This window comes from Salvia splendens, chromosome 2 (assembly GCF_004379255.2).
Source record: "Salvia splendens isolate huo1 chromosome 2, SspV2, whole genome shotgun sequence".
Lineage (NCBI taxonomy): Eukaryota > Viridiplantae > Streptophyta > Magnoliopsida > Lamiales > Lamiaceae > Salvia > Salvia splendens.
This window is the reverse complement of record NC_056033.1, coordinates 16,725,171-16,836,371: the sequence shown is the minus strand read 5'-3', so window position 1 is coordinate 16,836,371 and position 111,201 is coordinate 16,725,171. Positions and strand designations below refer to the sequence as shown.

Here is a 111,201-nt window from a genome sequence, read left to right as displayed (position 1 = left end):
GACAAAAGCATGTTAGTCCTATTAGAACTGCAGTTAGATTAATCCATCAAAAGCCAGCTATTGGCAAAGCATGGAAGAAATATTGTCATCAAAAGAATGTTATATATACGAATTTTACTATGGATGTGTCTCATAGATGGAATTCAACATATGATTGTTTGAATCCCACTTTGACACATAAAGATTCTTTATGTGATTTTTTTAGAACATATCCCATACATGATTTATATCTTTCACATAGTTGTTGGGAACATAGCGTCACTTTATTTAAATTGTTCAAATATTTAAAAAATGCTACTGTTGAATTATCGGGTGTTTATTATTGCACCGCTGTACGTGTTTTAGAGCATTGCATGTATATATCACTTGGTTTTAAAACTTCAATGAAAAATGCTTCCTCTTCACCTGAATTAATGTGTGTTTTATATTATATGATTGAAAAATGGCTTAAGTATTTCAGTAAGATTCCAACCGTGTTTTTTATTGCAAAGGTATTGGATCCAAAATGGAAATTAGCCGGTACCTCTAGTATTTTAGATTTTTATTATAACAATTTGAGTTCAATTGATCTTGGCCCCCTTCAAGCAATCCAATCCGATACCAGTGATGAATTTGGAGTAGACCTCTCAGAAACCTTTCAAATAACCCTTCCGGACCGGTCCACTATCCAACATACCTTCGAGTTTAACTTGTGCGCTCTCTACACCGAATATGAAACCAAGTATAACAATACCCACCAAGTCAGAAGACCCCCCCTCCTCAACAACATAACTATGGCTTTGCATTTCAAGCCAATTATGATGACCCCGACGCGCAATCCCAACTAGCCGATCTATACAGCTACAGCACCGGCGGAAGGTCCTCAGGTATGGTAAGTGAATTAGATTTATATTTCGATTCACTCTTTTCCTTTATTGATGAAGGTCCTACTCCTCCGGCCCAAATCGACGTCCTCGATTGGTGGGGAACCCACGAGAAAGATTTTCCCATCCTTGCGTCAATGGCCAAGGAGATTTTTTCTGTTCCGGCTTCCACTGTCGCCGTCGAGTTCGCTTTTAGTGTTGGCTCGCGTGTGTTGGATGAATCAAGAAGTAAGCTCTCGCCAAAAAATATGGAAGCTGTGATGTTACTTGATGATTGGGTCAAAGCCGACGTCAGAGAATAAGAATATGATTGGGATGATCGTCAGGAGGGATCACAAGATGAATTCACCGGGGATGAATCGTAGGCAAACCGTCAACCGCCGTCGGCCAAGCCAAATAGGTAAGTAAGGTAACAGAACTTCGTGCGCTTTGATTCCCTTTTGCAAATGAGCATTGGGATACGTAGGCACCTCAACTTAAATTTTAAATTTAAGTTGAGCTCAAGTCCTTTTTCCTTTATTTCTTTTTTTTTCCATTTGTTCATACTTTAAAAATATGCAAATACAATTACATAATTGTATTTGTATATACTCTAGTCGATGAAGTAGATTTCTCTATATGGCTAAATGGGGGAAACTTTTGACAATTCTACTATAATTGTTGATTGTTAGACTAAACTCAACATTTAAAGTTGAATTGCTAAAGGTGTCCTTAATTTAGTTATGTAGAAAGATCTCATTCGCCGATTAAGAGTATATATATAATATACTTATAAGTTTTTTTATAAGAACTTCTATGTCGTTTTTGTCATTTGTAATTAGCTTCGTTGTTGACTAGTAGTCTCGTTTGTATTTAAATTTTTGTTTAAGACTTCAAGGCCTCAAGGTTTTTCGATTTGTAATTGTTGAAACGTGTAATATCAATAAAATTGCAACTTTCATTGTATTTTTTTGAATTTTAGTTACCCACATTTCATACATAAACAAATAAAAAAATGAAAAAAGTAGACGAACCGCCGAACCGGCCCGGAACCGGCGGTTCAGGCCGAAAACCGGCGGTTTTGAACCTCCGCGTAAATCGCCGGTTTTTTTAACCGGAACCGCCGGGACCTTTGGCGGGTCGGTTCCGGTTCATGCATATCTTGAACCGTGAACCGCCGGTTCATGAACCGGAACCGGCGGTTCCGAACCGTTGTGCATGCCTAGTTCTAACACTTTATTATTTTTTTAATAATATTAATTAAAATATATTTCTATAATATTATATAAATTTCATTCGTCCCTTAAAAATAGATCACATTTGCTATTTAAGGAAACTTTTTTCTCTCTAATGAGGTGGGTCTCATTCTCCACTAACAATACTCCACTCCACTCACTTATTTTCTTTCTTTCTCTCTTACTTTTTCAATTGTGCATTAAAACCCATGCCGTTTCAAATTTATCTATTAGGGATGGAGGGAGTAATTTGTTTTTATAAATAAAAATTATTTTTAAAATTTTAGCTTTATGGTACAAAACGCAGACCACAACGCAACCACGCTTTTTGTCGGACCACGACATGTGCCTGATTTGGCTCCTCATCGACGGGTGTTGCACCACCCCTTTACGTGCAACGCAACCGCAGATGACAACACACGACTTCATGTTGTTCAGCCTCACTTGCGGTCAAAAAGTTTGACATCACTTGCAATAGTGTTGCGTTTGCTCTTAGACATACTTTTCTAATGCCCAACCCAAGCCATGGCTAGCGAGGGTTGCTTGGATTAAGACTCAAGTCGGGCCATGTCGGAAGTGAGTTAGACTCACTTGGTAAGTGGGTTGAGTTCTATTGGACTTTGGACTATTTTTATGTACTTCTATGTCAGATAAAAATCAAAGAGACTTATATAGCTCACTTGATAAGTGCTCTAAGTCAAAGTAAAAGTGAATGTCAAAAGTCTAACTTTTCATAGAGGCATTTTATTTGTATACTCCATCTGTCCAAATTAAGTTGAGTCATTTCCTTTTTAGGCGAAAAAAAATAAAATATTCAATCATTCTTACTTTATTCCATCACCTACTTTACTCTGTCTTTGTCTTCCCACTTTATTCATCTCTCCTACTTTTCAACACAATTTCTTAATCTACATGCTCAAAAGTTTTGATTCAACTTAGTTGGGACAAAAGGAGTATTTTGTAAGAAGAGTTTACTATAGCTAATTATTGGCCTCTGGTGGTCTAGTCCTAGGTCTGGGTGACTCCTTGCGGGCCTAAGTCTGAGCCGGGCATAGGGTTACAAACATGCTTAATTGGGGTTTATTACAATCAACAAGTCCAACCTAGGCATGTTCCATTTCTCTAACAGCCCAATCTTGTGGTTTTCTCTAACAGCCCAATCTTGTGGTTGACCATACTTGGCATGGGACAAATTGGGTTAGGTCAGCCAGCTTACAAGTCTACTCTCCCTCATGAATTACTTCATGCTCGATTTGTCTAACATTAAGTGTAGTGGAATGTGAGCCTGATTTTTATGATTAAATGTGAGTGAAACGAATTAGTGGAATGTGAGACTTACCTACTAAATATATAGTAAAGTAAAATGAGATATGTATCGACGCATTCCCAAAATGAAAAAAATGGTACATTTAGTGGTGAACGAGGGGTGCTCTATGATCTATTTGATGTATTGCGCAAATTGTTGATTCCCATGTTTCTCATAATATCGCACCTTGTTCCGAGTTAGACAGTATTTAAAGGGCTTCCCCATTTCATCATAGAAGATATCCAATGCCTTTTGGAGTATATCTGTCTGGCTTGACCCCCTCTCAACCCCAATTCTCGGAGAGGAGGTGTGCACAGATTGAGAATCAATTGGGTGGGAAGATGGATTGAATTGTGGTTGTGTGGATCAGAGTTGAGCTTATGTAGGTTAACTCCATGACTTCGAAGATAAAATCGAGTTTTTTTCAGAATCCATTGAAAGAGAAATTTGAACGACGAAAATGGATGAAGAAATGAATAATGAAATGAAGCAGTGTAAACGAATGTGTGTGGAATGGGTATATTTATATGTACAAAAATTATTTATGTATAAAAGAAACTTAAAAAACTCTATTATCTATTTTACTCTATTATCTTTTTTCTCTCTCATATTTTTTCTCTCATACTTTAATCTCTCGACTTAACTTAATAAATACCATTTTATAAAATTTCGTGCTGAAAAGAAGTTGAACACTTAAGGCTAGGGATGTCAGTGCAACCCGCAATATGTGGGATGGCCCGAATAGCCCGCTAAATTTAAAGAGTTAGGATTGAAAATTTCTAGCTCGATAAAATCATAACCTGATTAGCCTGCAACCTGAATAGGACTAACCCAAAAAGCCGATATAGTTTTATTATTATTTGTTTGTTTGACTCCTAATTTACACTTCATTAACTATTTTTATTATATTAATAACTAAAAAATAACCTTCAATTTTTAATATACATAAATATTAAAATTTTAAATATAATAAATAAATAAATTAAAAACTTCACATTTATTTAAAAAATATTTAAATTTCTAAACATGCTTTAAAATTTCTTGAAATATGTTTATGTTTAATTTTATTTATACAAATTGCAAAATTAGTATTTCATTATATTCATATAGGGACCTATTAATATGACAATCCTTTTTATTATAACACCATACTACAATTTTAGGCGTTAGATTTAAAGATTGTCATTCTCAAGCAGCCATGTGGCAGCCCATTTGAATTAAATTAGAATATTAAAAAACGTTGAAGGACAAAATCAGCATTCTTTATTTTTAGTCTATTACCAGATTATAGTGTTACTCTATGAATATTGTAGTGTTACTCTATAAATATTGCAGTGTTACGCGCATGCATCATTGGTATAGTTTTTTACCTTACCAGATTGCATTGTTACTCTATGAATATTGCATTGTTAACAAGTAGTATTTACAGTTTACATATTACTTTATTGTACATGTTCTTGATATAGTTTATTCAAATGAATGTAGATTTGTTCTCGCAGTATTGTTGATTATAGCTTTGTGGTATGCAGTCTTCCTTTAGTTTCAGGATTGTGGATATGCCAAATCCGTTTCTGATTTAAATTTTTGGAAATTGACTAAAATATTCATTCCTGTAATATCCAATATATAGGACTGCAATCCGAACTATATTTCATTAATTCAATCATAGGCGATTGAACTCTTATAATCCGTTAATTATAATCTGATTAGCTCGTACTCGACTGATCCACAACCGAGTAAAATTTTCCATGAAATCCACTAGACTGATTCGAATTCCATTGGACTGACTCAATTAACATACGACATAGGGAGAAAATAAAATTATTGAATTTAAACCAAAACTAGTACTCCCTCATTTCCACCACAAGTGATCAACTACCTTTTTTAACAAAATACAAAACTTTAACTCTTTTAGTTTATTATCTCTTTTTTAGTTTATTCTCTATTGATCTCTCTTACTTTTTTTATCTCTTATACTTTATTATCTTCCCTTTAACTTAATATGTATCATTTTCTTAAATGAATAATGCTATGCGGCCACATTATGGTCAGCCATAAATTAAGTAAATAACAAAAAAAATTGATTTTTTTTTAAATTTTTGGTTTATTACTATTTGATTTTACTTTTATATCATCTTCATTATATGTTGCTCAACATGTTAGTGTTGTTCTTTCGTAGTTTTTGCTCAACTTATTACTACTGTCATTTCTTGATTGTTGCTCCGTATACAGTAATTCGTGATATTAATGTGTTTTACGTAATGGAATTCAAAGATAAGTATCAACTCACAAGTCCATTCACACACATATAAGTTTATATCGATAATTCTAATTTTTTTATACATGTAAATGGACTAAGTTAACTTTTTATGGCCGGCCACATTATGGCCATTTAGGATCACTCTTCTTAAATACCGTATCCAAAATAAATCTATCCAACATAAATCCATCGCATGTGATGGGATGGAGGGAGTATTTATCAAGATTAGGCACGTGCAAGTCAAAGGTCGCTTTATCTCTCTCACACCCAAGAACACAGACACACACAGAACTCGGCCATTAAAGTTATCTTATGTAATTGCAGCAGCAGCAGTCAGTGGAAGTAATTGCAAGTTAGAAGTGCCAAACAAGGTAAGACAGCGACATCTCCAACATACGCCTGCCCCATTCTATTTAGTAATTTGCGGCTGCCACAACTCTCCTCTCATCAAATTATCAATAGATCGATGCTGGTTTCAACTGCACCACCACCATCCTCATTTTCTTTCTCGCTTGGTAATTCTGCTCTACCTCAATTCTTCTTTTCCCAATTCCGTTTTTACTAACTTCTTGCCTCTTTTCGCTCTTCTTATCTCATCGCCAAGTTTCTTCCTTTTTTCTTTTCCCTTTCGAGAAATTAAAGCAATTGGCTTTTTAATTGAGTTAAAAAATGTTGAAGTTTTCAATTAAGGCTCAATTCCTGATGGCTCAGTTCCCTTTCGCCCAATTTTGTGGTTGTGAGGCATATGTTTAAACTAAATCTGTTATTGGTTGGTGCAAAGAAATGTCTGATTGTTTCTGTTGCTTATTGTCCATGCCCTTAATCAAGCTATGCATTAGTGTTAATAAAAGAGGGATAAAGAGAAAAAGTGAAACAAATGTTTCACACCATAGTAAGGCTTTGTCATGTAATTTGATTTACTAGCTACTGTTGATGTGAAACTTCATTGAGTTCTTGAAGGTAGATTTGATGCTTCTACGATTTCATCATTAATATGTGAATCTTTGAATGGCTTCTGAATCATAATTTTCTTGATTCTTACTGCGTTTCCCTCATCTAGGATGCTCCAACTGCCTGAGATGTCATGTTGAACCCATGATCTGCTCAATGTCACATGGATTATCTTGCAGTTCGATTAAGACACCGTTTGAGCTTCAAAGAGTTTCTCAGTATTCAGGCTTGAGGTGCAGCCTTGTTACATTTCTTCAGTTGCCACCATCTTCACCTGTTTACACTCTGTGTACAAGTGTGCCCTGCTTCTGTAATATTACTTTTGCTGCTTTCTCTTTTTCGAATAAAAATTGAACTGCTAGGGGAATACGAGGGTTTCGAATTCAAATTGTTTTTAGGCATGTAAGTATGATGTTAGAATGCCAAATACTTTAAAAAACAGGAAAATTACAATACTATAGTGAAAAAATTCATGCAACTCCTGTTTTACTTTGTAAGAGTAGAGATCGGGGTATATGCTTACTGAATTTGTAAGATAGTTTTGCGGACTTGCCAACTAATGGGACAGGTAACATAACAATGATAATTATTTCCTGCTATTAATTGAAGAAACATAGAAGTTCTCATTGTTTCCATCTTTGTAGATCCAGCTAAAATTCCTCCTTTGGATTTAGTTCTGATGAAACAACTAAAATTTTCTGTTTCAGAAGGGACCATATCTTTGGGAGTGCTCAGTTTCACTGGTCGCTTCAGGGGCGTGATATTTGTGTTTCACAAGTTTCAGTAGCTGCTGATTATTCAGATTCAGTCCCTGATTCATCTAGTTATGCTACCAGTTATCATCCACTTGAGGAGTTGAGAGATAATGGGCGTGCTCGTGATGCAATGCCTACATCTGCTGAGATTGCCAGGACTGCCGTCGAGGTTTTCTCATTAATATATGATATATTTAAGCTTCAAGTCAGATATCCAGTGTTATAATTTTAACATGTACGAAGTATGCTCATTTATTTAGTCAGGATCTTGTATTATATCATGTAATTTCGGTTCTTTGCTTAGGCTAACAGCAAGGCATTGTTGATATTCCCTAGTAGTGTGCACTATGAGCCACATGAACAAATCTCGTGGGCTGAATTCGACTACGTTATTGATGACTTTGGAGGTTTGGCTCTCCCATTTATAGAGTCTGACAATCTTTTAATATGCTTCGTTTTTTATACCTATAGTCATTTCCTTAAAGTGCTTTCCACTTATCTTCAGATATATTTTTTGAGGTTCATGACAGTCAAAACATCTTGCAAGATCATGGAGCTAGTAATCCTGTGGTGAGATTTTAATGCTGCACTTTAGCTCTATTCCTTATCCCATATTTGTCTTAGTTGGGAAACTGTAGATGATATTACTCTTTTTGTGTTGAAACCATAATTCACTGTTAATTGTTATATACTTTTGAAAGATATAGAGTTATATCACTTCTTAATATGGAGATGAAGAGAGAATTTGGTGAAAGTTCAATCAGAAACATTTACTGATGTCACACTGTCATTACTGAAATTCCAATTGATTTCTGGAAATTAAAGGGGTTTGTCCATTTTCACCAAGTATAAACATATCTTAATCAAATGCATTTGAAAAAACCCCTTCTTCTGTATATATTATGTCCTGACAATATATCAATTTGTATGCCCTTAGACCGCTTTAATTGGAATGGACATCTCATACTACGAGAGCAGGAAAATGGATCTTTTAGATGACATCTTGGACTTTGATAGTGGAGATGATGATTTGTTTGCTGATGACTACTTTGAAGTGAGAAAAAGTTCTATCGCACATTTTATTATTGTCCTTTGGCTTGCTATTCCACTCTTTTAGACAACATACTTTTTGTCTAAACCAGGTAGATGAACCTAATAAGGCTGGCATTTGGAACGATTGGGGGATGTCTGAGAATTCCAACTGGACGCATCCAGTTTACTTTGCCAAGTGCTTGTCAAAGGTTTTTCAGTTTAATACAACACAAAATGTTTCAGGTACTTTTAAGATCTGTGATTTATATGTTAAACCATTTTTCTGTTGTTTCTGCACCATTGTAGGCTATTAATGTTGAACATACTAAAAAGATGGATCGCCCATCCAATGGTGTTGCTGTATGGGGGTTTCTCAAGCCTACTTTCATAGATGAAGAGTTTTACCTCCGACGTCTCTTCCATGATGAAGAAAGTGATAGTGACACCTCAGACTGCAAAGGTAACTGATCTGTGTAGCGTATTTCCCAATCCCGTCGGATCTAGCCCTTTTTTTCTTTTCCTCTAATCCCTTTTCCGGTCTTAATATGATTATGTTACAACAAGTGCACTTTATTTCTGTCTTGCCTTTTTCTCCTCTTTTTATTTGGCATCTCATTTTGATGTTACATAGTTAGGTCGCCAGCTTTATTCTGCCTTTTGATTTCTCTGAAGCTGGTTTTCTCAGATGAAGATATCAGGAGCTACAGTACAAAGGATGATGGAAGATGTGGTAGGTCAACCATCTATAGATTGGACATCGCAAAGATTGAACTATTCTCGGTCTACGGTATTCAGGTATGTATACTATACACACTTTCCGGATTATTGATGAGGATTGGTTATGAGTTTTTGTACACTCTCAATTCACTTTAGCCTTAGTTAGATTCAATTCTTGTTTTTGTTCAAAAAGTTTTTCTCGTTATCCGCGTGGAATGAGCATACTTGAGCGGTATAACATTGGTTTCCTACTTCTGTCATGGTTCTTTTGCAGTCAATGATTGGTGTTCAGGATTTTCAGTATGCCGAGCCTGACATTCTTGTGCACTCAAACCCATCCATTCTAGAGCGATTTGTTCAGACCGGAACAAGGTGCAGTGTTGCTCTTAAAGCACTTTGCAAAAAGAAAGGGCTATATGTTGAGGTTAGTGCCGTACATACCAACAACTATTCCTCCTAAATTCATTCATATTACAGAACTGACGGAGTTTTAGAAACTCCCCTGAGATTCTAGAATTTGGTGGTTGCGCTATAGGTTCTACACTTCACCACCGGAGCAGATGGTGTACATAACAACTCAGATTGTCTAATCCAGTCACCATTTTGTAGGTTGCAAATCTAATTGGAGTTGACAGCCTCGGCATGGATGTTAGAGTGTTTTCAGGAACAGAAGTACGGACACATCGTTTTTCCTTCAAAACCCGGGTCAGTAAGCACCTTAAGCATATTCTTGTGAAGCTCTTCATTCTACGTTACATCCTTGTTTCTTCACGATAGATCAAACTACCCAATTGCAACGACATTGATTTTGTTCTGTAGGCGACTTCAGAGTGTGCTGCAGATAAACAGATTCAGCAGCTCTTGTTTCCGAGGGCGAGGCGAAAAAAGTTAAAGACTCTCGATAAACCTAGAGATGATCCATACTGAGTGAGATATGGTATTTATTTTAGAGTGTTTTCAATTTTGAGGCTGGAATAATTTCAGGAAATAAAGCTAATGCAAAAGCTTATTAATTAACATATTTTGGTTTTAAGAGTCTATATAATCTTAATTCTTGTTGCTTATGCTTGTATGATTTTCTTGGATTCTAATTGCATACTCAATAGTCAATACTGCTGTACAGACACTAACATGATACAAAATAAAATGTCTAAATTGAATTGTTTTTACTCCAATTTGGTATTAGTGTGCACTTCATATTTTCTAAGTTTGGTATTGAAAGAGGTATTAGGAATGTTAAACCAGAAAATTAAATGTTCAACATGATTACATAAATATAAAATGTTTTTAATTTGAAACTTTATATTTTTATTTTTTATTAAAACTTTATATTTTTAATTTGTGATTAATGAAGTGTTAATTTTATCAAAACTAGTTTTACCACCCGTGTTATGCACGGGCCATGAAACTTGTAAAAGGTTCTAAGATAAATGAACTAAAAAAATTCACATGATTAACTTTTGTATTGTTATGCTTGCAAACAGAGAATTTGTTGTTTGTAAAAAAAACACATCATAAATATCCAGAGAAATACATAAGTGTCTCTTTATACATACCACAAAATTGTTATGCATTTGAAATGCAGATATGAGATGAACAAACAAAATATAATACATAATAAGGATGAGATAATGATACTTATATACATACATTATACGTAAGACAATAGTAAAATAAGTTCATTACAAAACGCAATATTCTTAAATAGAAACTTACTAATACAACAAAAATTCAAGGTTCATAAGTTTTGAAGAACTTCTTTATAAACAATGTTAACAGTAGAATCACCATAGCCTTCACCTTGTTCATCTTTACACACCAAAATCTTCAAACCTTCACGACTTGTGACTCTTGATATAGCAACATACAGCTGTCCATGATTGAAAACAGGTTTTCTCAAAAACAATCCAACATGAGAGAGCGATTGACCCTGACTCTTGTTAATGGTCATTGCATACGACACAGTCAAAGGAAACTGTCTTCTTTGGAACTTGAAAGGCAATCTCGGATCAGACGGTATTAGGGACATTCGAGGAATCAACACTTTATGGCCAATATTATGGCCACCCAATACCCGTCCTTCTAACACATAATCGCCTAATCGTGTAATTATCAATCTTGTGCCATTACACAACCCATTTGACAGGTCTATGTTCCTCAACAACATCACTGGTGTACCAACTTTCAACAACAATTCATGGTTAGGAGTACCAGAACACTTCAAACTGTTCAAGAACTCCACAGAATGTATCTCAGCGAGACCATTTGATGTGAAATCAGATTTTGAAATACTATCAGAACTTAAGTAAACACGACCTGGAGACTGATCCAAAGAAATCATGAATTGGTTAACCTTATCAACTACCTCTAATGTAGGAGCAAGTATAGCATGGCCATGCAAACAGCTAATCAATTCTTCAGGAATCATGTAAGAATGATAGACATTTGAAACAATGGTTCTAAGAGGATCACCAGAATTTGACAAAACAATGTCAGCAGGAAGTTGAATACTCACTTCCCCATCATTTGGACCACCAACAACACCATCGCCAATAGAAGCAACCCAAGAGGAAAATTCCTTCAATTTGGAGGCTTCATCAACATTTTCCACATTCAAAAGCCTCATATTTTTTGTCAGCCTTACAACTGTGCAACTCTTCCAAATATAAGATGAGTTAATAGTAGCATTCACAACATCTTGACGACTGCCTTTAGGAACAACAGGCAAAATTTGTCTAAAGTCACCACCGAAAACAACCGTTTTTCCACCAAAAGGCTTGTTCATGTTTAATTGATCAGATACACGCATAATATCTCTTAAAGTTCTATCCACGGCTTCTATGCAATGTTTATGAATCATTGGAGCTTCATCCCATATAAAAAGCTTTGCTCTCACAATCAACTCAGCAAGTGCACTACCTGGTTTAATATTGCACATAGAATCTTCATTCACAATAATGGGAATTTTAAACCGAGAATGGGCCGTTCTACCACCCGGCAATAATAAAGATGCTATGCCACTTGACGCCACATTTAAAACAATATCGCCCTTCGAACGAATCCCTGCAGACAATGCTCTCCAAATGAAAGTTTTCCCAGTACCTCCATACCCGTAAACAAAAAATATTCCTCCATCATTAGAATACACAGACGACATTATAGTGTCATGCACACAAAGTTGCTCGTCGGTGAATTTGGAAATACATTCCGAATATTCACTTGCTAAAACAACGCGATCATAACACAACTCATCAATAATCAGTCTATTTTCACATGATTCAAAATACTGAATATCAGGATACGGCAAACCATGGAAATCACGCAAAGTTTTGCCAAGATTCTGCAGCAATTTCTCTATTTCTGCCAACGCAAAATTCTGAATTTCATCCTCACTCAAGATCAAACCTATAGTAATTACAAATACATTGATAGAATTATTGTCAACTTGTCAATTAAAATTAATAATAAATAACATAACAAAAGTGCAACGAAAATAATTAAAAAATAGCTTACCAGGATTATTTGTTAATTTTCGACGGCTATAAAGAACATCTTCGGACAACTGTTTCCAACAACTTTGCCAAATAAAATTCGGGCGTGAAATAGATTCTGATGTTAACAAACTCACATACAGCAATCTCAAAGAGTGAGCTGAAGCCCAAAAAGAAGCCTCCACAATTCCATGAACATATCCTTATCATCATCCAACAACCCTAAAGCAAAACAAGCATCTCTAAATGTAGCATACTGAACGCCATTAACACATCTGATGTCTTCATAGGAAGAAGCTCCTTTAACAATATTTAACAAACATCTGAGATAATACATATCACCAGAACCAGGAGCAACATAAAACAACCTTCCAATAGAATATCTTTGTTTCCTAGGTTCCCAGTGATTCTTCTTCCATACAAATTTCGTAGGAAATTCACCATAAGTGAGGTCCCTACCTTGAGAATATATCTTATTTGCTTCCATCCAAGCCAAGAACTTACTTTCATGAATTGTCTTACGATTCAAAATAGTATCCAAGTCAGCTGCTTCATCAAATATGACATGTTGTTGATCTGGAAGATGAAAACTCAATCTTTCAACAGGAGGATCTTTGTATTGAATTTCAAATCCAAATATTCTCCAAGCAGCTTCACAAGACGATATATACCTACAATCGTAGTACAAACTTACTTCATCAGTACATCGTTCAGCACCATCCGCACCAGATTGGAAAAAAGAAGTTGTCACACGACCATAACCCTTATTTATATACTTAAACAAATACTTAATAGATTACGACTGGTTGCACCACTCAACGTTGACATGACCGCCATACTTCATAAGAAGATAACGATTGTGTGGAACAACATATCTATTATCTAGGGGCACACCATCCTTCACAACAACACGACCATTATCTCTACGTCTGTAAGCAGGATAGCCATCTTCATCAATGCTTGTGACCGCGAGATATTTTTTGGGAAAATATTTGGAACAACGTCCATTGACCATGCAAGGAGAAGATTTTCGAACGACACCACACGGCCCATGCATCATGTATTCTTTCACATACTCATAATAGTGAGGATCAGCTACTTGGTCGGGAAGTTCAGCTGAAATAATCTCATCAATGCGTCGAGGCTTAGGCTGTTTGTCCTCATTGCTTAAAAACAACAAAATATGAGCATGGGGCAATCCACATTTCTGAAACTCAACTGTGTACACAACTGCAGAAAATAATTTTACTAAATTACTTATTCGAAAACAACTTTAAAAAATATTTGAAAGCAAGGTCTTTAAAAATACCTGCTTTCACAGCTCCAAATATTTTTTTACTCTTAAGATCTCTTATCAAATTATCCAACTTGACTTTAAAGATTCTACAAATAATATCAGGACTATCATCTGATTTCAAGCCCTTAGATGCAAGATATCGACATATCTCTGGCCATTTAGGATTGCACGTAAAGGTAATAAACAAATTTGGGTACCCAATCCACCTACAGATCGTCATCGCATCTTGATAATTCTGAACCATATATCGAGCTCCACCAACAAAACTGGAAGGCAAGATAATTCGTTTCCCATGCCTTGAACCATCTGTCTCACCACGAAGAACAGCTTCCGCCAGACCACTATACAATTCAGCCCGCAACCTTTTTTGATGGGTTCGTACAAAAGTAAGACGTCCAGTCTCAATCATCGTGTATGCATCAACGACAAACTGTTGAAACAATCGCCTTCCAAATAAAAGAATAGAATACTCAGAAATTCTTTCATGTAAGCGGAAGGAAAAAAATTCTTTAGGACTAATACTTTTTCTATGGGTCGATGAAGAAGAACAATTTTTAGAAAATCCAATATCTTCTCTATAACCATCCTCCCCATAAGGAAACAAAAGTGGATACTGGAGTGGAAGATAAGAAGGATGCAGTTCACTAATGCGCTGCAATTGCCCTGACTTCTTTACAACAACAATATCTCTGTCACCCAAAGCTTCATCGAAATCACCAACGACAAGCACAGCAACCTCAGAAACGGACGGTAGGTTATAGGTTCTTCCATCCCTACCTCTCTTACCAAGCAACCTCAAACTTACATTGGGTTGATTTTCATGTCTAATCTTTTCTTTGGCCATACGAAAAGACTTCACTAACGCATTATTTTCATCCAACATATGTTGCAAATCACTGACAATCTCTAAATGAAGGTTATTCACTGCATCCCTTTGCCTGTACAATAAAAAATACTATATTTATTTTTTAACAAAACTAAATATATATTTAATTTGTTAGCTAATGAAAACTTAATTACCTCACAGACATTATTCTGTAATTAATCTCGTTGTCTGTATCATACACATATAACTGGGCAAACTTCGGCTCACAACCGTCTAATGGTAGTAAACTACCAATTAAGTGGTAATTTTGCCCGTGTAAACGAAAAACAGGGGGACCACCACCAGTGTTAACACTATTGTCAACTTTACCTCCCATAGAGGTAAAACCAAACATCGAATTATATGAACGATGACTGCTTTTGGCGTCATTAGAGAACATTAATTGGTGCAAAATGTCATGTGGAAAAGTCAACTTAGGAATCTCAACATTCCCATTCATACAACAACCCGAATATCTTGGATTTGTGGCCTTATTGGGTTTGCCAAGACGTTCCTCGTACCAAAATAATGCTCCACAATGTGAACACATATACGAAGGATCGCCAATATCCCAAAATTCTATACAAAAAATTAGTAAAGCATAAACTATTCACATATACAATTTGACATATATAATCAGGAAAATACAAAATTAGAAAATTAAGTCAGTAACCAAGATACGATAAAACATACCTCCATCTTGATTAACATAAGATGAACCGAAAGATCTGTCATTAACAATAGACTGATTGCGTTCATCAAGCACATCATCACTTATAACAATAGGACTTTCAAGTGATCCACACACAACAGCTACAAAATATAGAGCAAAATTTGAATCACATTAGTCCAAAATATATGATTTGAGTATTACTATCCAAATTAAAAGAAATACAATACATTGTTAATAAATTTAAAAGATTACTTTTACCAAAAGTATTCTTTCATACTTTAAACAATAGTACAAATTAACATCTTCGCAAAACAAATAAGTAAGGGCATACAATTGGAATTATGCTTTCACTTCAGAAAATGTAAACAATTATTCTCTATGTATTCATTATATTTTTGTCTATATAACAATTTCCCACTTCTATGCATATTGTCAGAAAGTAAAAATACAAAGTCTAATAAAAGGCATAATAATACTATCAACTCAAAAATAAAAAGTCTAATAAAAGGCAGAATAAAGTCTAAAAAAAGGGCAAAATAATACTAAATAATCACAATGGAATTGTTTTTTCACTCTTTTAGAGAATTCGAAGAGTTTGTAATAATTGTTTTATAAAAAACAATTAATAAATTTGGACCAAGGATAGATAATTCTTAGAATAACAAATTTTATTATAGAACTCGATTCGTTGACAAAATGGGAGCGAATTATAAATAAAGTCGTTTCTAAATATGAAACTAAATTATTTGATTGTTAAATAACTTCAATCATTTGTCATAGTTATTTGCAATTTAGCCCAATTTTCTAAATTTCAAGCAATGTTAATGAAATATTAATCCATCTAATCAATGTTAATTTAATCCAACCCATCACTATCATTTTTAATTTCAGGGCCCAAACACCCCTAACAATTAGAAGCATAAAATTGGGCCCCTAAAATTTAAAACAGAAGCCCAACTGAATTAGCCCAAATTATGGAGGCACAATAATAATACCTAAGCATCTAGGGTTTGAGAATCAAGACTCCCTACTTCCCGATGAAACAGCCGACCAATCCATCTCCCTGTTACTCCACCTACGTCGCGGCCTATGAACGGCGAATCGACTCCGTCTCCGGCGAAGCGACTCCATACACGGCTAATTCGAATGTCTCAGGTTCTGCTTACCGTCAATCTTAATATATTTCTAGCTCGGCCTCCCCTAAACCATAAGCATCGATCCCTCAATCGATTCCCATAATCAAATACCTCAAAACCCTAACCCACAGACTGAGAAAAAATGGAAGCCTCAAAATCGAAACCTAATTCCAGACGATAGTGTCCAGGACATACTCGCTCATCACTTGGATAATGGATCAGAAGGGAATCACAGTTTCCTCACCAAAACCGAGCAATCCAATTCTAAAAAGGTAACACAAATTTCACAAAGTATGTAATCTAATATTTCCATTCACTGTATGTTGCTTGATTAGGTTAGAAGATCACTGCAAATGCATGTTTAGAACCTACAAAAGAACCCTATATCTGATTGGAAATGCATGCTTAGAAGCAATCAAAGAAGCCCACATCTGAATGCAGCTACAGACTTAGATGTTGTCACAGATTGTTTGACACAAATGGCCAAAACACATCTGTAATCGTTGGACACAAACGATTAGAAGGCAGAAATAGACAAATAATTGAACCTGGAGCATCACCATAGTGAATAAATTTCAAAGTTTATTTTTTGCCATTACAGATAAACAGAATTGCTTGATTTGGCTACTGGATCCAACTACTAACAATAAAAGTCCACAATCTGTTTCTGCATAATATTTCCCAAATCATTGCATAGCAAAGGCTCTTCTTCATTTTTATACAGGTGGAATAAATGTTAGGATGTAATACAAAAGGTACATGTACTAAATGAATTAAACAAAAAAAATCATAGAGCTTTAGGGAAAATTTCAGAAGAGTAAGAGTTATATGTTTTACCTGATGTTGGAGTTGTAATCTGTTGAAGAGCAGAACTTTTAAGTATAGCTGACCTTTTTAACTTCTTCATTCAATAAGATTCTCAACTTGAATGACAGAGCAGGTAATAACAACTTATCTTTGGAGATATAAGAATCTTCAGAGTATAGTAAGGATATACTAATCTCTGGAGAACTGCATATTTAAAGGAATAAAAAATTCACATATACCAAGAAGACCTTTCAGATTATCCCACAAACACATATTATTTAAATTGTTATTTCAGAAATTAAAAGGATAAAGACCAGAAAAGTTTCTCTAACAAAAAATATGGAGTCAAAGATTAGGACATTAAGAAAGAATCTGGAGTAGAAGAATAGGAATTTAAGAAAAAATATGGAGTATCAGATTAAATCAAGTTAAACACTTAATCAGACAGCTTTTAATAACAAATCCATGATAATGTGCCAATAATTATGCTTGTTATGTTCAAAATATAGAATTTGCTTGGAATTAGGACTTTAACTTTACATATATCAACATCAAGATTAACCTATCAGTTTAATGCATTAATGCTGACTGCAGTGTGTACAATATCAGTCTCCTTTCTCTTTGACAAAAATTATAATATCAGTCTGCATTCTATTTTCATTGTGTTTGATTAATCCACAATAAATCCAAGATAAAAGTTCATGTTCCTTTGACATATATCTGCTACTGAATGCTGATTAAACTAAATAAACTCAGTCCTACAAATAATGACACCAATTTGATGAAAGATAACTCAACCTTTATTCACTGTTTACTATTAATTTTTTGTACGCAAGAACATAGAGAAAGAAACGGGGATGGCCTTGAAGCACCTGTTAGAGTAGTGGGAGGGAAACTTTACTTACACTTATTCATTTATTCTACACTTATTAATCACTTATATTCACTTTTAAAATTCTACAATGTTGTGGTCTTTATCTGGCAGAAGCACCTTTTGCATGAAATGAGAATTTGCTACACACTTTCTTGGTTATATGCTTGAAGTTTGAAGTGGGGGAAGATTATAGGTTTGTCCTACCTTGTTAGACATAGATTACTTTTCCTCAACCTCTCAAAATTATATTATCTAACATACTATTGTGTTTTCAAATGCAAGTCCTGTTGAGTCTATCTCCTTTTTGCTACCTTTGCTATGTCATATAACCAAGAAGACCTTTCAGACAATCCCACAAGACTTCCAGTGTTATACAGGTTAGTCTATCTCCTTTTTGAAGCTAATATTGGTTTACAGTATAAATGTTACAGTAATATATGTATAACTAAAATGAATCAGAATAATTGCCTCTAAGATTAATAAACTTTACTTAATTTTATGAACTAATGTATGTAAGGCATGAAAAAAATTGCAGGTATGTTTATTAAATTAGTAAAACTCTTTTACTGAGCTTTATGATATATTTCATCCTTAAACATTGTCAAACATTAAAAACAGAACAATAACACTAAACCCTATAACCTAATAAGAGGAAAAACAGAACAATAAAGTAAAAACTTGCATATAAAATGTTGGGATAGCTGAAAATTCAAAATTCAGTCTGAAGATCTCATATTACTAACTTCACAACATGGAAAACAAAAACATGCCCTAACAGCATCAAAAATTGTCAATTTCAGAGATAATATCCATAACCAACACAAAAAACAGACCGACAATTGTTTTAAAATGCTAAGTAAAAAACACAGCAGTTCATAGACACCAAAACAGCCTGCCCATCTAATTAGAACCAGCAATTTTGTCTTTCTTCTTCATCTGAACTTCATCAGCATCATCACAACAGTCAAAATCTAAATCCAAGCATCGCTTCGCAGAGCCTTCAACACCCCATCCTTTATGTTTCTCATTACAAACGGTGGAAAGATCAGGTGTAACAAACACTTTCTGAGAACCCTATATTCAAAGGAAAATATGATAAATAATTACAATTACAAAATATGATAACTAATTACAAAATAAACAATATAGCTATAATATATACAGAAATACCTCAGCAACATCAACTCCAAAATTTAATTGAGAGCCTCCAACAGAAAACTCACTGCTATCATCATTATCAAGAATGGCCAGATCACTTGTACCATAGGGCTTCTGAGACACCAATAAGTAAAAAGAATTCAGAAAAAAACATTCCACACAACTTTTAAAAAATGCAGAAAGGTGTACAACTGCTGAATAATATTATAATTTAAATACCTCAGCAAGATCAGCTCCAAAAAGTAGATCAGATAACTTAGGTTCAAAGTTAAAGATCTGTTCACCCAAGTCTTTAGGAGTATACCTATCAACTACTTCAGAGATATTACACACTTTGTTGACAGTGAAAGGGTAACTTCTGTAATATTCAATATGGTTTTTCAACTGAAGTTTAAACAACACGTTTTGACCCACAAGTATCTCTTCAATAAGTGAAGGAATAGAATTATTAGGAGCAACCTGCTGAAATAAATTTTAAATTACATTAGAACTCTCCATGATAGAAAAAGAAAGCAAATTACAGTGTTTAGACATACAAACCTGACCACCATTTCCTAAGAAATCAGTCACATTTCTCCCTAACAATTGGGTGCCTTCCCTATCCCACAATAACAAAGATGCATTGCTAGTATGATCAACAACATTCACCACAAACTTGAACCTGAATAAGATAAAAGAATACATACAAATTACTTAACTACATTTCAGTTATAATCTAAACTATCAGAGACAAAGTATCAAACCTTTTAACAGCATAAGTATGGGTTTTTGTACATCCAGAACAATTGAACTTGTTATCAACCTCTCTGACCTTCTTAACACATGTCTTACAAGCCAAAAAATACCATTCACCATAGTGGCACTCAACTGAATCAATTTTGCCAAATACCCAACATGAACCTTCCTGTGAATCACAAAAAGAAATAAACTATTGAAAAGTTACACATAAAACTAAAGATAAATGAGACCAATAAAAGACAGAGATGTGAAACTTATTCAATACCTCTAGGCAAGATAAATCCTCAAGGGACTTCAATTGTAGATCATCATACTCACCCCCAAGCCTGTGTCCTCCTTCAATGACAGAAACTTGCTGAACAAATCTGCTATCATCCCTTATCCTAAATAAAATAAAATTACATTTAGATAAACTGAGTAATATGTGAATACAAATCAGTAGGAATAAACAAAAATTGGTGTCCTAGACATTTGACTTGAAAATCAAATTATGGATAATGAATACCTCATCCTAAATTCTGTAACTTCTTTAACATCAGCATTTATTTATGACAACCTTAGAAGCTTGAAAATGTGTAGAAATGTGAATTTCACCTAAAACACAATCACTTAATGACAAATAAAAAAAGAGTACAAAAGACCTGAAATATAAAGAACCTCTAAATAGATTGCGCTTGCAAAACTGAATAATAACAATTGGAATTGTCCCTTCACTCTTCTTCAACTGATCCAGATATAAGTCCACATTTGATTCCCAAATTGTACAAAATAGTTTGTTATGGCTGTTAAAGAAGATATACACTTAGTTAGTTTAACATATGTACAATATAAAATGTGAATACCAGGCCCAGAAATGAACTTACTTCTCATCAGAAATCTCAATCTCAATCAATCTATACTTAGATTGAGAGATCACTCTACCAGGTCCGGTTATCACACCAATGACATCTAACAAACAGAAATTACAAATATGAAAACTTAATCAACATTTCTTCCAACTTGCAGATTTGAGGCTAAATCCACTACACAAAATGAACAATAAATTTCAGCATAACAGTCAATCCACTACAGATATCAATTGCATTAACTTTCAGAAAGCATAACACAATAAGTTAACAACTGTTACAGAAATTAAGAGGAATATACAGTTGCAATTTGATTCAAAATTAAGTAGATTGAAACTCAATTCAATAATCAGTGGCAAGTAAATTGAAGAAGTACACTAAAGTAAATGTAAGGAGCAATAAAATCATACCAAAGAAGGATGAATCATCAACATTTTCATATTGTGATATTTCAGCAAAGGGCTTGAAGGCAAACATTTCTCTCAAAAACCTATGATCATTAACCTCAACCATCTCTGTCTTGACATTCATTAGCAATCTAAATTGGTGATTTGATGCTTTGTTTCTGAGTGTATTAGGTCTGACAAAGAAATTTTTAATACAAAAAATCCCTCATTCCCTGAGTTTACTTCCAAAGTTTTGGACCAAACTATTTGGAAATGTAGCTTGAATTCTAGTACCCTGAAAATCAGAACAAAGATTTATGTTATAAAGAACACCATCAGTTCTTAACTATAGTTCAAAAAATAGAATCTGTTAGCTTGCATATTCTGCATTAATGAATATATACCTTCGAGTCATGAAACACACATTCTAAGCTTTTATCATTCTTATCTTCGGGTAAACCTTGATAAGCCCGAACACACCTGACTTTGATTGTTGAATTGGTGATTGACTTGCTGAGATTGTTAACACATGTAATGAATTGAGCCATTATTTCACAAGTAAACCGGTAAAAAGACAAAAAAATGCTTCAAATACAGCCATATATAATGACTTCAACAACTCAGCAATTGTTCCTATTATTTAACACTCTTTTCCACTGTTCTGCAGATATCTTATAATCCATCAGCAATGCATGAAGGAGGTCCTAAAATGAAAGCTACATATATAGGTAATGACTTCAACAACTGATACAAAGCTATTATTTAACACTCTTTTACACTGTTCTGCAGGTATCTTATACCCCATTAGCAATGCATGAGGGAGGCCCTAAAATGAAAGCTACAAATATAGGTAATGAAACACTATTTTTATATAAAACTTTTAATAATATCTCCTGCCAAAAAGTGTATAAAAGAGTAGTCACAAATGCTGAACACATATCACACTGTATATGTTGATATATATTTTCTGTCTAAAACTCATTCTATTTATTTCGACAGCTTATAAGGTGTGAAATGAAGGACCATTAAAGTGACAACAAAGGAGGGAAACAAAGCAATAAACACAGGTTAGACCTCTCAGCATACATAATGCTAATAAATAAAAATTGGATCCATGTAAAAACAGAAACAATAAATGTATAACAAACAGTTTATGTAAGTGATTAAACTCTGAATGGACACAACTTGAGAAATAGCAGCTTAAAAGTTTTGAGAGCTACCTAAAATCTGAATAAGCAGAAATGATGAAGTGAATGGAATGGCTTGAAGGGTTTTGAACAGAAATTGGTATTTATAGAGATAATCAGGGAAGAAATGGCGTGTAGAAAGAAGCCTACTGCCTAAAAAAACATAATGATGAGAAAAACCCTTCACATGTACTAATAGGAAATAACAAATATCCATTTTAATATTGTTTACATATATCATTATGAAAATTACCTATTTAGAGATATTTTAAACATATTGAATTAAGGCATGCACTACCTAGAAAAGGCTGCAGATTCCCAATAAACGGCCCCTTATTAATTGCAATATAAGGAAATCTTAAAACATAAATGCAATTGGATATTCAATATATGGGCCGAATCAACTCTAATACTCCCTCCGTCCCATGCTACTCGCACTTTTCATTTTAGGCCGTAAATTTGGGATTGATTTTTTTGTGTAATTAAAAAAGAATTTTAGGTGTAATGAGACATCACTTAATAAAAGAGCTCTTAACTTAAACTAACATATTAATTAAATGCATTAATTCTAACTTAAATTATAAATAGTGTAAGGACTTTGTGACGAGCCGAAAAGCAAACGTGCGAGTAGCACGGGACGGAGGGAGTATTAAATAGCTTATTTTAGATTTCTGCATTATTTAACAACAGCATTAATTGTAGGAATACCAATGGTTTTAAATAAAACCCTAAAGACATGAGCCGCCTCTCCTATAGCAAGAAATGGAGAGACCATTCTATAACAGAACCTAAAGACACAATCATTTTATACAGCTGCAGAGGACTGCTTCAAGCATGGCACCTATTATGGTCTACAACAGAACCACAAAATAGGAGGAATAGAGGAAAAAGCCATACACAAGGTATGCCATATATTCAATTTATTATCTCTACTAATACTTTGACATGGATTTAGATATGAATTCATAAGGTATATATTCAACATAAGTTTATAGTAGATATTATGATTAGATATAATGTACATACTAATGAAATTGAACCTGTCCATATCTACACATTCACACACCAACATAACTAAAGAAAGAGAGCCTTCAATAGAAGTTTATAATAGATATTATGATTAGATATAATGTACATACTAATTTCATTCCCCCTGTCCATATCTACACATTCACACACCAACATAAGTAAAGAAAGAGAGCCTGTCCAAATACTTAATAACACATTTGTAGATACATAGACCATAAATGAAATTAACTTATTCTGTCAAATGTCTTCATATATAATTTACTTTAATGACTTGAGGTAAATAAAACTTAAACATTCCAGCTGATTCTGAAACTTGTCATACATCCTTTTAATAAATTCAATATTTAATACAAATAGCCACCAAAATGTAAGTTGGAATGCTTAGAGTAGTAGTGATACTATATATGATAATTTGCTTAGATTTGCTTAGATAAAGTAGTGATACTATATCTAAACATTTGCTTGGATTTTAACTAATGATGTATTTCATTTTTCAGGTATGGATTGCAGCAATAAGATTAATTCTCAATACAGATTCTATTAAACCATTTTATTCATTGTTAGGATTTTTTGTGTTATATTTAATAGTTATATGTATATGTAATATCAAATATTGTAAATCGTGCGCCTCTACAAAGTAGCCCTCAAAATGGCAGTCTGCCTCTACGCTACTTTTCACAAAAAAATACAATCAATCTAGTAAACAGGTTAAAAATGCAAAAAAAAACGTCAAAATACAGCAGTCATTCTGCCAAATTTCCCGCCAAAAAGGCCAAAATCGTCATTAAAAAAAGTTTCACAAAAACTGTCCCTTTAGATATTGATAGATGTTTTCAACTTTTCAAATTTTGTTTATGTAGTTTCTACTTATATCACTTTTATGAACTGTTGTTTAGATGATTGAAATTAAAGTGAGATTGGCTTGGAGGAATCTTTCCCCACCTAAAGCTCAATTACAGGGGTGGTTTATTCTCCAAGGAAGATTAAACACCAAAGATCGATTATTCAAATTCGGTGTGACTGGAGTGGAAGACGATCGATATACGTTCTGTAAAGAGGACCCGGAAACTATTGAACATCTCTTCTTCTGCTGCAGGATCTCAAGCAAATTCTGGTACTATTGCAGTGCTCGGTGGAATATATCCCTTTGTCTTCCTAATCAGCCCAGAGCTTTCCTCATGTCATGCTTGGCATTCCTCTTAGCAAGGTTGAAAAATAAATTTGGGTTGTCTTGTTCTATTTTATTTCTTGGTCAATCTGGGATATCCGGAATAAGATCATTTTCCAAAAGTTCAAGCCTAACTGGGATTTTGAGAAAAAAATTATTTTTTGGCGCCTTGGATCTTGTATGAGAGGATAGTGCTCGGAGTTTCCTTTTTCACCGGGACATGTTATGGAAAACTTTGAGAATATCAAAAGGTGGGCAAGGGGAACGAGCCCACGTAGAAGATGACTTGTTGGGGAAGTGCTTGTTTCTTCTCCTGTTTTTTGATGTTTGCTGTGATTTCGAGCGGTCCCTGGACGCTAGCTGCTTTGGTGTTACCGGTTAGTGTTTGGCTTGTTCTCCTTTGACTTTGTCTCTTGTTGTCTTCTCGTCTTGTCTGATTTTTGGGTGTTGTCGTATCATCTTTGTTTGTGTTTATGTTTTTCTTGTTGTAGTTGTTGGTTTGTTTCTTTCTTGTACTCTCCCTCACCACTTCTGTGGTTTGAGAATTTGGTTTATAAAAAAAAAATTTAAGTGAGATTTCAGTATCATAAGAAGTGACCAAATTCATCTATTGAAGACGAATAATTAGGAATCATAATCTACTTTCCTTCAACAATAATAGAATGCTCTATCATTTTCAAATAGAAGCATTTAAGAATAACTATACTTAACATAATCTCCTCCCTCACGAAACACATGCTTTCTCCGCACTGCCTTCGCCCGCCGCGGAACTTGAACTACCATCCTGCTTCCGACCATAGTCATGTCCAGCTTCCGAGCAACCTGCACCAGCCTCCTCGTCCGCCACCTCAGCAGTATTTTGCTCGATTTTATCGCCCCTGTGATGGCAATGGAAAAGGAATGATTCTAACAACCAATTAGCTCAAAACACATAAAGTTAATATAGTCTAATCGTTCGTACGTATTCTCGCCTAATCTATCACTCGCCCTTCAGGGAATACCAAAACTATAGATAAACGTGTCCATTCAAAATGAGATTCGAGTCCAAAAACACGTCTATGCAGATACAACCCTAAAAAGATTTGCTAAACAGGCCCGTTACGTTTCATGCAACAAAAAAAGGATCAAGATTACAAATGTAGCCAATGCCTTTTGACAGAAGACGAGCCGAGTCAAGTCAAAATAACTGTTTAGTTGAAAAGATCGCCCCTACTTCCACACACGCTTAAGTTCAGCTTCATATTCATGCTAATAGTGATCACCGGTGATAGGATCACACAACATCAGCTAGCAAATGAAGTAAAAACGGCTAGAATAGCTTTTCGTGCGTTTGATTATTGACTCGTACTAATAAAACTGAGCAAATGCAGGGCAACGAGAGAGATAAGTTAAACGAGTGAGAGAAAAAAAACACATACCCTGAATATACGATGAGGCCAAAGGCGACAGCAGCAAAGGCTACAAAGTACATCCAATCGACCTAGAGGGGGAAAAATGGATGTCAAAATTAAATCACAGGGAGCAGAATGAGTGTAAATAATCAGCGTTCTTTTTTCGATCACTATGTTCTTCCACACCTTTTCCTGGTAGGCGAAAATCCGAATCAGAACTGCCCACATATCGGAGGTTAGGAGTGACAAATTAAGCATCGTTGACCCACTTATCTGCACATTAGAAGATGGAAGAGAACGATTCATCAGAAATATTGTATACTAATTATTTCAAAGATGAGGTGATCGGAAGTTCAAGATCGGAGAATGTTTTAACTGTTCATATCTATTAAAGGTAAACCATATTACCTTTAGTAAGATGGGGACTCCAGAGTAAAACAGAAACATCGAAACAGAGAATCCGACGAAAGGAAACGTCTGTAACAGAAAATAAGCAATGCTGTTAGTTTGATTTAGATTGGAAATTATTGCTTATTATAGCAGTAGCGCGAGGATCGCCAAATCATATAAAACCACAAAGAGAGCTTATTTAGTTTATGTTTTATCAAAGGAGACAAATCAAAACAAAAATAACTTTCAATCCGACTTAAAATGAGGTAATAAATTTCAATCAAGCAACTATTATCTTTGGTTGTATTATGCAAGATAGCAAATTAGCAATCTTCAGCTATCCCTGAGGAAATTGATGGCGAGAGAGAAAGAGAGACGGAGATAGGGAGGGGATTGGGAGAAGTACCGCTCCTGCTGTCCAGTGAATAGATCGGAGTTCATCACGTTCGAGTATGACACTGCAGCACATTGTCAAGGAAATTGCAGTAAAAACCAGTACAAAGAAACTCTGAAATAAAGAACTGCAAAGAATGGAGATAATAATACATTTGGATCGCACTGATAATTGCACCAAAAATCCCCAAGAAAGCCATAAGCTCGACCCTGTCGGCACTTTTAACAAAATATTCCTGCATACGACAATGATGCAAGAGTTTAACCTCCACAAACAAAGAAAGATCTAAGAATATCAACTGAAGAATCACAAATTGGCAGCTGAAAACAGTTAAATAAAGGGAAGAGATAGCAAAATACAAAAGAGAAGAAATAGGACGAAAAAAATATGAATCCCATAACGATTTCAGGATTGAAGAATTAGACAAACAACGAACATTGTTTACCTGGGAAAGAAAGGAAAAGGAAACACATTTACAAATAAGAGTTTTCTGAATTCCAGAAGGGTCCAAAAGAGCATAAAACTAGATAGTTCTCGACAGTTACGTACCTCACCAACATTAGTAACACCGTAAAGTGTGGCCCCAGCAAGAACAAGCAGATCGCCCTTGATAGGGTTGCTACCACCTAAACAATAATAAGCATAACATCACAGTTCGAAAGGGCAAAGCAAAGATGAGAGAGATAAGCATATGTATAGAAAATACAACGTACTTGATCTATCTGCAGAATGAACATCTGAGAAAACAACCACTACGAGACCAGCAATGCATATTACGACACCCGCCAACTTCTTGAATCTGTACTTGGTCTTCAAAAAAAACCAGGTAAGGAATAGGACACACGGGATCGTCCAACAGTCCAGCAGCATAACACTAGTAATCGACGTATACTGATATGCCTTCACCACTGTGAACGCCAAAAGGCACTTAGTTTATTCTTCAGTAAGCATGAATTAGGATTATATGTATATCAACTCCCAACCTAACACTGTGGCATCCGAGGATGTTCTGAAGGCAGTCAAAGCACTTAAGACCGTTATGTTGTTTTATGTCTAGTCTTGAAACATATCTCAAACGACGAAGACATGTTTGATGGATACTTACCGAGAAAATTGGCTTCCACATCAACTGCTCCGAGCAAGATGTAGTAATACCATTTTGCCTGCTTACAGAAAAGAGTCCGGAAAACATGTAAAACGATGAAATTTTACTAAATAACCAGCTTTCTACCATTGGAAAGCTTGAGATCAGCAGTACTAAACCAGAAACCACCATACATTTCTATAAAAGCCAAACCCTCTTGGAAATTTTTACAGCAAGAACAACACACACATCATTAATAACAAAGCTGAAAGAGCAATCCATAAACGAAATGTAACTATCTTTATACAGAGCAATTAAAGCCTAAGAGTAACTGACCTTGAGAGCTTGCCTTCTATAGAGCATAATGCTCCCATACACCAAAGCCAAGAGCACATAGTTGAAGAAAGACTGAGAAGTTGGAGCATTAATTCCTAGAGAAAAGGTAGCATATGCTTAATTAGCCAAATCAACCAATGTTTCCAAATACAGCTAAAAGTAACAATTTTTAAATGTCCATGATGCTAAAGCACATCAGCTAATACCAGAGAAATGGATCTAATTCAAGCCCACAACATAAAACCAAGAAATCTCAGAAGAAAACAACAGAATCGATGGAGATGGAATTGGAAAAACTATGATTATCTTTAAAATGAAAAATAAAAGGGGGAGAGACAAGAAGGAACCTTTTTTGGCAAGTTCGGAAGATGAGAATCCGGTGGAAGTCACCAAAAGGGAAAGCAACTGTCCTAATCCAAGTCCCACCAGTGTATTCTTTGTCCAAAAATCATCCCAATTAACCACCATTTTCTTAGGTAAAATTTAGGATTTTACGAAATTTTCACAAAAAAGGTGAAGTAATTGCTTCACATAAGAAAGAGCGATTGGTTCTGAGCAAAGCACCAAAAATTGGCCCAGAACCATTAACAACTGATATTCACATAGCTCGATTACATATATATAGATGCAATGATTGGTGTCAGAGGTGACAAAATTCATGTGGAAAAACTCAACGGCTGTCACAAATTCCCAGATGCTCTATTGCTCTAAGAGCATCTCCAGTGGGCGGACATCCCACTAGGACATCCACTAGGACATCCCAAAAACACCTTCTGCCACGTCACTAGGACTTCACATCCCACTGCCACGTCACTAGGACATCCCCTCCTATGTCCGCCCTTCCCACTAGGACATCCCGCAATAAAAAAATCACAATAATTTAATTACGTAAAAACGGAAATATAAGGGGACATCATCCCACCCATGGCCCCTATCTGTCCCATTCCCGGTACCGTTGTCGCATTTCCGCTTACGTTTCCCTCCAGGTCGATGGGAAACGCCGGAGTCTGCGACTCGCTCGTGGCCGGGGAGTTCCTATCGTTCTCCATTAAAAGTAGAAATGAAATTTGTAGTAAAAGAAGAGAGAAACTTGTTAACAACAAGTGGTGCAAATGAAATGAAGTTCAACGAGCCGTATATATAGGGTTTAAAAAAAATAAAAAAAATTCGGACGTCCGAGCGGGACGTCCGACCCTTGCCACAGTGGCGGACGTCCGCCCGCCCGTCGCAGGGACGCCCGAGGACACCCGACGTCCTCAATGGACGTCCGTATCCGACCCTAAACGCCACAGTGGCGGACGTCCGGGTCGCCCGTCGCGACGTCCGACCGGATGTCCGACCGGACGTCCGCCATTGGAGATGCTCTAAGAGCATCCGCAATGGCGCCCTTCGGGGAGGAATTCCCACCGGCATGCGGGAATTCCGTCGTTGACGTCGGCCATTGTGCATGCCCACAACGGATACGGAATTCCCCCTAGGAAGTCGCAGTTACGCGGCGTTAAGCGGAATTCCGCGGGGTAGTCCGCCATTGCGTTGACTCCCGCGGAATTCCACTTTATTTCATTTTTTTTGTGAAATGTACTTTTCTTTTTTTAATATAATTTTTTCCCTATTTGTGTCGAAATTTTAATTACGTAAATTGTTTACTTTCGGAAATTGTTTAATTTGAGAATTTGTGAATTATTTTTATTGTGAGAATTCCGTCAGGAATTCCGCGGGGAATTCCGTATGACGTGGCAATGCAGTGGGAAGTCCTTATGACGTGGCCGGAGGTGTTTTTGGGAATTCCGCGAGAAATTCCGCCGGGAATTTCGCGCCACTGCGGATGCCCTAAGCAGTCAATTCTATAAATAATTACTATTTCGAAAATGGAAAAAGTTCCAAACATAGTTATGATTTAAAATTGCTCTACAATTTTGTACTCCATCAGAGAGTCAATTTCATATGGTCACAGGTTTTAAGAAAATTAAAAGAATAATGAATTGGAAAAGTGGTTGGAATAAGAAGTCAATTTTTAATATGATTGAATTTTATAATAAAATGTGAGTGAAACCAGTAAATAAAACATGTGACCTATTTACCTTTCATGTAAAAGTAAAATAAGACTATTATTGTGAAACGGATTGAAATAGCAGAAAATGACTCTTATTATGGAAAGAGAAAGAGAATAATTTTAATAGGAAGTAAAAAAATTAGGTTGGATTAGGAATACGAATTAGTGGTTTAACAAACATTTGGGTCCAGCTCATATTTTATTATCAAAACGGCATTTGAGTTGCTTTTGAAGACACAATTTTGGAAAAAGACAGCCAACTACTTTTTTCATGGAACAAATTCATCTTTTCACTCTATTATTCATTGGAGAACAATATTCTCTTTGAAAGGGATTTTAGAACAATATTGGTGTTAATAATAGCAACCACAACTGGAAAATTAGCAAATTGTCTCGTCCTTTTTTTTCCCCACTAGAGTCTTGAAATTTAATGTTCCCATGTTGAGGTCCCTGGTAAATAAATAAGTACTACTATACTACTTCTTTGAATTAATAAAATAAAATTAGAAAAAGGTGGCATTATTTTATAATGGGGTCAAAAAGCAAAGAGGCCTTCTTCCTCCACTATAAGCCGCATAATGTGGACCTTTTTAGGGGTTGTCACTTTTTTTTATTTACCTCTTTTATTAATGTTTATGCTTCTAACACTTGACATACATCGAACCAAATCGTATTATTTATCATCACTAACAACACTTTATCCTAAATTTGTTAATCTTTGACTTACCTTAATTAACAACATCTTATAGTGGGAGGCTAGATTTTTTCTTTTTTTATTTGATTAAACTTTCATGCCTTTGAATGGAAACTATTAGATGTATTTTAAAGTCCATATTCATATATAGTATCATATATTCAAGTCAAAATGGAAAATACTAATTAAGTGTTCAGTTAGTCACTTAGTTGGCCCAGAATAAAATTAAATAAGTAAATACTATATCACTCATCCATCATACTTTAGTTTAAATCAAAACTCATGTATACAAATAATAAATCATTGAAGTCTGTAATTGTAGATGTTCCATCATAAATGAGGATTTTTTTTCTAACCCAAATACTACTTAAAAAATGCAAATAGAAAAACAAGACAATTTCTCAAGCAATATATTAATAATTCAAACTATAAGAAACAAAAGTAAGAACAAATGGGAATGATATGCATAATTTGATGATTGATGAATATGAATGAAGAAAGTGAGAGAAATATCAGACCTTTCTTAGCCAATTCAGAAGATGCAAATCCAGTGGCAGTGATGAGAAGAGAGAGAAGCTGTCCCAATCCAAGTGCTCTTAAAAACGTATTCTTCCTCCAAATCTTCTCCTTTATACCTCGCATTTTATTTTCTTGTTTTTCTCTTCAATCGTCCTTATTTGATCGTATCATCATCTCTCACTTCTCAAGAATTTTGCAAGAGAAAGAAAGAGAGAGAGAGAACTATAAACTTTGAAAACATCTACTGATATGATTTTAAAGAGAAATGTTAAATGAATAGTATTATTCTATAGTTGAAAGTGATTGGAAGTTGACATTGTATTTTCGTTTTGTCAATAGGCAAACTGAAAAATTCGTTTATATAATTAAATGTGAACCAAATCCTTTCACTTAAAAAATTAGATTAGCTAGGACGTTTATTATTATTAACCAATATACTCCTTTACAATAATTTTTTTTGTTGTGTATATGAAATACTCATATTGTAGTTATGTAATAGCTCACATGTTGTTAATTTTGGAATAATCCATTCATTATATATGAACTTCTTTACAAATAATTGTAATTTATTCTTTTGCTTATGATTATTGTTATTGTTGGATGAAAACAACAGCTTCACCAACCACAGCAATGCTCATTTTTCACACCTCTAACTTTTCGTGTTATTTTTTTTTTTTTTTGAGGCGATAAACTTAATAATCTTGCATATGCGTAACCACGAATTTTTTTTATCTCACTGTTTTGTATTGAAGCAACAACCTCAGAGTCTGAATACTATAATTGAAAAGAGAGAAAAATCTTTAAGAACACATACATATAGGCATTGAGTATAATATGTACTATGGATGTAAGATACTAGTATGTGATAATTGATAGATAGTGATTGGAAAGTTGACAATGGATCGGTATACAGATTTATTAATTTGGAATACAATGAAAGTGAACAAAATAACGTATGTTACTTGAAAACGGAACCAAACGAATTTAATTAAGCAATATTATCAGGTGATGCAATCATATTTTAATTAATAAGTAGTAAAAATGTATGGTCCCTATTGATTCCAAAAAAATACTACTCCCTCCGTCCCCGTCCCTCTGTAGTAGACGCGTTTCATTTTCAGCATTTGTTTTAGAAAAATAATAATAAATAATTAAAATAGAGAAAATGTAAAATAAGTGAAAAAAAATATAGAGAAGACTCTTAACTATATTATTCTCTTTTTTACTTTAATTTTTTTACACTTTAGCTATTTATTACTCCCTCCGTCCCTGAAAATTTGTCACCTATTTCTTTTTTCGTCCGTCCCTAAAAATTTGTCACCTTTCACTTTTACCATTTTTTGGTAGTGGACCCTACATTCCACCAACTCATTCACACTCACATTTTATTATAAAACTAATATATAAAAGTATGACCCACATGCCACAACCTTTTTCAACCCACTTTCTATTATATTTCTTAAAATCCGTGCCGGGTCAAATGGTGACGAATTTTGGAGGACGGAGGGAGTATAATTTTTTCAAAACGAGTGCTGAAAATGAAATGCCTCTACTACAAAGGGACGAAGGGAGTATCATTTTTAGACTAAATTATACTCTTTCTTTCCACTAATAAAAGATCAAGTTTGACTAGGTGTAAATGTTAAGAAATAGAGTGAAAAATAGATAAAAAAAATTAATGGTAAGTGAATCTATTTTGATATATTAATTTAATAAAATAAAATGTTAGGAGGTGATACCCACTCGTTGGCTTGCGAGCGGTCGTCGTAAAATACTTGTTTTAATTATTTTTTATTTTTTAAAAAAAAATCCTACAAAAACAAAATTAAATTAAAAGTTAATAAAAATTTTCCACTTTCCCTATGGATTTGGCATTTTTTCGTGATCACAGATCGGACAATAATATCAATGTCCTCAACCAATTCCCATCTTCAATCAAGTTTTAGAAGGTAAAGCCCCGGCGAAAGCTTTCACGACCAACAACCGCCAATACAACATAAGGTACTATCTCGCTGATGATATATATCTGAGGTGACCCACCTTCGTGAAGACGCTCAACATGCCACAAAACCCCAAATGGTTATCTTTTGCGCAAAGGTAAGAGGTTGCTCGGAAAGATGTTGACAGTGCGTTTGGTGTTCTAGAAGCACGGTTCGCGATTATCGAAGCGTCGGTTCGTTCTTAGGTTGTGCACAACCTCATCAACATCGTATATGCGTGTATTATCATGCACAATATGATAGTTGAAGACGAAGGGTCCAGCTGCGGATGATTGGTTCAACAATGAAAACTCCGGCCACTCCACCCTAAGCATTCCGCCACGCCGAGGTGCACCGGCACAAATGCACAAGTGATTAGTGCGTCGGGGAACAAGCGCGATTGCGCCGCCCACACCCAACCCTAGGAGAGATCTAACCAAACTCATTTGAACGAAATTTGACAACCATTAACTGATCTCCCAGAGCATTTTTCTGACGTAACTCTTCAGTAGTGGTGGCTGATTTTCCACGAACCCTTTGATTTTAAGACTATATATTTTATCGCTTAAAATAAATTGTAATTTTAGGATTTAAATTATGTAATTTTCGATATATTTTTCAAAACTAAAGTCCAAATTTAGCCTCTTACATTTGCCTTAAAAAACTTTTTGGTCTTATACATATTAAGTGTGATATCTTTTTTGTCTCAAATAATACTATGTTTTGGTGATTTGGTCCTTGATTAGCATTTACAGTCAAATGTGTTTTGATCAAATTAGTGATTTAATTATAAATCTAATTAACTAGATTACCCTAATTATTTTTATATTAAAAATTTTAAAATATTATTTATTGATAATAAAAAAATATTAAAATATTATTTATAGATAATATTAAAATTCATAAAATAGTTTTTACATATAATAAAAAATATTAAAATTTTAAAAAATATTTTTACCTATAATAAGTACTATTAAATTAAATTAAAATATTCACAACTAATTAAATAAATAAATTTTATTTTTTATAGCTATAAAATATAGGTAAAATATTTTATCATTTTAATTTACTTTAATTTTTATTACAAGTAAAAATATTTTATAAATTTTATGGAGTATTAAATTAATTGGATTAATCTGACTGTTTAGATGTATGATTAAGTCATTAATTTGATCAAAATGTTGAGCGTTAAATTTTAATAAAAATGTTAATTCTGGACTAAAATATATTGTATGAGACCGAAAAATAACCAACTTAATGTATATGTCTATATGACCAAAAAGTATTTTAGAGTAAAATAAGGGACCAAATATTTTATGTGACGAAGGAAATATGTACGGTATGCATATAAATCAATAATGGTAACAACTAATAAATATACCGAATATTACTCCATCCGTCCTTGAGAAGCATGAACTATTTTTTTATTAGTCTGTCTCTCAAGAATATGAACTTTTAAATTTTGAAACTAGCTAAACAACACATTACCGGTAAACATCTTTTTATGTACAACTAATAACATTACACTATACTACTAATAATGTAAAGTCCACTCTCAACTAATACTACTTGCACTACCCTTATCTCTCTCTTACTTGACCAACTACACATTATAACCTCTGATGAACCAAATGCTCATAGTAACTTTTTTAAGGACGGAAGGAGTATACAACAACTATTAATATTATAATGATGAGTAGACTAATTAATCTCATAGGCCACCACGCACCCTTCTGTGATGCTGAATTTGTACTCACTTCAAGTAAGCTTAAAACGATAAGAGTCTAGTAATCAATTATGAAAGACTAAAGGTCAATTTTGGTCCTAAACATATTACTAAAATACGAATTTGGTCCAAAACATTCACTTTTTGGAAAATAGGTCTATAATAACAAATGAAAATGACGGCGGAGTAGTCCTATTTTTTACGGTTCCGTCAAAAAACTAACGGTCAGTGCTAATTACACAATGGCATGACCGGTAGTTTTTTAACAGAACCGTCAAAAAAGGACCACTTCGACAAGGACTTCATTTGTTATAGACCTGTTTTTCAAAAGTGAATGTTTTGAACCAAATTCATATTTTGGTCGTATGATTAGGACCAAAATTGACATTTACTAATTATGAAACTATAAATGATGAGTTCACTTTATATTCTAACAAAAAAACAACTGGATGATGTATGGCATAATGTAGTAATATCACTTGGGCAAGTCACTAATATACAGACCAAAAATGGAAATAGCAGGAGAGAGAAAAGGAGAGGATGGTGCTCAATGAACTAAGGTACATCTTGATTACAAAAAATGAATCAATACATAAATGAACTAGAACTCATCAATTTACATATTATCATAAAAGAATATATTGGGAATTCGAGTAAAAGGCCTGCATCTATACTCTTCAAGGTTGAGTCCTCCATATTGCATACTGTATTTCCCACTATTCCAGTGTGTTTTAGAGAAGAACAACAGCTATCCATATTTCATGGAAGCGGCCACCGTGCTAGTGGCGATCAACATAGCGTTATCTTCTTTTCTACGCTCCAAGGAAACAACCTACAGTGTGATTCATTCGTATTAGAATCACAGTGTTGTTGGAAGGAGAGCATGAAATAATAATGTCAAAACAGATAAGGAAAATAACATGATCCCGCCCAGCTTATCAGATAATAATTCAAGATCTTTATTGCAAAGGCTGTATTTAATTGACAATATTTTGTCAACGCCATTTGGACTGATTAAGAGCCCTACATATAATGTTGTTAATGCCTTAAGCATTTTATCTCATGTTCAAGTCCACCTGCACCGCGGTCTTTATATTTAATGGTGCAATTAATAAAAGATAGTATATAAAATACTCGTATGTGTTGCCAACATACCAATGGACTATATTTTCATTTGGGAAGAAGAGGTTGTCTTTCATCAGGTCCAACACGGTGACTAGCCTGGAGAAAGAATGCAGAACTATGAGGAAATATATGTTTCACAAGAAAAAATCAAATGTGCAATTGACATATACTTATATTCTACCTCTTCATTAGCTCCTGCGGCCATATTTAAGAAGGATGAATCCCTTGACCTGAAGTATGAAGATTATCCAGTTGTCAAATAATGTTGGGAGGGGAGGAACATGCTATTATGGTAGAAATGTTGTGAGAATTACTAGTCAAAAAAGTTGAACAAAATACCAAAAACTAGCCAAAAGTAAAGAATCAGTGAATTCTGAGATATCTTGGAGATGATGATTGGCTAATGGCTAATGCTTGCAGAATTGGTTGAGTTTAAGGATTAATTATCAAATACTGCAAAGAAAATGATAAAGTTATTCACTATCTCTCCTGCCCCTCACCTTAGCATTAGCCCACAGATCCGTACCCTACCATCCAAATCAGGGGGGACAAACAAAGGTGAAACTAAACACCCATAAAAAGAAAACAAAAGAAAGAAGAGGCACAGAAAATACAGTTCTTTGCTACAAGAATATCCAGATACGACAAAAATGTTCATATCTACACCGTCAAGTTGAAAAGGTATTGATGTCTCGTAAATGTACTCAGAAGCAAGCATTACATAATAATTGAAATCTATATGGCATGGTCCACTCCCCCATCATTAATGTACTAGTTTGAGGGTGCATTGGCATGAAAGAAGATGTGAACTGAACTACTAAAAGGCTGTTCTGCCATTTATAATTCAAAACAGACCCAACAATGTATAGAACATAATAATATGGAGCCTTCAACAACTGCATGAAGTAAAGAGTGCTCACTTGAAAAATAGAAAGATTTTATGTTTGAAGCATGTGAGTGTTCTAGAACAGAATGAATACCTATGTTTATCTTGTACATCAGTTCTTTCTGCCACCCCTTTTTGTTCTTCATCTTTGGGTTTTGCAAAAGGTGAAAAGAACTGAAACCAGAATTATATTACATATAAGCCTCGATATTTTATGCAATATACATGAGAAAAAAAATTACTTTAGTTCAGTTTTGTACCTGGTGCATTGAAATGAAAACAACTGAAATCCCTAACAAAAAGTTTATGGTCAAAGTATGACCAAACAAAGCAGCTGATGCTATGCCTGTAAATATTGTTGCAACAGTCGATGAATACTTCTTCAAGATCGTGTCTGGGAACATGAAAATACACATGTGTAAGCATGTCGCACAAGAAGTTAAGTAATAAGCAATCCTATTAGACTGCACAGATGAGAAGTAGATAACATGAGATTGGTAAAGCCAATGTGTTACTATCCCGTGTAAAGGATATAATCTGTAAAAGTAGCGACTAAAAAATTCTCTCACCAGCATATTTGAAGAAAAAGGAGGATAGAATTCCTTGGGCAGCATTGTTACATATCAAAAACATAGTAGCTTTTGAATGTCCTTCCAATATATTGAAATTGTCGGGACCTGAAACATTTATTGCAATATATGTTATATACAAAAACAGTAAAAAAAAATCCCCTTCCGAGCTATGAATGGCATGCTGACAGTCAGATACAGGTAAAGCCTAAAATCTGATTATCCTGTCCCAATATAATACAAAATGAGCCAGCCTTATCCAAACTGTTGGTGCTAATCTGCAGGCTGGATAAGCACAATTAAGCACCGTACCTTTAAAAACAACAGTTCCGAGGATTCCAAGAAAGTTGAAGATAGCTCCATATCCATATAAAAATAAGTTCTGCAAATTCCAGTAGAGAAAAAAGTAACGAAGTAAGAACACATATATACTATCGACCAGGTTATCAACTAAGTTAAATCTCACGGTATCATGAAAACCAAATTAGTTTCAATTATAATACTCAACGAACAAATAAATTTTAGAATCACTGTCACAAATATGAAAAATCAGAGGAGAACATTCTAATAAAATAATAATCATAATCTGCTTTCACAACCATATAGTCTTGGGGCTACAACTGAGGCAGTAAAAATCAGTATTTGCCACTTCAATAATACAACTCTATTTGCCTCAATGAAATGATGTGAACATTAAGGGACTGGAATGTGGCCTTATGCATGACAAAACATCATAATACAGGTACATTTGAACCAAAAACAGACTATAAATGATATGGAACACTTTTTCAACATTTGATTATGTTAAACCACCTGAAGATATATGCTCGTGTCATATTGGCTTTTGAGGGCATACTCATTGAAGACAGAGGCCATAGAAGGAACTGTTACCTGCATTCAAAAAACCGAAGTCATTTATGCCTGCATAGAACAAATTAATGAAAATTTCGGGAAGAAGGTTGTTCTGTACACCCATGCAACTCACAGATACTATCATCGTCAAGATACCCAGAATAACTTACAAATATCAGTGTGCACATATATGCAGTAGTCGTAATGGGGAGATCCAAAGTAGTGGTACCCACTGGCATGGATTTAAGTTGATTTATACTAATCCCAATCAGCAGCAAAGCAAGAGCCTCCCACTGGGACATAACAACAAAATTTGCCAATGTTTAAAAACTAGATTGCACTGGTAGCTTATCTTGCAACAAACTCATTAAATTCTTGTATAATGAAACAGAAAAACATTATTTTTCAGAATACCCAATAGCATGTGTATGATCTTATCCAGTCAATAAAAGAAACTAACCTGAATTATTGAAAATCGGCGTTTCATGATGAACTTGAGAAGTACAGCAATTACCAAAACCTGAGAAGAGAGAGATGATCATGAGACAAAAAGTAAAACAAAGGCAAACATCGGCTCTCTATGGTTTTGCTCCTATCTCAAGATGGTATTCCACCACCTTTATTATTCTCAGATCATGTTAGAACACCAATAAGACAGGATTAACAAACTAATTAATCAGATAAAAGAAAAGATGAATATTTCCAAGAAAGCATTGCCAACGCACCTTTAAATTGCTCAACATTTTTACTGTTGCGGGGTTGAAATATAGCTGAGATAAGAGTAAGGAAACATGAAGAGTTGTTAGTTACTTTAAGTGTAGAAAGAAGTTGCAGCCACTATCTCCTATAAAAGAATCAGTTAGTATTTAGAAAAGGTCCTAAAGAGCATATGCAGTGAAGTCCCCCCAAATTAGGACTTCAAAAAAATATAATTTCATTAGAGCATAAAAAAGCTTTCTGTAAACACTTAAGATTCTGCTTATCATCTAAAGAGGTGTTCGGTTTCCATAATTACTTGTGATTAAAGGTCATGACTAATCTTATCTCTTGTTTGGGTTGCGTTTGTTTTTCTCAAAAGCTCGGCCAGTGACAATGTATCTTGGCCCACCTCCATAATGCCTAGATTAAATTGTATCTCATGATTAACCATCTCACCTTCACTTCTATGACTAATTTAATCCTAGACAAATCCTATTATGGCTCATTCCTCCCTCCGTCCCACTTTAGGAGTCCCATTTGAGTTCGGCACGGGATTTAAGAAATGTAAAGGAAAATTGGCAAAAAAGATAATGGAATGTGAGTCTTACTTTTATATTCCCTCAGTCCCACAAAAGATGTCACAATTGTGGGACAACGCGAGATTTTAGGAGGTTTTGTTTTGTGTTTTAAGTGGAGAGAGAAAATGTAATATTTATATTCATGTTTAATGTGAGAGAAAACTTTTTTCAAAAATAGATATGTGACATCTTTAATGGGACAAACTAAAAAGGAAAGTGAGACATTTTTTATGGGACAGGGAGAGTATTAGTTTTATAATAAAATGTGAGTGGGAAAAGGTTAGTGGAATGTGGGGCCTATTACCATTTATGGAATATTCCAACCGGAACTTATAAAGTGGGACACCCAAAAATGGTAAACCGGGACTGCTAAAGTGGGACGGAGGGAGTGTGAGTAATCATGTTGTCAAGACATTGATATATAATTATGTTACACTGCCATCTAGGAGAGAACTAAGAAGAGCAACATATGAAAGTACATAACATGAGATTTTTCATATGGAGGGTACAAGTATTGATGGAACATGGAAAGCATTATGGATAGTGCATACAATATATAAAGAAAAAGTATACATATATGTGTGCGCTGATATGGACAGATAAATGTAAATATTTATGTGTGTGTTTGTTACATGATGATGCATGTCAATCATATTTATGTGAACACAGGCATCCAACAAGCTTTCCTTAATAAAAGCAGTTGAAGAATATTTTTGTTTGATATGATCCTACATCATACCATAGTATAAGGGTTTTAAAACAAACTAACTTTCTAGTTCTTGCACACATTCGTATAGGATCTGAAACCTACATTTAGATGTGCTTAACACTTGAACGGCAGAATTCTATCAGGAAGATAGACTTAATGTACAGAATACATGACATGCAGACATACTCAAGAGTTAGGAATTACATTTGACATCTCAATGTAACCACATCCAATCGCATGAGCATTGAACAGTAATGAAGAGGAATGTTTTATATCACTAACGTGTAATTTCAGAAATGTAGGTGTAAACCGGGCCTCCTAACAAAACTAAATATACCTGCATAGTAAACTTCAGGTAGTTATTTATAGCATAAAGTAGGGCTGGAACTGCAAGAAGTTTATTGTTGCGAGCAGCCTGCAAATTTCATCAGAAGGGGGGGGGAGTAATTCATAAAAATGTCATCAGAGAGGATTTTGCGCAGCTGAGAGTAGGATAACTTTTCTGAAGGATGCAAATATACACCCTCATATCATGTAAGAAATAAAAAAATATGTTTGTCTTGTAGTAGTAACCTAAGGATTTAAGAACATATCCCAGGGCGAAAATCAAGGAGAGCATCATGATAGCAATCACACGATCTGATAATATCTCACAAAAGTCACTGGACCTTACTACTTTAAGAACATCACCAGGCAGCTGTATATATGAACTATTTTAAAAATAAAACAGAAATTAACTTTGGCTGCACCCTGGCCTGAGTTGCTTCAAGATTTGCTCTTACTACAGGACCAAAATATAATATGTACAATATTACTAGTTACTCACATGTTTTAGCTTATAGGAAATAGGAACCATGATGAAGCTGGATAGTAATAATGCTATTGCCAATCGCCCAAGTACTGATCCAATTAATAAATTTTTAATTATGATGAAATGGCTGCTGAGAAAGCTTCCTATCAGGAATCGTGAGCTTCTAGATTTATCAAACTGACCTTAAGGATACGTGTGGACTGTGGATCACCGATCACAAATAATATAACATAGCAAGGGAACAAGTTGCCAATCATTACAGTTCATATATGCAAGAAATAGAATATTCCTCTTAGCAAAAGGAAGGTAATCACTTGGCAACTTGTGGAAACTCTATATGACATGCTGGATAAAAATTAACATAACAATTAACAAGCATAATTCTTTCTGGTAATATGAACTCCACATGGTGAATTGAAATGCCACTGGATACCAACTTCTTAAATTGCGGATCAGAGAAAAGTGCACCTGCATAAATGTTGAAAGTGAGAGAAGTGGCTTTTCACCAACTTTCTGCTGCCTAGCCTGCATGGAAAGATCCACACAGTAAATATCATGAGGCATGGATTTGGTTTGGATGTTCAATGGTGTATAACAAAGTAGTTGCTTTAGCCCTTAATAATCATAGGTGTCGTTCGGTTGACATGACTAATTATCATATGATAATCCATCTAGGATTTAGGTTGTGAGATTATTTTATTTGGAGTCGCTATGACTAAATATCACATGATTATCTATCTAGGATTAAGTTGTGAGATTCAATCTCATGAACCAAACAGAATACATAATTAATCATGAGATATAATCTTGCAAACCGAACAACCCCATAATATATAAGGCTATAGCATTTTCCATTAAAGTTCCATTTTTCTATGTGCTAGTGCAATGCATTGTACAGTCACAAAATAAAGATCGAAATGTTACATCTGTATTGGCTCACTACACTCCCAATTAAATGTTTATACAGCTATGGAGTTCTAAGAGCACACAATTTTAAATCTTCAAAATTTGTTAAGGCCTGCAAGTACACAAAGCACTTTATCTAATTTGATTAGACAGACTAATATTTCTAACATACTACTCACATCTAGTTTCTCATCACTATATCTCTTTCTCCCTGATACATTTAAAATCAATTTTACCATAAGGAAACATCTGAGCTGTGAGAAGTAAACAAACTATAGAGTCAAATCTATAATCTATACCGTCTATAAATGTGCTACTTATATTATATAAGTATGTAACATCTCAAATATTTCTATGTCTTCATTATAATAATCCCTCCGTCCCATAAAAATAGAGAATTTGGGAACGACACATGTTTTATGTGAAATTGGTAAAATATGAGAGAGAGAAAGAAAATGTGATTGAAATATTGCTAATGGGGAATGGGGTACATATCATTAGAAAGAAATACTTACTAGTACTTACTAAAAGCTGAAGTGGGTTATTTTGGGGGATGGCCAAAAATGGCAAAAGTGGATTTTTTTTGGGGACAGAGGGAGTAGATTTACAATATTGCTTATTAAAAGTGCATGAGACTCTTCTTTTGTCATTTCTAAAATTGACATATAGATGTAAACAAGATTACCTGGAACAAAAGCATTGTGATTGCAAAAAGAACTTTTGCAAGCTCTGTCAAAAAGTTGACACTAATCGGACTAAACTTGAAGCCGCCATCCACCTTTGACATATAAACCAAAATAGGCTGGAAAGAGGAAAATCAGTCATTCAGAGCAGATTTAGCAGCAACTGTAAGAATCATAGTAAACGATATATAGCAACTGGGAACAAATACAATATATGGGGATACATATTGCACATTTGCATGTTACAGGACCCAAAAAAAAGGAAAAAAGAGGGGGGGTGGGGGGGGGAGGACAAAGAAGAGAATCATACCTGGAAACCAACAAGTACACAATCACCGCCAACTAATAAGAAGTTAAGCGCCCGCTGCTTTGACGATATCTTGCTCCTATGTCGGTCATAAGCTCGTGCAACAGCCTTACTGGATGGATTAGCTATTTTGGAATGACAGGCACTGCACTCTATCATCCCGTTATTCATTAGCCAACCCCAAAGGCCAGCTATGAAAATTCAACCTGAACGACAAAAACCAGAAACCCGTCAATCATTTCCACAGATGCTACCTAACTACACAATGAAACATCATATCAAACTCAACATCCTCGGCCAAAATAATATCACGATCTTACTAGAAGCCGATATTCAGATCAATGAACACATTAATGCAAAATAGCAAAACGTGATCAAACAGCGCTATAATTTCCGCACAACCAGATCTTATCACAGATAACAAATCTCCCAAATTCTAAATCAAGAACAGTAATTGCATTGCATTTATACACTATGTAGCGTGTTTGCTGGAAAAATAAAAAAGCAGAAACATTCAATTAGAATCCACTTTTTTTGCTGGACGCTGATTCAGCCTATGCACGCTTGATCAATCGAAATTGAGCTCCAGCTAATGAAATCAACCACAATGAAACACGTACCTGTGACTACAACAACAAGATAGTTCTGATTCGGGCGGAGATCAAAAGACAGAGTGCGGCTTGGATCTGGCCGAGGCTCCGCTAACAGATCCAATTACCGGATCAAAAACACCGCAGAAATGCGCAGAGAAGTAAATTTGCGTTTGTAGCAGTGAGGAAAGGTGAAGAATGTAGCAAAAGAGGCTTCAATTAAAAGGTTTTCGGAGATCGCCCCTTTGCGTCTGGATCTCAAGTTACGTTTAAGCTATGAAGGCGATTGAGACAAATACTTATATTTATACATAGTAAACGGTTGCAGGTCGAATTACTACCAATAGAATTGGGATTGTAAAATTGGAATTGGAATTGGAATTGGAATTCAAAATTGAATTGGAGCTATAAATTTTAAATCTAATATTAGGGAGTATTCTTATTATTTCGGCACAGAGTTTAAGAATATTGTATTAAATGGACGGTAGAAAAAGTAAGAGGGAATAAAATAGGAGAGATGGAGAGAGAATAAAGTAAAAGTACGAATTATTTTTTACCGAAAATAGAAATGATTCAAAATAGAAAAATGACTCTATTAAAATGGAACAGAAATGTTTGATTTGAAATTGAATTCTCTCAATTCCTTATTTGAATAGTATATATAAATTAGATAATTAAAATTCTAAATAATTATAAATTAAACACTTCACGCCATATATTCATCTTACACATACACACACATTGCACACATTGTATACACTATGCACAAAATATACATATATTGCGCACACACATAATTACACATTATACACAGAAACTATATACCTTCAAAGATTGAATGGGGATGCAATGTGTAATGTGTGTCTATGCAAAGTGCGTTGTATGTGGATGCAATGTGTACTGTGTGTCTATGCAAAGTGCGTTGTGTGTATGAGCACAAATTTTTCAAATTCAATTTCATATTAATTAGTAATTCGTTTTACCAAACATATACTTTGGAATTAAATTAGAATCAATTCTTTCCAATCCATTTTCACAAAATTCAAATTCAAATTCAAATTTAATGTACCAAACATACACTTATTCTAATTTAATATGACAAAAATATAAGGGTCGGAATCGATTTTATGATATTATGACGTATTTAAATTTATTAAATTTGTAGTAGAAGTATTTCTTTTAGACGCAAGAAAGTAATGTTAAGTGAGATAAGTGGATAGAATAAAGTAAAAAGATAAGTGGATAAACTAGGAGGGATGAAAGTATTGTTTTTTTATCAAAAAAATAAATGGCTCAACTATAATTATATAACCCAAAAAAATATGACTCATCTACAATAGAACATAAAGGATAAACTACATAATTTAACATTTTTTCAAATCTATCTATGAAATATTTTTCCAAAATTGATCTTTCACTTTTTGGATACTATGTTCTGTTAAAATGAGACCTCAATGAAAATCATTTCATGTTATGTAATTGATAAACTAAATTTATGCTCTCTCATTTACAAAAAATAGTCTCTTTATTAGTATTATTTTAATTCATCCATTAAAGTTTGTCTATTATTCTATTTTTAAGAAAAAGTTCACCACACATATACAATGGATTCTACTGTACTATGCAATTCATTAATAATATTTCAAAATTTTTTTCTATTTCATATTTTATTAATTTTGATTTAAATTTGTATCAAGCCTCAAAATCTCTATTTTTTTGAAAAGAATAGAGACATGGAGTACATTGTAAAATTGCTAAATATGAGGTGGTTGAGTTTGGTTGATAAGGCGGTAGTTGAGTGTCAATTTTCGACTTAAAAACAAAACTATCTTGGTTAATTGAAAGCTTAAAATAAAAACATTTGTGCTTTGTTGTTGAAATTTTGTTTTATCTTGTTCTCTTCATTTTGCCCAATTTTATGATTAAGTCAATAACTATGAGAACCGTGTTTCCATATTTTCTTAATTATTGAGAAAGTGTGCAATTTTACTTTGATTATCTTTAATTATTGTAAGGAAAATGAATTTTTAAAATTGACAGACACAGGTAAAATGAATTATTTTATTAAGATTTTTGAAATAAGAGGCATATATTTATAATATCCATTTCCAAATAAGACACTTATTTACAAGTGGACAACTCACAATCTTGCATATATATGAGATCAAAAATCCATTTGCTAGGATTAGAAGTTTTCAAATTCCAAGAAAATGATCGTTCTAAAAAATAAAAAAATGAAAAGAAAACGATGAAGATTATCATTCAACCTATAATGAAAGAAGTAATTAACATTCCAAATTGGCCCACTATTAATTAATAGCACATGTTAGGTTTGACAGTCAAATAATAATCACGCCATTGTGAACAATAATTAATTAATTTATAAGTAATTATCTGTTTGACTAGCCTGTTTGCTTTGGTATCCACATGAGGGCACTCAACAGGAGAAGATGTGGGGCCGTGAGGTTCGATCCGACCCGTGCGTAGCTGGGAGGAGAGGCAGCTCGACGGGCTGATAGACCCTAGAGATCTATAGTTGTATAGCACGAACGTTTGTAGTGAGAAGAAATTAAAAATGAGCTAGCTAAACCCTATTTAAGGTGCTAAAGGGCTATTTATGCCGGAAAGATAATAAGTTTATACTTTATTGTGAAAATACTATAGAATTGTACTTATTATTTATAGAATTCTAAACCCTAAAATCATATCTCAAAATAGTTAAATAAAAGTAGTAGGAAATAAGATATGCAAAAACATAGAGATCTGTCTATTCTGATCATGCAACTTGGGCGGCCAAAAAGCTTGGTCCGTGGCTCGTGAGTGGTGCCAAGCTGAGAGTGTTCAATTTCAGGCAGAGAAAAAAGCTAGATCGTTTGAAGGGGAAGGCGAAGGCGAATTCCAAAGCCGGCACAGACAAAATATCTACTGTGCAAGCACTCAAGGCTCATCCATGGTCAGATCTCAAAGCACAAGTGGTGAAAACAAAAATGAGACTTCTTATAAGGATAGAAGGAAGGGACTATCAAAACACAGTAATTTGATATGTAAAACAAAACAATAATATAGTAGTACTATAAGAAACTACAAAATTTGCAAGAACATATACTTCTATAAAAAACACTTAATAAATAAATTTGGCAACTTCAAGTCATCCATTTACATTCAAAATATACATAGATTACATACAATGGATAAAAAAATTACATTTAATAATTGTCCAACAAATTATTATCCTTACAATTTTGATAGTACACAACAGTCTGGCTTCACTCGAATCTATAGCAAAGGTTCCCTCTTATCAGGAACACCACCTACACCTCGATTCCCCTTAGCCCTCTCCTGCCATATTCTCTCCACTTCTTCAAACGATAAACCCTTTGTCTCCGGAATGAAAACAGCCACAAATATGAACGCCGCGACAGCTATGCAAGCAAGGATCAAGAACGTCGGGCCGACGCCTGTGGCCTCTGCTATCGACAGGAAACTTTGAGCCACAATGAGATTTGATATCCAGTTCACAGTAGCCGACATGCCTCCACAGAGTCCTCGATAGGCTTCTGGATATATTTCTGAGTTCACGGTCCATGGAACTGGACCCATCCCCGGCGCAAAGAAAGCAATATAAAGAGCCAAACCTAAAACCGCGAGCCAACCATAGGCTCCGGTCACGGAATCAGACGGTTGGAGGAGAAATGCCATTGCGAGGATTATCAGGGATATGGTTACTCCAAACAAACTGCTGAGTGCCAGCTTCCTACGACCAAAATGATCGATGAGGTATATCCCGAGTACTGTACCTAGGGCGTTCATGAATGCTACAATGAGGGATAGGAGGAGAGCTAGTTGGTTGGACTGGAATCCAGCCATTTGAACTATAGTTGGGCTGTAATACATCACTGTGTTGATGCCGGTGAACTGTTGGAATGCCTGTAAAATTGGAAATGCACGATATTCATAACTTGCCGTATTTGTAAATCAATCATACCCTCTAAATGTATTTCAAATTACAATGGCTGAACACAAGTACTAATAATTTGGTAGGTCGGCATAACAGTTTTCTTGTTACCTGAATTCCAGCTCCAGCCAAAAAGGCAAGTCTTAGCGGCTTTATTCTGATGACATCAAAGTAACTGACTCGAGTCTTCCGTTGGCCCTCTTCTTCAAGTGCTGCAGCAAGCTGATCAATTTCCTCTTCCAAGCGAAATGGATCATAGATTTTTGATAGCACAGCAACGGCGTCAGATTTCTCTTTCTGTGAGGATGTTCGTATGATGTCAAATGAAGTAAAAGTGGCCTAATAAACCTCAAGGATTTACAAATGCTATAGGAAAAAGAATCGTCACCTTCATGTAAAGCCAGCGTGGAGACTCTGGTAAAAATAACATGAGAAAGAATTGGATAATAGCAGGCAACCCGGATACCCCAAGCATCCACCGCCATGTACCCGGAACCTATTTTACCATCACAAAGAAGATATATCAGTTAATAAAAATATTTGTATCAAATCATTCACATAGAACAATTGTTAGAAAGATCAAACATCTCCAGTTATTCAGCAGTTTCCAGCTTCATAACTTTACTTGCATCATTGCATGCCGTCATCTGCTATCCTTATATTTAAATAAAACAAAATTATGACCTACTGAATCACCCAACTAAATGAACAAAAAATTTGAGCCAGAAAGAGAAACACACAATAAAATGCCAAGTGCCATCAAAATGTAAGCGTGGGAAGTTTAACAACGAAAAGTTATGCAAGGAGTGCCATATCAAACTAAAGTAAGTATCCATTAAGCATCCAGAAATGAAACCAAAGATTAATCAATGATACACGAATCTAATCAACTCAAAACCAATACCGATCTTTCGAATTACTGCCCACTTCAACCCTAAACAACCATATAGTAGTGTACAGGCTCCAATTTTTTTATGGTCAATTAATCAAGTTGTAGGACCTTAAAAAGCATATTTGAAATCTAATGTTTATGTCTTAGCACACTGCTTATGTATTCACTGATTATGACTGTCTTTAGAAATCAAAAAGAGAAGTGCTTTGTTTCTTATAGACTGACAAGCAATATTCTCGGATATATCACATCATTTAGTCCCAAAACTATTACAAGTTAAAACCGCATTTCTGGCCATCAATGTTAAGTGGCGAGTCAAAATCCTAAGTGCTCGACCTGGTATTAAGTCAATGAGAATTTAGAAATGTGAAGAGGGTGAAAAAATTGTCCTGAACAAGCTAATAAAGTTTTATGCCAAAAGGAGAACAGATTATACATGTGATGAGCTGGCCGATGAGATATCACTAGCAGAGTACAGATAAAGTATCAAGTTATTAACAACTACAGAAGAGAAAGCATCGAGATACCAGCATGAATTATCACAAACAAGGACCCAAGAGGAACTACAGTTTCTCCTTTGAAATTACTCTTAGAGAAAACTTAAATGCAGGCCACGAGTTCTATCTTGGAGGTGAAACTTCAGATCAGAAAGATGGCACCTTTCAGAACAACAAAGCAGATGAGTATGGCTAAATATAATCTCATTATCATAATCAAGAGATGGTTTTAAAATAGATATATTAGGCAATTCAGGCTGTCTGACCCCCCCACATGCCACAGCAGTTTGTCACTAATAAAAACCTATATAAAATAATTAACGAATTCAAAAGCCTTGTCAACTGGAGTATAATGCAGCTCTTACAATTTCAAAATTCTACTTGAACTAGAGACCATGCTGTCTGCTAGAAAATGATACTCCGACCAAGAAATTGCCCTTAATGACAGGCAATGCAACAAAGTAATGGTTTAGACAGTGTTTATTTATACCATGGGAAGGAATATCCTAACTCAAGTACTCAACTGTACGTCAGAAATAATAAGAATAACAATATGAATATTTATTTAGAGAGGGCCCTATGAGGAGATACACAGCAAAGGAAAAAGATCTGACCTCAGTAAAAGCAAGGTTCACAAGGTAAGAGAGAAACTGTCCACCAGTAATCATGAGGACATTTGTGCTCACTAGGCCACCCCTAATTTCTGATGGAGCGGCCTCTGCAATATATACAGGAGCAGTGATAGATGCTATACCTACGCCGAGGCCAACAAAGAACCTTCCAACGATAAGAACGTAGGGGTCTGGAGCTGCGGCCATGACAATGGCTCCAAGTGCGAATACAACATCAGCAGACAGAGTAGCTTTCTTACGCCCAAAAGCATCACTAAACCAACCCCCTACTGCAGCTCCAATCATGGCACCGACCAAAGCCATGCTGACGATTGTTTCCTGTAAATTTATTGAATTAAGAACATTACGAAATTGATAATCGAAAAACAAAGCCCTAATGGAGTACAAGAAATTAATAACTGCTATAAGTGAAAACTTAGACAACTAAACATAGCTCCACAATCTAAACATAGAAGCATTCCACTAGGCGAGTCACCTCCGAGATAATATTCTCTCCATGTATAATGCACATACCACGCTCAAGGAACACAGTTGCATACCTGTAAAAAGCTACTTTGATCGACTTCCTCAAATTCATCACGGATATAAAGAAGCGCTCCCGATATAACTCCTGTCACCAAAACAGAAACTTCAGAAGATGTGGGGGAAAACATGCCAATATTTTGATATTCTACGTCAAAACCCAATTTAAATAAAAAAATAAAATTTCAGATTCAAGAAAGATAGTTAAAGCTGCAAAGCCTGAACAAGACAGTACCCTAAATATAATGCATGTTATAGCTAAAGCATGTTAGGATCGTTGATCGCACATTAGTTTGATATTGTTTGTTTTGGCCTAGCCTGCACAGACTTGGGTCAATCCCAACACACCACACACCAGACACAGTAGCCTCCGAAGTATATGATGAATTGATGATTATACGAACAATATATACTCTAAATTATAAGTTTTGTTTGATAGATTGGAACTGCTATTAACAAAGAAATGTTGCCACGAGACAGAAACAAATTACTTACTCATTATTATTATTAGTAGTAGTAGTAGTGTTAGTATTAGCTTTAGTATTAGTATTATATCATCATCACAAATCAGGATAATAGAGCCTTACAAATGGTCCCAACAAAAAATTGATAGTACTATATCTGTACTTCATCCGTATACAAACAAATAGTATTCCATCTCTCTATCTCTCTCTGTGCCCTAGTGTTCGATTTGTGGCTCTGTAGAAATTTATGTCGTTATCACTCTAATACAAAAAAACACTGAGAGCTTGACTTTGGTGCACGATTTCTGGTTCTGTAATTCACGATTTCTAGCTATGCAGAAATGTGTGTCGTTATTGAATTAAATTTAAAACGTGAACTCCAACAACCAGCTACAGTTGACCATCAAACCAAAAAAAATGGAGTTCCGACTAAATATAGACTAGTTAATTAATAAATTATTTCTAAAAGAAATCAGCTCAAAACAAACACACAATTAATTACGTGTTCAAAAAAAACGGAAAACCTCAGAAAAGGTGCAGTTCAGTGAATACGATTTTTTAAATTAAAAAAGAAAAATGCATTTCCACAAACTAAAGTTGCGAGAGAGAGCAATTACCAGTATCATAGCCGAAAAGCAGACCGCCGATGCCAGCAACTACAGTCAATCCAAGGACGTAAGAATTGCTGAAATACGTAATCTTCCGGCGACTCTCACTCAAGTTACCAGAGCTCTCCCCGAATGACTGAATCGTCATCTCCCGTCGCCAATTTTTACAGAGAAATCAACCACAACCGCAAATAAAAACGAAACGGATGGGATGATTCCGAGATACTGCGAGGTTTTTGACGCAGCGAAACGATTTACAAACAATGAAATGAAACCAACACGGCAGCGAAATTGGAGCCCGAAAAGTTTGGGGTTTTTGGACAACTGGAAGGGGAAATGGATTGTTATATTAATGCGTGATTATCGAATTGGATAAGAGCCTTCAAATCAACAAATAAATAATAATTCATCCGTCCATAATAGAATCATACTCCTTAAATGGATTTTAAGAAATGTAAGTATTACTGGGGTTAGAAAAAGTTAGTGGAAAATATAGTCCATTTTTTTATACTTCATTCGTACCATGAGAATATACACTCTTTTATTTTTAGTCCGTCCTATAAGAATATTACTTTCTAATTTTAAAATTTTTTCCTTTCTAATGAGGTGGAATATTTTATTTAATTTTAAAATCCTTTATCGGAATATTTTGGGAAAAGAGATTAATCTTCTCAACGATTAGATAGACATTTTTTTTCTTTTTCTTGCGTTATTTTAAATAACAGGATTTTCAAATAATTCTATAATTTCGAGCTTATTCGTTCTATTTCCAGTAAATACAGTCTTAGTCATTGAGTAAAAATTCCATGGTCCTTCCATACCATGATAGCATAATGATTTGGTGTACCTCACCAATAACTCCTTACCACTTAGAAATAAAAAAAAAGTTCACATGCCACATCACTTTAACATAAATTAGGAAACTTTATAGGTAAATTTGGATACATCCATTTAATGATTTTATAGAAAGTGTATATTAAATATAGAAATTATATTATATAAATTATGAATTAACGATTAATATACTAGTCAGTACGGAGCACTATTTATATATGCATATTGATCTCATAATATAATAATATTATACACATAAAAGTAATCATATTGCATTACTTTTCATGTCAAGAAAAAAAATATTATTATGAATAAGATCTTTGTAATTATTTTAGTATTTATATATATAAGAAAAAATTCACATAAATAAAAATTATGAAATTATGACCGTAACTTATACTATTTTGTTAGCATATATATATATTGTAATTTTCATTATATTTATTAGCATGTAAAAAATCAAGAATTTTTAACACAAGAAAATAAAAATGAAATATTAACATAGAAAATATTATTATTTTATAAAAGAGATGTCTTGTATATTAATACTATTATAATTTTCATTATATTTATTAGCATGTAAAAAAATCCATAATTTTTAACACAAACAAATAAAAATTAAAAAATGAAATATTAATATAATCTAAAAATATTACTCCCTACGTCCCACCGAAGATGACCCACTTTCCTTTTTCGTCCGTCCCAACCAAGATGACCCCTTTCTTATTTAGGAAATATTTAAAATACTCAACTATCTTTTTTCTTCCTTACTTTTTGCATCTCTCATACTTTTAAACATCAACAACATTTTATCTCTCTTACTTTATTTATCTCTCATACTTTTAAACTCCCAACAACTTTCCATCTCCCTTTTTAAATACTATAAAATTAGCATCCATAAAATCCCGTGCCGTCCCAAGAAGGGGTCATCTTCCTTGGGACGGAGGGAGTACTATTATTTTATAAAAGAGATGTCTGTATATTAGTACTATTATATTATGTGATGAATATACATACTGTACTAGTATATTAATGTCAACTCATTTTTCATATAAGTATAATTTTTATATTTAATATTATTCAACTTTTCATAAATGATTAAATGGATGTATCCAAATTTACCTATAAGTTTCCTAATTTATGTTAAAGTGATGTGGCACGTGGACTTTATTTTATTTCCAATTGGCAAGAAGTTATTGGTGAGGCACACCAAATCATAATGTCACCATAGCGTAATAGAATTTTTAGTCGTTATTCCTTACCAACAATGCAATTTACGCGATCCTAGGAGTCGACAATATGACAATTAGGTGCTGACGTGTAGTTTATATTTTGCAGACAAAAGAATATACTACTATTAATGCTTTAAAATCAAATGTAGTTTTTGATTAAGTTAAACTTTATACACAACTAAGAACGTATGATTAATTAGAAGAATAAAAGAGCAACCGCATGCTAAGAGTCCCCAGTATTTTTATTTGCGGAAAAAAGTGTTATTTTTTCACACCAAAATTAATTTAGTGGAATGGCAAGTGGAACGTGATCCGAATGTGGCCGAATGGATGTAGCGAGACAGACCTCGTGTCGAAGGACAACGAGAAGGATATATCGGCAATGTCGAAGTTCGAACTCGAGTTACTCAATGAGGTGATCGACTATGAGAAAGAAAAAATAGTTTTTTTTTCTTTAATTTTTTAGGAATTTAAATATTTAGGACTTGTAATTTTTAATTTATAGGGTTTATAATTTTTAATTTTTGAATGAACAATGAAAATTTTTAATACTATAATTGTTCAATGTTTTCAATTTCATAATTAAAATAGTTTATAGTTATGAATAATGCAATTTAATGTTTGTGGCCAAAATGTAAATAGTAGGGTTGTGAAAATTGTGATATGGTGCAAAGAATGGGGGGAATGATGATGTGGCAGAGACTTAGAGCATCCACAATGGCGGCGAGCGGACCGGCTAGCCGATTCCAGGCGCTGGCCGGTCTGCTCGCCGAACCATTGCAGTCGGCCAGCGCCAAATCGGAGAGCGCACGCCGATTCCCGAGCGCTGGCCGATGCGCTTGCCGATCGGCTGGCCGCCATTGCAGGCTCCCGATCGGCCAGCCGATTTTTTATTTTTTTATTTAATTTTTGAAACACTATATATACGCGATTTGCACGTCATTTTCATTCACACCATTTGTTTTAACGAGTTTTCTCTCTATCTTAATTTCTGTACAAGAGCAAAAATGTGAAATGAGTAGCACGGGTGGTAGTAGTGGTGGTAGTGGTGGGGATGCTGAGGAGTACGAACGGCGAATGAATGAAGAGTTGGAGGCCTATACGTCCCTTGAGATAATCCGGCTAATACAAAGGGCCTTACAGCCGGCGGTACCTCGACCTCGACCCGTTGTCCACCGCCGAGCAGTGATTGAGCGGGATCACGTAGCTGCACATCTGCGGCTATATGAAGACTACTTCGCACCGGAGCCGCGGTTCAACGCCAACCTTTTCAGGTGGCGTTTTAGGATGAGCAGGGCCTGTTTATGCTTATTGTTGACGCTTTGGAGCGTCGATATATGTGTTTACACTTCAGGCACGATGCGGCTGGCAGACCCGGCCACACACCTATTCAAAAGTGCACTGCGGCAATCAGGCAGTTGGCCTACGGAGGCGCGGCAGACATGTGGGACGAGTACCTCCACATCGGTGAGACGACTGCCCTTGAATGTATGAAGTATTTCTGTCAGGACGTGGTTGAAATATTCCGTGATCAGTACCTTCGAAGCCCTTCCCCCAAAGACTGCCAGGAGCTGATGCAGATGCATGGGGAGAAGCATGGGTTCCCGGGTATGTTAGGCAGCATAGATTGTATGCATTGGGAGTGGAAGAACTGCCCCGCTGCCTGGAAAGGGTTCTACACGACCGGCTACAAGGAAAAGAATCCCACGATGATCCTCGAGGTCGTAGCTGATTACCGGCTGTGGATTTGACATGCATATTTTGGGGTAGCCGGGTCGAACAACGACCTCAACCTCCTCAGCTCGTCGCCCCTTTTCAACGAGCAGTTCCACGACGTCGGTCCGGCCATCAGTTTTATCGCCAACGGGAACCAGCATGATATGGGCTACTACTTGGTAGATAGGATATACCCTAGGTGGCCCGTCTTTGTGAAGACGATCATGTGCGCATCAGATGAGAGGAAGGCCTACTTTGCGGAACGACATGTTAGGGTTTTGTATACTAGAAATCACCTTTCGAGTGATTGGATACTGTAAAACTCTAATGGTTATTTTCCAATAAATGCAACAGATTATTTTTGTCATAAAATGGTGTTATGTTTTACATTTAATGGTTGTTTATTACATATTTAAATGTACGAGCAAACGTAACAAAGTCTAAGTCTTTGTTTTAGTAGACCGGTTGTGGGCGTCGTCCAATTTAAGGTAACACGGTTAGTTCTAAACAAAGAAAAATAAGAATTTCACAACCTAGATAGGCCTAGACTACCTCTTGCGAAAGGTTGCAATGTCAGTCCGATTATTTCTAAACATTATTGAAATAAGATGACGTTGGTGTGGTATAGCACTGAATGGATCTAACAGCAAGACGAGTCTTTATGCTATCTACTGAAAGACGAGGTCTTGAAAATTAATTTCTTAATCAATGTACGTTAGCATTGAGCATACGATATTGAGGATCCACTACTTTGACTTACCAAAGGTGCGGGGTTTTTCGTAACCCAACGATCCAGGTATATTGGGTAGTGGTGATCATTATCTAGATGTGCTAGGATTGCTATTATGTTGAAACGTGCGCGAGGAGAGTCTCGTTTGATAACATCCACAAGAGGAGCTCGAAACGAGGTTTTATTATTCGGAACCTAGCTAGTTGGAGTTTGATTACTCTATGAATAATAAATAAGAGTTTCTTGCTAAGTCCACTCTTGGAATTCGAAATATGTTAATTAATTAAGTCTATAGCAGACATTAATTGATTAATGGATGTTTCCATCTTAAGCGCGGGAAATGAATCAAATGCAATTAAAGGAAACCCGGAATACTTATAATTTCGGATTTGGAAGGCAGTGCAATATTACTTCTGTAGTGGCTGCTCGTAATATTCCAATATAAGCTTATATTAAATTGTGGGTTCAATTTAATTAGTAAAAAGCTAATTGGGTGAGGCTTGTTCCAAACTCTTCCTTAGATCACTGACTGGGCCCAATATGTGACTTATATAAATAGGAGAATAAAGGAGACAGAAAACATAACAATTTATTATCAAAATTTTCGTCCCCCTCTAAAGAGAGAGCTCGAAATTTGTGCCTCCTCCGTGAGCTGAGTTCTGTCTTCCATTATTCGTGTCCTAGTACGTTGGTGAGGTTTGCCCACACAAATATCAGCGTATAGTCCGGGACACCAGTCAGAAGATCCGAGGTCTTGTATTGAAGATCTTCACGTGGAGACGGAGCAAGCCATCATCGATTCTTGATTGAATCAACAAGGTAAATTGGCTAATTCCATAGTAAGCATGTTTTAGGGATTTTATGTGCTAAAGCATGTTTTAATTCAAGTTATGAGCAAGATACATGTGATAATTACGCGAATAGATTTTGTCTAAATAATCTGCTAAATAGATCAAATTCATGTGATCCGTTTTGAACGCACGCTTCCGCTGCCAGCCCCTTCATGGCAGGAGTCGGCACGCAAGGACGTGGAATGCGCATTTGGTGTGCTCCAGTCTCGATGGGCGACAATTAGGGGTCCAACGCGTTTGTGGCATGTCGACTGCATTGCTGATATAATGTACGCCTGTATTATCATGCACAACATGATTGTCGAAGATGAAGGTGTACAACTGACTAGTTGGGCCAACGACGATAATGAAGCCGGTCCAAGCCACGGCGTGGCCGCCCCCAACGTACGAAGTGGGGTACCTCACGATGAAGTCGGCCGCCTCCAAGCACATGCTGACATGCGCCAAGTGGAAGCTCATATTCGACTTCAAAAGGATTTAATTGAAGAGTTGTGGGCGCGGAGGACTGCACGACGTTAGTTTTTTTTTAATTATGTAATTTTTTTTAATGTACCTTTTTTTTATTTAAATAAAATTATTGCATTTTTCCGTATCTGTGTCGTAAGTTGAATTCCGTATTTTGTGTGATTGTTATTTTTATAATTTTGTTTATTGTGGTTAGCCTATGGCTAGGCTATTGCTTGTCCAGTTGCTTGTCATGATGATATGACAGGAGAAGTTTTTAGTGCTGATGATGTGGCAGAAGGAGTTTGTGGCTAGGCTATGGTTGAGCTATTGCCATTGTGGATGCTCTTAGGCCATACCCTGAAATAGGGTCGCAGATGCCCTTAATACCTTAAAAAATTATGTCCACAAATACAATGAACAATTGGAAAGGATAACGTACCATACTTAATTTATGTAATGTGAAAACGACTTATTGTATCAAAATGCCGAACTTTGACAGGTTCTGATTTTGTTTTAATTTGGTAAGTTTCACAATAACAAGAACTTGTTAATTATTTGTTTTGGTGGTTGTTTAAGTTTGTGGTTTAAATTTCACTCTCTCTCTCCCCATGCATATTTTTCCCCAACTCCTAAGCACACCTACTTATTGAAATTGATAGTACTTTATTATAGTATAACAACCCAATGATTGATGATCTCAATTGAACACACGACAACTGCTTTACTAAATTATTGTTATATCGTGCATAGTAACACCTATTTATATTTCATTAACACATAGGCACACCATATATATTTAATACTACTAGTAGTATTTTATATGATGGACACCTCATGCATTATCCACATAATTTATCCTGAGTTCACAAACAGATGTGGGAGTTATTACCGAAAAAAGGTTTACAATGTGTCAAGTTAGAGCTTACCAAAATGTCATATATACTTACTAAAATTTCGTCCCATAAACTACTCTATTAGAAGAAAAGACTCATTTATTTTGTAAACTCAACGTTTATATTTTACAACAATTGATGTGGGACAACACTTAAATCCATAACAAAAAACTTATATTTTCATTTAGCATTTGATCAATTATAGTAGTACTACGTATTTTCACCTTAATTTATATTGGTAGGATTCCGCAAAAAAACGTGGCTTTTAATGATACTACTTAAGTTGTTAATTTGTGAATTATCATAATTTAATTCTTATTACTTTCTAGTTTCCACATTAGGTTTATTAACCTAGTTTTTTTCCCTTTTGGTTTGCTCATAGGTATACAGAAAACGTCTTTGCCGGAATTCGACTAATCCTATTTGATTGGATTTGCGGATTAAGGTCGAAAGTCTCTCAGCGGGTATTAGGACTTGAACCTATGATCTTAAGATCATTACAGCCCCGCGCTGCCAACTACATTTTGACCCGTTGTTGGCTGCCAACTACATTTTGACCCGTTGTTTGTTAACCCACTTTTTGGTAGTACTAAATATGGTGGTGGAACGGCTGTAGTATAACTATAAACCAAAATGGCCATGCTGCAACAAATTTATTTATTTATTCAAAAATATGTAGACCACAATTTAAATCGATCAATTGATACTCATCAAGTAATCATGTACGTGTTTGTCTCTTTTTTTTATGTTAATGTTTTTGTCGTGAATCCACATGTATGGCTGAAATTCAATGTACTATTTAAGTTGCATATGAATGATCCTATAGTGCATAACTTATCAGGTTTGCTTCGTGTTTCGTTAACCTAGCTATAATATATCCACTCCTTAATCCTTATATCGAAATGGAATTTTATCGAATAAATTTAAGATTTTTCGATTGTATAAAATTGCATGAGATCGATTCACGTATTAAAAAATGATACCGATTTTAAATTTGTATTTTTACACGAGATTTTGTTTATACAGAGTACGCATACATGTCATAGTCAAGGAGGTTTCGAACAGTTTTATTTGAATTGTGGGTAATTGGACTGGGGTTCTATCAAATTAAAAAAATTATAATTTTAACTCTGAATGTTAAGATTTCGGGTTATCAAAGCGCTACATAGTACTATTAATTATTATAATTATTTATTTATTTATTAATCGTAAAGATTCTATATGTATATATTTATTAATCAAAATAAATATTGAACTAACATCCCTAAGAGTACATATCAGAATGTTTCCAGGAAAATATATGGAGACACTACCAAATTAGTTAAACACAAAATTTATCAAAATATAAGAAAAAACAATATAATTATAAATGACTCCTTGACACATTTTTAGAATAAAAATATTATTATATCTATTTTATTGTCTTTTTATTAGATATATTCCTTCCACTATTAAAAAATAAAAATTTTTGAAAAATAAAGATTTTAATGCATAATTGATAAAGTAAAAGAGAAATAGTAAAAAAAATGATTGAAATAAAAATATTGTAAGTGAAGATTGAATTCTACATAATTAGAGAATATTAAAGAAGAGTAGTGATCTACGGAAACCACTACTTAAATGCATAACTAGAGAACACGAATTTAGTTCACTATAAGAGCGATTTAGTTCACTATAAGAGTGATTTAGTTCACTATAAGGAGTGAACCAAAACGCATTTACAGTGAACTAAATCATTCACGAAATAAATACTTCACTATAATGTTGTTTTAGTTCACTCATTGTGAACTAAATCGCCCATATAATGAACTAGATTATTTTAATCTAATAGTTGAGATTTGTTCTCTAGTTATACACTTAATATTAGTTATATTTTAATCATCTCCCTATTAAAGGAGTAATACATTTTTAAAGGACGATATGAATATTAAAGAGTACTGTACGCCAATAAATTTCAACGAAAAAGAAATATAACTGTTGAGGCAATTGGTTTCCATTGGGCTTGGTGCATACAAAATTATTATAATTGGGCTTTGTTGTGGGGATGGACTTGCGTACTCTTTATACCTCTGTATTCTTTTCATTTTATAAAGCGTGAAGTGCTCCTAGATGCTTTATACTCCCTCCGTTTTATAATAGTGGAGATATTTTTTTCAGCACGTGATTTAAGAAAAATTGTATTAAATGAGTTAAGTAAAGGAGGAATAAAGTAAGAAATGAAAAATATAGAAAAATAAAGAGAGAATAAATTAAGAGAGAGTAAAGTAAATGAAAAGAAATATGTTGACTTTTAATAAAAAGGAAAATGACCTTCCTACTATGGAACATACTAAAATGATAAAATGACCCCACTACTATGGAACTGAGGGAGTATATTTATTTACATGGGTCTAGAGGACGTACCATGTTGGTGGAATGACTGGAAGTACAAGAGATAAATAAAAACTGGGCTTAATACACCCTAAGAAGGAAGAACAGAAACTGAAAAATACAACGAAACTGTAAAATGGAAATTAAACTTAGCTGAGTCGAGGAAAGTCCTCTTTCCGCAAGACGAGATACGCCCCGGTAGTGCTCTCGGTTTGGCGCGTCGTCCCCAAAGATAAAACGGCAACATCTCTGGTGAAGCAGCACCGCTATCAGCAGAGCTCTGACGAACTGGAAGAGGAGAGGGCAGAGCTTCGAGAAGAAAGACTATGCAGAGAGAGTATAATGCTTATGTGTATGTTCTGTATTGATGCAAGAAATGACTAGCCTATTTATAGGCCTAGTCCACTGCAGGGGTCAACTCAGCCTTGATGGCTGTCATCATGGCGTGGCTGTAACGGCCAGCCGTTACGAGTTTGAAAGCTGGAGTGGTCGACGTTAAATCTAGACGCTATGCATGCCTAGTTCATCCGTCACATGTGGACTTCGTTACGTGGCAGCCTCGTAGACTTTGACTGCGTCATAGTTGACGATGTGTTATGCCACGGGTCTCGCTAACTAAGCGTTGGTCCAAAACATTAAGTTTGGGTCCAACACCAAGCCCAAAGACCACCCAAAGACCAATTGCCAATATCCAAGTCCAAGTCCAAGTCCAAGGCCACGAGCACGGCTCGGCTCGGCTCGGCGCGCGTGTGGGCTTCTTCAACCCATCTTAGTCCACTATAATTATTAAGTGCAGTAAAGTCACTTAATAAATACACATTAAAAGATGTGTCTCATCTCCTATGTGGGATAATTAACACTAGTTAATTACGCCCTAAGCTTTAATCTCATAGCTTTAATACCTTTTTTGCCATGTAGTTTGAAATTATAAAATAAATTGGAACAAGGAAATGAATAGTTTAAATTGAATTAAGACGAGTAAGGTGAAAATGATATCAAATTTACAATTTACATATACAAATTACAAGAATGGGGTGAGTGTAAGTGAGGATAGAGGGGAGTATTTATAGATAAAAATAGGGGAAAATGGTATCTAATTTGAATTTAAAATCAACATTTAAATAAATAAATAAAAATAAAAATAAAAGAAATTGTGTTTTGTGCAATCAATTTTGAATAGTGCAGCCATCACCCACCGCCAACCAATCAATTTTGAAGACTCAACTAATAGATTTTGAAGACTACAGATTCATTAATCAATGTTAATTAAAGTATTATGCTTTATTTAAAGTAATCAATTCTTCTAAGTTTTACTCCCTCCGTCCCGGGCTACTCGCTCATTTCCTTTTCGGCTCGGAGATTAAGGAATGAGTGTATAGGAAAGTAAAAAATGACGGCTGTAGGTGAAATTTTTTACTAAAAATGGAAAGAGTGCAAGTAACTTGGGACGCCCAAAAAGGAAATAAGTGCGAGTAGTGCGGGACGGAGGGAGTATTAAATAAATATTTATTAATAATGATCCGTACTCCATACACTCCATACGTAAAAAATTGTGTTAATTAAAAAAATCAGAAATAGTATTATAAAGTTATCGCCATAATGGAGTATAGTTTTAATATAAGGATTAACTATGCTTGAATTTATCATTGCATTGGCGGTTCGGAACCGTGAACCGCGGTTAACCGGCGGTTCGGTCGTGGTTTCGGTTCGAAAAATTTAGAACCTGAACCGAACCATGGTTCTAAAATTCATGGTTTTGGTTCGAAATATTTCTCGCAGTTTTGGTTCGGAACCGTAACCGGCAGTTACGGTTTCGATTTTAATTGCCGGTTCGGTAAACCTTGAGCAGCTCTAACCGCAAGTCAAACCTATTTAATATATAAAATATTGAAAATAACATTTTAACTATCTAGAAACTGTCAAAAATAATAAAATTCCATCACAATCAAACATAGTTCATGACATCAAAATTTACATTCTACTGCAATAAAACAACTTAACTTACATTCCACAAAAGAAAAAACAAAATATAGTAATCTTTTTCGTTTTGAATTTTTGTAGAAGTTTACAGCAGCAACAACTAACAACACATACCCACTTCACACCCATTAATTCATTCCTAAATCCTAACAAACAACCCAATGAATTAGATGAAATTGCCAAAAAGGATAAAAATTAAATTCATTATCAATTATGTATAATACTTACAAGTATTCCAGACTTGGGAGATAGGAGCACGACCAAGTTCACACGAGAAAGAGAGAGATTTGAAAACCACGAGCTGTTAGTCTGTTGCGGTATACTGAAATCGACTGTGAGCCGCGAGCACAAGCACGAAAGTGATGGGAGGCAGTTGAAGGTACCGACGGACCGTGGTGGTGGAGTGGGTACAAATTGAGAGAAATCGACTGTGAGTTGCGTCGTTGCTGCTGCGTTGGAGTATTGGAAATAGAAAGGTTGGAAATTAGATTTAGGGTTACACGTTTAGGCTTTAGTTTTGATTTTTGAAAAATAAAATCTTATAATTATATAAATAATAAATATGTTAAATATATATAATTATTAACGGTATATACCGCGGTATATACAAAATTCATACCTTTACCGTACCTAAATATGTAGATATGGTATCATACCATACAAAAAGTGCGGCATACCGAAAATTCAATATTTTTGATATTTTTTCAGTATGGTAAGTGCGATATTTCAATATTTTACCATTCCTATATTTAGATGGGGCAAATGCCCCACCTCAATTCCCAATAAATGTATGCATACATACATTATGTTAATCTACTCGCATATTCACGATAATTTGCCCTCCTTTATTTAATAAAATAAAGATTCACTTGCCCCTCACCTATGAAAAACACCGCTTGCACCATCACATATAACGAAATAGGGAAGACCCAAGGCCCAAATTATAATACTCCTCCGTATAAATATAAGCCCCAGATATTTACCAAAAAAAAAAATATAAGCCCAAAATAAAAAATAAAAACCAAAAATATTTGTGTTCCTTTTGAAAACAGCCGCAATGAGAGAGGCTCTCTCCCAACACCCAAAAAATTTTCTCTTGTTATTATATTTTATTATTATTTTTATATTTATTTATTTATTTATATGTTAATATTTTTACCCCTCCTACTACAGTTTCCTGACTCCGTATGTCTACCTCTACCAATTGTTTCCTATTTCTTCTAATTATATATATTTAATTAGAAAAACTTAACAAATTTTGGAGTAATGCATCATAAGTTAAAATGCTCATCGAAATTATTTACCCAAACAATTAAAATCCCTCAGATGGTGAAGTACTTGGCTGATCACTCTAAAGTAGAGAAGCAAGCAAGGAATTCGACGGCAAAAGAGCCGGGGATATCATGGTGCTCACCGATGACACGGCGGTTATAGAAGGTACTGTGCGAACACTTTCACCGCCAAGATGTAAGGAATTCTTGTATTCATCTAATGAGCGCAGCGGAAATTGCAGACAAGAATAACAGATCTAGATTCATAATCATATTGTAAGTTGAGCATATAAATCACAACATAACTAAATCTTACTTGTTGTGTTGTTTTCTTCTACGATTGAATCCTGCAAGTTGAATCCACTACTATCGAGGTCCACGTGTATTCTGATCCGATGCAGGAACAATTCCTCGGTACAATCGTTCTATAGAGAAAGCTAGGAAATCTCTTGTGAACGTAGCGCCGCTTTTCTGTCTTAGAAAATTAGGTTTTCTGTATCTTCTATTCTCTACAATAGAGCATATATATAATAGAATAATTGTAACATTGGACCAAGCCCAATAGAATTATTTCCTATTAATCTAATCTAGCCCATTAATCTTTCAATCTCCCACTTGGACTAGCATTAGATATAATACACAGCTCTAACATTGTACCCTTGAGCGGATCAAAATACACATATAGTGTGACCCTTTAGGCCCTCATTATCGACGACGATCTAATCGAAGTCTGCACAAAACTCCTAGACTGCGTTGGCAGCGTAGCTCGATATATGAAGGACGTTTACATGAATTCGGTAAACAAGCCTTTACACAAAGTTTATAGTAATATCCTTTCATTCACGAACCACCCGATTGAGCCTAAGATTTGTCATGTGTCATCCAAATAGCTCAATCACTTTATCTCATCTTTATTAAATGACCCATTCGATCATATTCAATTACTTTAATTGAATATATCTTTGCATTGGCCAATGACTTAATGGTCAAGTAATATAGAGAATTTGAGTGTTCTCTCGAAATTCTAATCGAGTAATGAATCTCATTCTTGGCTCAACTACCATTTCCATTTATCTTATGATATACCCAACACAAGTCCGTGTCTCAATCCTCCTTTGGGAGGCAAAGCGTTGGACAAGATCAAAGCACACCACTCAACAAACAAAATGTGTAATGACCTCAGATCCAAGGACTATTACATACTTCATGTACTAATAAACTGTAGACACTTAACAAAAGAGTTTAATAGTAGGGTATACCAATACTCTCCAAAGTATACCATGTGTCCATCACGAGTATCTAATATCTCATAGTTGTGAGAACAACTACATTCTCAAAGAATGTGATGCAAACCCCATGCTAACCTATAACATATCATCAATATCACATTCTTGATGATCATTGGTTAGGGCTATTTTAGAATTATACTATATCATTAATGTCTACACCATTAACGACAATCATAATTCAAGGGAACAAATATTTAGAATAAATACAAACATTTTAAACAATTATCCCAATAAGTGCACAGAACCCATAAGAAATAAAATTTTCATATAATGTGATCAAGTAATATTGTCTCAACACAAAATATTTCTAAGACATATAAAACTGTAACTCCCACTGATTCAAAGCCATCTACCAACATGCTTAACACCTAAGCTCTCAAAGTGCTTGTTGTGTTTTGCTATACATAACGGTTTGGTGAAAGACTCAGCCAAATTATCATCAGTGGGTACTCTATCTAATTTTATGTCGCCTCATTCAATTATTTCTCTGATCAGAAGATATCTTCTTGGAACATGCTTGTTCCTGTTCGTAGCTCTGGGTTCTTTTGCTTGCGCAACAGCACCAGTGTTGTCACAATACAAAGGTATTGCACTATTGGCACTCGGAATGACACCCAGTTCTTTAACGGACTCTAACAAAGCAACGGCTTCTTCGACAGTTGTACTTTGTTTGGAACTATTACAACTCACTGCTCCACCATTGAGGACAAAAACATATCCAGACTGAGACTTATAGTCGTCATGGTCTGTTTGGAAACTAACATCAGTGTACCCAGTGACTGATAACTCTGGTTGTCCACCATAGACTAGAAATATTCTTTAGTCCTTCTAAGATACTTGAGAATAGTCTTAACTGTTTTCCAATGTTCCTCACAGGGATTTTGCTGAAATCTGCCTGTCATGCTAAGCGCATAGGCCACATCTGGCCTAGTAGAGATCATGGCATACATAATAGATCCTATAGCCGAAGCTATGGGATCCTTTTCATGTTGTCTCTTTCTTTGTCATTAGAAGGACAATCCTTCTTTGACAATACAATGCCATGTCCCATAGGAAGAAAACCTTTCTTAGAATTCTCCATTGAGAAGCGCCTTAGCAAATTGTCTATGTAAGTGGATTGTGATAATCCTAACATCCTATTTGGTCTATCTCGATAGATCTTAATTCCAAGGATATAGGAAGCATCACCTAGATCCTTCATCATAAAGGAACTAGACAACCACTCTTTCACGGATTGCATCATGGAACGATCGCTTCCCATAATCAAGATGTCATCAACATATATGATAAGGAAGACAATGTTACCATTCTCGCATTTACTATAAACACATGTGTATCCTTTGCTTTTGACAAAACCAAACGATTTGATTGTTTTGTCAAAACAAATATTCCAACTCCTCGAAGCTTGCTTAAATCCATAGATGGACTTCTTTAGTTTGCACACTGCATTCGGCCTTTCTTTCAATATAAAACCTTCTGGCTGTGTCATATAGACATCGCCTTCTAATTCTCCATTGACAAATGCAGTTTTGACATCCATTTGCCAAATATCAAAGTTGTAGTATGAAGCTATTGCAAGTAATATCCTAATGGACTTGATCTTAGCAACTGGCGAAAAGGTTTCATCATAGTCAATGCCTTCGCGCTGACTATAACCATTTGCCACTAACCTAGCCTTGTAGGTTTGTACTTTGCCATCTGCATCTCTCTTCTTTTTGAAGATCCATTTGCAACCTATGGGGTAAACCCCATCTTGCAAGTCAACTAGTTCCCAGACTAAGTTGAAGTACATCGAGTCCATTTCAGATATCAAGGCTTCAGGACACTTCTCTCGATCGGTGTCTGACACCGCCTCAGTATAGGTCTTAGGCTCATCATCATCTAAATCAACTTCATCATCTTGGTTCTCAACCATTAGATTCAGTCTCTCAGGTGCACGACGAATCCTTCTAGGCCTATTGAGTTGGTTTTGCTCTGGACAACCCCAGGTCCGGATATGGTTAAGACTTGCTTTCTTGCCACACCATAACTCATATGGTGTTTTCTCGACTGATTTAGAAGGAACCCTATTTAGAATGTAAATAGCCGTTAGTAAAGCATGACCCCAGAGAAATAAAGGAAGACTAGCTAAACTCATCATAGATCGAACCATATCTAATAATGTTCGGTTTCTCCTTTCAGATACTCCATTCATTTGTGGTGTACCAGGAGGTGTCCAGTCTGACTGAATTCCATGCGATTTCAGGTAATCAAGAAATTCTCGGCTCAAGTATTCCCCTCCTCGATCTGATCGAAGAGTTTTGATACTTTTCCCAAGTTGTTTCTCAACTTCACACTTAAACTCTATAAATTTCTCAAAGGCCTCAGATTTGTGTTTCATAAGATACACATATCCATACCTTGTCAAATCATCAGTGAAAGTAATGAAGTACGAATAACCACCTTTTGCTTGAGTTGGAAACGGTTCGCACACATCTGTGTGGATCAACTCTAGCACATCATTAGCACGCACCCCTTTCCCAGAAAGTGGCTTATTAGTCATCTTTCCTTTGAGACAGAATTCACAAGCACCATATGATTCAAAATTAAATGAATTTAGATAGTCCAACTTTAGCAATCTCGCTATCCTTTTCTCATTGATATGACCAAGTCTACAATGCCAAAGATAAGTAGCATTATCCGTATTACATAGCTTAAGTATTTTATTTTGTACATTGAGAATATTTCGTTTGCATTCAAGCATATATAATCCATTCTCTAAAGAGGCATTTCCATAAAACAATCCATTATTAGAAAACGAGCATCTGCTGTTTGCAAAATGGAAGGAAAAACCTTCGATGTCCAACATTGGAATGAAAATAATATTCTTTGAAATAACTGGAACAAAATAACAATTATGTAAATCTAGTCTATGTCCTGAGGGAAGATCTAATCTATAAGTTCCTATGCGTTCGGCAGCAACTTTTGCTCCATTTCCAACACGTAGGTCTACTTCCCCAGGCCTCACTTTCCTGCTGTCAATTAAACCTTGGACATTATTACAAATGTGTGAACCACAAGCGGTATCCAATACCCAGGATTGTGAGTTATTCATAGACATATTTATCTCAATGACAAACATAGCTAAGCTCCCACTCATTGCACCTTGTGCCTTGAGTTTTGGGCAGTCTCTCTGCCACTCTGTGAAATTTGACCTAGTCAATTTGTTTGCTTCCATCATACACTCATAATATAAGTTTAACATATTATCTGAACAGAAAATAAAATGAAAAACAAATTAGAAAAGCATATAAAGATCACATTTGTATCACTAATCAAACAAAGGTTTATTGTATTGATTAGCTCCCACTAATTTTAACATATATTATGTCCCCAAACATAAAATACGAATTTATATCAAATATGAATTTTAGTGGTCCAAGATCCAAGTCTATATTATTGCAGCCCCTTCTTTGACTGATCACTACAATAATATCACAAGGTAGGCCTCCAAGCCAATTGTAACAACTATTTTGCAATTCTTGGTTTATTAATCCAATTAATATGCATCCATAAACTATTTAGGTCTCTTTGGCGTCACTAAACAATTTAAGCAAGTCAACCCCATCACACGATGCCAACCATGCATCTATGAATGAGCCTAGGCCTTGTAGATTTAGAGTAAACACTTTGGCGTAAAACTCGTGGTCGAAAAGGCTAGGAACATCAAACAATTATGATGGACGATGCGTTTGTTTCAAAACAAAACTTATATTTTATGGGGAAAAGTGTGATACTAGTTCTGTGAATATAATATCTGATATTAAATTTCAAACAATTACTGGGTGCCGCCTACCCAGACATAGTATAACACGGACTACAAATATTGGGGGCCGCCTACCCAAACATAGTATAACACGGACTACACATACTGGGCACCGCCTACCCAGACAATAAAATAGTCTCTAACTACTATAGTTAAATAAATAAGCATAAATCAAATAGCATGCTTATCACATAGAATATCAAATAACTCCCAACAAATAAAATCAAATTTTATTCTATAATTAAATGTGGATTTAACTAATTGTATTAATTGTAAATTAATATAATTATACATATTTAATATCAATTCCAAACCAATATCAAATGTGGTGATCGAAACCATGATTTACTAATCAAACTAATAAATCAGTAATTGAGATTCTATTACTAATTCACAACTAATAATGTAACCTTACTGCAGGAATGAAAGACCCAATTTTAAAATTGAGTCAAACTCAAAAGAATAAATCATCAGCCACGCCGCTTCTCCCAATTGAGAATTTACATGAAATCGGATTTTACTTTGCAGAAATTTGTTTTAAAAAACAAGTCTTCCAAAGATATTTAGAATACCAATTTAAAAAATCATTGTTGGTTCCCAAAACCTTCACCGTCTAACTGATTCTGATAATTAAAAGTGAAATCTAATTTTAGTTCTAGAGATATGTAGAAATCCAATTTCTATGCGAAACCCAATTACGTAGATTTAGTATCAAAGCTAATCCACAAATAATTAACACGTGGTGCGACACCGACCGGTTGCTTTACAATTTAAAAATCCAATTGCAAACCATCGATGAATTTCATCTTTTCTCTGTAACCATAATTCAATGGCACCTCTGTACCTTTCCTTCTTTCCTGTAAGTATCTCTGTTTTACACTAAGATGAAGGGATTCCGCTTTGCTGCTTTCTTTTAATTTACTCGGTTATTAATGGTATTCGCTTGAGCAATATGAATGTGCCATTATAAATCTTCCGCGTTGTTTGCGTTTGTGTCAACAATGAAAGATTTTTCAAAAATTTTGTTCTGATTCAAGATTCGAAATTTTGAATCTAAAGTAGTTTCTTAAAACCGTTTGTTTCCAGAAATTCATCCCAATTACAATAACATGATTAATCCACATGTAATCAGCAAATAGAACAAAATAATTATGAATCGAGACCCGAGCTCTGATACCACTGTAAGGAATTCTTGTATTCATCTAATGAGCGCAGCGGAAATTGCAGACAAGAATAACAGATCTAGATTCATAATCATATTATAAGTTGAGCATGTAAATCACAACATAACTAAATCTTACTTGTTGTGTTGTTTTCTTCTACGATTGAATCCTGCAAGTTGAATCCACTACTATCGAGGTCCATGTGTATTCTGATCCGATGCAGGAACAATTCCTTGTTACAATCGTTCTATAGAGAAAGCTAGGAAATCTCTTGTGAACGTAGCGCCGCTTTTCTGTCTTAGAAAATTAGGTTTTATGTATCTTCTACTCTCTACAATAGAGCATATATATAATAGAATAATTGTAACATTGGACCAAGCCCAATAGAATTATTTCCTATTAATATAATCTAGCCCATTAATCTTTCACAAGAGCCCCGTTTTGGTCGGACCCAGAACGGCTCAAAGTGATGTCAAAGAAGGGAGAGCAGAAAATGGTGGTGATGATCCTGATCGCGACCATGGCGTTCCATGTGGCAGTGAGCCCACATGGCGGGGTATGGCAAGACGACACGCCATCGCATAGAGCCGGGGAAGCTGTGATTGCGACTACTCATCCCAAGATATACAAGCACTTGATGCGCGCAAACACCGCAACTTTCGTTTCATCGCTCATTACAATTTTCTTGGTCGTCATGCAGCCGTGGTTCGGGAAGCGCATTCTGTGGCTTTTCTCTCGCTACTTAATGTGGGTCGCAATCGCATCTACTGCGGTCAGCTACGGAGGTGCGCTGTTGGTCAGTGCGCTGAATACGCAGGAACGATCGTTTACCGGAATCATCAATTTCGCCGTCGATGTCTCCCTCATCGTCTTCGGAATAATGTCTTTAATATGGTGCTTGGCCAGAATCTTCGGAAGTAGAAGGATCTATGATGCTCTTCTATGGCCATGTAATCACTTGTAGTCGTAGAAGTGTAAACATAGGTGGTGTTTGGTATCCTCTATAAAGTAGTACCAAGATTATGTTGGTTATGACTAATTATCACATTATTATCTATACATGAGTCGTGGAATCAATTTTATGAACCAAACATACTAGATACATATTCAATCCCGAGATACAATCTTGCAAACCGAACAACCCCATACCAAACTCATAAAATTTGTCACATTTCACTTTTACCATTTTTTATAGTGCCCCCCAACACTCTACTAACTCATTATCACTCACATTTTATCACTCCCTCCGTCCCACAAGAGTATATGCACTCTTGGTTGAGTGCGGGTTTTAATACACAAAATTGGTAAAGTAAGAAAGAGATAGAAAAAAAAATTCAAGTATTGTTTGTAGAGAATGACTCTCCCCTCATTAGAGAGAAAATAATATCCTAATAAAGAACATATTCTCGTGGAACAGACTAAAAAAAGAGTACATACTTTTGTGAGACGAAAGAGTATAAAACTAATACTCCCTATAAAAGTAGGACTCACATTTCACTAACTTTTCAACTCTCTTTTGTAAAAATGTTTAAACAAAGAATTTCACTTTGATGAAGTTGGTAAGATGTTGAAATTTCACTTTGATGAAGTTGGTAAGATGCTGAAATTTCACTTTGATGAAGTTGGTAAGAATTTCACTGTTGACACTGTATTGACATTTTCTGTTGATATTATTTTCATATATTGATATTTTCTAACAATCCAAATTATAGTCTGGAATTTTTACAATATTTAAAATTTGTAATGTGATTATATCCCTTACACATGATAGGAAAAAGGAGTCCAATAATAGTCAAAATTCAAACCCAAAATAAAAACTTTCAAAGAGATTACTACTGTGTGGACCGAGTCCGACCCAAACGGCATTTTGCTTCCATTGGACTGAAGGTCTGAAGGTCAAAGAGATTACTACTGTGTGGACCGAGTCCGACCCACAAAAATGGAATATTTAAATTTTTTCCAAAAATTAATTTAGTTAAAAGTAATTAAGTAATTCTTACACCACTATAAAATCGCTATAAAATCGCTTACTATTATTTTTTGAAAATAGAAGGAAACATTTCATATTAGTAGATCCTCTATCTATAGGAATGTGATCTAATGCAAACCATATATCTAATACAAATTCCAAACTTTAATCCTACCCACTAATTATTACAGATCTATGGTTAATATTGCGTTGAATTTTTATGTCAACAAGAGCATGTATTTTGTCAACAGAGGATATTTTTGTAACTTGATTTTATGAACAGTTTATGCGTTCCTAATTTCCCTCCCACCTTCCAAACTAAAAATATTCACATCTTTGAACGATCTTAACACCATTGTAAGTGATGTCAAAACTTTATTATCAGCGTAATTTTTACACACTCTAAAGACATAAATTGATTTCTTTGCCGGTGTATTCCAGACTTTATTTTACGACTGTACCATCCCGGCGTAAGCAACATCAGAGTAAATATTATCCGGTTGGATCTCATCTTGCATAAAATCAATTCATGCGTAATCTGTGTCAAAACGGTTTTTTTATTATATGGAGGGTTCTAATGCTGATAAAGGTAATTTCATGGTTATTAGAAGTATAGGTTAATCTTACTACTGCTAACGATTTTTGATTCTTCATTTCCAGATTCGTGCTTTCCATATGATGAATATTAACACATTTGTGATTCATTATTTCCATATGATGATGATTTTTCATTTCCAGATTTGTGATTTTCAGATTCTTATGATGTAGATGTCCGTTGCGAGTACATTTTGGTGTTTTTTCGGTGATCCTGTGTTGAACTTGTGTTGAAATTATTGGCAATTTTGTTGATATGTTGTGTCACGTGGCTGATCCTATATTGACATTTGTAACCTACAGTTGATTCTACTTTGCATTCTATTGACATTTTTGTTGATTCTATGTTGATATATATAGCTGTGGTGTGAGTCCATTTTTTTGTATTCTCTGGTGTCATTTGGCTACTTTGTGTAGCAGTCTTAGTCATTCTAGAATGTGGATCCAACTTGAAGCCTTATGTTGGCAAGCTTTTTAAGTCAGTCGAAGATGGCGTTTCCATTTATGAAGAATATGCTAATGTACGTCGGTTTGATACCAAAAGATTTAATCACAAATTTTCAAATGGGGTCAAAACTTGGCAGACCATTGTATGTAGCAGGCAAGGTGAAAATTTGTCTAAGGAGGAAAATGCAATCAGTTCGCCAGAGGGTAGTGCTTACAAGGTGAAAATTTGTCTGACGAGGAAAATGCAATCACTTCGCCAGAGGGTAGTGCCAACAAGCGTAGAAGGCATTCTAGCTGATGTCTTTGCAATGCGAGACTTACCTTGAAGTACGTAATCACTTCTGGCAGTGCAAGATATGTTGTTAGCACCTTCATAGAAAACCATAATCATGAGATGATTGACAAGAAGCACGTTCGATACATGAAATCCAACCGTAAGCTTGGGATATTCATTATAAATTCATGCAAGATTGCTCAAAGGAGAATATTGGGCCTACTGCGACTTTCAACTTGTTAAAGCAGTTCATGGATGGATACGATTCCGTTGGCTGCACCGTCACTGACATACGTAATGGTACTCGTGACATATTGCAGAAAATGAAAGGCGTTGATTTCCAGTTGATTTTATATCAAATGGAGGAGAAGAAGGTTAGCTGCGACGGGTTACATTACAAATTTCAACAAGCTAGTGATGGCAAGTTATTTAGTCTTTTCTGGTGCGATGCTGTGTCTAGGAAGAACTACAAGATGTTTGGTGATGTTGTATCATTTGATACTACATATTCCATGAACATGTCTTTTTGTCTATACAACGCTGGCGAACTCTATTTCACCATTTTTCTGGTATTAATTTAGACCATTAATAATAGTTGTTGTTATTCAGTTGATGTTATTTTCAAATGACATGTATATGTAGTTGCTTACATTTTTTAACAAATGATTAGGTACCGCATGGTGTTTGGTCCATTCACGGGGAAAGACAACCACGGAAGTCCAGTAGCATTTGGGGCCGAATTTGTGTCAAATGAAGGCGCAGACTCTTTCTCTTGGTTGTTGAGAGAGTTTGTAGAATGTATGGGTTTCGCACCTAAGTTGATAATAACTGATCAGGATTGGGGGATGAAGCTTGCTTTAGAACGTGTGCTAAGCGGTACCAGACACCGTTGGTGTATGTGGCATATCATGCTAAAACTGCCAGATAAGGTTCCCAAAAAAATACTTGCTAATGAAGATTTGAAGAGGGATTTGGATTCTTGTGTGTTGTCAGAATTATTGGAGCTCGAGCAATTTGAAGAAACATGGCTGGCCATTATGGATCAATATGGCTTACAAGATGAATCTTGGTTCAAAACTATGTTTGAGTAGAGAGAATATTGGATACCAGCTTATTTTAGAGACTTCCCAATGGGGTCATTGTTGAAGACAACATCATTCTCTGAGTCTGAGAATAGCTTCTTCAAAAGGTACACCAAGCCATATGAAAGTAGCTCGGTATTTTGTCTTCTCGCTTCACTATTCCTTGTGTCGTTATTTATCCTTAACTGAAATTTGAGCATGAGTTGGGCGTCGCAGATTGATCAAGTTGGAATACCTAACGGACCCGGACGAACGATGTTTTCTTCACTTGAACGTGTCCTAAGAACGGCTCCAGTAGGCAATCCAGCTGATCAACTTGATATACTTCAACCCATTTCGGCTCTATTGAGTGTGCGAACGGAGAGACGCAAGAGCTCTTTCAAAACCTTAACGCACAGTACTACTACTCAGTAAAGGGAAGTAAAGATCGAATCCCACAGATAGGACGTGTTCTACATTTATTACGAACAAGTTGGGGATAGCTGCTGCCACGCTTCACAAACTGAGAGATTAACTACACTGAACTGATCAACTTATTCTGACTGAGGAACTTGTACGATGGTTTCCTGAAATAGCCAAATAGAATAAAAATGAGCTGGTGTCAGAGCTCTACAAAATGTACGATAAAGCGAAACTTTACTAACGAACTCATCTTCCTCATACAACCAAATAAAAAACAGAGTGAATCAGATCTGCAGAAAATTCTATCATAACAACTTCGCATGAAGAAACAAACTTACAAAACTAACTTATGACTAAAGCAAAAAAATTGACTGTGAACACGCAGATAAACTGACCGATTCATACTCATGCAGAAATTAAAACTTTACCATCAGATCTACGACTGCCGAAATTAAATCAGACACGATCACACCATTAATCAACGTAAACTCAAGCAGATCTACTCTACCATGTTGTCAATAACCAGATCTAAACATCCTAGCATGTTCCCTTCAAGATTTCTTCGCAACCAAGCAGAATTCGTAAGTTAACGACTAAGATCCAACAGATTTAACAATGGCAAGAAACATAGTTGACAGACTCATCGTAAAGCGAAAATCAAAGATGATTCAGAGAATCCATGCATGGAATGGAATAGTACGAGGGAAACGGAAATGATTCATCGGATTTACTTCGCAAAAACACTAGAGTTAATATCAACAAGAAAACATAAAACCAAGCGTAACAAACTCAAAAGTAACAGATTGTATCTTCGTTCCTTCTCGGAATGGAATTACAACACCAAAATGAAAGTGTGAAACCAACACCCAACCCTATTAAAACTAAAACTAAACTAAGAGCCAAGTGTGTGTGGCAGAAATCATGAATTTGGAGTGTTGAGAGCCCCCATTTCAACCCTAGGAGAGAGCTGAAGTTTGTTGAGTGCTGCCTCCTTCCTCCTTCTCTATTTCCATTTATAGGAAGGCATGAGGTCTTGATCCCTAGGGCAACTGTGTTCTGAAAAGTCAGTCTTGCCCTTGCTTTAGGGGATCTTTCTTGTGTTTCGCTCTATCTCCCAATCGGGTGCTCTTGTTGCTGCCAATTGCTCTGTCTTGATCCGTTTATGCAGCAAAACAATTCCTCTTCCTTGATCTGCTTGTCCTCCCAACTAATCAGTTCATACTACGAATATGGCGGACCTTTGCACACACCTGGCTCACAATTTCACATTAGAATACATAATTGGGCGTAGTTTTAATACAGAAAACATGCAAGAAATGAGCCTTATCAAACTGTTCACACTTAAACTAAACTTGTCCTGAAGTATGAAAGAAAAGAAAAAGAAAGAAGACAAGTTTCAATGCATGGTTCTTATTCATAAGCGTTATCAAACGGGAAAAAGCATGTAAAACTTTTTGGAAAGGGAAACACATAAGAAAACTAAAGCACAATGACACTCAAAAAGAAAAGATAAGAACTGGTCTATATTTTTGGCAATCGTCCCCACAAGCTTAAGGTCAATCCAAATGTCTACAGTTTCAGATTCCTTTCCATCCTCCCTTCTACCTAATCAGTTCGTCCGTTTGTGAAGATAGCTTCTATCCTTTCCAACAGTTGGATTCACTCAGTCACTCAATCCTCATCTGAATTGGTAGGACTTTTCTCTCATTCTTTTTGCCATACCATTGATGCTGAGAGTTCTGTGACTTAGGATAGTTCCTTAAGGTCTTTAATCGGGTTGTAATGGGGCCAAAGGAGTGTTATCTGAGATTAGGAGTCTAACATCTTGTGAAAATCAAGGGAGCAAGAATGGAGGATTTGCCTAGCTCACTTCTTTTGTAATTTTCTGTAATTAGAAATCTTTTTTTATCCTTCTATTGTGAACCTTTTAAAGTGGCAGCTTCATTCCCTCTTTGCTTGTAAAAGATAAAGGGTCTTGGAGTGTAGTGTGTGTTGTCCCTTTCACCAAGTGTAAGCAAGTTCAAGGCTTAACTCAAAAGCCTCTTGTATTTCTATTTCCCTCTTTAATAAAATACTTCCTTTTTTATCTTGTAATAATAATCTCTCACACTTTATTCTCCAACACCAAGTACTTATTTTAGGCCAAAGTCGAGATTACAACAAGAGTTCGACGTTTCCAAGATTATGCGGTTTCTACTAGAACTTAATTATGCTTATTAAATTATAATTTATCTCGAAAGAAGGGATTGAAACCCTGGGGCGTCACATGTCAAACAATAACATGTTTCATTAATACTTCAACATAATTTCAACACAAAGTCAATATAAACAAGTCATAAGACACATCTCTGCCTGTGTGGACATATCAACAGCATATGAACACATTTTAAGTGAAACACCGCTACAGCCTGATCTAATATCAATATTACTTCATAAGAATATCAACTGCAATCAGTTCAGCTTTACTTACCAGTAAATTCGCGTCTCTACTATATTTTGGCACATAACAGACACTGTTCTCGAGTATTGTATGGTCAATGACATTTGCAATTCCAGTCTTCATTGAAAAGCATACCAAATAGTAGTATGTGGGAGACCATATTGGGAAAAACACATGTAGATTACAATGCAATCTATCTATACATATATAAAAAGCGAGTTTTGAGACCTTTAGAATAAAAATTTTGTTCAAGGGAGGTAAATGCAATTAAGAAAAACTATTAAATCTTTCACTTGAACTCATTAAATTTCGGTAAGCACAATTTTAAATTCATCCCGCAATTTCTATCTTCAATTACAAATTATAAATAAATTGTCATAATTATCCACTCTCTTGGGCTGTAATGATCATTCATCTCCTATTAGGGTTCAGAGCCTCTATTATAAGAGCATCGTTAACGCTCGCGGCCAGGCTGCAAAAAGCGAGTCCCGACCCGAGTATCGCGTTGTAGGGGGAGGATTTGCGGCCTAGGTACGGTCCCGGGGTCCGGCCCGGGCTTGTTAGATGGTTCAAGATGGGATGCAACGCGGCCCGACCCAGGGTTAATTCGTGTTCGGGCCGGGCCGCAACGAAATTATTATTTTTTTAAAAAAAATCAAATTTTTTTTTATAAATACCACTCCATCCATTTTCATATACGTTCTACTCCATTTCTCTTCCTAAAATTCGACAAAATGCCTCATCGTCAAAGATTTTTCGAAGCTGAAATGTCCCGATTGTTAGAAGAGGCGGTGCCGGCAATTCAAGAAGAAATCAACAACGAAGTGGAACGATACCAAGCTGCTATTCAAGCTTGGAACGAACAACAAATCCGGGTACCACGTTCTCGGATGTATATTCACCGAGACCGTGAACAAGCTGCTTTGCAGCTTTTCACAGATTATTTCTCTACCGATCCGCGATGGAGTGATCAGATGTTCCGTCGCCGGTTCCGGATGCGGAGGCCTTTGTTCCTACGCATTGTCAACGCAGTTGTAGCTCGCGACTCGTATTTCTGCCAAACCACCGATGTTGTGGGCCGGCTAAGTATATCGACGTTGCAGAAATGCACCTCTGCCATACTGGACGGGAGTGCCTAGCTAAATTCTGTCGGGCAGTTGTTGAAGCATTCAAGGATACATACTTGAGAAAGCCAACGACCGACGACGTTAGGAAGTTGGTGAACTTGCGTGAGCGGACCCACGACTTCCCGGGGATGCTTGGCAGCATCGACTGTATGCACTGGCAGTGGAAGAATTGTCCAACAGCTTGGAGAGGACAATACACTAACGGGCACAAGGGCACACATCCCACGATTGTGTTGGAGGCCGTAGCCGACCAACGATTGTGGATCTGGCATGTCTACTTTGGTGTCGCGGGGTCCAACAATGACCTCAATGTGTTGAACGAGTCTCCATTGTTCAATGACTTGTGTGCCGAGCGAGCGCCGAACGTAGAGTTCACGGCCAACTACCGCCGGTATAGTATGGGGTACTATCTGGCAGACGGGATCTACCCTCGATGGCCCGTGTTCGTGAAGACTATCGCATGTCCGACAACGGAACGGAGGGCATTGTTTTCCCAAAGGCAAGAGGCGGCTCGGAAAGATGTGGAGCGTGCATTCGGAGTCCTCCAAGCACGGTGGGCTATTGTGAAGGGAGCAGCCCGTGGTTGGCAGCGTTCACTAATCACCGACATCATGTATGCATGTATCATAATGTTTGCTTTGAACCCTCAATTCTTTCTCTAAATTATTTTGAGATTGGAGAATTGTTTTTCTCCAGTGATCTATTCATATGATTTGTTGCATCCTAAATTCACAATATCACCTCTAATTTTCCATTATTCTATGCATTATTTATTTTTATATTACTATGCAATGTATTTTTTTTGTTGATGATCATTTTATAATACATTACTGTTAATATAGTTTATGGGTTTAGGATCACTATTATGATTTCAATGTTCTTTAAATTTTACAGACTTTTCTATTTCAGGATCAAAGTTCACAACCGCACCTCCAATCCAATAAAAAAGAAAGAACGAAAGTCACATTCAAGGAAAACAAGATGAATAGTTCTACTGAGTTTCCCTTTTTTGTATGATAAATTCATTTTTTAAAATAGTATAGTGTGTTGTAATGTTTTAATTTCATTGAAGTTGAATTATCTCAGGATTTACACTCCTTTATATAGGATATGGACTATACAAAATAGGGTAAAGATTTACCCTAATTATAATTGCATATTACACGGTAATTACCAATCACAATATTAATTCCATATTTCCTTGATTTGTTTCCTTGTGATTTGATTCTCTTTTGATTTCTTTCCAACACTCCCCCTCAAGGTAAGTAAGGGGATCGTCCATACTTAACTTGCCCAATACTTCATGGAAGTTTCTTGAGTCCACAGCCTTGGTGAGAATATCAGCTAGCTGGTCTTCGGATCTGACAAAAGGTAGTTCCACGACCTTTGCTTCTATGTTATCTTCGATGAAGTGTCGATCTACTTCAACATGTTTTGTCCGATCATGCTGCACTGGGTTCTCGGATATACCGATGGCTGCCTTATTGTCGCAGAACAGTTTGCAAGGTCCGGAGGGCATCAGCTCCAACTCGGTCATTAGCTTTTTTAGCCACAGGATCTCAGTTAATCCGCTTTTGATCCCTCGAAATTCTGCCTCTGCACTTGACAAAGCTACCACCTTTTGTTTCTTACTTCGCCAGGTAACCAGATTGCCGCCAACAAATGTAAAGTACCCTGCATTTGATTTTTGATCATTCGGATTTCCTGCCCAATCAGCATCTGTGTATCCATATATGTCCATATGTCCATGCTTCTTGAACATTACTGATAAGGCCTATTTCATGCATCAGTTTAGGGGTAAAATGTATGCTACTTGATCAGTTTATCGCGCAAAGCGAGTGTTAATTGTGCAGGAATGCCGCTTGACCAAGGGCAACAAGGCCAAACTGATCAAGCTGGCACAAAAGGCGAAAAAGGCCAAAAACTGGGTGGGTTGATCAAGGAAGTGATCAAGCAGTTAGCCGGGGGACCACTGCATTCTAGAAGAAAGACACGTGAGGCTGATGCACTGGAAGGCGAATCATCATCCTGTTATTGAAGAACCACGACATTCTAGAAGAAGGACACATATCAATTGATGAGGCGCGCGATCCCAGCAAGGACGAATATTCGCTGCCAAAGTTATTATCACAGTTGGAGGTTGTGTGAGGAACTTATAAATAGAGGATGCAGTGCCATAATAAGGAGCTTCTTCTTCGGCATCTTTTTCTTTTTCCTCGCCTTTAGTTTAGTTTTTTCCGCATGCGACTGGTTCCAAGTTCTTCCCCAGTTCCAAAATAGCCTAGTTAAATAGTAGAAATGGTCAGTTAGAAGGAGAGCGACTGAAGGGAGCGCGACAGATAAATCAATATCTGTTCGGCGCCATCTCAAGTTTCCAACCGAGGACCTCTCGGCTTATTTTGCTTTCTTACTTTCTTGTTTTCTGAACTTTTTAGCTTAGTTAAATTTCGTCTTGTTGTGTAGTTAAAGAATCAACCTTGTGTTGTATTTCGCATTTTCGCAGTACTGTTTGAGTTCTGAGTATAAAAATCAAAGTTGTTTGTTTTCGGAATTCCATGTCCACTGTTCCAGTTTAGTTTCGCTTTAAAGTCTCCGATCCAGTTTCTGAATCTTCATTATGTTGAATGACAAAGAGATTTGTAGTTTCGTAGCATGTTTAGGTAATTAAATCTTTGTTTCAATCTATCGTTTACTTAGTCTGTTACTTGTTTTCCATCATGACGAGTCCGTTGATCAAGTAGTTAGTTTATTTTCTGCCTAGCATAATCCAGTAGTTTAAAACTCCCAAGTTAAAGTGTGGCAGCAACCGAACCCTGTTCACTAAAAACACACTCAACGCACCAGCTTCCCTGTGGGATCGACCCCTTACTTGCCGCTTTACTGTTAAAGTAGTGCATGTTTGTGAGTTATAAATGTTTTTCGTGAACAGGAGAGAACGCCTTGATCAAGTGGCAACGAGATTTGCTAACTGATCCACCTGATTGGTTATCTTCCATATAACTTGATCCATCTGCGCGTATTCTCTCTCCCTCCACCAAAATGGCGCCGTTGCCGGGGAAGCATGGTGTTATTACATGGATGTGTTTAGTGCATAGGTGTAAATATTTTTGTTTCTTTCTTTTCTAAATTGTTTTTCTTTCCTTTCATAAGAAGGTACCACTGCGAAGGACACTGGAGTCATCCTCTCATATACAGAGATACAAACGCTCATTGGCGAGTCCAGGAAGCCGGTGTTGTTACCACTCGATACAGAGCCGCGTTAGAAGCAGCAGCCGCAGAACAACTGACCAGTGAGGAAGTAGGAAAACAGACCACACCACCTAAACCACCACTTGAGGAAGCAGAAAGGAAGATAGCCCTCGTCGACAACGATTCAGGGATTGGCTTCCTACACGCTCATGACGAGAAGGAGCCCACCCATGACATTGCTATTACTCCAGGAATGCGAACAATCGCGATCAAATCAGGGGTGCTAGCCGTATTGTCAAACTTTTATGGCCTCTCGAAAGAATGTCCTTACGCGTTTCTGGAAAAATTTTGCATATATTGTGATATTCAACCCGTGCCGGCTGGATCCACATTAGAGGATTATAGGCTCAAAGTTATACCCTTCGTCTTGAAGGGCGACGCATGAGTCTGGCTGTCGAGGTTGCCAGAAGGATCAATCAGAACATGGGCAGAATTTCGCATGATATTCCTAGACCGCTTCTTCCTAGCGTCGAAGACGAGTGCTTTGAAAAGGGAGATTACAGAGGCAAGGCAAGAGTATGATGAGCCTCTGGGCCAATACTAGGAAAGATTTCAGGGGCTGCTCCAAGCATGCCCTAACCACAAGATGGGAGATCGAGATGTATATTCAACCTTCTATGGCGGACTCACGGTGGACAGCAAATGCGATCTCAACTTAGCAGCCCAAGGGGATTTCTCAAAAACCCCATTCAGTCAAGCGAAGAGTATTCTGGAGAGGCTAATCGAAGCCAAGAGATCATACGAAACTTCCCGAGGCCAGTACAGACGAGGAGCGGTGCGCGCAGCGGAGGCACGAAGTGACGACAAGCTGGAGGCTCAATTTGAGCAGATGGAGAAGAAGCTGCTAGAGGCAGTAGAGAAATCCAGAGCGCCTCCACCGCCTGCTCCCAAGGAGAAGCCATATGTGCCACCACCGCCGGAGGAGCACCATTATTATTATTGTGAGTTCCCTCCTGAAGCGGAAATGTAGACTCAAGTGAACGCGGTCGGCCATTGGAACCCAAATGGCAACTGGATTATGGGGAAGCAAAGGGATGCTCCGTGGAGAGATCATCCCAATTTCAGGTGGAGTGATCAGAACCAAAGCCAACCACCTCAACCATCGACACAACAGATACAACCCTCTGAAGGGCAGCCTAATTGGCCCGCTCGGAACCAAGAGAGATCAAACAACGGAGGGAACAGAATGCAGGGTGGTCAAGCGAGCTAGTCAGGTGGACCACAAGGCAATTGGTCAAGCGGTCACCAGGGTAACTGGACCAGTGGAGGGCAGCCCAATTGGTCAGGCAGACATCAAGGCCCCCAGTCAAGGAGCTCCGGGAGGCAACCCAACAATCAGGTGGTAAGCTATGTCCCACCGCATCAAAGAGGCAACCAACCGTACTTCCAAGGGAATCAATAGCACAATCAACCACCGTACCAACTAAAGCACAATGGACCGTCCGATTACCCTCAGCCCAACCACGGTGGGGGGTCATCGAATCAAAGATACAACAGACACCCAAACGAAGGTCCAGGAAAAATGATGGTTCTGCACCAGCCTAATGATGCGATACGAGAAATTTAAGAGGCTCAGAAGGAGCAGAGGGCAGCGCTGGACATGCTTACAAAGCAATTATCTCAAGTCGCCATGTCGCTAGGAGAGCTGAGAGGAAACGAAGGAAAAATCCCTGCCACGGTGCAGCAGCCTGAGCGCGAGAACATTAGTGAAGTCTCCCTGAGGTCAGGGAAGGTATACCAGAGCCCCAGCCTACCTGTGGTACCACCAGTATCTAAGCCTGGACCGAGCCAAGAAGAAGAAGGAAGGTCCAGTCCCCCTGATCAAGCTAAAGGAAGGGACAAAGGGAAAGCGAAAATGGGCGGCGAGCCCTCAGGAGAAGGTCAAGGAGAAGAAGCTGAGAAGGTCAAGCCATACCCATACCGCGGAATGGTCACTGGGAAGAGAGACGCCACGATCGATGTGGCCAGTATGGTCAAAGATGTGGAAGTCAAGGTGCCACTCTTGACGGCATTAAAGATGCCCCCAATCAGCAAGTTTATAAAGGACTACCTGGCAGGGAAGGTCAATGAAGAAGGGAGAATGATTACAGATGAAAATGTCTCTTCAGTAATCCAGCGGAGCGACCTTCCATCAAAGAAGACCGACCCAGGAATGTTCACACTCCCAATTTCGATCGGAGATATTCAAGTGGAGCACGCAATGTGCGATTTAGGGGCATCCATCAATGTTCTGCCATATGCTATTCATAAAAAGCTGGGAGAAGCCAAGCTCGTCGATACTGATATCATGATACAGCTGGCCGACAGATATTGCATTCACCCGGAGAGGATTCTGGAAGATGTAATTGTGAAGGTGAACAATTTTCTGTACCCAGCCGACTTCTTCGTCATCAAGATGATAGAGACAGCAGCGAAGGAGTCCAGCGGAGTTCTGTTGGGAAGACCATTTCTGTCAACGGCCAGTACTATAATCGACGTCTGTAATGGGACGATCAGTCTGGATTTCAACGGAGTACAATTCATGTTCAACATTGACGAAGCAATGAAGAGGCCGGTGATATACTCGGTGGACGTGACCGAACCGCTGGTACATGAGTATCTGGAGGAGGAGTTCCTACAAAGGCAGTTCACTGACTCCGCTGCGGATGAAGAGGTTGAGAGAGAAGTCGTTGAATGGTATGAAGCCATGAATGTCGGTGAAATGGATGATCAAGCCATAGCGAAAGCGGTGATGGATTTTTGAGAGCGACCGCGACTAGCTGGGCCAAGCGGAATCGCTGAGTGTCTAGCCTCGAAAAGCTGCCTGGTCAAGGCATGCCGCTGAGAAGAGAAACGGAAGAAAATCCTCTGCCTACTGAAGTGCCGAAACCCGCGAAGGAATTGAAGCCACTTCCAGCACATTTGAAGTACGCCTATCTGGGGGAGGACGAAACAAAGCCCATTATCATCAACAGTCAGTTGACCCAGGACAGGAGGATAAATTGCTGGAAGTGCTGAGGCAAAACTGAAAGGCAATCGGGTGGAAGCTGACAGATCTGGTGGGCATCAGCCCAGATTTATGCATGCACCATATCAGGCTGGAAGAAGAAGCTAAGCCACACCGTGACCAGCAACGCAAACTCAACCCAAACATGAGGGAAGAGGTGCTCAAGGAAATAGTCAAGCTGGTCTCCATAGGAATTATCTACTCCATTCCTGATAGCAATTGAGTCAGTCCAGTTCATATGATACTGAAGAAGGGCGGAATCCAGGTGGTGAAGAATGAGAAGAATGAGCTGATTCCGACACGACCAGTCACGTTTATACTTCATTCAAGTAAGTGTATTACTTCATTCCATCCATTACGTAATAAATTGGAAATGAACATATTTTTACTTTATTCCAGTAGGTTTATTACTTCATTCAAATGTGTCATTACTTAATTCAAATAGGATTTTAGTTCATTCCAATAGGGTTTCACATGATTCAACACATGTTTCTTTCAAATTCATTGATTTTTTTTTACTTTATTCACTGTAAATAATAGCACAATTTATTCCAGTAGGTTTATTACTTTATTCCAAAAAGTTAATACTTCATTATACTAGGTTTTTACTTCATACAGTAGGACTCCAAATTCTTCTACAAATACTTCGTTTCTGCAGTGTCCACGGAAGAGCCTTCAGCTTCAGAAAACCAAAACTCTGCCCCAATAATTGAACAAATGGATTGAGTAATCAAACAAAATGCATCACCTTTTCCGTACCAATCTCACTTGCTCATCGCATTTTTAATCAATTATGGCCATCATTTCAGGATCCAAGAGTTATTTGTACTCAGAAACAGCAGCGAGGCAGCTCTGTCCATGGTGGTCACTCGACAGCAGCAATGAACATGGTGAGCAGATGCAACACGAAGGAGATGACGAAAACATAGCTTCGAGTGGAAATAGGTAGAGGTGGAGCCAGACAACTCCGAGCGCAAACCGATGGTGGCTGGTACGACGCATCTGCGACTATGGTGAGGTGACGGCGCTGAAAGGGCGTGACAGCCGTGAGAGTGACGGCAGCACATGCCGTCTCACGCCGGCGACGACAGCGGTACCGCGAAGGAGGGCCAAATGCATTGAGGACGAGGAGTTCTAGGGATTTCAATTTTGTTTAGAGAGAAAGAGATGGATGGAGGAGAGATTTAGACGGAGGAAATAAGAGAAGATGAGATGGGGTAGGAGATGAGCTCATATATGTTTTGACGTAAATACCCCGACATTGAAGTAAATTGTCTACCTAATGAAGAAGCGAAATTAATATAGCATGATCTAATCTCATCCATTAAACCCTAGATCCGAGGGCCCTAATTTGGTCTCTAGTTCGGTCTTTAAGAGTGGATTAGATGATCTAATGGTCAATAATTAACCAAAAACATGGAAGGTCATAATTAAGCAATTTTAGGTCATATTATAATATTTGGATTTAATGTCATGCTAAGATCATTTTAGGTCATGCTTTGTTAGCATGACCTAAAAATTAACTAACTATGACGTAAAAGTGCCCTACGCATGATATTATTTTGCGTTTCTGTATTTAAATCTAGTTTTGCATAGATCATATATATATATATATATATATTGAAAAAAAGAGGGTAGGAAAAAGTTTGTAACCTGACCTAGTAAGTCGAGAGTTAGGAAATAAGCCAAAAGTTAAAGGGCTAAGGGTCGCAACTTGACCTAGTGAAACATCATGTGGCAAAATAATAACCCAGCTTGATCCAGAAGAGTGGTTCAGATCTTGGTCCCTTGACTCATGTTTTTCTTCTTTTTCCAGTTTATATTTTTGAATTTTTAACTTAGAACCCCTAGCACCCTACCCCAACACGTCACTCCCCTAAGCCCCATTACGACCGAAACAAAGACCTTAAGGAACTATCTTGTGCAGTCCGATTCGAGGTATTAAATGTGTAGCAATTACTGAGTGAAGAGTCCTAACATCTCTGGTGGGTGGTGAGAAATGAGTGACTAAGTGAATCCAACAGTTGGTTTAAATTGAGCTATCTTGACAAACTGACACCTTGATCAAGTGAACGCGAAAGGGAGGAAACATAAGCTGCTGGCAAATGGATTGACCTAGACTTCAGGTATGATTGTTGGGAAGTTTATTCGGTTTTATGCACCTATGTGAATATGTGTCTCTGTTTTGAGTCTTATTTTTCTTTTCGTCTTCTTTCACTTTCTTGAACCGAGTAAACCATGCCTGAAATTTGCCTAATCTTTTTCTTTTCTTTTTCTTTATACTTGAGGACAAGTATGTTTTAAGTGTGAGCAGTTTGATAAGGCCTATTTCATGCATCGGTTTAGGGGTAAAATGTATGCTACTTGATCAGTTTATCGCGCAAAGCGAGTGTTAATTGTGCAGGAATGCCGCTTGACCAAGGGCAACAAGACCAAACTGATCAAGGTGGCACAGAAGGCGAAAAAGGCCAAAAACTGGGTGGGTTGATCAAGGAAGTGATCAAGCAGTTAGTCGGGGGACCACTGCATTCTAGAAGGAAGACACGTGAGGTTGATGCGCTGAAAGGCAAATTATCATTCTGTTATTGAAGAACCACGACATTCTAGAAGAAGGACACGTATCAATTGATGAGGCGCGCGATCCCAGCAAGGACGAATATTCGCTGCCAAAGTTGTTATCATAGTTGGAGGTTGTGTGAGAAACTTATAAATAGAGGATGCAGCGCCATAATAAGGAGCTTCATCTTCGGCATCTTTTTCTTTTTCCTCGCCTTTACTTTAGTTTTTTGCGCATGCGACTGGTTCCAAGTTCTTCCCCAGTTCCAAAATAGCCTAGTTAAATAGTAGAAATGGTCAGTTAGAAGGAGAGCGACTGAAGGGATCGCGACAGAGAAATCAATATCTGTTCGACGCCATCTCAAGTTTCCAACCGAGGACCTCTCATCTTATTTTGCTTTCTTACTTTCTTGTTTTCTGAACTTGTTAGCTTAGTTAAATTTCATCTTGTTGTGTAGTTAAAGAATCAACCTTGTTTTGTATTTCGCATTTTCGCAGTACTGTTTGAGTTTTGAGTATAAAAATCAAAGTTGTTTGTTTTCGGAATTCCAAGTCCACTGTTCCAGTTTAACTTTCACTTCCATGTCTCTATTAACAAATTCTCTACCATTGTCTGACCTAAGAACTGAGATAGTTTTGTGAAACTGTGTCTGAATCATTTTTAAAAAGATAGCAAACTTTTCGAAAACTTCAGATTTATTTCGCAAAAAATATACCCAAGTCATTCTCGTGCAATCATCGACAAAGAGAAGAAAATATTTAAAATCATGATCACCAGTAATAGGCGCATGGCCCCACACATCAGCATGAACAATGGAAAAATATCTTTAACACGCGTATTACTGGATTTAAAATATTGTCTATGATTCTTAGCCAAAACACATGACTCACAAGAAATGTCTTCAACCCGCTGAAGGATGACCCATTCTCCAGTGCCACAACCAAGCTTCTTTATCAGCAGATTCGTGAGCAAGCATCGCGGCGCCCCCTTGGTGAGCTATCTCATCCACATAATAGAGGCCTTGACGCTTAGTGCCACGCCCAATTATCCTCTTCGTCCTGATATCCTGTAAAACACAAAAATTTGGGTGCATTAATAAAGACATTAGTTTGTGAGATAGTTTAGGCACATATAGACATTTCTTAAGTTTCAGACTCGGGGATATTTCAATAGTTCCACTCCCATTCACAGACGTCAATTCTCCATCAGCAGTTTGAATTTGGCTTTTAGTTGCCTCATTAAAAGTAGAAAAATCTCTCTTATCATAAGCCATAGTATTTGTAGCCCCAAAATCAAAGATCCATTCACTTCCAGTATTACCCTGTAATATTTCCGCCATGCACGCAATATGGGTATTTTCAAGGGGTGCAAAGTAATTAGGGTCAATAAAGGATTTTTCTAAAGCTGTGGGGTTATTTTTCATATTTTTAACTCCCATTGGTCTCAATTGCACATTATTCTCATCATGGGGTGTATTGTGTAATAAACCAGAATTGGTGGGCAGGTCTTGGGGTAAAAAATGAGAATTGGCAGATTTTGGGGGTTTTATTTGCAAACAATAAAGTAGGGTTAGGGTTAAAAAACCCTAATCCTTTACCTCTAAAAGATCCGTTGCCTCGTCTGAACTCGGCGATCGCCGCTTCCCCGATTGCACTGCCCCTGTTCTCCCGCCGGCCGTGAGAGTCGGCAGCTTCCTGGTTGCCCGCTACGGTCGCCGGGAACACGCCCCCTCCATTTTCGGTCATCCCAATCGCCAATTTCGCCCTTGCCTTTTGATTTTCATCCCACCATTCCAAGAATCCGACGAGGAGAAAACACGATTCCTTGGTGTGTTTGTGCTTTCCACAGTGTGAGCACCAAAGCTTCGATTTGTCTTGTTTGAATGGCCGGTGATTTGGGGGGGGGTTGGTGTCCCAGTTCGATGCGGCGGTGGTCTACCCTGCTGCTGATTTCGGGCCGCGAATCAGAGCCCGATACTGCCCGATGATGATATGGTGTCGTTGGTTGCACCGGCTGGTTCGACGGTGGTTGCCGGCATAATTTTAAGCCGGACGGTCTCCCTCTTTATCCAGCCGTACACGACCTCGGCTGAGGGCCATGGTCGATCTTTGAGGACTTCTCACTTCATTGGATCATATCTCGGGTTGAGTCCGGTTAGAAATTTGAATAACCGTCGGGTTTCGATGTACCGACGGAATTGGCCCACTCCTTTGTCACAGCATGTGACCGGCTATTCTTGCCATCGATCTATATCTATCCACGTTCCATGTAAGTGACGCCAATATGTTTCAAGACTCTGTTCTCCTTGCTTAACATTCTCTACCTTCTCTTCCAGGTCGAAGAGTAAAAATGGATCGGATGTGCTCTCAAATGTCACAGCTAGGCTTTTCCATAAAGCTTCTGCCGTTTGATGATGGGCGAAATCGATAACAATATCTGTCTCGATGTTTTCTAGGATCCACGAGAAGACAATTAAGTTTGTCTCCTCCCACTCCGTGTAATCGGCCCCCCTGGTTAGGGTGGTGGCGGATTGCCGTTGATGTGTCGGAGTACCCTCCTACTCTCGATCTGGATCTTCATAAGTCGCGCCCATAACGAATAATTCGTTCCATTGAGCTTCACGGCAATGGTAACAATTTTGCTCACTCTCAGTTTGTGGTCGTCTGAGAGTTTGGGTTTGATTTTGGTTTCTTCTTCTTCGGCCATGACTTGATTCTGCCTTGGTCGAGAGAGGTTTGTTTAGGCTATGATGAATTCATTTCTGAGCCATTCTCTGATACCATGTTGTAATGTTTTAATTTCATTCAACTTGAATTATCTCAGGATTTACACTCCTTTATATAGGATATTGACTATACAAATAAGGTAAAGATTTACCCTAATTCTAAATGCATATTACACGGTAATTACCAATCACAATATTAATTCCATATTTCCTTGATTTGTTTCCTTGTGATTTGATTCTCTTTTGATTTCTTTCCAACATAGTGAATAGTAGAAGGAAGTGAAAAAAACTTAATACTCCATCCATCCCCGCTAAGATGACACATTCCTTGGCCGGCACAGGATTTTAGGAATTATTGGTTAAAGTGTTTAATTGGAGAGAGAAAATGTGAGTGTAAGTATTAAAATTGAGAGAGAAAGAAAGATGAATATTTTAATAGGAATGAAAAAAGGTGGTTGACCCCCACAAAAAATTAAGAAACCTTAGAAATAAAAATAAACAAAAGGGCAGGAATCATAGAACCTAGTCCAGAAGAAAAAAAATAGAAGAGATAAAATGGTGTAGAATGGTTAAGAAAAAAGGGGAAAAGAATATATGGGAAATAGTCAGAATAAACTGGGAGGTTGTCTCGATTTTTCTCTAAGTTCACATGTTCACAGAAATTGAGTTATTATCCATTATGAACTTATAACCCCTTGGACTCTCACCCAAGCTCAAATAACAACCTTTCAGCCCCATTACAACCAAATCAAAGACCTTAAGGAACTGGCTTGAGTTGGAGATTCTCGCAGCATCAATGGTATGGCAGAATGAATGAGTGAATGGTCCTAACAATTTTGGTGAGGATTGAGTGACTGAGTGAATCCAACAGTTGAGAAGATAGAAGCAATCTTGACAAATGGACAAGCATGATTAGGTAGAAGAGGGGAGGGAAAGGAATCTGAGACTGTTGATGATGGGATTGACCTTAAGCTTTGGGGACGATTGCCAAACAATGTAAACCAGTTCTATCTTTTCCTTTGCATGACAATGTTTTTTAGTTAACTTCTGTGTTTTTCCCTTTTAGGTCTTTTACATGGTTGTTTTTGTTACAATGCTTTAGAATAAGAACCATGCCTGAAACTTGTCTCTTTTCTTTCATACTTGAGGACAAGTATGGGTTAAGTGTGAGCAGTTTGAAGAGGCTCGTTTCACGAATATGTTCTATCATTAAACTACATCAAATTCTGTGAACTAAGGTCTAATTTTGAGCCAGGTGTGTATGAAAGTCCGCCATTTTCAGAAACTGAGTTGATCAACTGGGCGGACGAATGGATCAGGAGGAGGAGCCAAATTTGTTATACAAACGGATCAAGTTGGATCAGCTGACATGCAGCGGAAGCACCAATTAGAGGACTGGTGCGTCACACAAGAAAGATCCCCAAGGGCAAATGGTAAAGTAGACTTTTCAGATAAAAAAATGCCCTAAGGATCAAGACCTCACGCTTTCCTATAAATGGAAATAGTGAAGGAGGAAGGAGCAGCATTGAACGGATGATGCTCATTAGTTTTCAGCTCTCTTCAGAGCTGAAATAGGAGCTCCCAGCACTCCACGCTCCTGAATTCCGCCTACATACACGCTTGGTTCCTGTTTAGTTTAGCTTAGAGGGTGTTTGGTGTTGGTTTTTATTATTGCAATCCTTAGTTCTGTTATTCCGCTTCGAGAAGAGGCGATGAAATAATCTTTGTTTTTGTTTCTATTTTCAACGTACATTTGATGTTGCAGACTCAGTAAATTTAGTGTTTGATTTCGATCTGTGTTGAAATGTTTGCTTACCATGCATGATATCTCTGTTCTTCCTTTGATTTCAGTCCTATGACGCAGATCTTATCTAAACTATTTTGTTACGTTTCTATGTGTTTGGATCTGAGCTTTCGATTTATGCTTTTGTCTAGTTGTGAAGGAAATAGTGGATAAGCTTTTCAGGATGTTTGGATCTAGTAGCTGAATGTTTTGTTTCTGCATGATGAAGTTTTAGTTTCTTGTCCACGTGGGTGTAGTTTAGTTCTTAGAAGTAGATCTAAGTTACAAGTTATTATGATGTTTCCTTGTTCGTAATTGTTCAGATATGCTTTTACTCTGTTTTCTTTATATTGATTCTGTGAAGAAGATGAAGTTGTTGGAAAAGTTTTGCTTTATCGTACGTTTCAATATTAGTTGATCAAGTAGATTTTAATAGGCTTTAGCAAGTTGCTCAGTTTAGCTAGTTTAATATCTCGTGTGAAGAATCTCAACTTAACCCACCGTAGTGAAGCGTGGCAGCAGCCATCCCATTCGTGTCCGCAACCAATGTTAAACACATCATCTCTGTGGGATCGATCCTTACTTCCATATACTAGTTAATAGTATTGTGGGTTACGGTTTTGAAAACACTTTTGATCTCCCTGTTCATCTCACTCAAGCGGATTAAGTAAAGTTGATCAGTCTGACTCTCCACTGGATCCACTCACTGTGTTCGCAGGTAGAAGGCACGCACCTGGCCAGCTTGATCAGTTTAACGATCCAACTCGAGCAAGCCACAACGATAAACAAAGGATGAGAATGAAGGAGTGCGCAATCGCACGACTTTTTCAAATGGCATCGTTTCCGAGGATGATGGCGTTTACCCTACATTTGTTGTAAGGCACTTTGGTGTATATATTGTTAATTTTTTTTCTTTTGTTTGTAGTTAAGAGACAGCTCAGGCAGCAACAGTAAAGAATCAGTGTCCATGTCTATGTGGATCAAGTGTTCTCCATGCTGGTGTGGACTTAAAGGACTACTGGAGCAAGAGAACGCATAGATGAGCGGAGCGTCTCAGTATTTGTTTACAAATTTTAGTTTAAATTTTGTAAATAAGTTCTTTGTTGTTTTTTGTTTTCCTTAGTTCGAAGGCACTGAGTTCAGGAAGCAGGCAGAGGAAGAAGAGGAGCTTAACGCTGTCCTACCAAAACCACTTCCTGGCCAGCCGAATGATCCAGAGGCCAACCGTGAAGAAAAATAGGACATCACCTTCGTGAGTCAGCCAGAATCAGTAGCTTACCCAAATGAGGTAGAAATCACCATGGTTAACGATCAGGAGGATGATCCGGAGATAGGTTCAATCTATCCCCATGCTGAGAATGAGCCAACCTACGCAATCTCTAACACCTCTGTGTTCCTGGGAGCTAGTACTGAAAGCCCGATTGAATTCCTTCATAAATTTAGAAAGATCTGCAGAGTGCAGAAGAGACCAAAGGGGTCAAGTGAGGAGGATTTCAAGCTCAGGGTTATTCCCTTTGCTTTGAAGGGCGAAGCAAATGCCTGTTTGCAAGGATTGGAGCCCAACATCATCAAGGTATGGTCGGACTTTGAGAGGGATTTCCTAAACCAATTCTTCCCAACAGCTAAGTCAAATGCACTCCGAAGGGAAATCAGAGAGGCTACCCAAGAACATGATGAAAGCCTAAACAAATACTGGCACAGATACAGAGGACTCCTGGATGCGTGTCCAACCCACAACATGTTGGAAGTGGAAGTTTATTCAAGGTTCTACGATGGAATGGAGGCACGGAGTAAGGACCTTGTGAACTCGTCGAGCGGGGGGAATTTCTCCCATCTCCGGTTGAGTAAAGCCAAGATTGTCCTGGAGAAACTTCTAAGTGCAAAAAGAGGGTACGATGATACATCAAAAACTCTACCCCGAAAGAATGAGATGAACACTCCCAAAATGGATGACAACACGCAGCTGAAAAGCCGAATTGACAAACTTGAGGAAGTGTTCAGTTCAGTTCAGTTCTTTAGTCAAGCCATCCACAAAGTCCTTCCATCCAACCCCATTTCCAGACTGACCAATATGTTTATCAATTAAAACTACTCCCTAGCTAAGATGTTATCTAAACCCTAGATGAATGACTGAAACTCGTGGACATTGGCGATAGTGTTGTTACTTACTACATACTACACCCTAGCCCCAAGGATTACTAAGCCCTTGGGGAATACATGAAACGTGCGTCGAACAATCAAACACGGCCAAACACCAAAAAACGGCTCAGCAAACATATACATTACAGATCATAAATCGTCCATTACTGAGTCAAAAAAAAAACCATTACAGAGTAATATATGTACATTATGTTTATCAATTAAAACTACTCCCTTGCCGAGATGATATCTAAACCCTAGATGAATGACTGAACTTGTGGACATTGGCAACGGTTTTGTTACTTACTACATACTACACCCTAGCCCCAAGGATTGCTAAACCCTTGGGGAATATATGAAACGTGCGCATAACAATCAAACACGACCAATGACAACAAAACGGCTCAGCAAACATATACATTACAGATCATAAATCGTCCATTACTGAGTCAAAAAAACATTACAGATTAATATATGTACATTATGTTTATCAGTTAAAACTACTCCCTAGCTGAGATGATATCTAAACAAATTTTGATGATGGATTTCTAAATTAAAGAAAGTATGTAGTATATCTCAAAAATTAATATTTGTTACGCTTTCAATTTCAGCGATTTACGTGCTATTTAATTATAATATGCTATAAAAATTTAATTGTAGAAAGATGTAGTTTAGATTAAGATAATTAATTAAGGAAATCAAATCATGGGAGCCTTGAATTTAAGAACAATATATAACATAAACCATGGAAGGAAACTGACTTAATTTCTCATACCAAATCTGCCCTTTTTGAATTAAAATAATAATTTTATTAATAAAGGAGCATGTATCTCGGCCATCAGATCACAAAATCGTGGGACTGAGATTTAAGGAGAAGGTTGAACAATAATTAAAAAATATATGAATACATCCATATATATATATATATTTTGGCATAGACGAAACAAACTGAATGAACAACGAAATACAAATCATATTGTCGGTGAAAAGTAGGAACCCAATTTGAACCAAAAAGTTGACTTCTTTTAATCAATTTTGCGACTCCCATGTACCATCATCCATATATTATCATTAATATTATTATTAGTAGTATATAAAAGAGGAGTTGGGGAATTCAAAACGTGGATCTAAAGTCATGTTCAAGGGTTAGGGGAGACGTTTAGAGCATCCACAATAAGAATAGTTCAGCCATAGCCTAGCCACAAACTCCTCCTGCCACATCATTAGCACTAAAAATCATCCTGCCACATCATCAAAACAAGCAAATAACCCAGCAATAGCCTAGCCACATCACTCAAAATTATATAAAACAAATAATTAACAATCACACAAAATACGGAATTAAATTTACGACACAGATACGGGAAAATTCAATTATATTATTAAAATTTAAAAAGTACATTAATTAAAAAATTACATTAATTTAAAAAAAGAAGGTACATTAAAAAAATTACAAAAAAGAAGGTACATTAAAAAATTACATAATTAAAAAAAAAACTAACGTCGTGCAGTCCTCCGCGCCCACAACTCTTCAATTAAATCCTTTTGTAGTCGAATATAAGCATTCACTTGGCGCAGGTCGGCATGTGCTTGGAGGCGGTCGGCTTCATCGTGAGGTACCCCGCTTCGTACGTTGGTGGCGGCCACGCCGTGGCTTGAACCTGCTTTATTATCGTCGTTCGCCCAACTAGTCAGTTGTACACCTTCATCTTCGACAATCATGTTGTGCATGATAATATAGGCGTACATTATATCTGCAATGCAGTCGACATGCCACAAACGCGTTGGACCCCTAATTGCCACCCATCGAGACTGGAGCACACCAAATGCGCTCTCCACGTCCTTACGCGCCGATTCCTGCCGTTCCGCAAAGTAGGCCTTCCTCTCATCAGATGCGCATCTGATCGTCTTCACAAAGACTGACCACCTAGGGTATATCCCATCCGCCAAGTAGTAGCCCATATCATGCCGGTTGCCGTTGGCGACAAAACTGATGGACGGACCGACGCCCTGGCACTGCTCGTTGAAAAGGGGCGACGAGTTGAGGACGTTGAGGTCGTTGTTCGACCCGGCTACCCCAAAATACGCATGCCAAATCCACAGCCGATAATCAGCTACGGCCTCGAGGATCATCGTAGGATTCTTTCCCTTGTAGCCGGTCGTGTAGAACCCCTTCCAGGCAGCAGGACAGTTCTTCCACTCCCAATGCATACAATCTATGCTGCCTAACATACCCGGGAACCCATGCTTCTCCCCGTGCATCAGCATCAACTCCTGGCAGTCTTCGGGGGTAGGGCTTCGAAGGTACTGATCACGGAATATTTCAATCACGCCATGACAGAAATACTTCTTACATTCAAGGGCAGTCGTCTCACCGATGTGGAGGTACTCGTCCCACATATCTGTCGCGCCTCCGTAGGCCAACTGCCTGATTGCCGCAGTGCACTTTTGAATAGGTGTGTGGCCGGGTCTGCCAGCCGCATCGTGCCTGAAGTGGAAATACAGATATCAATGTTCCAAAGCCTCAACAATATGCATAAACAGGGCCCTGCTCATCCTAAAACGTTGCCTGAAAAGGTTAGCGTTAAACCGCGGCTCCGGTGCGAAGTAGTCTTCATATAGCCGCTGATGTGCAGCTACGTGATCCCGCTCAATCACTGCTCGGCGGTGGACAACGGGTCGAGGTACCGTCGGCTGCAAGGCCCTCTGTAACAGCCGGTCTATCTCACGGGACGTATAGGCCTCCAACGCTTCGTTCATTCGCCGTTCGTACTCCTTAGCATCCCCACCGCTACCACCACTACTACCACCCGCGCTACTCATTTCGCGTTGTTGCTCTTGTACAGAAATTAAGATAGAGAGAATACTCTTTAAAATAAGCGGTGCAAATGAAAATGACGTGCAAATCGCGTATATATAGTGTTTCGAAAATTAAATAAAAAAAATCCGCTCGCCGATCCGGAGCCTGCAATGGCGGCCAGCGGATCGGCGAGCGCATCGGCCAGCACTCGGAAATCGGCGTGCGCTTGCCGGTTTTTCCGCCGAAATTCGGCTAGCCGGTTACAATGGTTCGGCTAGCGCCGAGGATCGGCTAGCCGGTCCGCTCGCCGCCATTGTGAATGCTCTTAGTTGTCCAACAAGACCCCAAAACGTGCTCTTTTAGCGCATAAGAAATAATATGCTTGGAAAGATGTCAAAAAAGCATTTGGAGTTCTACAAGCATCAAAACCCCCGAGTCGTGCTTGGTTTTGGGAGGTACTCACCGACATCATGTTTGCATGTTGTATCATGCATAACATGATAATTGAAGACGAATGACCGAACACGTCAAATTAGTTCGACGAAGAAGCGTCGATGCATCAAGCTCCTTTGATGCAACGAACCCCACACTCCAATTGTGCCTTTTCTTTTCTCGACTCTAATAATAGTACTCCCTCCGTCCCGCTTTAGGAGTCCCAGTTGAGTCAGGCACATGTTTTAAGTGTTTGAGCGTGTAATAAATAAATGTTGTAGTGGATATTGAGACCCACTTTTAATTGAGTGTAATAAATATATGTTATAGACTCACTTTTAACACTTTTTACTTACTTTGTAGTCATTTTTTATTAGTTTATCCTAATTGAGACTGCTAAAATGGGACCCCCGAAATTGATTAATCGGGACTCTTAAAGCGGAATGGATGGAGTAATACACTTTTCTTCACATTTATAATTTTTGGTATATGATTTTAAAAACTATACAGCTACAAATTGATTTATTACAATTACTATCCCAAAAGAGTCCAATATACTCCATCCGTCCACGAAAAATAGGACATATTGTGAATGACACGGGTTTTAATGTGGAATTGGTAAAATAAGAGAGAATGAGAAAAAATAAGAGAGAAATAGTGTTAGTGGAAGGTGGGGTCCATACTATTAGTAGTAGAGAAGTGAAAAAATTAAAAAAAAAGTTGTTGAAAACTTTCCTTTTTAAAATATGCTTTATTTTTCGTGGACAACCAAAAATGGCAAATGTGTTCTATTTTTCGTGGACGGATGGAGTATATATTAAGCAGCCTCACAAAAAATCTTGATAATTAACCATTTACAGTCACTTGATCAGACTGATAAGAAAACTAGTTCCATCAAGAATTCTAGTGAGCTTGCCTCTTCACAATCCATGTCTAGATAGTGATAACAAAAGCAATATAAAATATATGCATCCATCCATATAAGAAGCAAACATTCTGAGAGGCAGAAACTCATTCATTCTCGTTCGAGCTGTCCAAAATACTTGCCTGTTATCGTGACAAGGATGTTGAGAGCAATAACTTGATCGTCTACCTCTGTTTTCGCAGCTCGCAAGCTTGCACACTTTCGCAGTAATGAACGAAGGGCTGCGCTTGTGTCTGCGTGGAGGGGGCAATCTAGTCCTACACAAAGAGCAAACAGCCATAAACTATCCTTGTTTGCTAATATGTCTACGTTCAACACAGAGTTCACTCGTTTCTTCAGTAGAGAAGTTCGAGCGGCAGAATCCATCTTCAGAATTGCAGAGAGGGTGGGGAGATCAATGGAGCTCTGAGGAGAAGATGGGCTGGAATTGGCATCACTAGTCTCCGAGATGCAAGAACCATCCACAGATTCTAAGCTGACAAATTTCTCAGAGGTGTTATCACTCTCAACCATCTGATTCAAAAATTCCTCTTTGGCTGATGTTTCTGCACTGGGGTCTTCAAGGTCTAGCCGCGCAAAAGCCTGGGACAAAATAGTTTATTCCCATGAAAACATTGATAACCAGTAGTATAACTTAGCTGCTACAAGATACACGAAAACATAGTTTTAAGATATGCTAGATGAAGAGATATTGAAAGTGGGCGAGGGTTGCAATATTAACCTCTCTCAGCTGAGAAAAATCAGAAAGAAAACTGTCTTCCCACTGTTTGAGAGGCAACAATTTCTCTGGGCACTTGATAACATCAGGAATTTGAGGCATATACACACTCTGTTCTTTGACTTTATTGAACTTTACAACTTTTACCTTGGGAATTCTAGCAGCCTCCCACCTACACAACAAGTGATGCGCTTCTGAGTTCAGAACTGCAGCAACTAAATAAATTGGCCAATGCAGAAAATCTAACAGATCATCTGAACATCCTCATAATCATAACATGCACACAAAATGAATGGTTCACTGATATTTTTTAAAGGTTTTCAAAACAGTAAATAAGCAAAAGCAACACCAGCATCGGGTAGGAAAGGTCAAGGTTCTTACATGTATCAATCACAAAACGAATAAGAGAAATAAACATGAGCAGCAAAGATGAAACTGGTACCTTACACGCCTAAGATATTCAAGTCCATCCAGCGGAGGGCCAGAGTCAAAGTCAGGTTCTCCTGTGACAGAAAAGGCAGGCCTCTGAATACTGTACTCCTCATCACTATCATCATCTTCGCAATAGTCTTCTTCCACTGCCGATGACCCTCTTTCATCGCTAACAGGAGGAAAAGAGGAAGGATCTAACTCGTTCAAGTTTTCAACTTCTGGGCACACTTCACCTGAAAAATGTATGTTAACCCATTAGTTAATGTAAACCAACACACAAATTATTGACCTGAAATTCAAGAAGAAAAGTTTGCACATCTAGGCAAGAACAACTCAACTTTCCTAAAGTTAACTTCCTAATCCTTACTTAAGCAGCTAAACCAATAATGACTGTATGATTTGTATGTGCAGGAGAGGTGAAATGAAATCCAAATGATATCTGAACCAATAAGTTGTAAATGTTTAAGAAAAATATATATGTACTAATAAAACAAAGGTATTAACAAATCCTACACAGCAGTCTTCAATGCACAACGATAATCATATGTTTTCCTTTCCCAAATGCAACCATACAGGAAGACATACACAAGATTAAAGCCCTAACATTTATGAAATTTATACACAAACGAAGAAGAATTGACAAGAGAATACCCAAATTAGCATATTTCTGAAACTGAGGGCGAGGATCAAAGTCGAACCCCGGGACGCTATCTTTCTCACGAGCAGTATCCAATTTGAGCAGTCCATCGTACTCATCCACCACCGCCGCACCAAGCCTGCAATATATCTCAAACCACTTCTTCTTTTGTTCATCAATCATATCAAACCTCAGAGCCTCCAACTCCCCTCTCGAATACATCAAACCCTTCTTTTCCCTCCTTTCAACAGGATAACAGCTCACCAACCCCGAATTGTTTCTCCTACACTTTCCCCCCCTTCGTCTAGGCTTCTTCTCCTTGGCCTCTTGCTGCTTCCAATTCCTCTTATCGTTATTACTAAATTCAGTGTGGTCGATCGTCGGAACTTCACTCACGCATTTCGTCGAACAGTTAACCCGCACTTCTTCGTGCTCTTTTTCCTCGGCTCTCGCCGCACCAATTTGTGCACCGGAATCCTGTACGACGTCGTTGTTGATAATTTCTTCAACAGGAATTGAAGCGCTGATGATTGAGGAATTATCGGCTTCCTCGGTGAAATTGCCTGAACGGTTGGAAGATTGTAGAGTGGTGAGACTGTGAGGCGTCGATTCCACCGGAGTATCGAAGAAACTGCGGTGAACTGCGGCGGCGGCGCGGCCGTCTGGATTCAACGAATTCACGACGAGTGTAGATTGTGCTGACATCGGAAAATAATTAGTGTTTGCGCTATACAAAATCTGTATATATAATGAATCGGAACACCTCCTCACAAAATTTTATGTGGAATTTCAAAATTTAGAACTATTGCCTTTCACAAATAAAATTAAAAGTAAAATCAGTACTTAATACTAGTCATTCATTTTGTTCCAACTAAGTTAACTAGTAGTATTACTTTTTTTTAGAGTTAACTACTCTAAGAGTACCCACAATGGTCCGGCGCGGCTATAGCCGCGCCTAGGGGCTAGCTCGGGGCGGTCCATAGTGGTGGAGGTATCCGCCCACGGGGCGGACGACGAATTTGGGGCGGTGGGTGGCGGACGACGGATAGGCGACGGGGGGCGAGGACGCGGCGGGTCTCCTTTGCGACACGCCTATAGCCGCGGCTGCCATAGTGACCGGCGCTCGTCGCGCCGGCTGACATTTCACGATTTTTTTATTTATTTTTTTCCCTCTATAAATACCACTCATCCACCCCAAATTTTTTCACCATTTTCACACAATCCCTTCATTCACTATCTACACTTTCACTCTCTAAAAATGCACGGTCGCGACGACGAATCACCCGTCTCATAGGAATCGGGCTATGGAAGCAATCCTTCACAGCCGTCGACGAGCTATCCTTCACAGCCATCGGGATTTAGCGCCTATGCTTCTCAGTCGTCGAGCTTTGGCGGGGCTCCGTCCCAGCCTTGGATTTGGAATCAATCTCCCCCGCCGTGGGCATCGAGTCCAAACCTTCCTCCATCTCAGTCGTGGAGGTCTTCTCCAACGCCCCCACCTATACAGCGGAATCTGAGTCGCTCCGCATTCGGAGATTACAGACCCAACCTCGACGCGCTTAACCAGCCGCGTCCGGAGTCCCCTTTCCAATCCAGCCAATCTTCATTCACTGACGCAAATCAATACGCACTGGATAATACTATGATGGGTCTGCTCACTTCCGACACACCAGATACGACGGCAGCTCGGGTGGAAACGCCCTTCCCGACCCGAGGCTCTGGCGGCAGTCGGGGCGTGGGTGGCGGTAGGGGCGGAGGCGGCAGTCGGGGAGCGTCAGTGGCGGCTTGGGCAGCGGCGCCGGCGGTGGCGGTAGAGACGGCTTTGGCTCCAACCGGGGCAAGCCCTGTAGGGGTTGGCAGCGGAAGCGTGCGTTATTTACCGATCATATAAACTTGATCTATTTAGTAGATTATTTAGACAAATTCTATTCGCGTAATTATCACATGTACCATGCTCATAACTTGAATTAAAAACATGCTTTAGCACATAAAATCCCTAAAGCATGCTTACTACGGAATTAGCCAATTTACCTCGTAGATTCAATCAAGAATCGATGATGGCTTGCTCCGTCTCCACGTGAAGATCTTCAATACAAGACCTCGGATCTTCTGACTGGTGTCCCGGACTATACGCTAATATTTGTGTGGGCAAATCTCACCAACATACTAGGACTCGAATAATGGAAGACAGAAACTGCTCACGGAGGGAGCACAAATTTCGAGCTCTCTCTTTCTAGAGAGGGACGAAAATTTTGTATATTGAAAAGTGTGTCTTCTGTCTCCTTTATTCTCCTATTTATATAAGTCACATATTGGGCCCAGTCAGGGATCTAAGGAAGAATTTGGAACAGGCCACACCGAATTAGCTTTTTACTAATTAAATTGAACCCACAATTTAATATAAGCTTATATTGGAATATTACGAGCAGCCACTACAGAAGTAATATTGCACTGCCTTCCAAATCCGAAATTACAAGTATTCCGGGTTTCCTTTAATTGCATTTGATTTATTTCCCGCGTTTAAGATAGAAACATCCATTAATTAATTAATGTCTGCTATAGACTTAATTAATTAACATATTTCGAATTCCAAGAGTGGACTTAGCAAGAAACTCTTATTTATTATTCATAGAGTAATCAAACTCCAACTAGCTAGGTTCCGAATAATAAAACCTCGTTTCGAGCTCCTCTTGTGGATGTTATCAAACGAAACTCTCCTCGCACACGTTTCAACATAATAGCAATCCTAGCACCGCTAGATAATGATCACCACTACCCAATATACCTGGATCGTTGGGTTATGAAAAACCCGCACCTTTGGTAAGTCAAAGTAGTGGATACTCAATGTCGTGTGCTCAATGCTAACGTAAATTGATTAAGAGATTAATTATCAAGAGCTCGTCTTTCAGTAGATAGCATAAAGACTCGTCTTGCTGTTAGATTCATGCAGTGCTATACCACACCAACGTCATCTTATTTCAATAAGGCTTAGAAATAATCGGACTGACATTGCAACCTTTCGCGATAGGTAGTATAGCTCTATCTAGGTTGTGAAATTCTTATTTTTCTTTGTTTAGAACTGACCGTGTTACCTTAAATTGGACGACGCCCACAACCGGTCTACTTAAATAAAGACTTAGACTTTGTTACGTTTGCTTATACATTTAAATACGCAATAAACAACCATTAAATGTAAAACATAACAACATTATGACAAAAATAATCTGTTGCATTTATTGGAAAATAACCATTAGAGTTTTACAGTATGCAATCACTCGAAAGGTGATTTCTAGTATACAAAACCCTAGCAATCTCCCACTTATACTCAAAACAGCTTTCGAGTATACAAAATGGTAGTGCACACGTCTAAATTTCTCCCACTTATACTGAAAGCGAGTTGAGGTCTTGAATGCGTCGAACTCCCATCCCTTCAACGTGGCATTCGAACGGTTTCACCGCCAAAGCCTTTGTAAAAGGATCTGCCAGGTTGTTCTCTGACGCAATCTTGACCACTTTTATGTCTCATCTCTGCACTATATCTCTAATGATATGATACTTCCGCTCTATGTGTTTGCTCGCTTTGTGAGCTCTTGGTTCTTTCGAGTTTGCCACAGCACCAGAATTGTCACAATAAATGGTGATGCTTTTTGGCAGATTCGAAACCACACCTAAATCCATAAGGAAGTTCTTGAACTATACCGCCTCTTTTGCAGCCTCCGAAGCGGCCACATACTCGGCTTCCATGGTCGAGTCCGCGATGCATTTCTGCTTCACACTCTTCCAAATTACGGCTCCACCTCCTAAGGTGAACAAATGTCCTGAAGTAGATTTTCTCGAGTCCTGATCAGCTTGAAAGTCTGAGTCAGTATATCCCAAAGGACAGAGCTCGGCTGCATTGTAAACTAGAGCATAGTCCTTAGTCCGTTTAAGGTACTTGAGTATGTTCTTTACGGCAGTCCAATGTCCTTGGCCAGGATTCGACTGATATCTTGCCACCATGCCAACAGCAAAGCAAATATCAGGTCTATTACAAAGCATAGCATACATGAGACTTCCAACTGCCGAAGCATATGGAATCCTTCTCATTTCCTGCATCTCAGACTGCGTTTTAGGGCACATCTCTTGAGATAAATGGATGCCATGTCTAAAAGGTAAGAAACCTTTCTTGGCATCCTGCATGCTAAAACGACTAAGTACTGTTTCGATGTAAGATTCTTGAGATAAGCACAACATCTTCTTTTCTCGATTCCGAAGAACCTTGATCCCGAGGATGTGTCCCGCGTCTCCCATATCCTTCATCTTGAACTGGTTCGACAAACATGTTCGAACTGATGACAACATCTTTTTGTTGTTTCCAATTAGAAGAATGTCATCTACATATAAAACTAAGAACACTACATTCCCCTTATCAACTTTCTTATACACACAGCTTACACTTGGGCAACTTGCAAACAGTTTGATCGAAACATTGGTTCCACGATCTAGATGTTTGCTTGAGGCCATAAATGGTCTTCTTAAGCTTCCAAACCATGTGTTCTTTGCCCTTTATGGCATATCCTTCGGGTTGTTCCATGTAGATGGTCTCCTCAAGACTGCCGTTGAGAAACGCAGTCTTAACGTCCATCTGCCATACATCCCAATCCATATAAGCTGCAATAGACAACAGTATCCGGATCGATTTGAGCATGGCCACTGGGGAGAAGGTCTCATCATAATCGATGCCTTCCTTTTGGGTATACCCCTTGGCCACTAGTCTTGCTTTGAAGACTTTAACTCGTCCATCGGGTCCACGTTTATGTTTATATATCCACTTGCTCCCAATGGCAGTACAACCTTCGGGTAGGACGGACAAATCGTAGACGTCTTTGTCTATCATAGATTGTAGTTCCAAATCCATTGCTTTCACCCATTCGCAATGATCGACATCTGCCAGCGCTTCCGCAAAGTTCCAGAGATCTAATACATTGCTGTCCGAGGAGTGATCCATAGATTCCCCCAAACCAATGTATCTGTCGGGCTCATGTGAGACCCTCCCACTGCGGTGCGGCACTACAATATTTTGAGTAGAAGTTGAAGTTTCGGGAATTGTTTGTACACTTGGTACTTGTTCTTGGTTAATGGAACTTGTGACAGAAGTTAGCTCATCAAGAGCCACTTCATTGCTGGGTTTATGATTCATTACATAGTCTTCCTCTAAGAATGTCGCGTGAGTGCTCACAATGACTTTCTTATCTCGGAGACTAAAGAATTCATAACCTTTCGTCCCTTTGGGGTATCCTATAAACAAACATACCTCCGTCCTAGATCCTAGCTTAGTTGGATCATTTTCCAATACATGGGCCGGGCAATCCCAAACCTTGAGATGTGCTAGATTGGGCTTACGCCCAGTCCACAACTCATATGGAGTTTTAGGTACGGATTTTGATGGTAAATTGTCTAAAATGTGACTTGCGGAAAGCAAGGCATGTCCCTAAAACGAAATAGGCAGACGTGCATAACTCATCATCGATCGAACCATGTTTAATAAGGTCATGTTCCTTCTTTCAGACACGCCGTTCTGCTGGGGCGTGCCCGACGCAGTCAGTTGGGATTCAATTCCCACTTCTGATAAGTAGTCCAAAAATTTGGCACTGAGGTATTCGCCTCCACGATCAGATCGTAGGCATTTGATATTCTTCCCATGATACTTCTCCACAAGAGTCTTAAAGTCTTTAAACTTGTCAAAAGACTCTGACTTGTGACGCATCAAGTAGACATATCCAATTTTCGAGAAGTTATCAATAAAATTGATGAAGTATCGAAAACCACCTCTTGCCTCAGTAGACATTGGTCCACATACATCGGAATGAACGAGCTCAATTACTTCCTTGGCCATATTGCCCTTAGCCTTAAAAGGCCTCTTGGTCATCTTACCTTCTAAGCATGACTCACACTTATGAAAAGGTTCCTCCTCTAGACCTTTGATAAGATCTTGTTGAACAAGAGAATTGATCCTCCTTTCATTGGCATGACCAAGTCTAAGGTGCCACAAGTACGTTTCGTTCATTGAACTTGAAGGTTCCTTTCGTTTCTTTGAAATTTTCGATGTTGTATTGAGTTCTGATTTGCGATTATTAAACTGTGTAGAAGTGATTGTATACAGATTGTTTTCCATGATACCACGACAGATATAAGAACCATCTTTCTTAATAACGCAGTTGTCATTAAAAGAAATCGAATATCCATCATAAACCAATTTAGAAACTGAAATTAAATTTCTTCTAAAAGAAGGTATCAACAAAACATTCTTCAAAATCAAAAATCTATCACTACTAAAACGCAAATAAATGTCTCCCACTGCAACGGCTGCCACTTTGGTAGCGTCGCCCAGCTGGACTTCGATCTCACGATCATGTAGCCGTCTTGTCACCTGCATTAAGTCAGGATCAAAACAAATATGATCAGTGGCTCCTGTGTCAATAACCCAAGTGCAAATTGATGTCGAAGTTAAACAAGACTCGACAACTAGAGCCTGATGCATACCTGTAGCCTTGCCCCGTTTAGGACAGTCTGGCTTCCAATGCCCCTTCTCTCCACACTTGAAACACTTCCCCGTGGGCTTCTTGTTAGCCCTCTTCTTCTTCTTTCCCTTAGCTATCTTGGCCGGTCCTGAGTTCGGTGCCTGCCTTTTTCCTTTGCTAGGCTTTAAGCCAGAGGAACGAGGCACCGAAATCAACATGGCCACCTTAGCCTGGACCATAAGGTCCTCTGCCGACTGAAGTTCAGTCAACTGCTCTGCCAAGGTGTAATTCCTTTTGTTCATCTCGAAGTTGAGCTTGAACTGTTGGAAGCTAGGGGGAAGACTTTGAAGGATGATAGTCACCTGGGACTCGGGATCGATCGTCCCTCCCAAGACCTCAATTTGGTTGAGGTGGCCCATCATCTCGAGGACGTGGTCCCTCACAGACGAGCCTTCCTTCATTATCTTCGACATGATACTCCGAAAGGCTTGAGACTTAGCCGTTCGATTCTGACTACCAAAAAGATTCTTGAGATTCTGCATAATCTCGGCGGCAGTTTCCATAGCAGAATGCTGATGCTTGAGTACTGATGACATAGATGCCAACATGTAGCACTTAGCCATCTCATTCGCCTTATGTTACCGTCTGTGTGCATCTCTGACTCCTGCCGCAGCGTTAGCCGGCGGCACTGGAGGTCGCGGGGTGGTGAGCACAAAGATGTACTCATCTGCTGTGAGAACGATGTCCAAATTTTGTTTCCATTCTATGTAATTTTGGCCCTCGAGTTTATTTTCTTTGAGAATTGCAGAAAGATGATTGAACGACATATTGACGATTTGATTTGCACTGGAAAACAGAGTATTTTACTATTGTCATAAACTTATGTAAGAAGTTTGATTAGATTAACCATAAAACTTTTCAAAATCTTACAACTGTAAAATTAAAATTTTGTACCCTCCAGAGGAAGTCAATACGCATTAAAATCTTACAATTTTACTGGTCACAACACCGACGAATAGTCCAGAGACCACAGAATGGCATGGCCGCCTAATGTTGCCTAAGCAACACCATCTCTTTAGCATTACAGAGTCTCATTTCTACAACACACTCCCATAACAATGCTCATGTGCTGCTAACAAGATCAAGCTATCTCATAAATCCTGTGTGAACTTCTGAATATCGCAGTTTCTTAGGATTATTGTCCCCACAGAGCAGGCGGCGATAATATTGGAAACTACATTCTAGTTCATACTATTTATATTTGAGAAGTCCGCCCTCATGAACTTGCTATTTTTCTTAGGATTATTGTCCCCACAGAGCAGATGACGATAATATTAGAAAAATGCTTCATAAATTGCAGACCAATTGATGGAGACCATATACAAACGTTGAGTTCGTAATTATAGCTTAGATATTTTGGGTTATGGTTTTTCTTTAATTATTCTTAGCCTTAGGGCAGAGAAAGGCTTTCATTAAATTTTGTTGGTATTTAATTTGCTGGATAATTAAATCTTTTATTAATTGGTATCTTTCTTTAGGAAATTATTGTTCTAGAATATAATTCTTATCCATGTCTACTATAAGATATGTCTAAAATAAATAAATTATTTAATTCTTAATAAGACATGAAAAATTAAACTCAAATTAATTCCGTGATCAAGATTAGGAAGAGATATTTCATTATTTAATGTATTCATACATATCTGTCCTTTTTAGGATCTTAGATATATAAATATTAGGAAACTATTAAATTATTCTTATCCATATCATCTAGGAATCAAAATAATATTATTTATTTCCATAGATATAGAAAATAATAAAAATATTCCTTAAATCTAGACAAATATTAGGTAACTATTAAATTATTCTCATCTATATCATCTAGGAATAAAATAATATTATTTATTTCCATAGATATAGATAATAATAAAAATATTCCTATCTAGACAAATCTTCCAAAAAGATTTTATTTCCATTAAATAATAATATTTTAATGATATCTTTTAATAAAATAATTAAATAATCATTAAAATAATCCTTCATTGTTATCATCATCGTACGAGGTTCGAACGAACGATGAACGAAGAAGATCCGACGAATTTGTCATCGAATCACGACGCACGCAGCGTCTCGGACACTAGCGAGCGCCCGTCTCGGTCATCTCGACCGTCGGGTGCCGACGGGTCTCGGCCAGCTGAGCACGTCGGGTGACGCGGTCCTCGGCCAGCGGCGCGCACGATGGTGGCACTGCTCTCGGCCAGTTGCTGTCGCCCGTCTCGACCTATCCGAGCGACGATGCTCCCATCGCAGTGGCACACGGTGCGCAACTCGGCGCGTCCATCTCGGCCAGTGGCGACCGTCGGTTGCCGACACTTCTCAGCCATGCGCTCACGCGACGGTGCGCACCTCTCGGCCAGCGTCTCTGCGCCCGTCTCGGACATCCGATCCGTAGGGTGGCGCGAGCTCTCGGCCAACGACGCACACGGTGGCGCGCCCGCTCTCGGCCAGCTCTGACCACCCTTCCTTCCGCCTAGGGTTCCAGCTCTCGGCGCCTGGTGTCTCGGTGGTTCTCGGACGAACCACCACTCCGTGCCAGCCTTCACGTCGGCCTTGGTGCGGGGAACGCTGGGGTTTTGCGGTCTCGGCCAGCGTCGCGCTCGAGCCCACGCTCGACTGCGCGTCGCCCCGTGATCGCGATCCCTCGGCTTCCACTCAATCGACAACCCTATTTCACGATCGCGCGTGGTGCAATCTGTCTCGTCGCAAGCGCCGATGGTTCGCACGTCTCGTACGATCGAGTAATTCAAGTTCTTTGATTCGATAGATCTTGAGTTCATCATGCATAATTTATTAAACAAAACACCAAGAACATGCTTCGCAATCAAATAATAAATGCATACATGAATTTCGCGAAATTTAAATCCAAATAATCAGAGCCAAAGACTGGCTTTGTTACCAATTGTAGGGGTTGGTAGCGGAAGCGTGCGTTATTTACCGATCATATAAACTTAATCTATTTAGCAGATTATTTAGACAAATTCTATTCGCGTAATTATCACATGTACCATGCTCATAACTTGAATTAAAAACATGCTTTAGCACATAAAATCCCTAAAGCATGCTTACTACGGAATTAGCCAATTTACCTCGTAGATTCAATCAAGAATCGATGATGGCTTGCTCCATCTCCACGTGAAGACCTTCAATACAAGACCTCAGATCTTCTGACTGGTGTCCCGGACTATACGCTGATATTTGTATGGGCAAATCTCACCAACGTACTAGGACTCGAATAATAGAAGACAGAAACTGCTCACGGATGGAGCACAAATTTCGAGCTCTCTCTTTCTAGAGGGGGACGAAAATTTTGTATATTGAAAAGTGTGTCTTCTGTCTCCTTTATTCTCCTATTTATATAAGTCACATATTGTGCCCAGTCAGGGATCTAAGGAAGAATTTGGAACAAGCCTCACCCAATTAGCTTTTTACTAATTAAATTGAACCCACAATTTAATATAAGCTTATATTGGAATATTACGAGCAGCCACTACAGAAGTAATATTGCACTGCCTTCCAAATCCGAAATTACAAGTATTCCGGGTTTCCTTTAATTGCATTTGATTTATTTCCCGCGCTTGAGATAGAAACATCCATTAATTAATTAATGTCTACTATAGACTTAATTAATTAACATATTTCGAATTTCAAGAGTAGACTTAGCAAGAAACTCTTATTTATTATTCATAGAGTAATCAAACTCCAACTAGCTAGGTTCCGAATAATAAAACCTCGTTTCGAGCTCCTCTTGTGGATGTTATCAAACGAGACTATCCTCGCGCACGTTTCAACATAATAGCAATCCTAGCACCGCTAGATAATGATCACCACTACCTAATATACCTGGATCGTTGGGTTACGAAAAACCCGCACCTTTGGTAAGTCAAAGTAGTGGATACTCAATGTCGTGTGCTCAATGCTAACGTACATTGATTAAGAAATTAATTATCAAGACCTCGTCTTTCAGTAGATAGCATAAAGACTCGTCTTGCTGTTAGATACATTCAGTGCTATACCACACCAACGTCATCTTATTTCAATACAGCTTAGAAATAATCGGACTGACATTGCAACCTTTCGCGATAGGTCGTCTAGCCCTATCTAGGTTGTGAAATTCTTATTTTTCTTTGTTTAGAACTGACCGTGTTACCTTAAATTGGACGACGCCCACAACCGGTCTACTAAAACAAAGACTTAGACTTTGTTACGTTTGCTTATACATTTAAATATGCAATAAACAACCATTAAATGTAAAACATAACAACATTATGACAAAAATAATCTGTTGCATTTATTGGAAAATAACCATTAGAGTTTTACAGTATGCAATCACTCGAAAGGTGATTTCTAGTATACAAAACCCTAACAAGCCCTACACCAAACATGAGAGCATTGTCGTGGCGAGGGCGTGGGATGCCATCACATCGGACCCCATGGTGGGCACCGATCAGCCCGAGGGGAGCTTTTGGAGGCCCGTCATGATGGCATACGAGGAGTTCAAACCCGACGGAGCCGAGAAGCGCGACCCAGAACAGCTCCGAAAAAAGTGGGGTAGGATTCTGCTGGCTACCAATCGGTTCGCTTTCATATACCAGAACAACATTCTCCACGCTGAGAGTGGCCGAAGCGAAACAGACATGAAGGCCCTGTCGATGGGCCAATACAACACGGAGGGTTGGCCGAAGTTCACACTGTGGGAGGAGTATCTGGTCCTCGCGGATTGCCGAAATTCAAGTCCATCG

General features: G+C 37.3%; 7 protein-coding genes across 11 annotated transcripts; 2 read left to right on the top strand and 5 right to left on the bottom strand.

Moving 5' to 3' along the window:
- Positions 1-5,870: 5,870 nt before the first annotated feature.
- Positions 5,871-10,162, top strand: LOC121762132 (uncharacterized protein At3g49140-like). 3 transcript variants are annotated; one of them, XM_042157925.1, is made up of 13 exons: positions 5,878-6,014; positions 6,106-6,158; positions 6,704-6,827; positions 7,302-7,518; positions 7,654-7,756; positions 7,855-7,919; positions 8,287-8,403; positions 8,492-8,590; positions 8,688-8,841; positions 9,067-9,176; positions 9,373-9,522; positions 9,708-9,803; positions 9,918-10,162. In XM_042157925.1, exons 2-13 carry the CDS (start codon positions 6,110-6,112, stop codon positions 10,023-10,025), a joined length of 1,392 nt encoding a protein of 463 aa, XP_042013859.1. In that variant the 5' UTR covers positions 5,878-6,014; positions 6,106-6,109; the 3' UTR covers positions 10,026-10,162. The 3 variants fall into 3 exon arrangements, with proteins under 3 accessions (XP_042013868.1, XP_042013854.1, XP_042013859.1); XM_042157934.1 differs by lacking the exon at positions 6,106-6,158 and having other exon boundaries at positions 5,871-6,014; XM_042157920.1 differs by having other exon boundaries at positions 5,875-6,158.
- A 674-nt stretch (positions 10,163-10,836) lies between these two features.
- LOC121774901 lies at positions 10,837-21,495 on the bottom strand. The gene is made up of 15 exons (XM_042171804.1): positions 21,393-21,495; positions 21,001-21,085; positions 20,779-20,919; positions 20,403-20,520; positions 20,143-20,303; positions 19,940-20,060; positions 19,619-19,858; positions 19,412-19,513; positions 19,153-19,315; positions 15,445-15,564; positions 14,907-15,330; positions 13,899-14,824; positions 13,390-13,819; positions 12,911-13,260; positions 10,837-12,503 (listed from the first exon to the last, which is right to left on the bottom strand). The coding sequence occupies exons 1-15, from the start codon at positions 21,493-21,495 to the stop codon at positions 10,837-10,839; spliced, it is 5,151 nt and encodes a 1,716-aa protein (XP_042027738.1).
- Positions 21,496-25,336: 3,841 nt separating this feature from the next.
- Positions 25,337-31,846, bottom strand: LOC121790262 (solute carrier family 35 member F1-like). 3 transcript variants are annotated; one of them, XM_042188529.1, is made up of 11 exons: positions 31,613-31,846; positions 28,348-28,442; positions 28,033-28,090; positions 27,641-27,835; positions 27,477-27,553; positions 27,080-27,162; positions 26,940-26,991; positions 26,552-26,620; positions 26,330-26,416; positions 26,171-26,232; positions 25,337-25,630 (listed from the first exon to the last, which is right to left on the bottom strand). In XM_042188529.1, exons 1-11 carry the CDS (start codon positions 31,734-31,736, stop codon positions 25,477-25,479), a joined length of 1,056 nt encoding a protein of 351 aa, XP_042044463.1. In that variant the 5' UTR covers positions 31,737-31,846; the 3' UTR covers positions 25,337-25,476. The 3 variants fall into 3 exon arrangements, with proteins under 3 accessions (XP_042044463.1, XP_042044468.1, XP_042044473.1); XM_042188534.1 differs by lacking the exon at positions 31,613-31,846 and adding an exon at positions 28,695-29,095; XM_042188539.1 differs by lacking the exon at positions 31,613-31,846 and adding an exon at positions 28,554-28,625.
- A 4,016-nt stretch (positions 31,847-35,862) lies between these two features.
- Positions 35,863-44,322, bottom strand: LOC121790257 (CMP-sialic acid transporter 2-like). The gene is made up of 16 exons (XM_042188523.1): positions 44,064-44,322; positions 43,447-43,649; positions 43,139-43,255; positions 42,016-42,072; positions 41,074-41,151; positions 39,476-39,520; positions 39,211-39,270; positions 38,921-39,043; positions 38,712-38,789; positions 38,211-38,280; positions 37,899-38,006; positions 37,590-37,723; positions 37,424-37,503; positions 36,625-36,673; positions 36,474-36,539; positions 35,863-36,150 (listed from the first exon to the last, which is right to left on the bottom strand). Exons 2-15 carry the CDS (start codon positions 43,612-43,614, stop codon positions 36,489-36,491), a joined length of 1,218 nt encoding a protein of 405 aa, XP_042044457.1. The 5' UTR covers positions 43,615-43,649; positions 44,064-44,322; the 3' UTR covers positions 35,863-36,150; positions 36,474-36,488.
- A 2,814-nt stretch (positions 44,323-47,136) lies between these two features.
- On the bottom strand, positions 47,137-51,984 carry LOC121790246 (inositol transporter 1-like). The gene is made up of 6 exons (XM_042188516.1): positions 51,613-51,984; positions 50,549-50,619; positions 49,992-50,327; positions 48,377-48,484; positions 48,100-48,285; positions 47,137-47,960 (listed from the first exon to the last, which is right to left on the bottom strand). Exons 1-6 carry the CDS (start codon positions 51,749-51,751, stop codon positions 47,310-47,312), a joined length of 1,491 nt encoding a protein of 496 aa, XP_042044450.1. The 5' UTR covers positions 51,752-51,984; the 3' UTR covers positions 47,137-47,309.
- Positions 51,985-83,398: 31,414 nt separating this feature from the next.
- Positions 83,399-84,511, top strand: LOC121774888. Its single transcript, XM_042171794.1, has one exon. The coding sequence runs from the start codon at positions 83,399-83,401 to the stop codon at positions 84,509-84,511; it is 1,113 nt and encodes a 370-aa protein (XP_042027728.1).
- Positions 84,512-98,007: 13,496 nt separating this feature from the next.
- LOC121762124 lies at positions 98,008-100,714 on the bottom strand. Its single transcript, XM_042157908.1, has 4 exons — positions 99,917-100,714; positions 99,276-99,498; positions 98,837-99,005; positions 98,008-98,697 (listed from the first exon to the last, which is right to left on the bottom strand). Exons 1-4 carry the CDS (start codon positions 100,605-100,607, stop codon positions 98,206-98,208), a joined length of 1,575 nt encoding a protein of 524 aa, XP_042013842.1. The 5' UTR covers positions 100,608-100,714; the 3' UTR covers positions 98,008-98,205.
- Positions 100,715-111,201: the final 10,487 nt, after the last annotated feature.

Bases quoted from the DNA above. Each gene is read 5' to 3' on its own strand.
- LOC121762132 (XM_042157920.1), top strand. From the start codon at position 6,110: ATGCTGGTTTCAACTGCACCACCACCATCCTCATTTTCTTTCTCGCTT. The intron at 6,828-7,301 runs GTGCAGCCTTGT...TTTCTGTTTCAG, and splicing joins TCTCAGTATTCAGGCTTGAG to AAGGGACCATATCTTTGGGA. The intron at 8,404-8,491 runs GTGAGAAAAAGT...TGTCTAAACCAG, and splicing joins TTGCTGATGACTACTTTGAA to GTAGATGAACCTAATAAGGC.
- LOC121774901 (XM_042171804.1), bottom strand. From the start codon at position 21,495: ATGGTTGAGGTTAATGATCATAGGTTTTTGAGAGAAATGTTTGCCTTC. The intron at 20,304-20,402 runs GTATTGAATAAG...TGTGATTCACAG, and splicing joins AGGATTTATCTTGCCTAGAG to GAAGGTTCATGTTGGGTATT. The intron at 15,331-15,444 runs GTATGTTTTATC...TTTTTTGTATAG, and splicing joins TTATGTTAATCAAGATGGAG to AATTTTGGGATATTGGCGAT.
- LOC121790262 (XM_042188529.1), bottom strand. From the start codon at position 31,736: ATGCGAGGTATAAAGGAGAAGATTTGGAGGAAGAATACGTTTTTAAGA. The intron at 27,163-27,476 runs GTACGTAACTGT...TGTCGTATGCAG, and splicing joins GTGTTACTAATGTTGGTGAG to GAATATTTTGTTAAAAGTGC. The intron at 26,417-26,551 runs GTAATATGGTTT...TCTAATGTGCAG, and splicing joins GAGTCCCCATCTTACTAAAG to ATAAGTGGGTCAACGATGCT.
- LOC121790257 (XM_042188523.1), bottom strand. From the start codon at position 43,614: ATGAATAACGGGATGATAGAGTGCAGTGCCTGTCATTCCAAAATAGCT. The intron at 43,256-43,446 runs GTATGATTCTCT...TCCTCTTTCCAG, and splicing joins GTGTACTTGTTGGTTTCCAG to CCTATTTTGGTTTATATGTC. The intron at 38,281-38,711 runs GTGGTTTAACAT...TGGAATTTGCAG, and splicing joins ACACGAGCATATATCTTCAG to AACTTATTTTTATATGGATA.
- LOC121790246 (XM_042188516.1), bottom strand. From the start codon at position 51,751: ATGACGATTCAGTCATTCGGGGAGAGCTCTGGTAACTTGAGTGAGAGT. The intron at 50,328-50,548 runs GTATGCAACTGT...ATAAATTTACAG, and splicing joins ATCAAAGTAGCTTTTTACAG to GAAACAATCGTCAGCATGGC. The intron at 48,485-49,991 runs GTCAGATCTTTT...ATGGTAAAATAG, and splicing joins TGAACCTTGCTTTTACTGAG to GTTCCGGGTACATGGCGGTG.
- LOC121774888 (XM_042171794.1), top strand. From the start codon at position 83,399: ATGTCGCTAGGAGAGCTGAGAGGAAACGAAGGAAAAATCCCTGCCACG.
- LOC121762124 (XM_042157908.1), bottom strand. From the start codon at position 100,607: ATGTCAGCACAATCTACACTCGTCGTGAATTCGTTGAATCCAGACGGC. The intron at 99,499-99,916 runs GTATTCTCTTGT...TACATTTTTCAG, and splicing joins TCAGAAATATGCTAATTTGG to GTGAAGTGTGCCCAGAAGTT. The intron at 99,006-99,275 runs GTACCAGTTTCA...CTTGTTGTGTAG, and splicing joins GAATATCTTAGGCGTGTAAG to GTGGGAGGCTGCTAGAATTC.